Source organism: Sminthopsis crassicaudata, chromosome 1, assembly GCF_048593235.1.
Source record: "Sminthopsis crassicaudata isolate SCR6 chromosome 1, ASM4859323v1, whole genome shotgun sequence".
NCBI classification, from domain to species: domain Eukaryota; kingdom Metazoa; phylum Chordata; class Mammalia; order Dasyuromorphia; family Dasyuridae; genus Sminthopsis; species Sminthopsis crassicaudata.
In genome coordinates, this window is record NC_133617.1 from 431,201,228 (window position 1) to 431,345,406 (window position 144,179).

General features: G+C 38.8%; 1 protein-coding gene across 6 annotated transcripts; it reads right to left on the reverse strand.

The window, feature by feature from the left end:
• Nucleotides 1-24,958: 24,958 nt before the first annotated feature.
• EMP2 (epithelial membrane protein 2) lies at nt 24,959-73,311 on the reverse strand. 6 transcript variants are annotated; one of them, XM_074280532.1, is made up of 6 exons: nt 73,127-73,258; nt 36,783-36,894; nt 34,947-35,074; nt 32,339-32,429; nt 31,557-31,703; nt 24,959-28,851 (listed from the first exon to the last, which is right to left on the reverse strand). In XM_074280532.1, the coding sequence occupies exons 3-6, from the start codon at nt 35,022-35,024 to the stop codon at nt 28,667-28,669; spliced, it is 501 nt and encodes a 166-aa protein (XP_074136633.1). In that variant the 5' UTR covers nt 35,025-35,074; nt 36,783-36,894; nt 73,127-73,258; the 3' UTR covers nt 24,959-28,666. The 6 variants fall into 6 exon arrangements, with proteins under 6 accessions (XP_074136633.1, XP_074136634.1, XP_074136632.1 ...); XM_074280533.1 differs by lacking the exon at nt 73,127-73,258 and adding an exon at nt 39,216-39,308; XM_074280531.1 differs by lacking the exon at nt 36,783-36,894 and having other exon boundaries at nt 73,127-73,311.
• Between the last annotated feature and the right edge of the window lie 70,868 nt (nt 73,312-144,179).

Genomic DNA, 144,179 nt, shown 5'->3' on the forward strand with positions numbered 1-144,179 from the left:
TTGCCAAGCTTCCAATTGAGTTGTTTTGTTCTATAGAATTTTTTTCCATTTTGCCAATTTTATTTTTTAGAGAGCTATTTTCTTTTCCAATTCACTAATTCTTTTTTCCAAGGATTTGATTTCTTTATCCCCTCTATCTTTAAATGAGTGGGATGACTTATCCAGACTCTCTTGCCAACTTTCCCTTTCCTTTTCCCATTTTTCTTCTAGCTCTCTTGTAAGAGCCTTTTAATTTCTTCTATGAGAGTCTTGTGCGCTGAGGACCAGATCATATTCCCCTTTGTGGATTTATCTGGTGAGAGTCTGTTTTTAGTCTCCTCAGGGTTTAAAGTCTGCTCTCTATCTATATAGAAGGTATCAATGGTTAGAGCCCATTTAAATTTTTTGCTCATTTTGTCAAAGAATAATCAAAGAAAACAAACTAACAAAAAAACAAACAAATGCAGTCTGCTTTTTTTTGGGGGGGGGCCGAAGGGGGGGATGGATGGTATTACCAAGCTTCCTCTACAGATCATAGGGGGCAGCAGCAAGGCACTAGCAGGACAGCAATGGCTGTGATGCGTCTGTGCTTTGAAACTCTGAGAGTGTGCTGAGACACTCTGGGTGAGTGTGGCCAGGTCCCGAGAGTCCCTAGCTTTTTGGGGTTATAGTCTTCACCCCCTGTGTTTACAGCTTCTCTGCTGATCTACTGGCTTGCTGCCAGGGCAAAGTAGCCACACTGTGGTAAAGTTCTCCCTATAGAAATGGCTGAGATCACACTCCACCCCCCCTTCAGTCTGCTCAGTGTAAGCTGCCTGCCTCACTCTCATTGCTTGCCTGCAGTCTGCACCTGATCTAACTGTCTCTGCCCACAAACAAAAACAGACCTTTTCTGGTGAATTTTGAGGATATCTTCTGTTGCTAATTATTTGTATTTTTTTTTTCAGTCAAGCATTAATTCTGAAGCTTGTCATGAAAAAAATTTTCTGATAGCAAAACAGAGCTTAAATAGATGTCCACCATCTTCAGTCTAATATATGTTAAATCCAATATATGTATACATATTTATACAATTATCGTGCCACACAAGAAAAAAAGAAAAACAAAACAAAATGCAAGCAAACAACAACAGAAAGAGTGAAAATGCCATCTTGTGAAACACACTCAGTCCATGGTCCTCTCTCTGGGTGTAGATGGCTCTCTTCATCATTGAACATTTGGAACTGGTTTGAATCATCTCATTGTTGAAGAGAGCCATGAAGGATGCTATTCTTAAATAGACTAGGATGGATTCCCATAGATACTGGGGGAAGAAATGAATCGGAGGGAGGGGATAAGGTGGAGGCCCTAGTATAAAAGCTGTATTAGGATTGGTGTGAGAAATCTTCAGGTGAATATAAATAAGAGAAGAGAGTGAATGGAATAAATAAAGATTTCTCAGGAGACTGTAGCCTGAAGGAGAGCAACTCTTAGGCCTGAGTTTCAGATCATGTAACCATTAACAAAATCTACTCTGTCACATCAGCATTGTTTATGCCAAATAGATATTGTTGTGCAATGATCAGTGGTCCCTTCTGCGTTCCTGAAGAATTCAGTCCAACCGTGGCCCTCTTAAACAATGAGATGAACCAAATCAGTTCCAATAGAGCAATAATTGAACCAGCTACACCCAGCGAAAGAACTCTGGAGATGACTATGAACCACTACATAGAATTCCCAATTCCTCTATTTTTGTCTGTCTGCATTTTTTACTTCCTTCACAGGCTAATTGTATACTATATCAAAGTCCAATTCTTTTTGTGCAGCAAAACAACTGTTTGGACATGTATACATATATTGTATTTAATTTACTTTAACATATTTAACATGTATTGGTCAACCTGCCATCTGAGGGGGGGGAAGGAGGGGAAAAATTAGAACAAAAGGTTTGGCAATTGTCAATGTTGTAAAATTATCCATGCATATATCTGGTAAATAAAAACTATAATTAAAAAAAAAAAAAAGAATTCAGTCCAACCAATGAATTTAAAAGTCAACAGGATAAGGGGGGACCTGCAGTTTTTCGGTGATATAACCCAGTTTCTGCTTCTGTACTGGGCTGCCCCCTACTAGTGAGTATGCTGATTTGCTTCTTGTAAGAACCAAATAAGAGTTTTCTGTTTATACCTGGAGATGCCTCCAAGTAGTCACTCTGAGTAAAGGAGAGTCTAGTATTTTGAAGTTATTTGAATAACTTAGGGCATAACTTTCTGGAGCACTTCATGATGTAGATTTTTGACTTATTTATTCTCTTCCCACATCAGGAAGAAGCCCATCTGGCTATCATCAGGCATAGCCAAGTCCCAGACTATCCTGTTTGTATATCCTGCTTGTAAGACTGGAACTCTTTATCAGCCTCCATTGTCCATCCCTCCAGCATCTTTAAACAACCTTGAGATACTGATTAGCATATCTTTAGATGGACTTGGGACCTGAATTACCATGTGCATTCCATCTGGCTTCTCTTTGATCCCTTCCTCTGAACAAATCCTTTTCTGGCACTTCTCCTCCTCCGGGAGAAACCCCCAAGATTACATTTCCCCTATAAAAGAAGTGCTCGTGATGAAGATCTTTCTTTGCTAAGTCCTTTTCAGGACGAAGCCCTCCATGAGGTACTCTTTTTCCCCCTTCTCCTGGTGGTGTCCTCACTATATCTAACTCTGGTTAATCTGCTAAACTCCTTGATGAATCTAGCCTCCAATCAATGGCATATTGAAGTCCCACGGCCTATTCCTTTAATGTATTCTTCCAAACTCCTTTCCTTGGTAACCCTATTACTCCCTTGTATCCATTTCATTTTTGCCACTCCTTGTGCTTATTTTACCATTTTATTTTGTCTATAATCTCTTCTCCTAAGTAAATGTGCCTTTGATGAAGGGGAGAAAGTGACAAGGCCTGATAAACTCTAAGGCTATTCCTAAGAACTCAGCCTTGGGAGCACCACAAACAATGCTAGCCAATGGCAGTAATTCAATACTGATTCTGTTGGTCAATAAGCTGCAAGGCTCAATGATGGAAATTACCCCACCCCTACCATTCCTCAATTGTACCTCTAAGCCAAAATATTAGCATATCAACTTAATATTTGTTTTTCTTTCCCATAAAGTTATCTCCCGGATTCTGACTCGTTGCTAGATTCCCTTGGAACTTTAGCCAGCCTCAGTTGGAGTCCCAATTATCTCCTTGATTCTGACTGCTAGATTACCCTGGAATTAGCCTGCTGTCAAACAGCACTATTTCTTCTTGCTTCTGGTCCTTTGCTAAACTCCTTTGGAACTTTAGCTTCCTGTCAAGTAGTGTAATAAATCCTTGCCCCTTAACTGTGCCTCTTAACTTAGAAACTGAGTGTGCAAATTCTTTCACCAAAGCCAGACACCGGCTGAGGCACTGGGGGAGGAGACACCCTAATCTTGTTGAAGTGTCTTTCTCCTCAACACCTTTTGACAAAGAGAAGATTGTGAATTTGTCACCTAGTTGTTTCAACTCATCATTTATGTTGCATATGTATGTGTGAGTAAATCTATATATGAATATATGTACACATATTCATATTTATTTATTTCATTTTATTCATTCATATGTTCATATATAAATGCATATGCTTATTCATGTATCCCAGGGCTTCCCCCACATTCCCATGCACACATCCCAAAAAGCTGCCTCAGGTTCAAAGTATATTTTGTATCAGCCTCCACTCAAAATTATAGTCAATTAACTCAAACTGTTTGATATTTTTTTCTTTTACCAACCTAACCAGAAGACATATTAATTCAAATCAAAAGATAATGAATTAACCAATATAGAAAAATAAATGAACAGTGTTACCCTCTCCCCCAAATTCTTGTATTGCTGGTGAGAATGGTAACATGCAAGGAACACGTGGCTAGGGAACCCAGCGGGAGAGGGCAAAATATGGTCTATACATAGTTAGACCAAGTTAATGTTTGTAGGCTGAGTCCCATGCCTTAGCCCTAAGACCAAGTCATGGCACTGACCTCCTATAGGACACTCTGTCTCCCATCTGGGTGGTTTTTCACTGACTGTCCCCATGCCAGGAATAAGAACCTTCTCCCACCTCTGAAATTTCTTAGTTTCTCTGGCTTCCATCAACACTCAACTCAAATCCCACCTTTTTGAGGAAGCGTTTCTTTATATTCTTACTTGCAAATGCCTTGCCCTTTCCCACTGCACTCCATCTGCTCTGTATTTATCTTGTTTGTGTCTCATTACTTAGATGTTGTCTCCCCCATTCGACAGGATGCTTCTGTGGAGGACACAGTTTTTATTTTTTCTTTGTATCTTCAGTGCTTGAGACATAGGAAGCATAATAAAAGTGCAATGACTTATTGACTCACAAGATAGGACACCTCTCAGAGAGACTCAGTCATTTTCTTTTTCTCAAAGGGTGGTGATGACAACTGCTTATCCAATGATGTCATCCAGCCGCACTGCCAGGCTCTCTGCTGCCATTTACTGGTCTTCTTCAGAACTACTATGTGGCCTTTTCTATTCCCAGAAGACTGTCTAATCCTCATAGCCTTGATGCCATAAATCCAAATCCTGCTGTTATGCTGGTGATGAGATTTTCCCTATAAAACAACTTATGGCCCAAGTCTTTTCTAGTGCCCTCCTTTGGAGTCAATTCACCACCGGCACTCTGCTTCATGATATTTTATTCTTATCCTTCTCCCAGGCCACATGCTATCTCTCCTAAATCCACTTATGCTTCTCAATTCCACTTCTCCTTATAACTAGCTCTTTTAGGGTGCTGAGTCCCTTTCAGGATTTGGCCTGCAGCTAAGGGCATGCCCTAACCTCATGGGGTTCCTTTTTCCTGGTGAATGGCAAATTCCACTGGGGAACTTGCCCTTTCCATCGCTGATTATTAAACCTCCTTTCTATACTCTCCCAACACTATTTCATGTTTACTATTCCTGATGTCTGTCCTATCCCATCATTTTACCTGTAATTTCTTCCCCTAAATAAACCCATCTTCTGCCATGTCACAAAAAATGGCCATGTGAATTCTTCATGGGACCAAATCCTAATGATGCAAAGTCCCCTTGACTTTTGGGGGTGAACCCTGAAACTCTCCTCTGACAGAGACCCACCCTTCAGGGCAGTTAAGTAGTTTCATTCAATTGGAAATCTTGGTGGGGACCAGCTGCACCCTCTATTGAGTTGAAGATTAGCCCAGGACCACTCCCAGTAGCTGGAACTTAAGCGGTCTCATTCAGTGGAGATCTGGGCCTAATATTCCTATTGAGTGGCTTGAAACTCCAAGATAAGTACTTTTTTTTCAACTGGAAATCTAGGCCTGGGAGCGTTGAATCTCATTCCATAGAAGCCCCAGTCTCAGACTTCTTATAAAAAGACAATTTTGAACTCCAAATCTCTGCAGAAGTCTGAAGTAGGATTATGCTTTTGCCAAGGAACCTCTCTTCATGGCACAGCTGCCTGCCAGGACTCTTGCCTTCTTGTGAAGACATTCTCTTCTCAGTGTTAACCTTTATTTCCCTGACAGGACCTTCTGCCACTGAGGAGTCTGTCTGCCTAGCAAAGCTGGTTTCTAAGTGCCAATAAAAATCCCTTTTGCCATTCAAACTTTTTGGGTTCTCATATTCTTTCATGTTGGACCTGTGCACTGACCAGAGGGGATTCCCATCTCAATTCTCTACCACTAGAACTGCATCACTAACAATTGGTGCCTTTCATCATCTGGTGTCTACATCACCACATCACTGGCATGGAGTTGACCTAAATTCTCTAAACCAAAGTCAACAGAGTACAAAGTCTGGCCCGTCTGTCCTACAAGAAGGGCATTAAGGACTGACCCAGATATAACTCGTATTGGCTTTCTGAGGGTAGCATAGAGGTCATAGATTTGGTGCTAGATGCGATCACATAAGCTTCCTAGACCAATCCCCCTCATTTAAATGATGAGGAAATAAAGATCCAGAGAAATAAAGTGACTTGCCTATGGTCACACACAACATAAAAACCAAAAGTAGGATTTGAACCCAGATCTTCTGACTCCAGAGTCAATACTCTTTACACCATGCCATCATAGAGGAGAGAGAGAGAGAGAGAGAGAGAGAGAGAGAGAGAGAGAGAGAGAGAGACAGAGAGACAGAGACAGAGAGACAGAGACAGAGAGACAGAGAGAGACAGAGAGACAGAGAGAGGGAGAGGGAGGGAGGGAGGGAGAGAGAGAGAGAGAGAGAGAGAGAGAGAGAGAGAGAGAGAGAGAGAGAGACAGAGACAGAGACAGAGACAGAGACACAGAGACACAGAGAGAGAAACAGAGAGACATAGAGAGAGACAGAAAGACAGAGACAGAGAGACATAGAGAGAGAGAGACAGAGAGAGAGAAAGAGAGACAGAGACAGAGAGAAAGACAGAGACAGAGAGACATAGAGAGAGAAAGAGAGAGAGAGAGATACAGAGAGAGAGAGAGAAACAGACAGAGACAGAGAGACAGACAGACAGAGACAGAGAGAGAGATAGAGAGAGAGGGAGAGAGAGAGAGAGAGACAGAGAGAGAGAGAGAGACAGAGAGACAGAGAGAGATTTTGATTTGATTTTTCTTGTGTAGCAACATAATTGTACAAATATGTATGCATATATAACTAGTAGAATGGCCACTTGGTGTTGAATTCTTTGGCCATATCAACCTACAAAACAGTCATGTACATATTTACGTACACATATATTTGTGTGACCAATACATGTACACCTAAAGTAAGATAGAATTCTGCTATATCATTTAGTAATTGATTTTACTAAGTAATTGACTTTATTCCCTGATGAGGTAATTCCTAGTTCGAAATAAACATGACAAATTCACCATGGCCATTCTCTTTGCCAAAAAAGGACATTTATTTAGGAGAAGAGGTTACAGACAAAATGAAGAGATAAAACAGGCACCAGGAGTGGCAAAATATTTTTTTGTTTCCATTGGAAGGGCAAAAGAGTTACCAACGAAAGGAGTTTGGAAGAATCCTTTAAAGGAATATGCCATGAGATATAAATACATCATTGACTGGCAGGCTAAATCCATATAGGAGTTTAGCAGACTAACCAGGATTAGCTTCCATAAAGAGAAGGAAGAGACCTGATGATGGGCTTAATCCTGAAAAGGACTTAGCTAAGATCACCATGAGTACATCTTTTATAAGAATAACGTAACCTTAGAGGTTTCTCAGGGGAGGAGGGGGGAAATACCGGGAAACTCAAAGAGAGGGATCAGGAGTCGGCTGGAATGTTCCTGGCAGACCAGATCTCTGTCCTCTCCAAAGATATGCTAATCAATAACTTAAAGGTAATTTTAAAGAGATTGGAGGAATTGGAGTGGAGGCCGGTAAAAAATTCCATTCTTAACTGTGCCCAAAGTGCTAGCAAACTGTGCGTACCCTTTGACCCAGCAGTGGTTCTGGTGGCTTGTATCCCAAAGAAATCTTAAATGAGGGAAAGGGACTCACATGTGCAAAAGTGTTTGTGGCACCCCCCCTTTTTTATTAAAGTTTTTTTTATTTACAGAGCATATGCATGGGTAATTTTTCCAACATTGACTCTTGCATAACCTTTTGTTGCAAATTTTCCGTCCTTCCCCCACCCCTTCCCCTAGCTGGCAGGTAGTCCAATACATGTTAAATATGTTGAATATATGTTAGATCCAATATATGTATACATATTTATACAGTTATCTTGTTGCACAAGAAAAATCAGATTAAGAAGGAAGAAAAAGAAAAACTGAGAAAGAAAACACAATGCAAGCAAATAACAACAGAGAGTGAGAATGCTGTTATGATCCACACTCTTCCCATAGTCTTCTCTCTGGGTGCAGATGGCTCTCTTCATCATTGAACAAGTGGAACTGGTTTGAATCATCTCAATGTTGAAGAGAGCCATGTCCATCAGAATTAATCATCATATAGTCATTCTTGTTCCAGTGTATAATGATCTCCTGGTTCTTCTCGTTTCACTCAGCATCAGTTCATGTAAGTCTCTCCAGACCTTTCTAAAATCATCCTGCTGGTCATTTCTTACAGAACAATAATATTCCATTACATTCATATACCACAACTTATTCAGCCAATCTCCAATTGATGGGCATTGTGGCAGCCCTTTTTGTAGTGGCAAGAAACTAGAATCTGAATGGATGCCCATCATTTGGAGAAAGAACTGAGTGTGGATCACAACATAGTATTTTCACTCTTTTTGTTGTTATTTGCTTGCATTTTATTTTCTTTCTCATTTTTTCCCTTTTTGATTTGATTTTTCTTGTGCAGCAAGATAACTGTATAAATATGTATGCATATATTGGACTTAATATAAATTTTTACCATTAGATTACTTGCTATCTAATAGCACGGGGGAGAAGAAGGGGGGATTGGAACACATAGTTTTGCAAGGATTAATGTGGAAAAATTATCCATGCATATCTTTTGGAAAAAAAAAAAGGTTTAATTTTTTTAAAAAAGAATTTCATTCTTACAATCACACTATATAAATAGGATTGTCTGGGATGGGATTATATCTGATAATAACCTGTCAGGATTCTTCCTGACAAGCGAAGAGAGTAAACTCAAATCCAAATCATTCTTCATTTTTTCAAAACCCCATTTCTTAGTTAGGTTGAAAAATGGGTCTCTCTCAGTCCAAATTAACTTAAAGGCATGGTTGAAAGGCAATGATGTAATTACCTCTAACCCTGCCCCCACACACAGAACATTTGCTTGCTAACCAATTTAACATGGGCCTCTGTTTTGTTTCCATTTTAAACTGAGTACCCCTCCTCAATAAATGTTCTTTTGCCCTTGTCTCTCCTTGAAAAAGTTAGGAGTGGTTTGATCTCCACCAAGAGGAAGACTTAACTTGGTAGTTCTGATAGGAGATGTTCTGATTTTCTAGCCAAGAGTACTAGAAGCAGTTGAAGCTCATAAAGCAAAGAATATCCCTTAATTGTCAAAGGATGTGGTCATTCATAACTGAAGAATAGCCCACTTTCCCAGGCCTAGCCTGATCACAGAGAACTCCTTTCTAGCATCTCAATAAAGAAGGTTTTTTTTTTTCCCTTCCCATCAAGAGTTGTTGACATGATTGAGGGGGGGCCAGTCTCACCCACTTTATTAACAGTTATACAAGTTAATAGCAAATAAAATATTGCCTTGCTCAAAGAAATGTGCCTCAATTCCATGTTATTGGCCTTTTTGTGCTGCAACATATATTAATGTGTATGTAAACATATATATTTATACATACATATGCACATATATAGTATATATACATGCATGTGTATGCCTGTGTATGATGAGATTCTGGTGGGATTGGCAGAGAAAGCCTGAAATACTGATAAAATTACTCCTTGTGGTAAGCAGGGAAGGGCACTAATGGGGATCAGCTCAACCTTGCAGGCCCATCTGCTGTGAAGATCTTGGGTGACCCCACATTACTATAGGCAATCAGAAAGCCAAGTTTGAGTTTAAATTTCCCCTATAAATCTGCCTGTGGCCTATTCCATTTTTGCTGAATCCTTTGGGGTTAGCCTGCCATGACATTCTGCCTCATGGTGTCTATTTGCTCTCCCACATTTATTTCATATTTACCTCTCCTGGTGCCTATTTTGCCTCTTTATTTTGTCTATAATCTCTTCTCCTAAATAAATACATCTTTTGTCAAAGAGAATGGCCATTATTGTGAATTCATCTCATGACCAAACCTAACATTTGATACCAATTGCTCTCCTAAATCTCATCATTTGGTGCTGAACCTCAAACACATCATATGGATGTGTGTGTGTGTATATATATATATATATATATATATATATATATATATATATATATATATATATATATATATATATATATATATATATATATATATATGTATGTATGTATGTATATATATATATGTATATATATAGTTATCCCTTTCACATTGCCACTTTCCACATATCACAGCCAAAGAAATTAAATGGGAATTTGGGGGGAATTTTACAGAAGCTTCAGATAATCCTTGAAGGACAGACAGCAGATGATACAAAAATGTTTAGAAACTCAAAAATGTATAAAATATATGTGTAGTATATAGCACTTTTTTATCTTTTTAAATTTTTTATCTTTTAATACCATAATAATCCAGGCTTCTCTGGTATGAAGAAAGGGCCAAAAATGTTATATGGATTTGCCAGATTATAGAGGTACCAGTCTCCTAATTCCTGAGATGTGGAAAGGTCATCTCTATTTGTGCAATTGCTACTAGAGAAATTTTGTGCCAACTTTGCTCAGAATGTATATTTTCATTTATGTTTATATTTATTATTATTATTATATTTTATCATTTTTTGTACAAATAAAAATACCCACTTAGAGCCAGGAACTTTGGTATTTGAACCCCACCTCCCATACTTACTACTTGGATACATTATTTAACTTGTATTGAGGTTTAATTTCTGAGCCCACCAATCTCTTCACACGATAAAGGCTGCTCTTTGGAACTGAAGAGCAGATTTCTCCAGTGTATAAAGCTACCAGCAAGCTAGAAAATTAAACCCATGGCATTTGCAGTGGAGAAAATATGATTTATACCCAAAGAAAAGGCTGGCTTTGCAGAGTACTATATCTTCAGTCATCCATTCTTTCCGGTGGAAAAAAAAAAAAAACAAAACAAGACAAAGGCAATAGCCTGCACCGACAAGAATACTCCCAGAGATTCTGATGCACATTTAATCCATCTGGCCTAGGCAAGACAGTCAGGGACACAGACATTGGAAGAAACTGCTTTCTTTTGTTTCAGTAATGGCAATAGCATGATTATTGCGGAACCTCTATTTCTCTACTTGCTTATTTCTTTTCTTTTTTTGTAAGGCATTTTGGGTTACATCACTTCCCTAGGGTCACACGACTAGTATTAAATGTTTAAGGTGTGATTTGAATTCAGCTCCTCCTGACTTCAGGACCTGTGCTCTATCCGTTGCACCATCTAGCTGCCCCTATTTACTTATTTCTAAAGAAGTAGCTGAACATAATTCTTACCTTAATGCTGGGCGCAAAAAATACATGATGATAACCTTGTAACTTCACTAAGTTTGTTTTGTTTCTTAAACTCCCGTTTTTTGGTGGAAATTGTGTTGTCACTTAATACTACGGTTCTTCCTTTTCAAAGAAGAGGACACTTCTAATGGACTGTGGCTGCTGCTTTCTAAGTAAATTGCTTGAGAGAAGGAAGAATGGATTTTTCCCCTTGTTTCTTTTATCTCCAACAGAGCTTGTCACATAGAAATTGCTTTTAAATGTTTGTTATGTATAACCTATTAGAAATTTGCTGCAAAAATAAAAAAGACTCAGGAGTGTATGAAGTAAATTGGTTTATTTATAATTCTTACAAGAAACGAGTGATCCATCCAGGAGCAGTTCCTAGGCAGATCTGCGGGAAATGCAGAAAAATTGGGTTTCCACAGTGTTGCAGGCTTTGGGATAGTGTGGGATAGTGTGGGATAATGGGTACCACTGACCAAGAGGTTTCCAAAATGTGAGAGGTTAAGGAAGGTTAGGATTCACAGAACAATTAAATGATCAATAGAAACCTTGAGCAAACAAGAAATGGGGGGCTAGGAAGGCACAGGTGGATTCAGCCAATCAGAAAGACTCTTGTGGTTTTGAGAAAACCACAAATTTAAGATAATAGCCCATCCAGCCCAAACTAGTTGGGGTCAATGACCTGACTTAACCAAATCACCATGCCTGCTTAATAGGCTAATTGAATATTAAAGAACACATCCCTTAGAAGTTTTTTTTTTTTTTTTTTTTTTTTTTTTTTTGCCATTTTTGAACATGAGATGTATGATGGGGGGTGGGGGTGTTTATACATATTAGGGGAAATATGTGGTGGGAGTATTAGAAAGACCGTAATCCAAGAGAAACAGACCAATCTGTTCTCTGAAGGAAGGAACTGCATCAAACTAGCAAGTATAAAGGTTCTCTTACTTCTGTGCTCATTGCTCCCTCTTCCCAAAAAGTGGAGTCCTCTTCTGGCCAGAAACATTGAGACAGTTCTTTAAGATTCTTTAATAAATTTTCCTCCATATCTGATTTTCAGTGTCAAGAGTGTATTTCTAGCAGATTCATGCTTATAGACACAGGACTGAGCCTTTTACTTCCTATCTTTAAGTACAAGGTCCCCTCCTCATCCTCTCCACCCTCCAATTGGATGGGGATAACAAAATTAGCAGATTTCTTCATCCTCCCATTGTATGTTCCTCCTTGACATGTACTCCCTCCCTTATCCCATGTTTAAAAATGGTAGAAAACTCCTCCTTTAGGGAAAAGTTAATATTAATTAATTAATTCATTAAACATAACTGCAAATCTTTAACCCATTTCTTGTTTGGGGGTGATTTTTATTAGTTTAAAAGTTGGTGGCTCAATATTTTGTTTTTTACCACTAACTAGATCAGCTGATGTGACCTTTCTCTAAGTGCTTGTCACTATATGGAAATACAATTCTATAGGCCGCTGGCATAACCTATATTGAATTGCTTTCTGAATGATAGAAGGGGAAAGAGATGAAAGAAGGGAGAGAATTTGGAACTCAAAAAAAATTAAAAACAACTGTTAAATTGTTTTTACAAATAACGGAAAAAATAAAATACTAAATGATGGGGGCGGTAGCCCTTGGTATTACTTGTTTGATCTCCAACTTCTTTTGGGACTTGGACCTTTGATACAAGATCTGGTCAAACTAGTTTGGTCTATCTGAGCTGGCTGGGGTTTTACAGCCCCCATTCTAATCTGCTCAGATAGACCAAATGGCATCAGGAAATTCCTTTTTGGGAAGAGACTTCTGTCTGTCCCCAAAAGATAACAAGAGAATCCTTATCTTATTTACATCACTCTCCTGAACCTCCTTACACCACTGCATCTGAATGATTGTGCTCTTGTATAAAACAGAGTCCTCAAAAATGTATTCTTTGCAAATTGGCCTTGTACCATGCAGCCATTTTGCCCACCGACTCTCCGGTGTTTCCATTCTAATCAATAAAGTCTTTATTTCTACACAGCCTTGAGTAGCGAAATTCATTCGCTAAAGGACCCGCCCGTTGGGACTTTGGGAAGGAGAGAGATAATTAGACATCTTGAAAGGAACTGACCCATCTCGGTTTAGACTCTCAGTTTACTCCTCATCACTAAATATATATATATATTTTTTTTAATAGAAGAATGCAATGGGTCAAAGAGTCCAGTGGAGGAACTACAGTCCTTTCTATCCCAGTACAAGTTTTGATATTACTACCTTCCCACTGGCAGTAAGGGTGATTTAATAACCCATGCCCATATCAATCTGGTTTAAGATTACTGATTCCAAGAGTGGGGCAGAGAGATTGAGAGAGAGTAGTTGCTAATGGAAGGTGAACCAGATAAAGCTCTTGTTTTCCCACAAGACCTGGACATAATATACACTCCTTCATGGCTTTAGTGTATATATAAAAATTAAAACATTTACAGAAGAAAAGGAGCTAAAAGATCATTTAGTTCACCTTCCCTCTCATTTTACTGATGAAGAAACTAAGGCCCGAAGACGAGATAGAGTGGTATAGTAATAAGAGTGCTCTATTTAGATTCAGAAGACCTGGGTTTAATCTTGACTCTGTTCTTTATTAATATTATTAGTGAATCTAATATTAGGTTCTTCATCTGAACAGAGAGAGAAGGGGGGAAGAAAGGGGGGAAGAGAGAAAGGAAGAAAGGGAGGAGAGAGAAAGAGGAGGGACAGACAGACAGAAAGAGGGGGGAAGGGGAAGGGGGAGGAGAGAGACAGAGACAGAAAGAGACAGAGAAACAGAGATGGGAGAGACAGAGACACACACATACATAGCAAGAGAGAGAGAGTTTTACATCTCAAAATCTGTTACAATATTATCATGTGATTTGATCAAGAATATCTCATGTAATAAATAGAGCTAGGATTCTTCAGTTCATCCAGTTAAACGAAGTCAATAAACATTTATTAAATGCTTACATGCCAAGCATGATGCCGAAGGGTGAGGATGCAAATAAAGACTGCCCTAAGCTTACCATCTATTGGGAGAAGATGATAGGATACCCCAGCAGGGGTGTTAGGAAATCCAGAGGAGTTCAGCCAGGTGGGAAATATGAGCTGACTTTGCTGGGTACTTTACTTAAATGGAGGGTTTGGAAGAAACTCTCCTACTGTTCATATTCTACCCTCTCCATTCTGAGTACGAGAAGGCCTTCAGAGGCAAGGGGTACTTACTGAGTTATAAAAGTGAAATGATCTTGTACAATGATAAACTTCCAGAGGCAATTATGACATCTAAGAATACAGCTGGTGACATTCACATATATGATTAAATTCTGGAAAGAATTTTGTCTTGGAAAGATCTCTAGATCTAAATATGTTTAATATCATATCCAGTGCCTGGAAAACAGTATGAAGTTTATTTGTTTCCCAAACCAAGTACCTGGCCCTTTTATCCACAACATCTCTCTCCTTAACAATTGGGTCCTTATTATTTGGTAGTTAAGTGGGGCTCCTACAGAGATATAAAAGAGATAATTTGAGTCAGCATAGAGGGGCTGGAAAAATGAGAATATATAATTTCTCTTTAGAGGATGATGTAGATTTCAGTGGGCTGGAGTGGGATTGGGGGCAGTAAAGTGGGAGAGAAATGTGATAAAGGCAGGCTAAGGTCAGATTGTGTTTTTACATGCACATGCCTCATCAACCAGCCTAAACTGGCTATTTCCATTCATCATACAATCCAAGCTGAATCTGATTAATGTCAGGCTTAGTTTGACAGAAGATTATTACCAAAATCAGTGAGTGAATGAGAGCCTTAACCTGATAACTTATTATATTCACTTTTTTTTAATTAAAGCTTTTTATTTTCAAAATATATACATGAATAATGTTTGACATTCACCCTTACAAAACCCTGTGTTCTGATTTTTTTTCCTCCCTTCTCCCTACATTCTCCCCCAGTCAGTAAGTAATCCAATATACGTTAAACATGTGCATTTCCTTTATACATATTTCCACAAATATCATGCTGCACAAGAAAAATCAGATCAAAAAAAAAAAAAAGAGAAAGAAAACAAAATACAAGCAAACAAAAGGAGTAAAATTCTATATGTAGTCCCCATTCAGTGCCCCCTATCCTCTGTCTGGGTGTGGATGGCTCTCTTCATTGGCACTGGCCTGAATCATCTCATTGTTGAAGAGAGCCACATCCATCTTGTTGTTGCCATGTATAATGATCTCCTGGTCCTGCTCATTTCACTCAGCATCAGTTCATATAAGTCTCTCCAGGCCTCTCTGAAATCATCCTGCTGCTCATTTCTTACAAAACAATAATATTCCATAACATTCATAGACCATAACTTTTTCAGCCATTCTCCAGTTGATGAGCATCCACTCAGTTTCCAGTTCCTTGCCACTACAAAGAGGGCTGCCACAAAGATGTTTACACTTTTGAATCCCTTTCTCTCCTTTATGATCTCTTTAGGATACAAGACCATTAGAAACATTGCTGGGTCAAAAGGGTATGCACAGGTTGATAACTTGTTGAGCATAGTTCCAAATTGCTCTCCAGAACGGTTGGATTCATTTACAATTCTATCAACAATGTATCAGTGTTCCAGTTTTCCCACATCCCCTCCAAAATTCATCATTATCTTTTTCTGTCATTTTAGATAATCTGAGAGGTGTGTGGTGGTACCTCAGAGTCGTCTTAATTTGTATTTCTCTGATCAGTGATGATTTAGAGCACCTTTTCATATGACTAAAAATGGTTTAAATTTCTTCATCTGAAAATTGTTCATATTCTTTGTCCATTTATCAATTGGACAATGACTTGAATTCTTATAAATTTGAGTCAATGCTCTACATATTTTAGAAATGTGACTTTTATCAGAACCCTTGGGTGTAATCATTTTTTCCTAGTTTTCTGCTTCCCTTCTAATCTTGGCTATATCGGTTTTGTTTGTAGAAACCTTTTTAATTTAATATAATAAAATTATCCATTTTGCATTTTGTAATATTCTCTAGTTCTTCTTTGGCCATAAATTTCTTCCTTTTCCACAGATCTGAGAGTTAGACTATTCCTTATTCTTCTAATTTGCTTATAGTATCATCTTTTATGTCTAAGTCATGAACCCATTTCGAACTTACCTTGGTATAGGGTGTTAGATATTGGTCAATGCCTGGTTTCTGCCATACTATTTTCCAATTTTCCCAGCATTTTTTCTCAGATAGTGAGTTCTGATCCCAGAAGCTAGAGTCTTTGGGTTTATTAAACACCAGATTACAATAGTCATTGATTATTGTGTCTTCTGTGCCTAATCTCTTCCATTGATTGACTATTCTATTTCTTAGCCAGTACCAAATGGTTTTGATAGCCATTGCTTTATAATATAGTTTTAAGTCTGGTACAGCTAGGCCACCTTCATTTGCAATTTGTTTCCTTTATTCCCTTGAAATTCTTGACCTTTTGGTCTTCCAGATGAATTTTGTTATTTTTTCTAGCTCCATGAAGTAATTTCTTTGGAGTTTGATTGGCACGGTACTGAATAAGTAGATTAATTTAGGTAGTATTGTCATTTTTATTATATTAGCTTGGCCTACCTATGAGCATTTGATATTTTCCCAAGAGATTAGATCTGACTTTATCTGTATGGAAAGTATTTTGAAATTGGTTCATATAGTTTTTGACTTTGCCTTGGCAGGTAGACTCCCAAATAAATATTTTATATTATTAGCAGTTATTTTAAATGGAATTTCTCTTTGTATCTCTTGCTGCTGGACTTTGTTGGTAATATATAAAAATACTGATGATTTATGTGCATTTTTTGTATCCTAAAACTCCTTAAGTTGTGAATTGTTTCTAGGAATTTTTTAGTTGATTCTCTAGGATTCTTTAAGTATGCTATCATATCATCTGCAAAGAGTGACAATTTGGTTTCTTCCTTACCTATTCTAATTCCTTTAATCTCTTTTTCTTCTCTTATTGCCAAAACTAATATTTCTAACACAATATGATAGTAATGATGATAGTGGGCAACCTTGTTTCACCCCAATCTTATTGGTAATGGTTCTAGTTTATCCCCATTACATCTGATGCTTGCTGATGGCTTTAAATAGATGCCAATGATCATTTTAAAGAAAACTCTATTTATTTCTATACTCTTTAGTGTTTTTAATAGGAATAGGTGCTGGATTTTGTCAAATTTTTTTCTTCATTAATTGAGATAATCATCTGACTTTTGTTAGTTTGGTTATTGATATAGTCAATTATACTAATGGTTTTCTTAATATTGAACCAGCTCTGCATTCCTGGTAGAAATCCTACTTGGTCATGGTGTATTATCCTGGGTATAATTTGCTGTAATCTCTTTGCTAATATTTTATTTAAGATTTTTGCATCAATATTCATTAGGGAAGTTGGTCTATAATTTTCATTCTCTGTTTTGACCCTACCTGGTTTAGGTATCAGCACTATGTCTTTGTCATAAAAAGAATTGGGTAGGATTTCTTCTTTCCAAAGAGTTTGCAAAATATTGGAATTAATTATTCTTTAAAGTTTGGTAGAATTCACATGTAAATCCATCTGGCTCTGGAGATTTTTTCTAAGGGAGTTGACTAATAGCTTATTCAATTTCTTTTTCTAAAATAGGATTATTTAAGTAATTTGTTTCCTTCTCTGTTAATCTAGTCAATCTATATTTTTGTAAATATCCATCCATGTCACTTAGATTATCATATTTATTGGCATACAGTTAGACAAAATAGTTCCTAATTATTGCTCCAATTTCCTCTTCATCCTTTCCATTTTTGATATTAACCATTTGATTTTCTTTTTCCCTTTTTTCTCATCAAATTAACTAAAGGTTTATCTCTTGTGTTGGTTTTTTCATAAAACCAGTTCTTAATTTCATTTATTAATTCAATAGTTTTTTTTTACTTTCAAATTTATTATTCTATTTCAATTTTCAGAATTTCAAATTTGGTATTTATCTGAGTTTTTTTATTTATTCTTTTTCTAGCTTTTTTTTTAGTTGCATTCCCAATTCATTGATCTTTCTCTATTTTATGCAGATAAGCATTTAGAGATATAAAACTTCCTCTAAGAACTGCTTTGGCTACATCCCATAAATTTTAGCATGTTTTCTCATTATTGTCATTCTCTTGGATGAAATTGTCAATTTTATCTATTATTTAATGTTTCACCCACTTATTCCTTAGGATTAGATTATTTAATTTCCAATTAATTTTTGGACTATTTTTTCTCTGGTTCTTTATGACATGTGATTCTTATTGCATCATGATCTGAAAATGATGCTTTTCCTATTTCTGCCTTTCTACATTTAATTTTGAGGTCTTTATGCCCTAATATATGGTCAATTTTTGTATTAGTTCCATGAATCACAGGGAAAAAAGTATACTCCTTTTTGTCTCCATGCAATTTTCTCCAAAGAACTGTCATACCTATGTTTTCTAAAATTCTATTTACCTTCTTAACTTTTGTTATTTATTTTGTGGTTTCATTTATCTAGCTCTGAGAGAGCAAGGTTGAGATTCCCCACTAGTATAGTTTTGCTGTCTAGTTCTTCTTGCAGTTCTCTATGAATTTGAATGCTATACTTCTTGATGCATATATGTTTAATATTGATATTACTTCATTATCTATGGTACCCTTTAGCAAGGTATAATTTCCTTCCTTATTTCTTTTAATTAGAACTATATTTGCTTTTGCTTGATCTGAGTTCAGAATTGCTATTCCTATTTTTTTTTTACTTCATCTGAAGCATAATAGATTCTACTCCAGCCTTTTAGTTTTATTCTGTTTGAATCATTCTGCTTTAAATATGTTTCTTGTAAACAACATATTGTAATATTCTGGCTTTTAATCCAGTCTGCTAAGCACTTCCTTTTTATGGGAGAGTTCACCCCGTTCATATCCACAGTTAAAATGACTAAGTCTATATTTTCTGCCATAACCCAGGTTATGCTTTTCTCTTTCCTTTCCCCCTTTCTCTCCTCCCCAGTATTTTGCTTCTGAGCACCACCTCCTTCAAACAGCCCTAGCCCTTTACAATCCCTCCCCCTATCTTATACCTTTTCCCTTCCCACTTCCCTATAGGGTGAGACAAGTTTCTCTATGAAACCAAATATGTTTTGATACTCTCTCTTTGAGCCAACTCTGAGGAGAGTAAGATTCACACAATGCTCATCCCCCCTCCCTTCTTTCCTTCAGTTATAATAGGTCTTCTTTGCCTATGTAATTTCCCTCATTTTATCTCCATTTCCCTCTTTTTCCAGTACAACCCCCTTTCCATCTCTAGTTTCTTTTTTATATTATCACAATAAAATAAAATTATACCTGCACTCATATACCCGTAACAGAGATATAGTTCTCAAGAGCTCTTTCTTTTTTACCTTTTTATGCTTCTCTTGAGTTCTGTATTAGGAGGTCAGATTTTTTTTCAGAAAACAATGTTCCCTTTTGTTTTGTATTCCCATTCTGTTTTTCTGTTTTTCTTATTCTGTTTTTTTTTTAAATTAAATAATACAAAAAGAAATAAAATGATCCAAGATAATCTCAAAGATTGATGAAGCATTCTATCCATCTCCAGAGAAAGAACTGATATTGATTGAATATAATGCTATTTTCACTTTCTTATCCTTTTGTTCCCATTTTTCTTTTAAATTAAAATATTATAAAACTTTAAATTAAAATATTATAAAATTGAAAAAAAAAAAAGAATAGGAAGAGCCAGTAGATAAGGAGTTGAAAATTGGAGCTAGGGACTGATTATGCAGAGTGCTAGGGCAGAAAGGAAGGGATGGGATCAAGCATATGTGTAGAGAAGGACTGCCTTTGAAAGGAGGACTATCAGTTAGAGACCCAGGAAAGGAGGAAAGAATAGGAAAAGCTGAGACAAGAATGGAAGAAGAAGGGGAAAAGGAAGAAGAAGAAGAAGAAGAAGAAGAAGAAGAAGAAGAAGAAGAAGAAGAAGAAGAAGAAGAAGAAGAAGAAGAAGAAGAAGAAGAAGAAGAAGAAGAAGAAGAAGAAGAAGAAGAAGAAGAAGAAGAAGAAGAAGAAGAAGAAGGAGGAGGAGGAGGAGGAGGAGGAGGAGGAGGAGGAGGAGGAGGAGGAGGAGGAGGAGGAGGAGGAGGAGGAGGAGGAGGAGGAGGAGGAGGAGGAGGAGGAGGAGGAGGAGGAGAAGAAAGAAAGAAAGAAAGAAAGAAAGAAAGAAAGAAAGAAAGAAAGAAAGAAAGAAAGAAAGAAAGAAAGAAAGAAAGAAAGAAAGAAAGAAAGAAAGAAAGAAAGAAAGAAAGAAAGAAAGAAAGAAAGAAAGAAAGAAAGAAAGAAAGAAAGAAAGAAAGAAAGAAAGAAAGAAAGAAAGAAAGAAAGAAAGGAAGAAAGGAAGAAAGGAAGAAAGGAAGAAAGGAAGAAAGGAAGAAAGGAAGAAAGAAAGGAAGAAAGAAAGGAAAGAAGAAAGAAAGAAAGAAAGAAAGAAAGAAAGAAAGAAAGAAAGAAAGAAAGAAAGAAAGAAAGAAAGAAAGAAAGAAAGAAAGAAAGAAAGAAAGAAAGAAAGAAAGATGTTTTGTGCTCAGATGTTCTTTAAGGTACATGAATAAAGACAAAATTAATCTCAAAAAGTAAATAAAAGATGTTTAGCCACATTACTCTCCTGGTACTGATCAGTACCAGTTGTTGTTTATCATCAGGAGGGTAATGTCTTAATTTACAAGGGAGTTGGATCTAAGTGATTCAGAGTTGTGCAAAGTCTATCCAGCCTCACTTACTCCTCCAGTCATCAGAGTTTAGGGGCAAGACAGAGGTCAAAACAATGGGCAATGGCCTTCACAGAATGGAGTGGGGAAGACCTGCAGGAGGGAGACCATTAATGTTTTAGGCATGTGGTGATGAGAGCCCACACAAGAATATCTAAGGAGAGAAGTGAGGATACACAAGATATGTTATGAAAGTAGAGATTAACAGTAATTGGATATGATGGGATTGGTACCAGTATGGTATAATAGAAAGAACAGGAGTTTTGGAGTCAAATAGTCTTTGTTCTAATCTTGTCTCTGACACCTTACTTGGTGATCTTGGACAATTATTTAATTTCTCTGAGCCTCAGTTTCCTTTTCTGTAAAATGAAGAGTTTGGACTAAATGGTTCCTAATTTTTCCAATACTGTGATCCCATGAATTGACGCCAGTCAAGGTCAGATGTTTTGTATTCTACCACTAGGTGGCAGGAAATCATGAGCTAATGAACCATTTACTGCAGGACTAACAGGTCATCTATCAGCATTAGTAGACTGTGTATCCAGGATCTGCTGTAGAAGAATAATTCAGACTCCTATATCGATAAAAAGTTCAGAAAATATTTTCACAAGGTAATGAAAGTGTCATAATTTCCATTTTATGAGATGATAAAAATGAGGTCTAGAAAGTTTAGATCGGGAAAGGCAGATAGATTTTTCAGAAACCAAAGATTCCCAAATATTGAACACCAATGCTAAAGTGGTACCCTGGGATGGATCATTGGGAAGAATCAGGTTGACATTTTTAGTGGAGCAACCAAAAATGCAGCTGTTATGGGTCAGCTAAGGGTGGGAGTGACAGTATATCCAACTTGAGCAAACTAGACTTAAAATCAAGAAGCCTCCAAGTTTCAAATCCTTCCTCAGATGTTTACCAGCTATATACTCTGGGCAAGTCACTTAGCCTCTCTCTTTTTTATGTTATTTTTAAATTTTTTATCTTAATATTTTATTTTTCCCCAATTATATGTAAAAGCAATTTTGAATATTAGGTTTTTGTTTTGTTTTGTTTTTGATTTTGATTTTTTGAGTTCCAAATTCTCTCCACCCTTCCCCCATTGAGAAAGCAAGCAAATTGATATAGGTTATACATGTGCAGTGATGGAAAACATATTTCCATAACAGCCTCTTTTTGTCTCAGTTTCTTAATCTGAGGAAGTAAAATGTGAGGTAGGATTCAATGATTTCCAAGTCTTTTACTGCCCCCAAACTATTTTCCTAGTAGAAGAAGTAGAAATCAAATGTGGAAATCTATCAGTTATGCACAAAGCCTCAGTGGACTCAAGGAAGGAATATAAGTATATGCTGCCATATCTCTTTCTGTTAGAAAAGCAACATGGCCCAACAGGTAGAGAACTGAATTTAGATTTAAGAACTCTGGAACTTGAATCCCACCTTATATACCTAATAGTTGTGTGTGACCTTGGACAAATCATTTAACCTGAAGAAATCAAAGTGTTTTCATTTATAAAATGGAAAAAAAAATCCAAACACCTCCCTATATGAATGGGTGGTAGTAAGAAGTAAGTCTTAGCTGATTATGTGTGTGTGTGTGTGTGTGTGTGTGTGTGTGTGTGTGTATTCCCACACAGCAGCTACCATTTTTTGGTGGACTAGTAGATGGAGAAAGTATCATGGCATAACAGTGAAATCAATGGTAGTCAAGGTTAGAGAGGAAAACATGTGGAGATGTGTGATAGTGGTCAGCTCCTGGCTCAAGCTGGATGCCAATTCTATGAATTCTTCCTTTCTTTGTGATGACTTAGGTAACTTCAAGCATTGCTATCAAAACCATGATGGGGAAGCACCAATTCTCCCAAATTCCATGTACAATGGATCCTGAGTTTCAGGCTCCCAAACAATGCCGCCATAGCAGATGATCAGCCCTATGGGAAGTGTGAGTAAATCATCCCATAATAGCTGTGTTGTTACACTTCTTTGTCCAAGAGAGTACTCATTTTGTATGTCATAAAACTCCCATGCTCAGACCAGAGTTCTTAACCATTTTTATGTCATAGACACCTTTGTTAATTTGGTGTCCTCAAAATAATCTTTTTAAATGCATAAAATAATTATATAAAATACAGATGTCATCCTCCCCCCTTCCAATTCATAGACCTCCCTGAAATCTATCCATAGATTCGTCAGGTATCTATGGCCCCAGATTAAAGACTCCTTGTCTAAATTTGTTAATAGTGTATCTGGGAGACCTCCAGAATCTAAGAATAAGAGGTTAGATTTTTTTTTATTATGCATTGTCTCATTGTTATTAAGTTATTCTTTTAGAAGAATATACTATTTTATAGAAAAGCAAAACCACTTAATTTATATATCATATGCTAATAGTCACATGACTAGTGTTAATTAAAAGGCAACATGTTAAGAGAACTGCTCCAAAGTAGTAATAATAAAAGTGCAAATCAAAACAATTCTTTGATTCTAGCTTAGATCCACTAGTCTGGCAAAGATGATAAAAAACAAAAATGATAAATGTTGGAGGGATATTGGGACCTTAATATGCTGTTGGTGGAGCTGTGAATTGGTCCAACTATTATTGAAAGTTAACTTGGAATTATTTTAAGAAAATGACTAAAAAGACCATATGTTTTGATCCAGACCTATACCCTCAAATTTTGAAATCAGGCTCTGTGTCATCCCATTTATGATTCCCCAAGAATCTGCCAGAGCCTTGCACAGTCATGTTTAATAAATGTTTGTTGAACTAAATTGAATCATCCCTCACAAAAGTTCAAAGCTTAATGGCCTATTTCTGGAGAATCCCAGGACAGCAGTCATAATTGCTAATCCCCTCTAGAGGACTGGGAGAAATGAGCAACCAGTCTGGTAATGTTCTGTAACGGCTTGCTCGCAAGATGATTCTCTTCTCATTCTAATCAAGAATGGTCCAGGCCTCCCTCAAGTCTCATTTAGACAAACCATGTGGAGGTACATATCATAAATATTTTATATGGAAACACATACTCCTTACATATACAACAGGATGACAATGCCAAACCATAGTGGAGTTTTGATAGAGATGTATATCTTATGTGGGGTTGGGTTTGAAAGACAGTATAAAAAAAAAAACAAGCAAACAAACAAACAAATGTAGCCCAAATTATCCTTGAAAATTCCTTAAATTACCCCCATAAGGCAGTGCGGTATCTTAAAATGGTCTCTTTAAAAGAAGGAAGTCCATAACAGAAAGCAATTGGCTCTAAAATGGTTGCCATAACCATTTTAGATAAATGTAAATTTTGTGTTTTCTTTAGACTTTGCCAAGCCCTTTTGTTTTGTTTTGTTTTTCAAGGAGGAGGCAGGAATCTTTGTTACAGAAGAAAACAAAACACAAAAGTGTGATAATAGATTTTTATCTCTAATCTCTAGCTCTTCAAGTGGAGTAGAGAGCAATTTAATTATTAGTTTTAATTTTTGCTGAACATGTATAGTTGAATTTAGATGAAAGTATATTATTCTGTTGTACCAGTTATTAGAAATTTCTGCGGGGCATTGAGGTGGTGCAGTGGATAGAGCACCAGCCCTGAAATCAGGAAGACTTGAGCTGAAATCTAGTCTGATACTTAATACTTCTTAGCTGTGTGACCCTGGGCAAGTCATTTAACCCAATTGCCTCAGGGAAAAAAAAAGAGGAAATTTCTGGTTAACCCAATGCCATATAAATTCACTTTGACATTATTTAGCTTCATTAGCTTCAGGTTTTCCCTATCCCCCTGAAACCCTCCATTTTTTAAAACTACTGGATTATATATGGCAATTTTATTCTAATGGTCCCAGAAATAACTATGGCTTATATATTAATAAGGGCAGCTGGTTGGCACAGTGGGTAGAGTGCTGGACCTGGATAAAATGGAAAATTAATTTTTTTCCTGAGCTCAAATATTGTTTCAGACACTAGATGTGTGATCCTGCACAAGTTAGTCAACCCTGTTTGCCTCAGTTTCCTTGTCTATGAGACGAGCTGGAGAGAAAAAAAAAACTGGCAAACCACTCCAGTATTTTTGTCAAGAAAACCCCAAGTGGGATCACAGAGAGTTGGACAGAACCAAACAAGAACAACTATATTAATGGTTCACGGCATTTTTAATCACCCCTCCTCCCCCTAAGACATTCTTACCATTGGTAGATATTAGTCTTTTGCTCTTGACCACATTGTTTAAACTTTATTTTCATGATAGCTTCAGATTATATAAAACATAGAAAATGGAATATTTTAAAAGGCACATTAAGTAGAAAGAACCTAGCTAATCCTAAAATCACATTTTTTTCTGACACTAATCATCTAATTCAGCCCCTATGCTTTTCCCCCCAGCACTTCCCACATCACCATCACCCCCAATATACAAAATTTTACAACTTGTTCTTTTTAAGTAACCATTATTGTGAATTAGTTTAGTGATCCCCATCCAGGCAGTTTTAATTATTATCCATCTTAAATCTAGACTATTGTGTGTTTAAAACAGCAAACAGGAACTTAGGTGTCAAAAAATCTCTTCATTCAGCTAATTCTGCAGTTATTATCCCATATCATGGGAGTTCTCTCTCTGCACCAGGGTATGTGTACCTGCGTGAAACAGCAATCTTATAGCATGAAGATATGTTGATGTTTACAAGGCATCTCAGATCTTTCCATTGTTGAATACCTGTGTACATTGACCTACTCCGGCCAATAATTTAGAAATTTATTAAGCTATTTCAAAAGGAGGGGGGAAACTCACAGTGGCTTAATGCAGATTTAAAAAAATTAATTGCTGGTCTCCATCTGGTCACTTCTAGAAAATAGAATTGCAGTACTTCCTAAAAAGGATTATACAATGCACAAATCATATTTTCTCAAACTTGATTTTTATCATAATAGAAGTTTTTTTTTGGTTGGTCCTAATATTCACTTATAGAGACAATCTGGCGCCGTGGTTAGAATGCTGGGCCTAAAGTCAGATCCTTTCTGTGACAATATATGTCTCTAGAAAAGCCACTTAACCACTGTGTTTTTCAACCAAATCCTTATTAATTTTCTATTAAGTCACAGGCAAATTGTGGAGTTTCATACTGGAGTTTCAACAGCTAACAAAATTCATAGTTCCTTCAGGGTTGGCGCTCGTTTTCATTTGAGTTGATAAGAATAATTTGGTAATTAATATCAAGGAATAACCACCAATCCTACCCAGTGGAACATTTTATTTTCTATTTTCTCATTTTTTCCCCACTTCCCTTTATCTTTACATCACAGGTGAGTCACTTTTAATACTATTGTCTTTCTCTAACCCTCACAAATGTCAATCATTGCATTTTTGGGGAAAAGTTTGCTTCCTATCTCAAGGAATTTGCCATGCTATATCTATGTGAACATCCATAGAGTACTGCAGCACTGCCAAACACACCCAATAATTTTCAGATTGTATTTAAGATGTTTAATATCCCACTAAAAAACTACTTCAATTCCCTATTATAGAGATGCCATTTGTAACCCTAAGAAAGCTTAGTGAGTCCTTTAGCCTTATTTTCCCACATGAATCCTTTCATAAATCAATAAATGCATCTACAAACAACATTCTTCCAACTACAAAAGCTGTGATTCTCCTGCCATCGGACAGCTGGGCAGTGGTAAGTCCACTATGATTTTACCCTTTCACTTGAGTAATTTAGTGAGAGAGGGTCCCATTCCTGCCCAAATGTGAGGTGTATGGACAGCTAAGCTATTCTTTCCCACCTCCTTCTGTGTCGGTCTGACTGTGTAGAGATCACCCTTACATTGAGCAAAATGGAAACTACAAAAAGCTACATTTAAATAACATACGTGGTGTAACAAGACAGACCAATGTCAGAATGTGGTGAGGTTAGAAAAACACCTCCTCTCAAGTCCTGAGTAAGAGAGAAATGCACATACACAGGCACACACACATCCATACACACACATATGTGTACAAGTGGATACATATACACACCTTCTTTAAAAAAAAAAAAAAAAAAAAAAAGGAAATTGCCACACAGGTAAAGGCCTAGGCTCATTTGGGGATTTCCTGGTGTCTTAAGTCACACCACAAAACTAACATTATTTATGTATAAATATTAAAAACCCCAAAACAAAACAACTCCTACCCTACCCCTGCCACTAACCTACTCATCTGTTATCAAGAACACGAAATCTTCAATGGAAGATTATGTAAAGTATTATATGTGTGCATCAAATACAGTACGAGGCTTACTAAATGCCATTGGAGTGAGTCAAAGGCAACTATATTTAGGCTCATCTAAATATGTGCAGTAGCATTTAAAATACGCATAGTCTCTGGATTTATCCACTGAGGAGACTGAAGGACAGCTGGTCCTGTGTTATTTAGGGAATGATGTCCAGCTCCTGGATTTGGGCAACCTGCTGCTTTTTTTCCTCTTATCTTCCACTGATAATTTTTTAGCTGTTCAAGATGCTTGCCAGAGGGCAGATCAGGCAGGGATTCGAAGGGATGTACCAAACTTGTCATTTTAGTTATTTTCTTAATTAGCCACCCAGGGATGGGAGTGGGAGAGAGAGGTGAGATGAGAAGGGAAGGGAAGCTTCCAACCCTTGGCTCTAGGAGGGTTTGGACTTGTACAAGATATGGCTCCAGAAGGAGTCAGTCGGGGAGGCGCCTGCTGTTCTCATAGATGACCAGTAGAGGGAGCAATGCCTCAGGTGCTCCATCTCCAGTCTTGGATGCTATTTCCTTTGGGGGACCAAGGATGGGGAAGATAAATGAACTCAGAAAGCTTCCAAAGGAAAGCCTTCAGTCCCAAAACTGAGGAAGTTAAGAAAAAGCAAGCTCCTGCTGAGCTATCGAGTTGACATTTGGATTTAGGACAGGCCAAGGGTTGGGGGAGGGGAGTGACCAAGCTTTGGCCAGCCCGACTAGCCAGCTGCCCACCGGTTCTCACCTGAGGGCTATTCGCTCCCCCACCCCCACTTGCTAAGGTGATGACATTGTTGGTAAGTTCTTGAGGCTGCTTTGCACAACTAGCATGAAAATGAGAGAATCCTCACTCAAGGGTCTGCAGAATCAAGGCTGATTTTCAAATTTTTCAAAGCAAGTGGTTTTCCCAGCAAGAGCCACTGCATTTTACTGTACAAATTCACAAGCCACCATAGGACCAACTTGAATCTTATGGTTAGCGCGTGCACACACACACAAACACACACACACACACACACACACACACACACACACACACACGAAAACCCAACCAACACTGGCCTTCGAAAATTTCTACTATGACTATGAGGGCTAAAGGTGTCATCCTGCCTTCACTCTTTGGTTTTTGTTGTTGCTGCTGTTGCTGCTTTCTCCCTAACCTCTCTGATTCTACTTCTACCTCTATGGCCCGAAGCAAGTCATATGAGGACAGAAACCTTGTCTGAGAAAAGGACAGCATTGACTTGTCATATACTGTACATGAGCCCTGTCGGATGAGGAAAGGCAAGGGGTTTGTTAGTATCTGATTGCATCTAGTCACAGGCACAGTCAGGTTAAGAAACATCATGCTGAGGAAATCAAATTGTTAGCTTTGTCTCATTCAATCTCTTGGGTGGCCAAGTGTTCCAGAATACTGCCTGTTCCTTTTCATAGTCTTTCTATCAGATACCCAGGATGCAGAACTTTTTTTTTTCCTTTTTTTTTTCTTTCACTTTTCAAAGAAACAATATTTTTACTACAAAACCAAAAAAAAAGATTATATACAAATTGGTTATTGAAATTTGGGTTTTCTACTATAGTGATGGAAAGTTAGCTCCCGGGGTTTTATTTACGCTTTCTCAGTATTAGGTACATTATGCCACTGATCAAAGTAAAGGCAAATGCAACCCAGGCCAAGATGAAGGAATAGCCGTATTTCCCTTCAGAAATGTCTTCATAAAACTTTTTGTCCTTATGGATTTCTTCATATTGGTTTGTGTAAATGGATGCAGCAATCATGACACAAAGGCCTGTTGGGGGAAAAACAAAGAAGGAAATAAGTTGCTGAAAAAGAAATTTATGCTCTACAACCAAATGAAAAACCCATCTCATTCCCTAGTCCTATTTATGAATAGTTTTATTGTGGTGATTTATGACCACTGGAAAAATTTAGTGAGTGCTTGCTTTCCTGGTTTATCAAGAGAAATAGAAGTAAGCATATCTTTAATAGCTCCCTATTGCTTCTAGGACAAAATATAAAGCTTTTCACAATATGAGTCCTCTTTCCCTTCCTTCCCTTCCTCCCTCCCCCCTTCTCTTCCCTTCCCTTTCCTCCTTCCCTCTCTCTTTTCCTTCCTTCCTTCCTTCCTTCCTTCCTTCTTTCCTCCCTCCCTCCCTTCCTTCCTCCCTTCCTTCCTTCCTTCCTTCCTTCCTTCCTTCCTTGTTCCTTCCTTCATTTCTTCTTTCCTTCTGCATTTTTAAACAGAATTTTTTAAAATAAACATTGCAGTCATTTACCAGTGACTGCCTCCCTCCAATGGTTCCTTCTCTTATGCAAAGAAATAGTTAAGCAAAGCCATACCTGACAATATATTGTGCAGTCTACAACTTCTCTACCAAGAGGTGGGATACATGCTTCATTCTCCATCCTCTGAATATAGGCCAATTGTGATTGGTGCCAACATTGATCAGACTTCTGATGACTTTCAAACCAACCTATCTTTTCCACCTTATTTTATTCACTCTTCTAACCCATTGTACGTTCTGGACAATTCTGATACTATTTCTGCCATTGTGAACTTTCCAGATTCTCCCAGCTAAAACTGTCTTCTCCCTCCTCATATTTCTTAGACTATTATTAGCATCCTGATTAAAATCTATAATCAGATGATGATCTAATCTCTCATTTGTCCCCTCATACTCTTGCTTTGTATCATTCATCTTTCTACACATTATATTCCCATTTAGAATTTAGGTCCTTGAGGGCAATGGTTCTGTCTTTCATGATTTCTGTTTCCTTAGCACCTAGAATCACACACATCTTGTACAATCTCCCCCCCCCCTTAGGCAATTGGAGTTAAGTGGTCACACAGCTCAGAAGTATTAAGTGTCTGAGATCAGATTTGAACTCAGATCCTCCTGACTTCAGGGCTGGTGTTCTATTCACTGAAGCACTTAGCTGCCCCTGTCTTAAAGAAAATCTAAACCTATACTATCACTTTTATGAGGAGCTCCCAGTTACACATATTGTCAGAGCTTGAACCATACTGTAGTAGTTAACTGTAGTAGGCACTTAGTAAATAGATATTTGTTGAATCTCAAGAACTAATCAAGAATCTATTTTTGTAGCATAGAGGATCTCAAGGCTCCCCACTTCTCTATGATGCTATTTTTTGCCATTAGTGGCAAAAAAGTTCAGTAACCTCATTCTTAGAAGAGTATGATAGATTCATCTGGGCTATCCAGGGAGTATGATAGATGTGAACTTGACTACAGATTAGGCTCCTGGGAAGTATGGCTTAGGCTACAAGGTTTAGGCTATTTTTAAGTGATGGCTAGAGCATGTAGAACCAATGAAACTAATCTTACCCAAAGTGTTAGAATGGGTAGGCACAGTCAGGAGTTCAGTGAATTAAAAATTTAAAAGTACATTTGAGGGAGTGTGACCACAGAATGCTGATCTCTGGACAAGGAGAAAGGATTCAAAGAGGAAATAAAAATAGATGTAAGTTTTTCACATGGGGAAGGTTTAATAAACATCCATAAAGAATGATAGGGAAACATCACCTGAAGGGGACATAAAAGTTCTTCATTATATTTCATTTTGAGAAGACTCCTGAATCAGAAAATTGACTTGTACTAAAGACAACCTATTGCTTTCAGATAGAAATGTAATCATTTTCTGCCTTGGAGCTAAAAATTGTAGCATGGTATAGGAAGAGGATTCACTGTATCACTGTTAGTCTTAAAAGCTTATTCCTTCTTAGAATAATGTTGATTTAGAAATTAATAAATGAAGGAAATGCTAAATTTCAGCTAGAGGTTAATAAAAAAATCTATTTTTTTCCTAATAAAGTTCTTCTATTGCCTGAAATCTATCCATTGACCCCTTGGAGATCTATGAACCCCTAGTATAGAATTTAGCTAGCTGTGCTAATTAAATCATGCTCCAGAAATGGGGTACACCAAGTCAGAAATACATGCTATTCATGTGCCTCCATTAAAATCTTTCTCTTCCTTCAAGATCTAAGCCTTCTCCATGAAGCCTTCCTTGGTTTCTCAGCTAAACATTATCTCTCAGTTGTAGACCCCTCCTTTACTCTATTCACATTCTTCCTTATATTAGATTTATCTAATTCCCTTTTTTTGTAATTACAAATCCACTTGAGGTCAGAGAATATGTTATTTTTCATCTGTGTATCCCTAATACCTAGCAAAATGTCTTTTACATAATAGTTATTAAAATTGTTACATTGAAAAAAAAAGTTAAAAAAAAAAACCCAAGGCAGAATAAATTGCATTTTTGGAATGGGTCAAGGTCTAGAAAATTTAGGCTGTTCTGTGAGACTCCCAATAACCATTATTCATTGGGACCCATGGTAGCCTGCTGAAGATCGATTTCACAGTCATGTATAAATTTCAACCTCTCATCCTTTCTGCCATTTTTATGATTTATAGAAAGTGTTTGGTTGGAAATATTGATTATCTTTCTCTCGTGACCCATTGTTTTACTTACATGACAGTAACTGGATAATTGAAGTTAGAACAAATCTCTCTCCTTGCTTCAGGCGGAAGAGTTGGAGCACAAAGATAAAGAGAGCTATGCAGCAAAGGATGGTGGAAAGGATCATGCTGGCTTGAACGGCTTGGATAGTAGCATAATCTGGGAAGGAGACAAAGATTACCTCACAACTTGCTCTCCTCCAGCTGGTTGCTGCAGTGCTGCTCTTACTAGGCTTACGTGCAAAATAAGGTACTTGCATTTTCTCAGTGTAAATGTTCTTAGAAAGGGTAACACAAGCCTTCATCAGTGACCCAGGGACAAATTCACTCTGAATTTCCCACCAACCCTCTCATTCATTTTTGCTATACATTCTCCATTTTCCCTCTTTGTTCACGAAGAATCACAGAATATGCTGCAAAGAAAAGCCAAGGAGGCCAATATTCCAGGAGCATGAGGTCCTTCCTTCTATCACCAGCCAGCTCCCTGCTCCCCCAGATCTTTGTTTACTGTCCACAAAAAGAAATCAGATTTAAAATCTTAGGAGAGGAAATATTTATACTAAAGGATAAATGGCTGGTATGTACCTCCTTTCTCACAGTAGTTTTTAAGGAGCTGAAACTGAAATGAACCTTAAATGAGCCTGTTTCTTTATCTTCAAAATGGGTGTACTTAGACCTGCAGAATCTCCCTCAGAGAAAAGCTCACATAGGATTATATATGTGAAAGGCTTTACAAACTTTCAGACCCTCTTCAATGTCAGTTATTATAATTACAAGAAATAGCATAATACTCACCATCAAGGGAGTCATTAATTTCTGAACAATTAGAATTGTTGCGACATACTCTCCAGATATCTGTGAAAAATTCCTCTCCTACCCACCAGGCCTGTAACAGACAACAGAAAAATGGAAAAGGTTCATGTGCAATAAAAGGCATCCTGTGTGATGACGTCATAGGGCTGCCCACACGTTGCCATCCTAAGTCAAATCAAAGGCCTTTGTCCTTTGCTGGTACTGTTCCCCACCTCCTCTGTGAATGTTAATTGGTGATGTTTTTCATGCTACCCTACATCCTAGAAATGGGTATTGGGAGCTCACTGGATTGTTTGAAGATCAGAAAGGAAGAGTCCAGGTAAGAACTCGGAAAGATTAAGCCTTTTACAGATCCCAGGGCCTTGGGGCATCATTACCCCGGCAGTCTGAATACTTGACTGTCAGAACAAAATCCTGTCTATAGAGGCACACTTAGGAGAAGAGCTCTCCCCAGTCCTTCTGGGAGTCAAGAGAAAGAGAGATTTGAGAAATTCCTGGTATTTATCATACAGAGGCTCACACTGTCAGTGAGTGACAGAAGCAAGACCTGAATTTGTCATAATTTTTACCCGTTACAGTCTTTCTACCCCTAGAACACTGCCTATATCTAACTGGAGGAGACAGATGCTTATCTAGTACAGTTTCTACCTCTCAGAGCCTCATCTGCCCAATGATACTAGTTATCCCACTCCAGCCTATCTATTGGGGAGTCAGGAAAACTCATCTTCCTAAGTTCAAATGTGTCCTCAGACACTTACTAGTTGTGTGACTCTGAGCAAGTCACTTACTCTATTTACCTCAGTTTCCTCAAATGTAAAATGAGCTAGAAAGGAAAGGGCAAATGACTCAGTTGCCAAGAAAACCCCAAATGGGGAAAGACATAACTGAACAACAAAACCCTAATCCCACCTAACAAGTTTGTTTTGAGGAAAGTGCTAGGTGTACTCATTTATAAATACTAACTGTTCTTGCCTCCAGACTTGAAATTTCTGGGGACCTAAAATTTTTTTTTTTTTACCATTATAGCATGAATGTAAATGTAAATTCACCTTACAGGGTACTTAAAATTCTGCCCTAAGAGTTGGGAAACAGGATAGGGTTGTACAGGGATAGAAATTTTGCCCAAGGAAAAGGAAAAATGAAGAGCTAGACAGAATGATTTATAGTTGTTGTGTCCTTCATTTTCAAAGGATGACAAATGACATCGCAGCACGATGCTTTAACTCCCGTGTGAATTGGATTTAAAAGAGGCAAAGTTGTACAAATCCGTCATCTTCACTCTTCCAGAGTTATTAAAAGTCCACTGGCAAGACAAAAATCAGGCTGATGACCTGGGATGCAGTGAATAACCTGGGCAACTCTAATCCTCTGACCATTCCACAGCATCGGCTCAGCCCTCTCCGTGGCTGTGGGAACAAATTGTCCTCACCCACCCATTCTATGGGGTGAAGTCTTTACATACTTGGGGTAGAAATCCCCCAACTCAGTGCTGGAGTTGTGCCCTATCAATTACCCCCAACCCAGTTTAGCCGCCCTGCCAAGACCAGGGTGTGACGGGTACACATGTTACAGCTTCTTGGAGTCACAGATGAGACTGGTGAACACCAAGGGTGGATGAGCAGCCCTCGCAGTGGAGGTGCTGGTTCTCCTCAAACACCCAGACCCCCCTTCTGGGGGAGAAAGTTCCTTTCTCCAAAGAAATTCTACCAAATCTTCTCTGCTTAGCCAAAGACTGGTACACACGCGTAAAAACCTCTAGCTTCCTTTATCTAGCTCAACTTAGGCCATTCTACAGCCTGTTAAGCTCTGTGGGCCATCCAGAACCAGTCAGCTGATTTCCTGGGATTTATCCATGATTTTTATGCCTTTGGCTTTCTTTGCACAGGCCAGAGTGAGAATGCCAGGGCAATAAAAAGCACAAACTTTCCACACAGTTTGCTCGGGTGTTTATTGGTGCACTGCATGGTATTACTGGACATCTAAGTGGCCCAGTGGGCCTGGAATCAGGAAGACTATCTTCCAGAGTTTGAATCTGACCTCAGACACTTACTAGCTGTGTGGCCCTGAGTAAGTCACTTAACCCAGCTTGCCTCAGTTTCCTCATCTGTAAGATGAACTGGAGAAAAATGGCAAACCACTCCAGTATCTTGGTCAAGAAAACCCAAGTGGAGTCATGAAGAATCGAAAAAAATAACACTATTATCCAATATATATCATTGACAACTTCAGGCCACTAGGCTGCATTTCTATCTCTTTTGGATCAAGACAACAGGAAAAGTTTATGAAGGAGACAGGCTGAGGCAGAGTGCTCCAGGGAAAAGCCTCGGCCAAGAGAGGTAACAGGAGGACACCGGGGTGTCCGGAGAGCAAGGACGTAGATTCCTGAAACAAATTATCACTTCTTTCTGCCCATAGATTTGCCATCCTTATCCTGTAACTAGGGAGCAAGTACATGGACCCATTCATAGAAGAGATTTCTTACTCAGTGGGAGGTTTCCAAGTTCTTTTCTGAGTCTAAATTCTATGAGTCTGGGATTCTAGGTTCTATAAGTATAGTTGTGAAGTTGGAGCATAGGGAAAAGACACTTACATTGTCGATGGTGGCGATAAACAGCAGCGCTGCTGAGGTGATGTGGAACACGATGATGAAAGCCAGAAGCACCAACATTCTCACAGTGAGAGTGGGGAAGGAGATTCCCCTTCTAAATCAGGGCAAAACTGTCCAAAGAAAGCATACAAAGACAAGTCCATAAACATACTTTTTTTAAAAAAATAGGAGTTTCACATACCTCCTGCCTCTCCACAAAGAAGCAGGGGCTAGAATCCTTTAAAAGCTGTCAGATGTTATCATTTTTGGATCAGTTTTGTGTAACTCTTATTGCTTATTACAAAGGAGGACTGGGTATGATATAGGATGTATTTATTCATCAGGAGATAATTCTAGTATAAAAACAAAGGCATTAAAGAAAACCTTAAAAAACTTGGAATACTAAAACTCAATGAAATTATGGTTAACAAGTCTTTTTGTATTTTATATTTAAATATTTAGTTTTTTGAGGTGATTCAAGGCAATTCCAATAGACCTGTCATAGAAAGTACTACCCACATTCAGAGAAAGAACTAAGGAGACTGAATGCAGATCAAAACATATTATTTACACCTATTTTTGTTATTTGCTTTTTTTTCCTCCATTTTTTCTCCTGGCTTTTTTCCTCCTTTTGATCTGATTTTTTTTGCTCAGCATGACAAATATGGAATTATATTTAGAAGAATTGCACACGTATAACCTTTATCAGATTGCTTGCTGTCTTGGAGAGGGAGGAAGGGGAAGGAGAGGGAGAAAAATTTGGAACATAAGGTTTTGCAAAAGTGAATGTTGAAAACTATTTTTGCATGTATTTGGAAAAATAAAATACCATTAAATAAAAAAATAAATATTTGGAATTTCCTAACCTTGAAATTCCACAAATCAGGTCCCCCTCAAGAAAGACGCTTATAATTAATCCCAAGTCCCAACAGTTCCTCATTGATGACAAGTGTTGTGATCACCAACTGGCGGTAATGTAGGATAGGGTGGGAGACTCTGGCCTTTTTAAGCTAAGGTCTTTTCCAGGTCTCAGTTTGTCTAAGGTAACAACTACAAGAATTCTTAGACTTAGAAATGTGTCACCATCCAAAAGAAATGAGGCTGCTGCTGGTGTACCTTATTAATGTCCATCTGGTGGGCATTTGCCTTGGTTTACTTTTCTAGGCCTAGGAATATAGTCTGTATCCATCCACCCATGCTTTCTCACTCAATTCCCCTTATGGCCTGTGACATATGTCTCCATATGATAAAAGTCCAGAGTTAAGAATACTGTCCTTGGTCAAAAAATAGAACAAGTCTACCCTCCCCCCACAGATTCCTTATATTAACCAGCAGTTGGCTAACTACCAATAGTCAGTGTAGGAAAATCCTCCATCGGACATGACCTGACCTCTGTGCATTCTTCCTTTGGAGGATACAACGGTTTGGCTAATACACACTCTCATCTTTCAAGATCATAAAGAGTCCTTTCTTGAGAAAAACTTTTAGAACGAGCTACCATGCAACACATCCAATGAGATGCAGGGCTAACCCTGATGCAAGAGGCTCTTGGGTCAGCTGCCACTATGCCAAATGCCAAATTCCTAAATGTGGAATTTGGTAAGGCAAAGTGCCAGCTTAAGGAGGCCAGGGTAACTCGAGCACCCCACACAGAGGAAAACCAAAGTCTATGTGATGCTGAAAATGACTTTTTAAGCAAAGAGCTCTCTCTTCTCCTTCTCCCAAGCTGTTAAATAGGAAAATGAAAAAGTCAGCATCCCTCCTTGAGACTGAATCCATGTGGGTATCAAACCTAAACAGTTAGAGATAACAGAGGATAAAATTCCATCAATAATGTACCTGACAGAGTGCCAAGTGTCAGAAGATATGATTGAATTTTCATTTGTCTGTCATTGTGTTACATTTCTGGCAGTCTGCCTGGCAAAGCGTGAATACCAACGGAGAGGGGAATCTGAAGGCAAGGAAATCAGAGAAGTGACTAACTCCACCCCATATGTTGATGCTTGGTTAAGGACTATGATCCCCATCTTCATCCTGTTATTCCTGCTTCTGATCGTAGCATTCAAAGCCCCTCATAATCTGTCTTTGGCAGGCCTTTTACCTCCCACTGCACCTTAAGAGTGGTGGGACTGCAGGCAGGAAGATTTGAGATGCTTACTAACCATGTGATCCTAAGTAAGTCATTTAACTTCTGTCTGCCTCAGTTTCCTCATCTGTAAAAGGAGGATAATAGTAATATCTACCTCACAGGGTTGTAAGAATCAAATGCACAGTGACTGACACATAGGAGGTGCTTAATAAGCAACTATTTCCTTCCCTTCCCTATTCCTATGCAAACTTTCCACTCTAGCTTCTGACCTTTACCATCACTTTAAGATGAAGGTCCTCAACCTTTTCTCATCGATTTTTTCCTTCCATGACTTCTATTCACCATGAAAAGAAATAAATTCTAGGGTTTGCCATGCATACACACATAAGAAATCAAATTTAAAAATTAATTTCCATAAAGAAAACTTTATTTGGCAATATTTTTAGTATCATGAATGATTGAAAAAGTTGTTAAATGTTTAATATGTGCTAAACATCATGCTAAGTTCTGGGGATATTCGTAGAGAAAAATAGATAGTCCCTATTCTATCATAAAGTTATTTCCCCAATCCTCAATTTTTTTCCCTCAACATTACTTTTACACTAATGTAATAGGATAAGAGAGCTATTCGCCAAAAACACCCTACATAACCTGTACAGACTTCTCATAGCCCTTAAGAGCGTATGTTCCCCAGAGGTTGGAAACCCAGGCTATAAACTCTGGATTTGAGATGGTAAGCCCTTTGGAGTTTTTCCCCTCCTAGGAACTAGCCTGCATTTGAGGTGATTGTCACCAGGTGGTGTCTTGAGACATGTTACCATAGAATAGCCACTTAAACTTGCTCCAGGTGTCTGGATAATGAAGAACAGGAACAGTGAGTTATCTAATAAATGATAGCGTTTCTAAAATGTAAAAATACAACCCTGTCAAAACACACCATAATATTACGATAGATTGTGAAACCATTTTCAGATAAATTCAAAAATCTTAATGAAAACAAGAACATTTGCAAGGTTCCTTGACTGAACTTCAATCTGAAACAAAAGTCCAACTTTTTAATACCTTTATTTTATCAGTGTTGTTGAGTGACTCCAAATAATTAAAAATGACTATCACTCAGCGGAAGCAAAGAGTTTTTGCATAGCTGGGTATGGATAGGCTGCAAATGCCACAGACAAGGAATTACAAAAAAGAAACAATAAAATGTCATTCAGGAAGTGAATGATCAAAAAAGAAGATGAACTTGTAGCAACAGCAAGTGATTACCAATGGACATTTCACTGAGTTCCATTAACATCCACTCAAAGGTGGCAGAAATACAATGTAAGCCTTTTAAAGCACAGGAACTATTCTTTTCCTTCTCTCCTTCATTTTTCCCTTCCTCTTTTCCTCCTTCCTTCCTTCCTTTTTTTTTTTTTTTTTTTTTTTTGCTATTTGTAACTTTAGTGTCTAATACAAAGTATTTCATAAATGCTTGTCAATTGACTATTATTTGAAAGCCCCCAATATATTGAGTTGACCCTCTGCAGCAAACTTATGGGATTGTAGAGACAAGCATCACATAGTATGGGAAGCTATGAAGGGTTGTGATCTGCATTCAAATGAATGAGTTCACTGAGTCATTTGTGTATTCTGAGTGCAAGTTAAACACATTCTTCTGCTACACTCCAAATGTTTTCAGTTACCATTTAATGCTGGTTTCTTTAAAACCAAATAGAACGTTTCCTGAATCTTTCCTTAAAACCTAGAGCCTTCCAAGATATCTATCCATTTTGGTTATAATACTTTGGTCTGGCTTGACATCAAATCTTTTGATTATTTTCTTTAATTAACCTTAATTAGAACTTTATCTGTGCCTCTATCTCTCTCCAGAAGGATCTGAACTTCCTACACCTTTTTTTATGGAGGAAAATTAGAAGAAGAAGGTCTTCCTTCTGGCTTGATAGAGATTCATAGAATTTGTTGTTGTTCTTGTTGTTCCTTCATTTTCAGAGGACCAGTGTCACTGCAGGGATTCATGCTTAGCTTGTGCGTGAATTAGGTTTAAGTGACACAGAGATGAGCAAAGCCATCAGCCTCATCTTCAGAATGTGAGGATAGGAAAGGCTTTCAAGCTTATCTAAAACCAATCCCTTCATTTTACAAATTAAGAACTCAGGGCCCAGGGACATGAATTAACTCACTCAAGAGTATCCAGCTCACAGGCTGCAAAGACAGGACTAGAACCTAGGTATTTTGACTCCTGGCCCAGTCATCTTTCCACTATGTCATGCCGTGGTTTCTCTCAGTGCCAAATCCCTGGATGCTTGTGGCCAACAGAGAAGAGGAGAAAAAAAAATAATGGGATTACACATTGCATTTTTATATACCACATTACTGTCTTTTTTCCAGTTGGGGGAAATTTTTTTGATGGCCAAATTTTCTAGTTATTCACTCCCCTTCCTGTGAAACTCACCCTTTGTAGGCCAGTTATTTTGCACATACTGGGTAAAAACTAGTCTTTAATCAGCTTGGTATTAGCTTCCAAGTCTCTTCAGAGGGCATACTAATTTCCTTGCAAAAAAACCACAAGGGAGGAAAGGGGGAAAGCTTCCCAATTGAGTTATACAGTGGTTTCCTCAACACCCTCAAAATATACCACATACAATTTCTAACATCCCTGTCATTCTTCCCACTGTTCCCCTGCCTGGAGCACCCATCTATTTCTCTTAGTCTAAATCCTACCCATCCTTCAAAGCCAAGATCACGCCACACTTTCTCCACGGAGGATTCCACGTTCTCTACAACTCATAGTAATTTCTCCCTAGACTACTGATCAGGGGAACCACTCATGGAACTTGACCCCATATAGAAATACCTCAGTTCATTCTACTATGAAAATGACCCTGAGTTCTTAAAGCTGGCAAATCCCAAACTCTCACAAGATCCTAGCAAGCTGAAGAAACTTTGAGTGACAGCCCAGTGACTGAACCAGCTATATAAGATCCATGGGACCAAAATCTGGATTGCTCCCTGTTATCTCTAGAATCCAGTATTAACTCTCTTGGCATTTAAAGCCCTTCAGGCTACAACCTACAACCTAGTCATATGCTAATCTCCTTTAGATGCATTAATCTAACAAACTGATCTTGCTCTTCATGCAAAATACACTCTCATCCCTATGCTTTTACCCTCGTCATTCCCCAGACCTAGAATGTTATTCCTCATGTCCACCTTTTAGAACCTCTAACTTTCCTTCAAAATTCTTGCTCAAAGATTGATTTCAGAAAATCCTGGAAACACTTACATTAAACTGATGCTGAGTGAAGTAAGCAGAACCAGGACAACATTGTACACAGCAACAATCAGATTATGTGATGATCAAGTATGATGACTTGGCTCTCTTCAACAATGTGGTGATTTAAGACAATTCCAATAGACTTGTGATAGAAAAATGCCATTTTACCCAGAGGAAAAACTATGGAGCCTGTATGTGGATCAAAGCATAGTATTTTTTTCTTTCTCTTTTAAATTAATTTATTTATTTTTAATATAAATTGCTTTATAAATCATATTGTGAGAGAAAAATCAGAACAAAAGGGGAAAAAAAACATGGAAGAAAAAAAAAAGTTCATGTTCATTCAATCTCCATAGTTCTTTTTCTGTATGCAGATGGCATTTTCTGTCCAAAGTCTATTGGGATTGCTTTAGATCACTGAACCACTCAGAAGAATCAAATCTTTCGTATCTGATCACCACACATTTTTGCTGTTATTGTGTACAATGTATCCCTAGTTCTGCTTATTTTACTCAGCACCAGTTCATGTAAATCTTTAAGGCCTTTTTAAAATCAGCTTGTTCATTTTTTATAAAATAATAATATTCCATTACCTTCATATACCACAACTTGTTCAGCTACTCCCCAATTGATGGGCATCCACTCATTTTCCAATTCCTTGCCACCACAAAAAAAGCTACTACAAACATTTTTGCACATGTGGGCCTTTTCCTTTCCTTATGATTTACTTGGGATACAGACTCAATAGTGGCACTTCTGGGTCAAATAACATGCACAGTTTTATAGCCCTTTGGGCATAGTTCCAAATAAAGCACAGTATTTTCACCTTTGTTTGCTTTTTCTAGTTTTTTTTTTTCCTTTTGCGCTGATTTTTTCTTATAAAACACGACAAATATGGAAATACGTTTAAAAGGATTGCACATAGTTAACTATATCAGATTCTTGGAGAGGGAGGAAGTAAGGGAGTAAGGGAAAAAAATTTGGAACACAAAATCTTACAAAAATGAATACTGAAAACTATCTTTACATACATGTATTGGAAAAATAAAATATATACTGTTGAGGAAAACAAAGTTCTTCTCAAGAATTATTTTTGTCTTTTTCCCAGTAATTGAAGTTCTCCTTCCAAATAATTATATATATATATATATATATATGTATATATAATACATATATGTATTTGTTTTGTATCTATTTATTCATATATATATACATTATTTTCCCCATGTGACACTATAACAATAAACCATATTATAACAGGTATGTTATTTTGTTGATATCAGTTATTTCAGTCATGTCTAACTCATCATGACCCCATTTGGGGTTTTCTTGGCAAAGATACTAGAATGGTTTGCCGTTTTCTTCTCTAGCTCATTTAACAGGTGAGAAAACAGATGAGAAAACTTTCAAAGAAGAGGAAAGTTTTGCCCAAGATCACAAAGCTAGTCCAGAACTCTTTCTACCATACCGCTCAGTCTCTCCAAAGACCATAGGCTCATAAGACCTTAGACCTTAGACTGAGTGAAGTAAGCAGAACCAGGAGAACATTGTACACAGCAACACTAAGATTATGTGATGATCAAGTATGATGGATTCAGAGCTGGAAGGGACCTTAGAGATGCCCTAGTCCAGATGCCTCATTTTGCGGGTAAAGAAACTAAAACTTAGGCAGATCATCTAAAGGCCAAAAAAGTTAATGAGCATCAGTGGTGGGATTTGAATTCAGGTTCTCTGATTCCAGAGAACAAGCAGCTAGGAGGTGAAGTAGACAGTTCCTTGGGTCTGTACTTGGGAAGATCTGAGTTTAAATTAAGCCTCAGATACTTATTGGCTGTGTGACCTTCTCTTTTCCTTAGCTCTAAAATGAGGATAACAACAGCTCCTATTTCTCAAGGCTCTTGTGAGAATCAAATGAGATAATATTATAAAGTGGTTAACACTGTGCCTGGCACACAGTAGGTGCTATATAAATGCTTTTCTTTCTCCCCTCCCAGAGTTAGTGCACTTCCTACTTGGTCTCAATATCAGGTATAACTAACATAGTATTAGGAATAAAGATAACATATCTTTAATCCCAATATACATTCAATTCATAATGACTTTTCTTCTCCAAACTTGTTTCAAGGTTCCCCCAAGGAGTTCTTAAAGAATTGTATGCTGTCCCTTATGCATGGATTGGTCCCATTTTCTCAGATATTTGCTATTCTGAATGTAGAGGACTCTTCTAGATTTATCCCAGCTCTAGAAGTCCCAATCGATCCTGTGAGTTGCCATTCTGTGACTTACAAAACTGCTTTTGGCGCAGTTCAAATGGTTTTCTCAGCAAAACTACATCACTGCAGGATATTGCTTTCCATCATATCCAATCGCACTTAATTACTGCCACCTTCCATGTGCAGGCTCAGCAAAAGAACAAGTCAGTCACAGGGGGGAATATAGAACAACATTCAGGATGGCATCAGCAAAGACTATTAAGACTTAATTAGTTTTGATTAATGAATGAAAGTCAATTCCTCCAGGGGCTCTCCAGTAGCATTCTGTAAGATTGTCTTCAGTTCTGTTCTATTTAACATGTTTTTATCGGCGACTTGCATGATGACAGGGAGGGTGTGCTTGCCAGATTTTTGGAAAGCATGAAGCTAGCAGGAAGAGTTAATAGAATAGATGACAGGATGAGGATCAAAAAAAAAAAAAAAAAGATTTCAGTGGGATAGAACAGTGGATCCAATCTGGAGGAGAGAGACTGGACCTATAATTTTATTAGTATAGCGAACAGGTGAGAAAACTCCTTCAACAAAGGCAGGTTGTCACCTTCTTTTCATCTTAGAGTCTTAGAGAGGTGCCTGGAGCATTGAGAAATTAAGGGACTTGCCCAGGGTCACCCATGTGTATATATCAGAGGGAAGACTTGAACCCGAGGTCTTCTTACTTTGAAGCCAGATGTTTATCCACTATGAAAATTTATTGGGAATAAATGTAAACTCTATCTTCAGTACAGACGGGCAACTTATATATATATATATATATATATATATATATATATATATATATATATATATGTACAAATCTTGTGCACCATGATAAATGTGGAAATATGTACAGCAGAATTACACATGTTTAATATATATTGGATTTCTTGCTGTCTAGGGAGGTGGGGAGAAGGGAAGAAGAAAAATTTGGAACACAAGGTTTTGCAAGGGTAAATATTGAAAACTATCTTTGCATATATTTTGAAAATAAAAACCTATTTTATATACACACACATATTTTAGCTTTTCTTTCATTTTTATCTCATGGTCATTTCCAAATCTAGACTATCACCCTCAGAAAGTCATCTCTTTTAACAGAGATAAAGAACAAAAAAAATACTTCAGTATAACTAATCAGGACTGCTAAGAGGTACAATGGGCAGATCACTGGGCCTGGAGTTAGGAAGTTTAGTTGTTATTATTCAATCATGTCTGATTCTTAAACACCCAAGCAATGGACCGTGGTATCTCTCAAAGTAGCTTTCATCCTCTGTTAAGCCCTTCTCTTTTTGCCTTCAATCTTTCCCAGTATTAGGGTCTTTTCCTACATCCTATCTTCTCAGTATGTGGCCAAAGTACTTAAGCTTTCAACTTTAGTATTTGACTTTCCAGTGAATAGTCTGCATTAATTTGATCTCCTTGCAGTCCAAGAGATCTCAAAAGTCTCCTCCAGCACTATAATTCAAAAGTGTTGCTTCTGTGGCACTCAGCTTTCTCTATAGTTAGGAAGTTATAGTTTGGAAGACCAGACACTTATTAACTGTGTGACCCTAAGCAAGCCACTTAACTTTGCCTCAGCTGCAAAAAGAGCCGGAAAAGGAAATAGTAAACCATCCAGTGTCTTTGCTAAGAAATCTCCAAATGGGATCAGGAAGAGTTGGGCATGACTGGAAGAACTGAACAACAACATAATCAATCATAACTAACAATACAAGAATTATTCTTTACCCTTAGTTCTCCACCTTGCAACAGTGGGTCATTTTTTCAACCCTTCTCCAGGACCAGACTTGGTCATTTTAATTACATAGCATTCAGTTTTGTTGGGTTTTGTTTTTATTGTCTTTCTGTTGACATTGTAATAATCATTTCACAACACTCTGGAGAAATAGGAGCTAATATTATCCTCATTGTAGTAGTCATTATGTATATTATTTTCCTGATTCTGCACACATCATTTGCATTTTTCCAGTCTTCCCATATTAGTCCCATTCATACATTCTACTTACATATATATATATATATATACGTTTCAGCCTTTTCAGTCTTTCAATTTCAACCTTTCAGTCCTCCACTGTGAAGTGAGGAAAATGGCACCTATTTCACAGGATTGTTAAGAGGATGAAATGAGATAATATTCATAAAGGTCTTAGTATACTGCCTTATTCCCTTCCCTTACTTGCTATTCCTTATGCATCCTCAATATCTCGCCATACCTTGTTACTAGCTTTCTCCTATATCTGAAATGTTCTCAACATCTTCTTCTTAGAATCACTGACTTTCTTTAAGACCTAGTTAAAGTACTTTCTTCGGTAAAAGACTTGCTAGAATTTTCTCCTATATAACTGTTATATTGTTGTTCTTCAGTTATTCAGTCTTGTCTGACTCTGACCCTGTGGACCACATTATGCCAGTCTATTCCATGGGGGTTTCTTGGCGAAAATACTGAAATGGTTCGCCATTTCCTTCTTGAGGTGGGTTTTGAAGGCCAGTTTCTAGTCCTGACTCCATGAATAGTGATCTTTTGATTACATCACACTGTCTCCAGCAAAGAACTGGCAAGAGTAAGTGGGAAGCTCCTGTAGATGATCTTAGAAATAGGGAAAATAGGAGCACTGCTAAGTGGACTAGAGAGGTCGTAAATGACTTGCCCAGGGTGACATAGCTAGTAAGTATTTGAGGCCAGATTTTAATTCAGTCTTCCTGACTCCAGAACATCCACTGAGAAACCTAGCTGCCTCCCAGGCAAACAAAGTTAAATAATGTGCCCAAGCTCATACAGCTAGTAAGTGTCTGAAGTTGCATTTGAACTCAGGTCTTCCTGACTATAGGACTACATCCTATTGCATCTGCTGATTTATGTCCATATTATCTTTCTCACAACATAAGCAGGAAACGTTTGGAGGTTTTTCTTTGTGCTAAGCATTGTGGTAGGTGCTTAATAAATACTTGTTGATTGATTGCTTCTGTTCATATATATCTTCCTGTGCTTTTCTAACTTCATCTTTCATGATGAAGTTAGTACAACTGTAATGTACCACAATTTATTTGACCATTCCTCCACTAATGGGCATCTACTTTGGTTGTTTGCTCCCAAAAAAAAGGACTGCTATAAATATTTTGGTGTGTTTAGATCCTTTTTCTGAGGGTAGAAAGAATTTCATTTGAAAATGTCCTCACGAAATTAGAAGGAAAAAAATCTTGAAAAAAATACACAACTTGAAGTTAGAAGATCTGAGTATGAATTCTGCTCACATAGTAGGTGCTTAATAAATGTTTGTTGATTGATTGCTTCTGTTCACATATGTCTTCCTGTGCTTTTCTAACTTCATCAAGACCACTGTAATGTACCACGATTTGTTTGACCATTCCCCCACTAATGTGACCTTGGGCAAATTATTTCATCTCAGCTTCCTCATTTGACTTTATTCAGTTTAATTTTTAGAAAATTGAGGATAACTCCTCTCCCCCGCCCCCCAGATTTGTAGTCAGAAATTCTTATTTCAAAATCTGGTCCTGGCATTTCCTGACTATAGGACTCTCTGTACCTATTTCTTCATCTGAAAATGGGGTAATTGTCTTATATTACCTCAAATGTCCTTTCCAGCTCTAAATTCACATTTTTGGGGGCCTCAATAACAAGAATATAAAGGATCTCCCCGCCAACCAATACCAGTACAATCTTGGCCTACTTTACTGGAAATTTAGAAGCTAGACTATCATCTGGCCATATATGAAATATTATGTCAAGTATTAGATGCCACATTTTTAAAAGGATCCTGACAAAGTGGAGCATTACTCAGTTTAAGACTTTCATATGAGGGACAGTTGCAAGAAATGGAGAAGCCTGGAGAAGAAAAATATGAGAGCCAATATTATCAATCTTTAAGCCAGTTAAGAAGTACTGGGAAAGTTAGATATTGGTTTACTAAGTGACAGTAAAAAAATCAGACTAGAACAGATTTCCCAACTATATATTTGGGCAAGTTTGTATTGATTGGAAAAACTTTTACCATTAATGGTCTTTTCTTCTCAAACCCTGTACTTAGAAAAGTTATTCTTTGTATTATTATTACATATTTTATTTTATATAAATATAAAAACTATTATTTTATTACTATATTATATATAGTGAATTACATATAATAATATAATATATAATATAATGAATATAATAATAGGTATAATAATACTATATATAGTATTATTATCTCTTTCAGTCTTCCTCTATTTTACTCTTCCAATACTATATATCTGTATTTTTGGCTTCTGAGTCTCCTCTGTTCTGTGACCAAGACTATGGAATACTGATGATGGTAGTGGTGATGACGCTAAAAAGAGTGGCTAATATTCATGTCATGCTTTAAAGCTTGCAAAGCACTTTACATATTGCCTCATTTTGGTCACAGGTGAAAGTCAGTATGGCATAGAGATCTGGCTCTGGAGTCAGAAAGACATGGTGTTCAAGTTCTTCTTTGGATATACATTGATTGTGTGATTTTGGGCAAATTGCTTAATTTTTCAGTGTTCTAAAAAACTCTCCAAGATCGTAAGTTACAGAGAAAATGCCAACCTGCAATGATACAAGAACTTTCCAAGACTCTCTTACATCAATAAAATCCTCTATTCTTAATTGTTTGAAGAGAATTTGGATATTTCATTGGCCCAAAGTATAGTTAAGGTTGGGAAGCACTGAATTTGTCCTCCAAAGTCCCTTCCAACTCTAATAATAATGAATCTCTTACATATACATGGGATATGGATCAAACATGACTTCACAAAACTAATAGTGAAGTATCCCTTCTGGAAAACAGATGATAGCTTACAGATGCAGACTAATATATAGGTTGTTAGACATGGTTAAATCTTTGCTTAATTGTACTTCTTTGTTATAAGAGATACATTGGAAAGTGATGGCAGGCTGAATGAGTCTATAATTAAAATAATCAAGAAATATCTAACAAAATAAATAAAAATATAACTTAGATGACATTAGTGAGGTTTTCTAAGTCAATATGCTGCCTATGAAATTTCTTTCAAATTGAAATAAATCCCATAGGCAGCAAATTGACTTAGAAACTTTCAAATTGAAAGTGCTTTTAGACAGCTATTGTAGATTTCCTAAGTTTTCTCTTCTTTAGGCTAAACATTCCCCAGTTCCTTTAACCAATCCAGTATTCCATTGTACTTGCACTCTCACTTTTCTAGACGTCATCTTTTGATGGGTTACATTCTTGCTTAGTGATGCCTTTCCTAAAAAATGACAGCATTATCTGAAGCCAATATTAAGAAGTAGTTTGACCAGGTACAGCAGATTTTTTACCTCGCTCCTTCTCAACACTATATTTATGTTCTTGCACTCTAAAATGCTAACTTTTTTTGGCTTCCATGTCATTCCGTTGACTCATGGTGAATTTGCAATCCACTGCAACACTCAAGTTGTTGTTGTTTTTTCTTCACTTGAAGTGTTGTCTAGCCACACCTCCTCAATTCTATTCTTGGACAGTTTATTTTTTTTTTAACCTAAGTTTAGGTCTTTATATATATATATATCCCTATTAAATTTCACCTTATTAAACTCAGTCCATCCTTCTAACATGTCAAGGTCATCATGGATATTGATTCTGTCATCTACCATGTTAGCTCTTCCTCTTGGTTTCATTCCATGTACAAATTCAGCATTCAAGCCATTTATAGAGTCGTGGATCACAGGATCATAAAATTAGACCTGAAAAGAAGCTTAGAGGTCAGGTCACCAAGTTCAACTTCTTTATCTAGCTCAGGAAGACTGAATGACTTACTCAGAGTCACATAGCTCACAAATATCTGAGGTGAGATTCAAACCTCAATTTTCCTAATTAAAAAGCCAATCCTCAACCCATTACACTGTGCCGCTCCCACGTGTACTCATCCAGTGATAGAAATGTGGAATAGAAGGATGCTAAGGAGGAACTATGGGCCTAGTTTTTCAACCAGTTCTAACTCTAACTCTATTATCATGTAGTCTCTATTCATTCATCAAAGAAACATTTAAATGCCTACTATGTGGAGAGCCCTGGGCTATGAATTGAAAATGATACAAAAATTAAATTTAATGAAATTTTACGAAGCTTCCAGTTTAGTCAGTGACATAGCCATAAATAGTGAATACTATAACAAGAGCATTGTTGTTTGTCTTTTGTTCCCAGAAAGGACCATGATATCAGGGAGGGGATGCCATGACATGCAAGTGAATTGGATTTAAATGAGGGAGGGCTGAGCAAGGTCACCTGCCTCACCTTGTCAGGGTCCAATGGCAAACTACAGATCAAGATAAATGAGTGCCTTAGAGACCTGTGAAACAAAGTGCTATGAGAGATCTAAGGAAGTCAGTCATTCTAAATGGAAGGATCAGAGAAGACAAAAAGAAGGAGGTGCATTTGAATTGGCTTTAATAAATGAACTTGAATTCAACAGATTTAAGGGTGGAAGACATTTATTAACTGCTAGCTATATGTCAGACACTGTATTAACTCCTGGGGATACAAAGAAAGGCAAAAGACAGCTGCTGCTCTCCAATAACTCAGTCTAATGGAGTGTCACAAATGGGAAAATATGAAAACAACTATATTATAACTAGACATAATCCCAGGAAAGGCACTAGGATTAAAGAGGCCCAGAAAAGCATAAGATTTGAACCCAGCTCCAAGATCTGCTGTCTTATAGATATCCCATAGTACCTCTGGGAACCACAAATATGAAATATTTCCAATTCATTACACTTCAAAATGATGTCCAGAAACTAGAAGACTCTTTGTTTTAAGCACACTATAAAAGATGGAATAAGGCTTCATCGGATTGCAATTCCCTAGCTTCCAGCCCTAAATTTCACATAACATGTACAGACCAACAGAGAAAGTTGGAGCTAAGACTTCATCCACTATGACCCATTCATTTTACAGCTGAGGAAACTCAAGTCCCCAGGGAGAAGTGACTGGGCTAGGAAGAGGAAGTGAATGGATTTGCTGCAGGCAGTTGCTGGCACTCTCCTACTAGCATCAGAATCCAAGGAGGTGACAATGACAAGAGAGGACTGGGGGTGGGGGGAGTGGCTGTTGGGAAGTGTAGGCAGGCCTGCCCAAAGCCTGAGAACTGAACGGAATGTCTAGGGCTGAGTGACGTTTGGGACTCTAGCAACTCATCAGCCTGAGGAACGGGCTTGGGGGAAGATGCAGCCAGGCGGATCTTCTGGTAATGTGAGTAAACAGGGAGACCCGATATAGTCCAGATGCTCCCTGACATGCCCTGATAGGGCTTTGTCCAATTGTGTGCTCCGAGCAACGTTTTTTGTTTTTCTATTTTGTTTTTGGTATTCTACATCTATATCTATGTCAATCTATATATCTATACATTGAGATCGATTTTTTCCCTTTCTGTGTTCCATTTCTAGTTGTAGGAGTGGGGAAACGCACAAACAGCTCTGGTTCTGGCTCACTGACCCACCCTCGGGAACCAGTTGAAGGTGTAGGGGGGAATCTGTGGAAAGGGGAGCCCACCTATTTCTAGCTTGCTCTTGCTTCTTAGTGCCCAGCTCAGGGTGCTGCTCCCTTGTGAATGAATAAGGCTTGTAGCCTAAAGAATTGTTTTCATGATTCTTCTCCACAGGCCTTACTACCAATTTCACTCTCACCTTCCAGGTCCTCAGATCTCTCTGGAGGAAGGCAGACAACTATGCTCTCCCGCCTTCCTCCTGGGTTGTTTGCCATTGAACAAGACCTCCAGAGCCACAACGGCTTTCTAGCCTGAGAAGCACATGCTGTTAGTTTGGCCATTCCGTCCAGCCAACTTCCAATCCCCACCCTCTGCCTCTCTTCCTACAATTTAAGCTGAGAGTTAACATCGGGGCTGATTACAGTGGAGAACAATGGGCCAGAACCTTTCCATACAGACCTTGGGTGTTTAGTTGTCTAGAAGCCAGGCACAGTCAATCCACAGCACCAGGTCTGTTCCAGCAAGGGAGAAGGCCCTGGATCCCAGACCAAGGGAGAAGCGAAGCCAAGAGAACTTCATCCAGAGGAGGAGATGCAGAGAGAGAGAGATGGCAAAGCTGGTGCCGGCTGCTGGTTCTGTGCAAGCTCTGAGTCCCATGGAATCTGCTCCTCCCCACCACCCCTGCTCCAGGCCACTCCCACAGTCTCAAGCACTCCAAGGCCCACAGTGGCTTCTATATTTTTATTCAGGAAGGGGGAAGGTCAGCGCAGTCTTCTGGTCTGGAATCTGGACTTCTGCCCAGATCTCCAGGCGTCAGCAGTGCCCCCGGAGTTTCCTGTTGAAGAGGGGAAGCTCCCCTACTCCAGGAAGCCTTAGTTTCTGCCAGTTTGGGTATGGGGTCCCTTAAAAGTCAGGAACACAAAAGCAAACAATTTCTGCTCCTCAATCACCCCCTGCTAACTGGAGCCAACAAAAGGACATTGTGACTAGGGGGCACCAGGATCAGGAAGAATGGGTGGTGATTCTGATTACTCGATTTGATTCAGCTGCCTAAGAAGTGGCGGGCACTGGGCTACGTGCTGAAGGGGCAAAGAAACAAATAACAAATAAAATAACGATCGATAGAACAAATAAAAACAACCCCTGACTTCAAGAAGCTTCCATTCTACTGCTCAGTGAATGACCAGAAGCTTTGTGCTTCACCTTCTGCTAGTTGCTATCCAGCACAAATCAAGTAACCTCCCCTCCGGGCTGAATGAGGGGGAGCAGAAGGAGAAGCTGGGAGGTTTCCCTCCAATCTCCAAGTCCGTGATCCCACAGTTCCACTACAAGGAGAGAATCCTCCTCCTGGGAATGGCTTTCTTCAGATGCTGAGGACTTTCTGGCTTACTACTCCCTTATCTATTTACTACAAGACTATTTCCATCACCAAAGAGTACTCCTGCCAGATTGAGAGCTGGCGGGGATTTTAGCAATCGTTTAGTCCAACCTTTTCATTTTAAAGAAGACAAAACGAGGCTAAGGGAGTACATATGGTTTGCCCAAGGTGTAGGGGATAGCAAAGTGGAATAGAACATTGGCCATGGAGTCAAGAGGACCTGAGTTCAAATCCAGACCCAGGCACTTGCACAAGTGACTTAGCCCCAGTTGCCTCTTCAAACAAAACAACAAAAAAAGAAATACAATGGTGCATGAAGACCGGCTAGTTAATCTTAAGGGGCTTATAATTTAAAAGAGATTGAATTGTTGCTTATTCCTGTGGTGCAGTAAATTGAATACTAGACCTGAAACTGGGAAAACCTCTGTCTCTTACTAACTCTGTGTCTCTTGGCAAGTCACTTTGCCACATTGAACCTCAGTTTCCCCATTGGTAAAATAAAGGTGTTGAATTAGATGGTCCCTTCCAGCTGTAATTTGATAATCATAATACAGATCCAGCATTCTTTGGACCTATTTAATGTCTGAGGCTTTCCTTGTCCTTTCCTCTGTAACAGGGGTCCTTAATCTTTGGCAGTCTCGTGAAAGCCATGTATGCTTTGTCAAAATAATATTTGTCATTCTAATGCATAGGGTTAAAAAGGAAAAATTGTAATCCAGATAACAAAAGAAACCACTTATAATGAAATATAGTTATCAAAATATTTTAAAATAATTTCATGAACCCCAAATTAAGGGCATCTATTCCATAAGATGGTCAGTTTCAGTTTTCCTGGTATTTCCTTTTACTTGACAACCTCTTCCTTAGATTTTGTGGGCAGTATCCCTTCTTGACCTCTATCCTTCACTCCAATGGGACTTGAGATGGAAATTCTGTTCTTGCCCTCCTACCTCCACACTTGAAAGGCATATGAAACAAGGGGAGAAAAGGCAAGCTAGAATGGAGAGTATGTGAGTCTGTAAAAGGAAATCCAAAGTCATTTTCATTTCAGAAGTTGAACGAAATGATTCCCTTCCTCCCCCAAAATAAACCCAAATCCTCTTTCTTTTGGTTGTGGCAGTGGGGAAATACACCAACAATTCTGGGTCTGACTCACTGACCCGCCCTCAGAAACCAGTGGAAAATGTGGAAGAGGGGGAGCTCTGAAAGGGGAATTACCTGTTCCTAATATATTCTTGGTTTCTTATGAATGAATAAGGCATGTGGCAAGAAAATCAAGCCTTATCCCAGAGCAGGAGAAACTGATGAAATAACCCACAGGGACAGTGAGGAAACAACTTCCTTATTGGGTCCACATCCTCTGCCTTCCTCCTACGCTGTTCTTTAAGGACAGGTTATAAAGGCAAAACAAAGGAAAATAAATTTCAAAAAGACTATTCTGGTCTGTATTCATAGTCCAATATGCCTCTGTCTGCCTCCTGGTTTTCAGTTGGAAGCCAATGAGTTCAAAAAACTCTTCCTGATCCTCTCGGTTCTCAGTCACCATCCCCAGCCATTCTTCAAACCTGGCTCCTCGAAACAGCTTCACAGCTTTCCCCAGCACCGACCTCCCTCCTTTCCCCTTCACAATCCCAGACAACACAAACGGGAGCTTTGTTAGGACATCTGGCAGGAGCCCTGGCTCAGGCTGCCTCACTGCAGCCTGGCCACAGCAAAGGAAGGAGACAACGGCTTCAGGGACAGACAAGAGGATAACAACCCTATGTTTGGCTAAACCTCTCCACTTTCTAATTACCTCCTGTCTGGGCCCACCCAGAACCTCCAAAACCAACATCCCAGTAATGTTCACAAGATTTCAGTTTATCTAAGACAGGACACAGAGAAAAACAAAAAAGCCAGTAGAATGATTTCTTTTCAATATAAGCACTGAATGTGATTTAGCTTTTTAAGGGGACTATATTCTAAAAATGAATTTTCATCACCTCAGTGATAAATTTAGTCAGGAATTTACAGAAAGCCATAGAAAACCCGTACTCTATTCTTCAAAGAACAACTGGTCCACTTTTCTGGTCATCCCTGTTTCCAGGAAGAGCATCCACACTCCCCTCACTTGGCCATCCTTGTGACCGGTTATAGAATAAGGGATGCAGCCAGTGCAGCCAATTTCTTTTTCGCTTAAATCATCTGTAGGAGTTAAATTAGTGATTATAGTCTCACTAGCACCATGCTTCTAATTAACAGGACTAAGCTGTCCCAAGTGTACTCAGCAAAGTTCTAAACTCAACTGAAACCCATTATCTCTCCCAAATCACCACCCACCAACTTTTGCCAAACCATTTTAGACATATTGCCTGAATAATATCTGCTTCCAGACTTGGAACTAGAAAGTCACCACCGCCAATACTTCCTCCCTAACCCACAAGTTTTCTGGCTTGATTCCATGCTCTAATTGATTCAACTAAGCAAATGTGTAGTATCTGCTATATGCCTGCCAAAAACGGGGTGACTAAGTGGCACAGTAGAAAGAGTACCTGGTCTGGAGTCAGGAGGATGCGAGTTCAAATTCGACCTCGCTTACTAGCTCTGGGACCCTGGGCAAGTCATTTTACTGTTTGCCTCAGAAGCCATCTGTAAGATGGTCTGGAAAGGAAATGGCAAATCACTCCAGTGTCTTTGCCAAGAAAGCCCCAAATGAAGTCACTAATTCGCCAACAACAATATGCCTACAATGGGAGCTACAAAGACAAAGGTGCTAAACAGACTGTCCCCTTAAGAAGCTTACGCTCCACTGAAGGGTAAGCAGGAAGGGCGCATAATGTAGACAGAGAAGTAAGTAAAAATAACAAGAGGCAGCATGGCATAGTCTTAAATTCAAGGCCCACCTTGGACATTCATTGGTTATAAGACCCTGAATAAGTAAGTACCTCAAGTTTTGAGTACCTTGGTCACATAGCTAAGGTTAAAAGCAATTACTGATCTGCCTAAAAAGGGATAATCTTGGGGATTGTACTGATAAAAGTTCATCAACTGATTCTCAGCATTACTAATACTTTCTAAAGTCTCAAATATCATTTGGAGTTTTAAATACAACATTTATCCAGTTGGAGGTAGCTCTAGAATACCTAGGTCTTTTCCTGGGGAATTCTCTCTTCCCATGGAGACCTTTCCCCACTCTTCACTCCTGTCCAATACAAAGCATTATCATCCAGAAAGTGTTAATAAATTGGGGTGAAACTGAAACAGAGAATTAACCCACTCTCCCAAGATCACACAGCTACTATGGGTCTGGGGCAAGTTTCGAATTCATGACTCTGCCCCCCAGACCCCTCAAGCCCATCTTCTACTCAATCCTGTGTTCTGAGAGTTAAATTCAGTTGGGGACAAAGTACCATCCCATTCTCCCCTTCAGGTTGGGTGTCCGATCTCCACACTGGGAACCTTTTTCTCCATCTATTGAAGACTACAATGAAAGTTGGCGTGGGTGGCCTGTAGGTAGTCAGAGCCAGGTAACAAGGACTTTCCTGTGTTTTGACCCCTAGACACTGAGGCAGGAAAGACTACATCCGGATTCCCCTTATGCCTCTCAGCTCTGGGGCAGGAAAGAAACTGCCAAAGGGATGGCTTCCAAATCCAGTCTTGTCCTTCCGGGCTGACATCTGGCAGCCCCATGAAGCCACTGTCGACTGACTAATGATTGCCAGCTGATTTCAAGGCTGAAAGTGGTAATTAAGGGTATTCTCTACCATTGTAGCAGCTGTCATCTGATGATCTCCCCCAGTAATTAAATCTCCTGGCCTGTTCACACCCTAATCCTTCACTCGAGTCCCAAAAGGAACCAGGTTGTTCTCCCTTTGTGTCAGGGGCAGGTAAGGAAGTTAGAGGGATTCTCACTGCCAAGGGTTAGGCAAGAGTCAAACGTGGGGTGTTCCCCATTCACAGACCTTCCAATAACTATCACTCTGGGAACACCACTTAGTGGCTTTCAAATAATCCCTTAGACACTAAGCACACCCAGGTTAACATCTTCTCGTTGCTCAAAAGTGACAAGGACACAATATCTAGAAAATCTGCTAATGGACTTGGCCCCGACTTAGCCCAGAAGAACCCGAGACCCTCCCTTCTTTCCTCGCCCTCCCTTATAGTCCCTGGCATCCAGAAGAGCTTGAGAACAGATGGTGACTGGCCAACAAGGGCCTAACCACTCACAGAAACTGATTAAGGGGATCATGGGCCAAGACTGGCAGCAGCCCGGAGCTGTGAGGAAGCACCAGCTTTGGGGAGTTAAGTAGTGGGCATCAAATATAATCATTACACAGGAGGAGAGAAGAGCAAGATGAGGTCAGTGAGAAAACCCTCTGTCAGGGTGAGTTTCGGATCCAGCGCCTCAGGGACCATTTATTAGACACCTGCTCTGGGGCAACAACTGTGCTGTTGGGGATACAAAAATGAAATTATTCTAGCCCTCAGAGGCTTTCTGTTCTAAAAGAGGAGACAACACACACACACACACACACACACACACACACACACACACAAATACGTACAATGTACTTTTGGAGGATAGAGAAGAAAGTCCTGCCAGTGGAGAGGATCAGCCCAAAATCATCAAGGAAATGAAAACTTCTAAGACCTGTTCACCCGTTGAGTATGTGACAAAAAACAGCTAGTTTCGTGAAAAGCAGAACCAGAATTCAAACACAAGTCCAGCGTTCTTGCCCTAGAACTACTTCCTGTCTCTGGACCTCAGTGTCTCCCTCAGTAAAATTAACTAGATGAGCCTAATGCCCCCATTTCACTGATTCTATACTTCCAGTCCCTCCGGTTCCGAGGCTAGCCCCAGGAACGTCAGTACTCAGGGGAAGAGACCTTATTCTGTGTCAATCAATCAAACAGCTACGTGCTGGTTATTTGTGGGCAGAGCAGTGTCCTAACAAATAGAGATGCCACAAAGAGATGACACAGACCCTGTCTTCAAGAAGCTTATGACTGATGTCCTTGCTTTGTTCTCAAGACCAGGGGCTGAACCGGACGACTTCTTAGGAACTGGCCCCTTCCACTTCTGGGATGTTATATTTCCTTTCTGGAACTTCACCAAAAAGTCCTTATGCCTGCCACATCTGGAGCAATGAAGAGTATTTGCAGCTATGAGAAGCCTGGGAAAATCCCGTAGCCTGGGGAACAGCCAGTCTTTGAAACATCCCATAGAAGTATGTGTTGGGAATGAAGAGAAAACTGCTCCCTCTCTCTCTCCCTCCTTCCTTCCCTTCCTCCCTCCCTGTCTCTCTGTCTCTGTCTCTCTATCTCACACACACATACACTCACTCACATACACACACTCACTCACATTTCCTTCTCTTATCTCTCTCTACCCTTCTCCCACCCCTCTTGGGAGTATTTAAAATTCCAAGAATCTGAGTTGCTTCCAAACAATGAAAGGCTAGTATCACAGAGTCCAGGGACAGCTGGAGAGCTTGAATAATGATTACAATCAGTATCATCTGCTTGGGAAATTGTAGTGGGAATCTTAGTGGCTTACCATGGAACAGTCACTCACAAGGTATGTGAATTCACTTTTTTTTTCATGTTTTGATATTTGGCCTTGATTTCCATGGCTCCCCTTGAATACCAGAGCAGGAATAGAGTATACTGGAAAGATGCATGGCTCTGGAATCAGAGGAGCTGGGTTCAATTCCCAACTGTATTGTCTAATTACTATGTGAACTTGGGCAAGTGCTCAAAATCCTGGGTCCCCAGTTTGCTCATCTGTAAAATGGCAGAGTTGTATTAGAAGGTCTCTGAGGTTCCTTTTACTTCTAGATCCTTGGGTTTTTAGCTTTGACATTTAGCTCTTTGTCTGATGGTTTTTAACATCCTATCTTATAACCTAGTAGGGACAAGTTTTGCACACAGGAAACCTGATATTCACAGTCAAATGAAATACTTAGCACTTTGGCTGATACATAGCTGATGTTTATTAAATATTTCATTGGTTGATTGATCTTTCCCTCCAGAAATTTTCTTAGAACACTTTGGATCCTTCCCTACCTTGCGTTATACATGCTTATTTCCATGACTATTTACCCTTTCCCAACTCCCATTTCTAGTTTAAGAACAGAGCAGTCTGTGTATATATGTATGTAAACATATATACATGCCTGTGCATGTATTCTCAGACCTTAGTATTGTACCTTGCACAAAAGAGGCCCTTAACAAATGTCTTTGAAAATACTAAAAATTAAACCATATGCTGAGGAATTATGATGAACAATCCTGACTGAGAGAAGAGATCCTTGTAGTAAAAAGGTATGCAGATAAAGAGTGTAAAAAATTGCATACACAGTCAAATACAACCACAAATCAGTTCTGCTTATCTATTTTCCCGTTTTGCAAAGGAAGGGCACAAAAATTAAGATTTGCTTGATTGCTTAAATTGCTTCTACAGCAAGAAGGGTGTTTAGAGTTAATCTAGTCCAAGCCCTGAACTGACTTGTCTAAGTTTCTTAAGTGATGTGCCTTAAAGCAAGTAGTGTAGAGTTGGGATTTTAACCCAGGTCTTCTGCTTCCAAATACAGTTCTCTCTCAGTGATAACAATCTTACATTGGATATTGGTGGTGGAAGGGGGTAGCAGTATTGTGTGTGTTTGCAGAGACAGGAAGAAGGATGAAGTTGGTATAACTGAAAAATAATGACGAAAAGACAAAGGACATCCAAAATATATATAATTTTTTAAATCAAAATCTGTTGAATGAAACTGAACCAAAGAGAGAAATAAAGTAGCATATTGTTGTGCAGCAGACTAAGAGCCATATAAGTACAAAAAAGAAGATGAATGAGGGCTAGAATAGTTGAAGAAGAGTCTTCTGGGTTGAGAATCAGATCCACTAGGGTCACTCAAATCAAATCAACACCCATCTGACAAAAACCCCTGAGTATCAGAGACCTTAAGACATGCAGCTCCTGCTATCTCAACCTCAAGATCTCGTTCCTGGGATGTAGGAAGACAGATATTCAGGGTGGTAAAGGGGCAGGAGTGGCCCTGGGGAAGCCAGGTTTTTGTTCTGTTGTTTTCAGTGATGTTCCGCTCTTCATGACTCTTGGGGTTAAAAATTAAAGTTAAAAAGATACCAAATGGCAAAGCCTGATTCAAACCCCGGTCCTCTCCTTCGGCCACATGTAACACCAGTCTGACTCAGAAAATTCCTCAGTGCCTCTCTGCCTCCCTAATTGCTGGAGCAATGATTAAAATTCGGGGGCCAGGTGTGATAACTCCCCCTTCTCCTCCCCGACCCCCATAGTCCTTTCTGCTGGGAGCTGACGCTGGTGGATTGCTTGAGTTTGGGAGTTCTTAGCCACACTTGTCATTGTTGTTTGTCCTTTGTTTGGAAGATGACATTAAGGGAGAGGTCTTGACTCCTGGGTTAATTGGAGTTAAATGAGGCAGAGTTACACAAAGTTCAAAGCCTGGTAGCAGGACAAAGGTCAAGATGACTGGCAGTGGTCCAGGAGGCAGTGGATGCCCAAGCTCCACGCTCTCCTCGGCACCTGCTTCGTCTGCCTCCGTGGCCCATGGAACAAATTGTTCTCGTTTGCTCATTCCACCGAGGGAAGTCTTCACATACTTGGGGGAGACATTCCCCTGACTCACTGATGACTTTGAGGCCTTTCTGTTACCCTCAGCCCAGTTTAGCCTGTCTACAAAGACAGTTTAGCTGCAGTAAATTAAAGTCCAGGACCAATATGGTGAGCCATTAGGTGTGGAGTCCACCCGTGTAATAAAAGTGGAGCCGGTTAAAGTTCCTATGCTGGTTAGTGTTAGGATTGGTCTATGAAAGGTCACTGCACTTTCCCTGTGGCTGAGAAAACCTGGTAACAAAACAAAACAAATGCACAAAGAAACTTAGCCCTGGGAAGGACCACAGAAGATTATACCTGGCAGAGACCTTGGAGGTCACGCAATCCAGTCTTGTTATTTTGCAAATGAGAAACCTATCCAAGGTCTAGTAAATAATGTAGGAGGACAAGAACCTGGGCCACTTGACTCAGTCATTCTCTAACCCAAGAGTGAATTCAGTGCTAGAAAACTGAGGTCATGGCAGGCCAGCTGGGGAAAGTTTTTGGAGAAGGGATGCTTTCCAGTAGCTGTCAAATCATACTCTGCTAGTAATGTGGAGTTGGCTCCCAAAAGGCTTCTACCAGGCCTCTTGCCACTGATGGAATGGAACCACATTCTTCTCTCGCGCTGACTTTAAAGGAAACTGAAGGAAGGGGAAGCCATTCTGCTTTCTTACTCAGCGTCCCAAGTAACAATGTGATAGCATCACTCAGTAAAGCCGAGGACAAGTACAAGTGATGGACATACCATATTTCTCCTCCTTATTCCAGAAGGGAATATTCCTGGCCCTCCAGGGAACGAGGCCCCAGGCAAAACTGTCACTGCCCGTTCTTCTAGAGCTTTGACTTCTCTTTGGGATGGATCCAACTGTTGGAGTGATGGATGGCAGCTGCTCCAGCACAAGACTCTCTCTGATCTCTGCCAGTCCAATTCCCCACCCTTCTCCCGGCTGCCTCTGGTCCTCTCTCCTTTATAGCCACGGATTCTGCAGACATGTTCCCCAGGGATTCCACCGAAAAGGGGGTAAAAAAAAAAAAAGCCTTGGCCACTATATCAATCTCCTGCTCTCGTTCATCGCATTTATTAGGCACCCACTTTGTGCTGCGAACACAAATAAAAAATAGTTCCTGCCCTCACGGACCTTGAGTCAGCTGGAAACCAGAAAAGGGGAGGTTGGGGGGAGCAAAAGGTAGACACAGGATACCACTGTACCAAAATACTAAATGCTAAAGGAGGGAGGGCAGTAATAACTGCGGGTCTGGAAAGGCTTCAGTGAAGAGGTGGAGCTCAGATCCAAAGTGAGATATTTTAGTATACTTATGTGAGGAGGGGCCGTGCTTCAAGCGTGGAGGACAAGCTATGCAAAGACAGACAAAAGGGAGAGGATCCAATGCAGAAGGTGGCCAGTTTGGTCAGAATTTAGAGAATAAAAAATGTAACAGAGAATCAATCTGGGCAAGTGGTCTAGGACCAAATAACAAGTATTTTAAATGTCAAAGAGAAGAATTTGCATTTTATTTTTGAAGCATCAGGAAGTAACTGAAGTTTCTGGCTAAAACAAAATGTTCCGCTAGGAGTATTTTGATGCATATGAGGATTTTCTGTCTTCAATGGCTGGGGCTAGATGTCTAGAGAGGAATCTCTGGGTCAAATTTTCTCTCTCTCTTTTGGCATTTCATTGCTTTCCAGAATGGCTGGACCAATTCACACTTCACTAGCAGTGTCCATCTTTCCAGAATATGCCTCTCCTCCAACAGGTCCTAGAAACAGGGGAAAATCAGAGCCTCTCCCCCAAAACTGGGAGGAGAGAGGGCAGTAGCTCTCTTGGGTGGAGTCACTACTTCTAAAATCCAGCTGCAAGAATTTCTGAGACCTGTTAATGGGAACTTCTTTGGGATAGATGGAAGGGAGAGAAGGGAACTACCTTGCAGCATTATATTAATGCAATTTAAAAATATTGATCTACTACTTAAGATGATTATGAAAAATTCAATAAAAAGAAAAGTTTCATTGTGTTTCTTTTTTTGGTCATTATTTGTTCATTTCATAATTTTTACTGAAAATAATTTTGTCATTTAGAGGAGGGGAATGTTAAAAAATGATCCCAATCCGGGTGTCAAGCTGGTTACCCACTGCTTGTATTACTTTCATATGGTTGTTTGCAATTTCAAAACAGTTTTCAGTTCCTCTTTTGAGAGCTTTCTGCTCCTGTTCTCTGACCACATATGCATATGACCCTATCCTTCTAGCCTAGTATGTGGTGAAGGAAGATATGAGAGGCTAGTCTCTTTAGTCTAGGCAGCAACCCAAGATAGGAGAATCACCCCAAAGTTCCACCTCGAGGAAGGACTAATAAATGGGGTGACAATTTCCCTACCACCCTCACTTCCTAGGGAATAGAGCCACTAGACTTGGACTCAAGACCTGAGTTCAAATCCTATCTCAAATACTTAGTAGCTCTATGATCTTGGGCAATTTACCTCACCTCTCTTCTGCCTCAATTTCCTTATTTGTAAACAAAGGATAATAATATCTCATAATAACATCCCCCAGGATTGTTGTAAGGGCCAGCTGAAATCACTTATATAAAATGTTTACAAAACTTAAAACCGGATATTGTTATAATCATATTATTGTTATAATTATTGTCACTTTTGTCATTAACCACTATCATTCTACAATGCTTAGAAGTTGCCTAAAATGCTGATCATATGTCTGTGATACATCCACTATGTGCTTAGTTTCCGACCATTTGGAAATGATAAAAGAAGCAAACTGGGATAGAGATTGGGCCAAATCTCAGGGTCTGGGTTCTTGGGCTTCAGATTTGCCCAGAATCTTGGCCATCAGTCCAGCAGGTCACAGATGGTGTCAAGAGCTCCCCATCTCCCTGATTATTTGGCACATTGGCACAAGAAGCTAGACAGAAGCAGTGCTTCTGCAGCTCAGAGACAGCTGCACATTCTCTGACACTGAGCCATCAGCAAAGTTCAAGGGCTCACTGAGTATCATCCTTTCAGATGGCAGTGTTCTCATTGCACTCTAGGCTTTAATGCATTTATATTTTAATTTACAATGTATTTATTTGCTTATCTGTTCTATCCCTACTAGCTCTTTGACAAATAAGGCCCCTTGGAAACACACATGAATTCTGCATCAGAATCCAGCTGTGTGATCTTGCAGCTGCCTAATCATTTCTGTTTCAGTTTCTTCACTTGTAAAAGTGAGGGGGGGTGGACTCAATGTTTTCTAGGGTCCTTTCAAATTCTAGACCTTTCCTACATCTTATGTAGTTTTAGAACTCTCTCAGCATCTATAACTGTGCAATATATGACATCATGTGTTATAATGTAAAGTCAGAAGGAAGAAAACAAACATTTATTAAGTGCCTACTATCTGCCAGATACAGATAAAAACATCTCAGAGTCTCAAAAAAACACTATGAGGTAAGTACTATTATTATCCCCATTATGCAAGTGGGGAAATTGAGGCAAGCAGAGATTAAGTTGTATAGGATCACGCAGCTATTGTTTGAGGACAAATTTGAATGTCCTGACTCTTTACTCAGCATTCTATTCAGTATGCCAGCTGGCTGCCCACAGACTTGGGTTCAAGTCTTCGCTCCACCACTAAATAAGTATGTAGCCATGAGCAAGCCATCTAATGTCCCTGAGACTCCTTTCCCTAACTGGTAAAATGATAAAACAAGACCCCCATTATTTAATTTACAGGATTGTTTTTTAGGAAAGCACTTTGTAAACCACTAAATCATGTATCAATGGGAAGCAGCAGTGGCAAGATCATTGAATCAGGATTGAGAAGGCCTGTGTTCAAATCTCATCTCTGTTATTTTTTAACCTTCCTGATCTTGGACAAGTCGTGTTACCCGGATTGTTTCCTTATCTCTAAAATGACTAAATGGCTTTTAAATGTTTGCAAAGTACTTCATACAGATTATCTTATTTGATCTTTACATTCTTTGAGGTGAATATTATATAATATGCATAAATAGGGCTCCATAAATGGAGACAACACTGTTACAAAAATCAATACTGAACTCTAAAGAATTAAAATAGCCAAACTTCGTCCTGAAGAAGAGATGTGAAAATCTCTTTTCCTTCTTTGCAGAGGGGAGAGACAGTGTAGATGTAGATGCTATTAATAGGTTGATTGATTTTACTCTACTGCTTCCCCCCACTTCTCTTTTATTCTCTGCTATACAGGATAGCTCTCTGGCTGGGAAAGTAGGGATATATCATTAAAAGAAGGTGACAGAATGAAAGATATAATATTTTAAATATTTTATATGACATAACCACACAATATAATACAAAATTTTGAGTTCCCAATCACTAAAGGTATTCAATCAGAAACTGAATGAATACTGTTGACTCAGAATTTCTAAATAATGCTTGTAGGATTAGTTTAAATTGGGACACTGTGAAATGTATTCATGCAGTCCTTAGGAAGTTGGATTAAATGATTTCTAAAGTTTTTTTAATTCTAAGATTCCATAGTTCTAGATACAAACACAAGTACACACCCTAGGTAAAGCTCATCATATACTTTTTTCATAACGTTGTTATTGGATCACAGATTAAAAACTGCAAGGGACTTTGGGGATTATCTAATCTGCTTCACAGATGAAAAAACTGACACCAGAAAGGCTTAAATGGTTTTTCCCCCCAAAGTTAAAGTAATGGTAAGTAACAGAACTGTCAACTACAAACCCAATGTTCTTTCCGTTCCCTCACAATATCTCCTAACTCCATTTCCCACCCAGCCCAGTACAAGCTGCCCAGTACCATTGTGGTCCTTCTTCCTTTTTACCTAACTATTCTTCCAGCGCCACTGGGGGGTCCCAAGGTTTTTGAGAATGAAAGCTTTCTTCGACCTACCAGGTCAGGGTACCTAATACATGAAAGGAGACAAGGAATTGTAACCCTGTCATATATAATGAAGCCATTGAGTATCCGATGAAATCTATGGATACCTTAATATAATGTTTAAATGCATAGGATTACAAAGGAGACTACTGATATTGAAATATAATTTATCCCTTCCATATCATAGCGGGTAGTAAAAATTTTTGGCTCTCCCTTGGTGCCAGAGAAGTCTGATTTTTTTTTTAATGTGGTGTTTCTAGTATCTTATTATAAAATTTGGGTTGATATTACATACTACTATACATATATGCATTTCTGAGTTTCTAAAATTTTTCTGCATCATCTGCTTATTTTCATGTGTAATCTGCAGCTTCCACTAAACTACCCTCAAATTCCCATTTAATGTTGGCACACAATACATTAAAACGGTGATAGGAAAGTCTCAGTGGAGAAGGGATAACTCTACATTCATCAAACTGTATAAAAACAAATTCGTGGACTCCAGTTAAGAACCCCAGAATTAAGTGAATTCTTGGCCTAGGACCTTCCTCCCATAGGGCGATATGCAGACTAGGGAGAAGGCAGGAGGTACATTTAAAAAGAGTGTTGGTCCAAGAGGCTTGAGTAGTAGTCAGAACCTGCTAATCAAACCAAGCCCAGGCTTTATTAGCACAGTAGGGGAGCCTGGGAAAATCCCTTACTTTGTTCCTAGTTCTAATCATAGGAAAAGCTACTTCCTCCACACCTCAAACATTGGAAGTGAATGCCCCCAAGGAACAGGAGAATGAAGATTTGGTTTCCTAAAGTCCTACCATGCTGAGGGAGCCTTTTAAGAAGTCATCTCCTCTGTGTTGCTAAGTCATTTTTCAGTTGTGTTTGAGTCTTCATGTCCCATTTGAGATTTGAGAAGCTGGAGTAGTTTGCCATTTTCTTCTCCCACTCATTTTACAGATGATGCAACTGAGGCAGAGTTCAGTGACTTGCCCAGGATCACACAGCTAATAAGTGTCTGAAGCCAAATTTGAACTCAGGAAGATGAGTCTTCCCTACTCCAGGCCCAGCACTTTCATCACTATTCAATCCCACCACAAATCCATTTACTTGCCCCAATCTCTCATATTTCTAAGTCCCCATCCTACCTCCCAACAAGCATTCATTCCACAGCTTGCCTTAGTTATCTTATCAGTGCTAAGACATTTTCCTACCAGAAAGTTCTTGTCCGTCAAGTCACAGCTTCAAGGCTAAACTTCTTTCAAAGTCTAACTTCTTTCTTTCCAAGTAAAAAAAACTAATTCACAAACAAAATTTGCTTTCAATCAGATCCAAAGTTATTCTCAACCCTTCACCTAACATTTATTTCATGGCTTTCAAACCTCATATCTGTCTTCAAGAGGCAGCCTTCCCAGGTCAGGCCCTCCCCACTGTGGTTGGCGCTCAAACAGGGGCAACTGGCCCATTTCCACTTTCTGGGGGGTCTGCTTATCCATCTGCTCTTCCACATGCCATTCAGCTTTATTTGCCAGGTATTATTTAACAGGTTACCTGTTTCCCAACCATTGTGGTTTTAACCACTTGCAGGGTTACATTTATGAATCAAATGTCTTATGTATGTTCTATATCCACCCCTCTACTGGGCAGGTAGGTGGTGCAATGGCCAGGCCTGGAATTAGGAGTTCAAATCCTGCCTCAGACATTTATTAGCTGTGTGACTCTGGACAAGTCACTTAACCCTGTTTGCCTCAGATTCCTCATCTGTAAGAAGGAAATGGCAAACCACTCCAGTATTTTTGCTTAGAAAACCCCAAATGGGGTCACAAAAAGTAAAACACAACTGAAATGAATGAACAAGAACAAGTTCGTCCCCTCTCATCTCGTAAAACCACAGAAAATTGCTGCTCTTTTCAAATATATTTTTTAATTTGACTCACAAATATATTTACATACACACATTTGAGACTAAAATATGTCCCCTCTGGTACACACTATAGTTAAGATTTTGTTGTTATGTTTGTTGCAAATGTTCTGCCTTGTTTTCTAAAAAACTGCTCCTCTAATCTGGCCTCAGACAAGTAATACTTCCTAACTGTGTGACCCTGGGCAAGTCACTTAACCCCAATTGCCTCGGAGGGGAAAACTGTTCCTCAAGCAATTTGTGATCATTGGATTAATATAAGTCTTTAAAAGTTTCACTCTTGGGAAAGTTTCCAAACTTAAATTGCAAACTCTTTGAGAGCAGATCTCTGTCTCTCACAATATCGAATGCAATTTTTTAGTTCTTGGTCAAGTGTTTGTGGAATGAAAGAATATTAAATAAGATTTAATCATTTTAGCTAATCAATTGTTATCAAAGCTAGGTAGATAAATCACATTTACCTTTAACTAAAAAAGAAGTGAGGTTAAAGGTCTTGTGCTATGGGCACCTGCCCTTTTTCCTGGAACAAAGCAAATCTTTCTCTTAACACACACCTCCACGGTAAAGGATCAGACAATCAGATAATCATAGATTTAGGGGGGGGAAGGGATCTTAGAGATCACCTTATCTAACTCCCTCAATTCACTAGATAAGGAAACTTAGTCGTCTCAGGATGACTTGTCCAAGGTCACATATATGTGTCAATACTAGGATTCAAACACCCAGCATTCTTTCCATTGGACTATCTCACTCAAACAATCAAAAAAACTCCCATACTTGGGTGACAAATTGGACCTAGGACCCTTCCTCCTCTTTATTTTTTTTATTTTTATTTTTTCCCTGAGGCTGGGGTTAAGTGACTTGTCCAGGGTCACATAGCTAGGAAGTGTTAAGTGTCTGAGACCAGATTTGAACTCCGTCCTCCTGAATTCAAGGCTGGTGCTCTATGCACTGCGCCACCTAGCGCCCCCCCCTTCCTCCTCTTTAGAAGATAAGGAAGATAAAGACCCTTCCTCATCCTTCTAGTCTTTCCAACTTTGGAGCCATCCAAGCTTCTAAAGAGTTGACATCATCTCCACTTTTCTGCCATGACCTGCCTCCCCCACATTTCCCTGAAAGACCAACCAAACAGGGCTTCCTCAGATAGTTGCAGGAGTCCTGCCCAGGGAAGACTTGGCATAGGAAAGGGGGGAAAGGCTGTCCCAGCCAAGACTGCCTCCTCTTGAGAGTTAAGAAAGGAAGAAAGTAGGGTGGTACAGTAGAAAGAGCTCTTTCAGAGGACCTGGGTTCAATTCTTGTCTCCAATACTACCAGTACAATTTTAAACAAGTCATTCAACTGCCTTAAGAGTTCAGAAGAACTCATCTGCAAAATGCAGATGATAATACTTCTACTGGCAACCTCCCTGAAGTTGCTGTGGGGCAAGAGTTTTGAACATCTTAAGAGTGCAAAAGAAATATGAATTATTTATGATCACCACCCAGAAGTAGCCAAGCCCATTTGCAGAGTCTACAAGGATTAAATGCTCTGCTGCTGTTGCTCCCCCTCCTCCTTCTGGAAGGGCAAAAACAAGGGCAGCATTCCATTCCTCCCAGGTTACCTCTGGCACATGGCCCCATTGCCTAATTGGGGAGGTCCCCCCCACCTGCTGCCCCTAAATCTCTGACTTGCCCAGCTTTGAGCTGCTTCAGGGTTATGAAAATGGAGCTGACACTGCCTGGGATCCCACTTTCTTTCTCCTCTCCCCATTTCTCCAGACTTGAGAGGATGAAGGATAGAAGAAAAAAAACATCCCAAATCATCTGAGATAGAAAGGGTTCCCTGTGGTCCCCAAAGAGTCAATCAAATGACACCCATTCGACATCCAAAATGTTTCAAGCTTTATGCAAGGCAATAGGAATGCAAGAACAAAATTGAAGCAGTTTCTACCCTCAAGAGGGTAATATAAATAATCCTATTTAATAGGGAAATACAATCTGTACATATATAGGGATAAATAAATATACCAAAATTATGATCAGAGATTTAGAGCTAAAGAAACCTTAGACAGCATTCAATCCGACCTCTTCCTTCTATAGAGAAGAATACTGAAGCTCAAGGTCTTAAGTGATGAGCCAGATGACACAAATAGCTCCAAAAGAACAATTTGTATACCTGCTCTCCTGGTTGTGAGTCCAGAACTCTGCTACACCAGGGATTGTTAAACTATTATGTGTGGTGAAAACTCCAGACTCAGAATTGTTGTTTGTTGTTATTCAGTCATTTCTGTTACATCCAACTATTTGTGACTATGGTAGGGATCAAGGGGGAGTTCTTGGCAGAGATAGCAGAATAGTTGGCCATTTCATTCTCCAGCTCATTTAACACATGAAGAAACTGAGGCAGAGGTTAAGGGACTTGCCCAGGGTCATATAGCTAGTAAGTATCTGGGGCCAGATTTGAATTTGAATTCAGTCTTTCTGACTCTAGGTCCAATAGTCACTGTATCACTAACACATAAACATGAATGCAGGATTATAAAGAAATTCATTTATATTTATAAATATGTGTACACACACACACATACATATTTACACACACACACACACATACACACACACACACACATATTTACACACACACTCACATATCTGCCAGTACACAGATCTCAAGTCAAGAGCTCTTGATGACTATACCTAAAGGGGTGGGGGTGGGAGTAGAAGGACTGGGGTAATTAGGAAAAGCTTCTGAGAAAAGGTAGCACAGGACCTGAATCTTGAAAGAAACCAGGGTTCTAAGAACTCCTTGGAAGCCCACTGCCCAATTATTTATGTCCCTAGTTTTGAAAGGAGACTCGGAGGGCAAAACAGCTCTGAAGTGGTTATCCCAAAGTCAAAGAGATTCTCTCTACCCTTGTTGGAGCAGCAGAGAAAAGGAGAAAGGCAGCCAGCTGCAGGAGGAATCAGAAAGGCCCCCAAAATGGAATAACAACAATGCCTTGGTTACCCGTACTCATGCCCTCCACCCTACAGGTATCAGATTACCTACTATAATACTCCCTGGGTGGTAGCTCGCCTGGCGTATTTTTAGACTCCCCCCCCCCCCCACCTCACTTAGATCTAACTAGAGCCAGATGCCTCCTCCTCCTCCTCTCACTGCATTTCACATTTCCCTCCACAGTCCAGCCTAATTGCACAGCCTCGGCTCCAGAGTGGTGTTTAGATAAGTCATGAGGGGAGCCAGCTGCCCCCACACACACACCCAGCCCCCCTGCCCCTGGGCTCCTCTCCCCTGTTCCCCTCTTGCTTTGCAGGAGCTGGAACCACATCCTTAAATGGGCCTCCAGCTCCATCAACGCTGCCAGATGCAAGTTGCTCCATTCCAGGGGCTATTGCCAATGCTTACGTCCCCAGTTCTTAACTGGGGGGGGCAGAGTATGTATCCCCAAATATTCTGTGGTTGCATATCAAGGATCCATGAACAAGGTTGAGGAAAAATTATAGCTTTGTTTCAACACAATTGGTTTCCTTTGTAACCTTCTATATTATATTTTATTTTATACATTTAACTTTAAATTATGCATTAACATGGTGCATTAACAACGTTTCTGAGGAGTCCATACGTTTCCCCAGACTGCCAAAAGGATCCATGACACAAAAATGTTTAAAAATCACAGCTGTACACTCTGAACACCCATCCCCCCAACAGATGCCCACAACCCTACTTCTACCCCCTTAGATCCCTGCATTCTGACTCCTAGAGCCCTTATTTCTCATCACTGGGTTGGTATTTCTAGACCGATACTGTTGCCTTGTCATTCTCTATGGTCAACAATGTGTCGTGCTGAAATTCTACCCCCAAAACTAAAACTACAGCTAGACTTTTTACAGTCTGTTGGAAGAGAAGAAAACACTGGGCACACCCACAAGTTGTATGCCGGCAAAACACAGAAACAGACTATACATAAATTCAATTGATTATCCAGGTGCCGAGGTTGGGAAAGATGAAGTAAAGAACTGCTCCATTGACTCAAAACAAGATTCCCAAAGGACCCAGAAATCCAAGTCATTTCTGGCTGGCTTTAATGTAGTTTGTCCTGGCCAGCTTCCCTCCTTCGTCATGTCTAGCTTGACTTAATGTGAAAATGAGAGGTCTTCTTGATGCTTACACCAACAGGGTGTATGGAAGTGAAGCAATAACTCTGAGGATGTAGTGGGGAGCCTGGCGAGATGAAAAACCGTCCCAGAGGGACCTACAAATTAGATAATCCCCCAGGAAATAATGGAAAACTCATATTCAGAGGCCTATACATCTATGTGTATATATGGAGCTATGTGATCTAAATATATAAACACGTGGGGTTTGTTGATTTGCTTCTGTTTAAACCTGTGATTTCACTGCTCTAGAACAGGAATTTTCAAACTTTTTGGTCTCAGAAGCTCTTTACATTCTTAAATTTTATGGGCAGTATCCCAAAGATCTTTGTTCACATAAGTTATGTCTATAGATATTTACCATATTTGAAATTTAAATGCTTTAATATTATTATGAAAAAGAGTTTTTACCTTGCAGGGCTCTAAAAGTCTTGGGGACTCCCAGGGATTCCTGGATGGCACTGAGAATTCCTAGCGTAGGGAATCTCCATAAGACAACTCCTTCCACTGATCTGCCCATTTGAAAATCGCCTACATCAGTGAAAAGCTAAATAACTTGACTAAGGGTCATGTAGAAATTACTCATCAGAGGAATTCCAACCTAGGTATTTCTGATTAGAATACACCTCCTATGTACATCTATATCCTCTATATGCATGTGGATACATGTATGTGTGTATATACTAGAATACATCTCTATGACATCTCTCATGTCATGAATATCACTTATATGTATAGGTGCATACTTGTATGTATGCATGTGTACACATATATGTGTGCACACACCTAAATCAAGTCTACTAAAACCAGTTCAGACTTACTAGGAATTAATTAATCGTTATAATTTCAGTGTAACATCAATACTTCAGAATTCCAGAAAGTCTACAAACTACAGTTTAAATTATTATTTAGGCTTAAAGAAATGATAGAAAAATTAATAATGCAACTTTTAAAAGTGTAATTTGCAGACTTTTTATCCCCACAGACCCAATTGTTAAACATTTGCCAGCCTAATCCTATTTTTCCTCCCTGTGTGTGGTACATGAGGAAGAAATAAGTGAAACATTTCCTTGTAATCTAAACGTTAGTCGGTATTTACTGTTATTACATACTAGAGGGAGGCAACCTGAATTTGTGCAGCATGCTGCAGAAGCTTTCTCTAGTCAGCAATTATCCACTATGTTAATATGAGGCAGCTCTCCAGAAAGCGATCAGTCCAGGGAAGGTTTAAAGAATGGAACAAAGTACCTGAAGGAGAGGGACAGGTTAAAGGCTTCTTCCTGCCTGGACCAACCTTTGCTGGAAGCCTTGACCTTTTCACATTTCCATTTCCATTTCTTGATCTTGCCTTTTTCCTCTAGCCTCTCCCTAACTCCACACCAGAAAATGTCTCTGGTGACTACAGCACAAAAGCCATCACCCAATGTTTTCCAATAAACCCCAGATTTCCATCACCCAATGTTTTCAAGTAAACCCCAGATTTCTCTCTCTCTCTCTGGGTATCATCTTGAGCAAGGAAAGGTCTCCTTCCCTGGGGAGGGGGGGTGTTAAGAGACAAATAGAATAGGCTGAACTGCTGTACAATGTCTTCCTACTCACTTGCCTTCATGAGCCTTATGCTAGCCACACCTCAAAGTCCCCTGACCCCATAGCCCCGCAGGAGCATCGAATATTGCTCCACATCTTTCAGAAGAGCCTCTGCAGCTGCCAACCCCTGATCTTGCTCTAAGAGAAAAGGCCTGGGCTAATCCCAAATTGCCTCAACTACTCAGGATTGCACACTCTACACCTCCTCTCTCAATCTGCCCTGAGCTTCTTTGAAGCTCTCCAAAGCTCAGCATCCAAACCAAGTCAGTGGTCCGGGCAGGAGCCCTTGCTTTCTGCCAGTCCCTACATTACCTACCACACAAGGCAGCGACAAGGAGTTATTGTTCTCCTTGTGGAGCTAAAAGCCACAGCACAGAGTTTTCTGCTCAGTCCCAGGGAGATGGCCGCTAAGTAGTCTCCCTTCCTTACAATCCCCCATACAGCCACACAACAGAGAAGGCGGGCATGGTTGATGGATCGGCCAGCCTTAAGGGTCCCACTGCCATGCTCCTGGGAGAGCTGCCATCCAGCCTGTGCTCTCAGCTCCATCACTCTCCAAGCAGGCCTTCTCTGAATGAGTTGCTGCTCACAGGGCCCACCTCTCACCAGTGAGAGCTTCGCCACTTCTTGGCTCTGTTTCCCGCCCACCTTGGAGCTTTCTGTTCAAGGCCTTTGAGCAGAAATGTCCCCCTGCCCTAGAATGTCCGTCCGGCTCATGAACCGGAGTACTGGCCCTCTACAGAGTGAAATGTAATAAATGTCTGTTGACTAGCACCTACTTCCTGAGGGTGTCAGACCCTATCAGATGGATGAGGGAAGAAATCGATTTCAGGGGTGTCCCTCCCCCAAATCCAAACCCCAGTAAGTTCCATTTTTAAAAATTTTGTTTTCCTTCCTAGCCCCCTTCTCTCTAGCCTCTAAGCCGGGGAAGCCAGGCTGCACCCCGCCAACTCCCACCCAGACCCAAGCGCAGGGCTTCACCCCGCTGGAGGGCGCTGCCGGGTCGCGATTCTGGCCCGGGTGGGTTCGGCCCGCACTGTCCGAACCAAAGTCACTGAGGAGTCCGGCCGTCGGAGTGGTGCGGCCCACCTAGCTGTCCCCCATCTGCAGACGTCTGTCGAGGGGACCGGGGTCCAGCGGGAGGTGCCCGCCAAGTGTGGGCACCAAGGCAGGAACGGGGCTGGCAGAGCCACAGGAGCTGTCCCGGCTCTCTCCTTCCCAAACTTTTCCCGCCCACATCGGCACTGGAGACTAAGGCGTCCCAGGAAGGAGGGGGCTAGGGGGTGAATGGAAGGTTTCAGAAAGACACGGAAAAGATGCCAGTCGCATCTGGGGAAACCTGACAGAGACGGGCGGGGGGCACTGGCTTCAGGGGGGCGCGAAGAGAGAAGCGGATCCGCTTCAAGCCCCAGCCCCCGCTCAGTCGTAGAAGCCTCCCTCCCCAAGCTTAGGTGGCCCTCTCTCTGCTGCGGTGGGGGCTCCAGGCATCCCCCCCCTCCTTCACTTCTCTCCCTCTGGGCTCCCCTAACCTCCGGAATCCCCAACTTCAACGCACCGCCCCCTCTCCACCCTTGTCCTGGGGCACTACTCACCAGGGCCGGCAGGGCTAGCAGCGGGACGGGCCAGGACGGGCTGGAACTGGAGGCGAGGCCGCCGGACTGTTTTGAAGCTCTGGGGCTGGAACTCTCTTCTCTCCCTCCCTTCTCCTCCTCCTCCTCCACCTCCTCCTCCTCGGGTGGTGAGGAGCCTCCTCCCCCATCCCACCCAACCCCACCCCTATTTTCCCCTCCCCTCCCCTCCTCCTGTCCCCAATCCCGCCTCCCGGGGCTGTGATGTCAAAAGCGGAGAGACTGGGCGTGTGAGAGAGAGCGGGGATGGAAACACCCTAAAAACAGATGAAGGAGGGGCCTCAGCATCGTATCCCCCCAGGCCCGTGACCCCCTTCTTTTTTGTTCACCTGGAGCTCCCAGAAACTCTGTTAAAGTTGGAAACCCAGTCGGTAGTGGGGATGGCTAGGCCCGGGATGCTTTGGGGATGCAAGCTTCCCTGAGCTTATCCAAAGCCCTTCTTCATTAGCCCTCTAACAAATGTTCTCAGCCCATCTCCTAACTAGCTTCTTCGAAGCACTTGGGGTCTAGTTTCAGTAAGCAGTGGGGCGGAGAGGGGTGGGGCAGTGGCGAGACCCTAAAGCGGACAGGGGAAAGAAAGAACAACTTTGCACAAACGGAGAGCGTTGTTTTGTACTTCGAGTCACCCTAAGAGCAGATCCCTGGCCCTGTCTACATCCTTTCCCAACCTCCAAGGACCTCAGATTTTTCCTCTCCTTTAATCTTCTTTCTGGCTGTTGGGAAGGGTGGGGGGTCATGGATGTGGTTGGGAGTAATTCTCACACCTCCCCCAGGTTCTGCCACTGATTGATTTGCTGTGTTTTCTCTTGTCATTCTATTTCTTTGGGCCTCAGTTTCCTCCTTTGTAACATGGGAAGGTTGCGGGATGGGGATCCCCCAGATTTCCAACTTTGACAATCCATGTTTCTATTAATCATTTTTTGAGCCGGGCTAACGGGGAGTCTGCTAGTAGTGCCTTTGGGCATAGACTAAGCTCCGGAAACCAGGGAGGTGGGGAGTGTGGAAATATGTGAGAATAGAGAAGGGGAAAGCAACCCAGCTGCAAGCAAGGGCCAGATGTGCTGCACATCAGGCGCCAGCGCAGCTGTCTGCCGTGTGTTTGTATTCAGCCTCTGGTCTATATGCAGAAAAGAAGGAAACCTGAGGGAATAAAAAACCTACCGAGTGGAATTGCGATATGAAGCAGGTTGTACAGACCCAGAAAAGGAAGCTTATCAAACAACGTCCCCGTTATATCTATGAGGAAACTGAAAGCTAGAGATGGTTAAGTGACTTGTCCAAGCTGGTCAATGGCAGAGCTGGGGACTCAGAGTTAACTGTTTTGATCTCTAGTCTGATGCTAGAATGAGGGTCCCACTTCCTCCATGACGACTTCTCCCTTCTGAACTCCAGCAAATGTGTGCTCTTAGCTCATGATATCTTAGCGGCTTTAAAAGTTTGGGCATACGGGTTTTATCCTTAGTTATTTGGGAGTAGGGTGAGGTCTATGTCTCTTTCTCAACTGGATTGTAAATTGGGGCAGTGTCATACTTTTTCGTATCTCAAATATACAAAGATTTCCTCATGTAGATAATTATGATACAATTGAGACCTTAAGAAGGGAGGTGGAAAGGGATAGGAGAATGGAGGGAGAAAAAGGAGAAATGGAGGAAAGACCGTTTCAGATGTCAAAAGTTGTCAAGAAAAAGGCTCTAAGATCAAGGACAGAGGGAAAGAAAGAGACTGACTGAACAGCAAGAAATAAATATCAACTTCACTGACTCCAACCTCCTCCAATGTTACAAGGATGATATATATCAAATGGCTGTGCCTAGAGTCAGGGACATGGTTTCAAACCTTGCTTTTTATATTTATTAGCCATGTGGACAAGTCATTTATCTTTCCACAATCTCAGTTTCCTTATCTATAAAATGGGAATAATGATGACACGTACCTCATAGGGTTGTTGTGAGGATGAAGTGAGATAATATTTTTAAGTACCCTTGCAAGCTAGATCACCCTGAAAGCATCTGAAGCAGGATTTGAATTCATATCTAGCCATTTTAACATTTTAAACATTGTATTCCCTAGCTGCCTATAAAGGAAGAGGGAAATGTTCAAAAGACAAAATAATAGCATCAGCAAGGGATCTTGAAAATTATCTCATCATCTAAGCTCATCATTTACAGAGCCTAGGGTCTAGAAGTGTTAAGTGATTTATTCAAGATTAAATGGTAAACCTGATACTTCAAACTATGGCTTCTGACTCTAAATATATATACATGCATATATGTGTGTATTTCTATACAAAATATATGTAATATTAAATATTAAATTGCATATAATTATATATCATATAATATATAATTATAGATATTGAATATATGAAATAAATATTATATGTGTGTGTTGATATTATAGATTGAAACCATGTCTACCACTCAACCATTCTAACAAACTATCTTTATTTAGGTCATTAGGCCATTTGAGCCATTGAGCTGAACTAATCTAGAAATTCTTACATTCTCACTAAATACAGTAGAATTCTCTGTCTCATCCCCCCCCCCATATCATTATAGGCTCTGTTATCTCAGATTTCTTCTCAGTCCTGCTATTAAGGCTTCAAGGAGTTTTCATGTGGGTGTCTGCATTACTAACTCTACCAAGGAGTCTTAAAAGGCAAATATTTCTCCAAATCAATTACTAACTCTACCAAGGAGTCTTAAAAGGCAAATATTTCTCCAAATCAATAAGAAACTATCAAAGACAAAGCACCCAGATGTTGAAGAGAGCCAAAATGACATTGGAACAGGAGTTCAGAATTCTGGGTTCCATTCCCAACTCTATCATTAGTTCCCCCTTTCCTTTTTCCTATCCATAGGATCCCTTCAAGCTTTCCAAAGTGTATGATTCTAACAATGAAGGACATCTCTCCTCTTCCTTTTTTTCTCTTGAAGGAAAACTAGATAATTTTGAAAAGTTAATTTTTAGAAAGGTCCATTTTTTCCCTCACTGAAAAAGAAAGAAAAACAAAACATTTGCAACAGGTATGAATAGTCCAGCAAAACACATTCCCGTGCCGTTCAGGTCCAAAAAAATATATGTCTCGATTTCCACTCTGAATCCACTGCCTTTCTTCAGAGACTGTATAAAATGTTTCTTGATGGGTCCTCTGGAATCATGGAATCCTTGCATCAAACAGAGTTCTATTTAAGCCTTTCAAGTTCATAGTTACAGTGTGGTTGTACAAATTATTCTGGTTCTGCTCACTTTCCTCTCTGTCAGTTTTTATAAATCTTCCCAGGTTTCATCATCTCCTTTGGATGATCATTTTAAGAAGATGAGCAATGTAGGGAAACAAAAGGCATTAAATAGTGGTTCCCTATCATTCCAGACATTTTAAAAAGAGTAGATGCGGCATTATGGATAAAGAATTAATTTCAAATCTTGACTCAGACATTTACCAGTCCTATCTCTCTGGGAAGATCAATTGATCTCCTTGAGTCTCAGTTTCTTCATTTTTACAAAAATGCATTTGAACTGGATGAATTTTTAAGATACTTTCCAGCTCTAAATCTGTGATTCTATGAAACTTCCCCTGTGTGGGTCATCCTGATGCTGGCAGACTTTAGGGGCTTAATTAACTTCTTCTAAACAAACTGCTCCCAAGCACACACTTTAAGAAAACAGGCCCCTTTTAAAAGTTATCTGGGTATTTTAAGCAGATGGGGGAAATACAGAAAGATTTGTGTTTAAATAAAGATGCGGGATATGTTATTAGATTTAGTTATTGTGTTAGTTTTGCTGAATTGCTTTTTTTTCTTCTTTCATTTTTATTCTTTGTTTCAAAGAATAGATCATGGCTTTGAGGAGGGGGGATATAGAGAAATGATGGTGATGTAAAAAACAAGTCATCCATAATTTTTTTTTAAGATTCAAGGAATAGGTGTCAGTTTCAAATTCTCCCTTCCTCCCACTGCTTCTAGCTACTGCTCAGCATGCTACCACAGCTGTAAAAGTGTAAACTTGGAAAAACTCCAGCCATTCCTGTCTGGAGGGGCCAAGAAAAATCCGCAAACCCAGATCCCAATGGCCTCTTGGAGATATTTTCCATATTGTTCTCTCCCTGTTCCCCCACCTCCACAGATTTGAGGAATAAGAATTATTTCCAAAGGAAGAAACTGGAATTTGATGTTAGACTGCATGGTGCCTAAAATCTGGAGCTTTTCAACTTCCCTTTAAGAGATTTTTTTCAGTGGATTATAGGATCAGAGATTTAAGATGGGAAGAGACATTAGAAACCATGTGATACAACCTCTTCATTTTTATAGATTAAGAAACTGAGACTTGGAGAGATTGAGTAGTTAAACATATAGGCAGCAAGTGAAAAATCTGGGTTTGAAATGCAGGCCCTCTGTACCAAATCCACACTGTACCAAATATGGGCTCTTTCCACTGTACTGTACATAGATTCCAATTCATACAAGGAAGTTTAAATCATCATAACTATATTCTGCAAACCTTTATCAATGCTTAACATGCCCTGTTAAAGGGTATCCTTACAATATACAGTAATCCCTTCTCACATCATGATTTTCACCATCAATATATCTCAGGTTGACATATGGGAATATTTGGACAGTTTTACAGAAGTCTCAAAGGACAGCAGATGATACAGCACTTATAACCAAATACTCAATCCAAATTTTACAATAAGGTACTGTAAACACCTCATAAAAGAAAAAAAAATTCAGTCTTCTCTCATAGGAAGGGAGGGCCCAAAATTTTTATTGTATTTTCCAGATCTTCAGACTCGGTATCCTTAACTCCTTTGGGGTGGAAGGGTTTTAACTCTACACTATCTTAATGTACATAATAGAAGTTTAGTTTCATGTACAATCATTTTTTGTTCTTCATATATTAAAATGTATTCATTTTTGGCTAAGTTCATAATGAAAAAGAAAAAATTAAGTATTAAGCACTATATAACTATAAACTATTGTTATTAAGGGATCCCCAATATCGAGTAGTCTGTCCTAAAGTACTGAAGCACCCTAGGATGGTACAAAGAACACTGGACTTGAAGTGAGGGTGCAAGCCCCAACCACCACTTGTAAGAGGCCACAGATTCTTGGCTAAATCATTTAATTGCTCAAAGACTCATTTTGCCTATCTGTCAAATAGGGAAATAATAACCTCTATTCTGCATATTACAGACTAAGATAAGATAATGGATATGAAAGATTTTTATGAACCATAAATCACCATATGTCTATGAGACATTGTTATTATTTTTATCCAAAGCATCTGGATGTTTGAATTTTCTACTTTTCATCAGGAGATTTGACATTATATAAACAATCTCAAAGCTGTCCCAGATGTGAATTTTCCCTTTAAGATGAGTAGAAAGGAGTGGAGTGTGTCTTATTTCATCATCAACATAATTTCCCAGAAGTCTTAATATTAAGCCCAGATTTGTTCATGGTGAAGTGTGAGATACTATAAAGAAAGAAGTTTCCAGATGTAGTCCCACTCTGCCTTCAAAACTCTGTTTAAGAGAGAGGGAAAGAATATATATATATATATATATATATATATATATATATATATGTATATATATATTTTAAATTTTATTTATTTATAATTTTTTGACAGTATATATGTATGAGTAAATTTTTTTAAACATTATTCCTTGTATTCATTTTTCCAAATTATCCCCCCCCTCCCTCTACTCCCTCCCCCCGATGACAGGCAATCCCATACATTTTACAGGTGTTACAATATAACCTAGATACAATATATGTGTGTAAATCCCATTTTCTTGTTGCACATTAAGTATTGGATTCCGAAGGTGTAAGTAACCTGGGTAGATAGACAGTAGTACTAACAATTTACATTCACTTCCCAGTGTTCCTTCTCTGAGTGTAATTGTTTCTGTCCATCATTGATCAGCTGAAGTGGGTTGGATCTTCTTTATGTTGAAGATTTCCACTTCCATCAGAATACATCTTCATACAGCATTGAAGTGTACAGCGATCTTCTGGTTCAAGAATAGATATCTTTTCTTCCAGTAAGCTTTCCTTGATTAACAATCCTCACTCTCCTTCATGGTAGCAAGACTTAATCACTCATCTGAACATATTTTTGTATTTCTTATTAAGGAAGTGAGCTTCATGTCACTATTCTTTTCTATCTACACCATTTTACAAATCTCCCCAAGGGTAGGACCCGGGTCATCTGAGGGGTGCCCACACATACACCTTCTGCCCCAGGATACTCTCTCATTGAGTATGAGTCAGAGAGGAAATGGGAAAGGGAGGGGACTTCAGTGAATTCCATCCTGCCCAGAATATACCCTGCTGTCAAGTTTCAGGAAAAGACCCACAAATATCACGTGAGCTACAGTCAGACTTTTTCCCTTGGGTGAGAAATACTCCAATCACTGCCACACAGACAGGTAAGCCTCCACATAGAAAATAGCACTAGAAGTATCTTAGAAAGGTTAATCTTCTCCATCTCCCTCCTTCTGCAGAGACAACATCTGGAAGATGAAACTCCTGATCTCAGATCGACAATCCCCTGCTTAACCATGTTACTGTCAGTTCTCTCATATCTGAACTGAGTCCTTGATATTGAAACTGATGTCTATTTGTTCTCTTTGAGTAATTTGGAGGTAACTGGAGGACACAAAGTCATCTTCCCCATAAGAAATATGTTTGTGAGAGGGATAGCAGATTTTTTTTTGATACTCTAGATTCAAAGAACTCTGTTCACAACACACAGAGCCTTCACTATGTAGAACCTAGTATCCATGGACTTAAAAAACCTTTTTTTAGTTAACTGCATTTCAATAAAATCAGCTTCCTTTATAATTCTGTGTCTTTTGTTTTAGGCATTTACTATATTATTTAAATATAAATTATTTAATTAATATAACCATGTTATTTAAGTATAAGTTCAATAGAAGAGGTTTTAGCAGACTGCCAAAGAAAGGAGTTCGTGATACAAAAAGGGCTAAAAATTTTCAGTATGGAAAATGTCCAAAAAACATTGATGAAAAAGCTTCCATGGACCAAAATATGCTAGAAAAGATGCTCATCCTAGTTGCTTTTCTAAGGTGGGGAATATGCCTAAAGGAAGAATCACTAATCCCAAAGTCAGCAGCCCGGGATTCAAATCTGCCTCTGATTCTTACTATCTATGTAATTGGGGCAAATCACTGAAATTCTTATTTGTAAAATAAGGAGAGCTGTACTAAATGACCTCTGAAATTTTTCCTAGATCTGTGATTTATGATGCAGTTCAAACTTGTGAAAGGGGCCAAGTTCTCCAATCCAAATGCTTTAAACATGCATCTAGACTTCTCTTCTCTCTCAAACTGAGGTGAAATGAATTCCTGCAGATGAACAAGAGAGAAAAACATACCTGGGCATATAACAAGTCACTAACCAATCAAACATTTATTGAACAGCTATTATATGCCAGGTAGGTGACACAGTGGACACAGACAGAAATCTAACCTCTGAGAAAGTTTGTGTGAGCCTGCATGAGTCATTTCAACTGTTTGCCTCAGTTTCCTCATCTGTAAAATGAACTTAGAAGGAAATGGCAAACCACTCCAGTATCTTTGCCAAGAAAACCCCAGATGGGGTCACAAGAGACAGACATGACTTAAAATGACTGGACAAAATGTTCCAAGTCCTTCTCAAGGAACAGAGGATACAATGATAAAAGCAGCCGTTCTCTGTTCTCATAGAAGGGAAGGGACAAAGACATCCAGATGTACAGTGAGGCAGGGGTCCATAAAAATCAACGTGATTCACAGTACTAGTGCCCAAAGGGACAGCTGATCTAGGAAAATACAAGTCTATGGGGTAGGAGCTATCCATAAAATTCAGACATCCACCTCAGCGATATTCTGTGGCTTGGACTCTGTGCAAGAGAGGCCTCAGTCACTGGAAGGCCAAGGCAAACTTGTCTGGGATAGGCTTCTGTATTCTGGAAGGAGTCTGGGTGGAAAAATCCTAAATGAGTCTTGCAGATGGGGAGCCAAGGTGCGGCAGGCTTGGGAGTGAAGCTTGGAAGTTGCTCTCCTTCTCCAGAGATGCCTGTCTGTGTTAGCCCTGCTAAGGTTCAGTGGAGGGCCATTGGCAGGGCCTCTGACCTCGGATACCCGGTGGCCTGGAGGCCGGGAATGACTCCAGAACGCAAGAGAAAGGAGGAGTCATCTCCATGAGAGTTTGTCTGTGTTCTGCGGTGATCAGGCTGCCCTTCTGGTTTCTGTTTTATGTGGCCTTATCAGTAACTATAGCTGGGAAGGAGGGAGGTCTGATGAAAAGTTATATCATAGATAAACCCATCAATTGATCAACTGATAGAGAGAGGAAGCATTTATTAAGCTCTTACTAGGTATTAGGTCCTATACTAAAAGTTGGGGATAAAATACAAATAAGACAGTCCCTGCCTTCAAGGAGCTTATACAACTTCCATATCCAGGATGAGAAAACTAGAGAAGTCTGAATTATTATGACATTGAATAATAAAATATCTTGATATTATATAATACTATAGATATAATTTACATATTTCTCAGTTTTTAGACTTTTTGTGTCATCTTCTGACTTTGTGTATCATCTTTGGCTTCCAAAAAAACTTCACAAAAATTCCTGTTTAATTTCTTATGCTCAGAAAGAGATCTGTAGGGTCTGAATGTGAACCACAACATCATATTTTAATTTTTTTTGTTGTTTGCTTGCTTTTTGTTTTCTTTCAATTTTTTCCTTTTTTCCCCTGATTTTGTTTTTTTTTTTTTAATGCAGCATGATAATTGTGGAAATATGTATAGAAGAATTGCATTTGTTTAACATATATTGGATTACTTGCTGCCTTGGAGAGGGGGTAGGGGAAGAGAGGGAGAAAAAATTTGGAATACAAAGCTTGCAAGGGTGAATAATGAAAATTATCTTTGCATATGTTTTGAAAATAAAAATAAAAAGCTAATATTTTTTAAATTTTTTTATACCAACCCATGATATATCAAAATTTGATGTGGAAGGATTAATTACATTTTAACAGGGGAAGAGTTGTTACTAATGTTCCTTCCAAAAGTAAAGTTTTCTAATTCTAGTTTTTCTTTTCCTTTCTTATTTCTTTTTTCCTCTCATTTCCCTTTTCCTTGTTCTTTTCTCTTTCCTTTTTTATCCTTCCTTTGTTATCTTCTCATCTTCCTTTTCTTCTATGCCAATAGCCAGAAGAGAAGAGCCATGTTTTGAGTGCAAGAATTATATCCTTTCTCAATCTCTTTTTCAATTTTTTGGGGATTTTTTTTCACATCCACAGGAACACCAGAACCTTCTATAGGAAAATTAAGAATAGCATTCTGGCTCCATTAGCTACCCTTTGGGAGAAAAATGAAGTCTTCTTAATTCTTGAATGCTCTTTTCAGGGCTTTATTTCCTCAAACTCTCTGAATAACAATCCAAGATCCCTTTATTATTTTTTATTAAAGCTTTTTATTTTCAATACATATGCATAGATAATTTTTAACATTCACCTTTGCAAAACCTTGTGTTCCAAAAAAAATTTCTCTTTCCCGTTCTCCCCTACCCCTTCCCCTAGATGGCAATTAATCCAATATATGTTAAACATGTATGATTCTTCTATACATATTTCCATATTTATCTTGCTGCAAAAGAAAAATCAGATCAAAAGGAAAAAAAATGAGAAAGAAAACAAAAGAAAACAACAACAAAGAGTGAAAATGCTATGTTATGATCTACACTCAGTCCCCACAGTCCTCTCCCTGGGGATAGATGGTTCTCTCCATTACAAGAGCATTGGGACTGGCCTGAATCATTTCATTGTTGGAAAAAGTCATATCCATCAGAATTGATAGTTGCATAATCTTGTTGCTGTATACAATGATCTCCAGGTTCTACTAACTTCATTTAGCATCAGTTCATGTAAGTCTCTCCAGGTCTCTCTGAAATCATCCTGATGGTCATTTCTTATAGAACAGTAATATTCCGTTAACATTCATATACCATAACATATTCAGCCATTCCCTAGTTGATGGGCATACACTCAGTTTCTAGTTTCTTTCCACAACAAAAAGGGCTGCTACAAATGTTTTTGCGCATGAGGATCCTTTTCCTTTTTTTTTTTTTTTTTTTTTTTTAATGACCATATCCCTTTATGATATCCTTGACTCAGGTCTCCTTTCAACTAGGCATCTTTATACCTCCTCAAACATAGTCCATAGGAACATCACCATTACCACTAGCCTCCACCAAAATCCTATCCTTTTCTGTTTCCTCTACCATCTCTCAGGAACACTTTGCTGTTCTGCATTTCAAATTCCCCTCAGTTTACATACTGCATAGCTTATTAGCTCAGGGACAGATTTCTTTGAACTTCCAAGATGAAAATTAGCTCTTCACTTATGGTATAGTGAATAGAGAACTTTAGATTTGGAGTAGAAAGAACTGAGTTCAAATATGCATTTCAAGCAGTTCTTAAAGCTCTCTGACCCTGAAAAGATCATTTAACACCCAACTGCAAAACATAGATAATCATTACACTTACTGCAAAGGGCTATTGTGAGAATCAAATGAGATAAATTTGCAAGAAGAAACTAGCACAGTGAATACTACATAAATATTTATTATTTTCCCTTCCCTTCTTTGTGTAAAATAATTGGGTCAATATTCTGTTCATGGAAAAAGCCTCATGAGTCTTTATTAATCAATCAACAAACATTTATTAAACACTTATTACAATAGGGCACTCAATTGTCATGCTAGTATATATGAAGACTTGGAAAAACCAAAAAAAGTTTGATTCATAAGCCATTATTCATAATTATGTATGCATTAAATGAAATGTAGAAAGAGAGAGAAATAAAAAAGAAAGAAAAGAAAAGAAAAGGAAAGGAAAGGAAAGAAAAGAAAAAAGAAAAGAAAAGAAAAGAAAAGAAAAGAAAAGGAAGAAAAGAAAGGAAGCAAGGAGGGAAGGAAGGAAGGAAAGGAAGAAGAGATGGAAGGAGGGAGGGAGGGAAGGAAGGAGAGAGAAAGGAAGAAAGAAAGAAAGGGAGAAAGAAAAAAGAAAGGGAGGGAAGAGGAAAAGAAGGGAGGGGAAAAAGAAGGGAAGAAGGAAGGAAAGGAAGAAAGAAAGAAAGAAAGAAAGAAAGAAAGAAAGAAAGAAAGAAAGAAAGAAAGAAAGAAAGAAAGAAAGAAAGAAAGAAAGAAAGAAAGAAAGAAAGAAAGAAAGAAAGAAAGAGAAAGAGAAAGAGAGAAAGAAAAAAGAAAGGGAGGGAGGAATAAAAAAAGGGAGGGGAAGAAGAAGGGAAGAAGGAAGGAAGGGAAGAAGGAAGGAAGGAAGGAAAGAATTATGGTCTGAAAGTCAGAAGATCTTCATTTCAATTCTGACTTTATTGCTAATCAGTATGGTGTGACCTTGAGAAGATAATTTCATTTTTGTGGAATTCACTTTCCTTATCTATAAAATAAGGTGGTTAGCTTAGATCTAAAATCCTTATTTCCTTGCTCCTTTTCCTTCTGTCATATATTAATTCATCAAACTGATAACCATCATTAAGTTCACTTTGTGTTCCAGTTACTGTGATAAGCTCCGATGAACTGATACTCTGTTCTCAAGAAGCTTACATTCTAATTGGGGTGGGAGTGGGGGAGAAAACATGTGTACATATAGACATTCACGAGACATAGATGAAAGAGGAACAATCAATTAGTCAGACAAAAGAGGGGAAAGGAAAGAAGAATTTGAGGAAGGATTCATTTTAAAGTGGCGAAGGGAGAAGAGAATTTTAATGGGGACAGGACAAAATATTAGAAGCAACTTGGGGCTCAGAATACAAATAATCTGTCAGGGCCATAGATTATATAATTTATAAATCATATAATTTAATCCCTCAAAAATATTAACATCTTTTGGTTTTGCATGAATTTATATTCAGTTTATATTTTACTTTCAACTGTGTTTCTCCCACCTTCCCTCCCCAGAGAAATACCTCCTGTAATGAAGAATTAATAAGAAAGAAAATTAAAAATAAAGCAATTTACCAAAACTACATCACACATCAACAAAACTTGACAATATATACAATAACCTAAACCCATTGTCCTTCATCTTTGCACATAAGAGGAGATACATTTTTCTCATCCATTCTTTAGAGCTAAATGTGATCGTTATTAATACATAATGTTCAGATAGATGAGGTTTTTGTTCTTTACATTGTTATAAACATTATCTATATCACATTCCTAGTTCTGTTTATTTCATTTTGCATCAGTTCATATAAGTTTTTCACAAGCTTCTCCATATTCTTCATGCTCATCATTTTTATTGTGCATTAATATTTCATTAATTAATATTCCACAGTCTGTTTATCTATTCACCAATAGATGGGTATACTCTTTGTTTCTAGTTTTTGCTATGGAAAAAATGCTATTAATAAAAGTTAATTTATATGGAATCTTTCTTTCTTCCTTTGACCTGGGGGATATAGAGAGAGTAATGGGGTCTCCCCTTCATTTTACAGATGAAGAAACCTAGAAAGTTTCAATATCTTGCACAATGATAATTTCTACCCAGCTTCCATGACCCTCAAAAGCTGGATTTGTACCTATAGATTTTGGCTCTAAATCAGTCTCTTCTCTGATCTTACTGGAAGGTAGCTGAAGTGAGGAAGAAGACGTGATGATTTCTGGTGACTGTGAATTCTTAGAGCTGTGGTGAATTGCATCCAACAAGGCTTGAATTTGTGATCCTTGGGAATGCAGAGGTCACTTTATCTGTATTAAAAGACTACAGCTCAGTCGCTAAGAGATAATTACTAGTACCTAAATCAGAGACTTTCTGACTCTCTGGAATGTATCTTAGTCCCTGAGGACAGATCAAAAGAGAAAAAAGACTCTAAGAAAAAGACACTAAGAATTCCAAGGATGCTTGGAATTTGTATTTCATTTGTATATGATATGATGCAAAATGAAGAAAATATTGATTAAGAAAAGGCCAACACTTTTCCAGGACAAATCAATCTGAATGAATAGAAGCAGGTTAGTATCAGGGAGGCAGAGTGTTCATATCAAGCAGGTCTCATCAGGAAAGGCTCTGTTCGAACCCCATCTCTGACAGTTATGTGGCACTGGATTAGTCACTTAACTGCTCTGTGCACCAAAAAGCTCTCTGAGACTGTAATGTCCAGAACATCTTCCATTCTATATTGGTAAAGGGAGTCCCCTCAATGGAAATTCTCTAATACCAATGAAATCACAGGTAAAAAAGTGCCAAGGGGAAGATGATATAGTGGAAAATATACCGTATCTGGAGTCAGAAGACCCAGGTACAAACTCCAACTGCTGTTTGCATATGTGTGGCCTTGGATAAATCACTTTACAGACTCTCTAGGCTGAAGTTTCTCCATATATCACATGAATTTATAGTGCTTTCCCATACAAGTGCATTCATCTACTCTGCATATATCTTGTATATACCTATGTACACACACTGATTCTCCCAGTATAATCTAAACTTCTTGAGAGCAGGGAGAGATTTTGATTTTTTTAGCAGTATTTTATTTTTCCAAATACATGTAAAGATAGTTTTCAACATTCATTTTTATAAAACTTTGTAAAATTTTTTCTCCCTCCTTCCCTCATCTCCCCTGCCCCCAAGACAGCAAACAATCTGATATAACTTTAAAATGTGCAATTCTTTTAAACATATTTCCATATTTGTCATGTTTTGCAAGAAAAATCAGATCAAAAGGGTGAAAAACACAAGAAAGAAAAAGGAAACTAACAGCAACAACAGCAAAAAGGTGAAAATTCTATGTTGTGATCCATATTCAGATTTCATCTTGTCTCTGGTGTGGATGGCTCTTTCCATCACAAGTCTATTGGAATTGCCTTGTATCACCACATTGTTGAAAAGAGCCAAGTTCATCACAGGTGATCATCACAGAATCTTGTTGCTGTGTACAATGTTCTCTTAGTTCTGTTCACTTCATTCAGCATCAATTCTTTCTAAGTTTTTCTGAAAGGTTTGCTTTTTCTTTGTATCCATAGCACTTAGGACTGGTCCTGGCATATGGTAAGAATATAATCAGTGCTTGTTAATTGATTGATTGCTGATTGGTTAGATGAGATAATTTCTAAGGTTAGCTCCAACTCCAAAGCCTACGATCCCAGTTAATGTCTCGACAGAGTTGTCTAATAAGCACAGAACCTGTGGTGTTCTTAGCCCTCTACCAGGTTTTTTAGGGGTTGTAGAAAAAAAATGTAGCCACTGCATTCAATTTAGTTGGTAGGAGAAAGCATAAAAATATGGAACACTAGTGAACATCTGAGTTGAAACTATGAAGACAATAGAAACTTAGACATGGGGATTTTATGTGATCTGAAATTGTCAGGGAAGGTTTGATAGAGAAAGGTAGCAGTTGAGATGAATCTCAAGAGAAGGAAAGAAGGATTTAAATGGTAGACCTTCTAGAAAGTCCTTAGGACCTCGATACAAGGAATGATGTGGTGAAAATCATATAGAATAAAAATTAGCTTGTGAATTGATGTCTCCTTCCATATGTCTATATTGGTGAGGACACCAGCTATGAAACTACAGTGAGATTTAATATAATAATAATGATTATGATTACAAGCATTTAATCCTTTAGGGTTTGCAAAATATTTTACACATATCTTTAAACCTGCATTGGGATTCTAGCATTGGGATTAAAGATGATCAAAGGGAGACATTCCAAAGTCAGTGAGTCAGTCAACAAGCATTTCTTAAACACCTTCTGTGTGTCAGGTAGTTACTGTGCTAAGCACTGGGGAATTTGGAAAAAGGCAAAATAATCCCTGCTCTTAAGAAGCTTACAATCTAAGAGACAACATATAAAGAACTATGTATAAACAAGATATATTTAGGATAAGTTGGAGCATTATGAAGGAAAAATAGCAAGGTTTTATGATAGCCAAACAATTCTATTCTGGAAGGCACTACTCACTCTGGTTTATAAGATTATAGTTATTCCCTCCATTTTCCCCATCATGCTTTCAATAGGTTATGGTTTGTTATAAGAAATTAAATGGGAATTTGAGTTTGATGAACATCATAGATGACATTCAAAGGCTAGTAGACAGCACAGAAAAAGTTTAGAAACTCAAAAAAATGTACAAAATATAAGTACAGTGTTATATAATATCAATATATTTTATCTTTTAATATTGTTAATACCTTATAAAAGAAAAGGAAAAAATTCAAAATTCTCTGAGATGAAGGGAAGAACACAAAATTTTTTGCACATTTTCCAGATTGCAGGGGATGCCACACTGCTAATCCCCTCAATGGAAAAGATATAACCCTACAAGATTGGGAGCTCTGGGCTTAAATACAAGTACTGCTGCTTGCATACATCACTTAACTTTTCTGAGCCTCAGTTTCCTTATCTGTAAATGGAAATAATAATTCCAGTGCTTACCTTGAAGTATTATTTTGATGATCAAATGAGATAATGTATATAAAGCACTTTGTAAACCTCAAGGGACTGTATATATAAGCTATTATTAATAGTAGTAGTAGTAAACCACATGAGTAGTAAACCAAAGGATTCAGGCAGGAGGCCAAATGGGCAATTATACTCCAGTGGGAGGGAGGTTTTTTAGGGCTTTCCTAATGTGCATCTGGAACTTGTCTGGCCTCAGTGCTGCCTTTGAGTATCAGGGAATGAGATAAGGCAGTTTGAGGAATGGACTGGCATCCAGGGGCTAATCAGGAATGTAGATTTTAAACTGGAAGAGACCTTAAAGGTCACATAATATAATCTCCTCATTTTACAGATGTGAACACTGAGGCCTGAAGAGATTACATGACTTCCAGTATTCTACATAGATAGTAAATTCAAATCCAGGTCTATCATTCCATATTTATCAGGGAAGAATTGGCTCCCTGCAGTGAGGAGGAGGCTGGCACATCAAGGGTTCATTTTTCTAAGAAGGGAGTATCCCATCTGCTTTTTCTAAGAGACAGTGGAAGAGACAGCAGTCCAGAGCCTTGAGTAAACAGTAATTGTTATTTGGCATATTAGAAATCTGACTTCTCTGAAGTTTAACCATGGAGCCCTTGGTTTAGGAGTCTCTTAAGCCAACTCCTTGAAATGGTGTTTATCCTACTGGTAACACATCTTAGCGCACTAATAATCAGCCTCCCTTGGATTTTGACTCTTTCCTTCTTGATAAGGCCTTTTCTCATTCCTTTGAAGTAGTTTAGGGCTGGTCTAAAGAATAGTGGGATGTTTTATATATATTGGATTGCTTGCTGTCTTGGGGAGGAGGAAGCAGGGAAGAAAAGGAGAAAAATTTAGAACACAAAGTTTTGCAGAGATGACTGTTGAGAGCTAAGTTTGCTTTGGAAAAATAAAATACTATTTTATAAAAGAATAATGGGGGAAGCACTTACTCTAGAGATTTTAAAGGTTAGAGAAGTCACTGCCATTCATTCCTTAAAGACCCTTGAGCACCAAATGACTCCCTTACTGCTCCTGTCAGAAGAGGAAGCCATCTCTTTACAAATTAAATGCTATATGGCAATGTAGAAGCTGGCCTAGGCACTGTGGCAACTCAGAATTTTAGCTTATCACGTTAGCTTCAAAAGCCTTCAAGTCACTTTAGGAGTGGACCCAGGGCAGGTAACTTTTGAGTAGGGAAGAAGATGAGAAAAATTTGGGGAGTGTGAGCAGTTAGAAATGTTTAGGAAGCATAAGTTATGTCCTCTGAGAACAAAGGATAAACTATAGTCTGTGAATTGCTCCACTGGGGATCCAGTTGATCAGTTCCAGTTAAGGATTGCAGCTTCCTCCCTCCCTTCCTTCCTTCCTTCCTTCCTTCCTTCCTTCCTTCCTCCCTCCCTCCCTCCCTCCCTCCCTCCCTTCCTTCCTTCCTTCCTTCCTTCCTTCCTTCCTTCCTTCCTTCCTTCCTTCCTTCCTTCCTTCCTTCCTTCCTTCCTTCCTTCCTTCCTTCCTTCCTTCCTTCCTTCCTTTTTCCCTCTTTCCTACTGTCTCTCCCTTATCTTTCTCTTCCCACATAGTAAAATCATACTTTACCCGTGGCCACTCTGCCCAAAGAAATATAAATTTTGATCTCTTAAGCCCTCACAAATCATTTGGGGGTTTACAGTCTAGATTTCTTTCTTAGCTTCTCTTGCTCATTGTTTGGGCTCTGATAATTCAGAGTGAGTGCAAATAGCAATTGTTTCTATTTTAATCAGAAACCCTGAGAGGCTTCCCTTCCTAGACTGATTTTTTTTGGGGGGGACTAAATAAGAGGCCATATTCTGCCTCATTTCCTATCCATCCTTAATCACTGATTAGGTTTTGTCTCAGTCAGACTGAGAACTGTTAAAGATCTTAATCTAAAAAGGCTGAGGTCTCCCACTGCAACTGGGCCATCTCTAGATCCATATTTTACCACTGGATTCAGATGTTTCTGGACGAGAAAGTGAGACTGGTGACTTTCCCCCTCATTTAAATGCTATTCATTTGTGAATCATGAATCTTCCTGAGGTCTTGGTCCTCTTCAAGAACAAAGGACAAACAAAAGGAACAAGGACAGGAACAGGAGGGGAGGTTAAGGAGAGTCCCTGGAGGGAAGATAGAGACTGAGAATAAGGCAGATTGGGGTAATCTTGGCAAATTGGGGTAATGAAGCTACTTTAGGCTTCATGAATCTTAGGGTGCTTTGAAAGATCTGCTTGTTGCTGAACTCGAAAGTGAGCTTTATATCCTCAGAGGATAGTACAGTGTCTGGCACATGTATGACCACTTTTGGATATTAGAATGATTTGCCATTTATTTTTCCAGGTCATTTTACAAATGAGAAAACTGAGGCAAACAGGGTTAAGTGACTTACCCAGGGCCACAAAGCCAGTAAGTTTCTGAGGCCAGACTTGAACCTAGGTGTTCCTGACTTTAAACATATCACTCTATCTACTGTGCCACCTAGTGCATCCTTAATAAATGTTTCTTTAATCAATTAAATTTAATCAATTAGGAAGAAGGGAATTTTTTTTTTGGGGGGGGCAAAATAATGTGTTTTGGACCCGTTGAGTTTAAGATATCTATAGAATATTCAGTTTGTGATAGCCAATAGGCAGTTGGAAATTGCAGACTGAAGTTCAGTAGAAAGGTTAGGATTGATTAGTACAACTGACTGAAAACAAAAACAAAAACTGAAGTTTTACAAGTTAACCAGAAATGAAATTTCCAGAGGCTCTGACCATTTATTGATACTTTCTCATATCCTCATATTTAATTAAATAAATTATTAATTGAAAGAGTAGGACTAGGAGGGGATATGAGACCACCTAGCCCAGCCATTTCATTTTATAAATGAAGAGACTGAATGTCAGAGGTAAGTTAGGTGACTTGCCCAAGATCACATAAGCAGAAAATAACAAAACAAGGATTTGATCCTAGACCCTATAACTACAAATCTAACATTTTTTTCCAGGGTACCATTCTATTCTAGGTGGAATTTATTTTCAAAGACTTTTGTCTGGGTTCAAGAGCATTTGCAGAAGTTATTGAAATTTTTTTCTGCATCTATTGGTAAAATAATATTTTTGTTACTTTTATTATTGATAACATCAATTAGGTTAATAATTTTTCTTATGTTAAATATCTCTGTACTCCTGATATAAATTCTCATTGGTCACATGTGTATAATCTTTATAATATATTGTTGTAATTTTTAGGGTTAATATTTTATTTAGGATTTTTTCATCCATATTCATTAATGTAATTGGTTTATTATTTTCTTTCTGTGTTTACTCTTCTGGATTTAGGTATTGGTATCATATTTGTTTCATGAAAAGAGTTTGGTAGGACCCTTTCTTTAATTATTATTCCAAGGAGTTTATTTAATATTGGAATATTCACTTATAAATAATAGATATTTAGGTAGATTTCACTTGTAAATCTATCAGGTCCCGATGCTTTTTTCTTAGAAAACTCATTTATGGCCTGCATGATTTCTGTTTCTAATATAGGTCTATTTAGATATTTTATTTCTTCTTCCACTAATGTAGGCAGCTTAAATTTTTGTAAATATTCTTCCATTTCACTTAAATTATTAAACTTTTTGGTATATAACTGAGCAAAATAACTCCTTAAAACTGCTATGATTTCATCTTCATTAGGTTTTTATTTTTAATACTTCTCTTTCTTTTTAAAATCATATTAACCAATGGTCTATCCTTTTTACTGAAATTTTATGCAAGTGAAGTCTCAGCTATGGGGTCACCAACAGGTTTGTTGACATGGCTTTCTGTAGTTGGGAAACAGGCCTATAAAGGCCTAGATAGAGCAAAAAATGGCATCTGAGTCTGGTAGGAAATTTCCCTTCTAAGTCCATGGGGAAGGAGATATTGGGAATGATGTGGTTGGGGGGTGTTTTGTGGCTAAGTAATGAAGGTTGGGTAGGACAGAAGAAATTGACAACTTACTTTTGGAAAATTCATTTTAAAGTATTTCAATTCAAACTGATGCCTCCTAATGGAATATCAGGAATCCATTAGGACTTTTAGAGTAATTACATGATTATGGTTCAATTCATTTTTACCCAATATAATACTCCAATGATTTCCTCAGTCAAGGAAGGAGTAACCAGGAAGACAAAGCTTGGAACTGAATTTTGGGAAGCTGGTGAAATGGGAAACAATACAATTACTCCAGAAGCTTGAACTCTTCAGAGAAGCAGCTTCAGGAAATACATCTCTCAACTATCTTTCGACTTTCTCCTAAAGCCCTCTAGACAGAAATGCTATAGAGCACCCTGGCAAAGATGACAAAAGATGGAAATTCTTGATATTAGAGGGTCTATGGGAAGCACACTGTTATTGGAACTATGAATTGATTTTGATGATTGTGAAAAATAATTTGGAATTATGTGGGAAGAGTGATTAAACTCATCAAATTGTTCATACTTCTGTAGCCAAGGATCCTTCTATTTGGCATATATCCCAAGTAGTTCAAAACTGGAAAAGTCTAATGTAGACCAAAATATTCATAGTAGCACATTTTGTGGTAGAAAATAACTAGAAATAAAATAGAACTCCATTAACTGGAAAATGTTTGACCAAATTGTGGCATATTGATGTAATTAAATACTATCATGTGATAAGAAATGATGACTGTAAGAAATTCGGAAAAATATGGGAAGAGTTATGGTGAAATTTATCCATAGATAAAAAGAAAAAGTCTACAAATGATATTTCCATTTTCTTTCCTCTCTTTTCCTCCTAAATTTCTACAGAGGAGTTTCCAATCACATTTTTCTCTAAAGTTGTCAATGATCTGTTGTTATTGATAGTAGTGGTCCTTTCATTTGTGAAGACCAAAGACATCTCTGGTGATGTTTTGATGGCCTAACTGAATGTTTTTTTATAGTCCCCACTCTTCTTGACCTCTCTACAGCTTTTGACACTGTTAATTACCCTCTTCTCCTTGATATTTTCTACTCTCTAGGTATTTATGACAGTACTTTGTTCTAGTTCATCTCCTATCTGAGTATTACTTATTCTCCTTTGCTAGATCTAAGTCTTTCCCTACTCATTATGGGTGTCCCCCAGGGCTCTATCGTGAGTCTTCCTATCTTCTTCTATTCTATATCACATGGTCTATCATAGCACCCATGGATTCAATTGTCATCTCCATATTGATAATTTTCAGATCTCCTTATTCAACCCTAACTTCTCTCCAATCTCCAGTCTCAAATCTATAACTCCCTATTCGATATTTCAAACTAAATATTCTGTAGTCATCTAAGCTTATTATCTTTTCCAAAAAAAGACCTACTCTTTGTAACATTCCCATTATGGTCAAGACTACCACAATAATCTTTAGTCACTCAAGTCTACAACTTAAGTGAAGTACTTGATAAATGATTATTGACTGACACATGGAGGCAAAATTAGCATAAGCAGACAAGCAGACTCCAAGACTCCTAAATAAAAATGGAGCTGAAGTCTGAATAATAGAAAAGCCAATGATGGTCCCTGAGGAAGGATTTTTCTCTTTTCTGTAGAGAAATTGGGAACAAGACAACAAAATGCTGCATGTATTATCAGACAAGTTATTGGCTAATGGTTTTTGCTAGATTGCTTTTCTTTGTTGCACAGAGGGATTAAATTGGGGGAAGAGGAGTGAGGGAATATATCCAGAAATTATCATTATATTAAAACCAAAATGCATCAATAAAACTTATTTGAAAGAAAGTATAATGAGGGTGGACTGGCCAGTCCTTATAAGATGTGCAAATTTTGCCCATCTGGTTTCAGTTCAAATAACCATGTGGAAACCCAGGAGGTATGGAGCCATTTTTAAATCTATGTGACTTTGTGGGCTGATATGATATGACATGATATGATATGATGACGAAAAACCTTCTAATTGGCCTAGAAACCAGGGAATTAATGCCTCAGGCATCCAGAAGCTGGAACAGAGTATGCACACAAAAAGGGACAAACAGCTCACTTCTCTCTTTTTCCTTTGCTACTTTGAACAAAAAAGATTTCTTGAAGCTGCCTCCAATATAGCAGCTGTCCTATTGCTGTCCTGGCTAAGGGAGCTAGGAACATTTCTTGTTCTTTTATGATCTTCATCAAATGAATAAGGATTTTGTGATTTAAAGAGGTTCAATAGGAATGTTTGCAGAAACAAAGTCATCCTGGGACAGTGGCAGCTTCGGAAAGCATTGGCTATGGACTGTGGAAAGCAACCAATTCTAATTCTTCAGAGCCCAGCAGAAAACTACAACAAAGGAACACTTCATGAGGACTCTGGGATGAGAGAAAAGATTTCGAAAGCCATAAGTGAGATTTTTCAACACATTTTGAGTAATATTTTATACTTATTGTCCTTGTTAAATTTTCTTAATGAATGAAAAGCTAATTGGGTAACCTGGCTAATCCTTAATGGGGAATACACCAGTAGGGACTCAATATCATTACAATATTAAAAAACTAGTCTTTCAGAGTAACTCTTATAACCTTGAAGAAGAATAGTATTTACCCTTTTGGCCATACAACTGATTAGTGGGAATGAAAGTTGGGAAAGTGAGCCCAATAAAGGGACCTATGAGAGGAGGAAAGAAGGAAAGGAGGAAGGAAGGAAGGGAGGAAGGAAGGAAGGGAGGAAGGAAGGAAGGGAGGAAGGAAGGAAGGAAGGAAGGAAGGAAGGAAGGAAGGAAGGAAGGAAGGAAGGAAGGAAGGAAGGAAGGAAGGAAGGAAGGAAGGAAGGAAGGAAGGAAGGAAGGAAGGAAGGAAGGAAGGAAGGAAGGAAGGAAGGAAGGAAGGAAGGAAGGAAGGAAGGGAAGGAAGGAAGAGAGGGAGGGAGGGAGGAAGGAAGTTGAAGAGAGACCTAACTTCCTAAGTTCATATTAGAAATAAGCCCTAAATAGTTAAATTAATCATACACATAGCCAGATGGTGGGAAACTTAAGTGTCTTAATTTTCAGGACAGTGTTCTTTTTCACTATGTCAAGGGAACTCACTTCTAAGAATTTTAAACTTAAGGAAATTAATTAATTAACAAATAAAAATCCATTTATTAATATGTTAGACACTGCGCCAGGTGCAAGGGAGACTATCTTTGCCCTTGAGAAACTTACTTTCTAATAGGGGAGCTGCTACAATTATAAAGTAGCCAGGAAATAAAGCTTTGGTCTGCGGAGTCACAGGGATTGTGAGAGCCATAGAGTACTCAAGTTCCAGTAGGAAAAAAAAGTAGTATTGATTTGATTACTGTTCCTAGAATAAGAGATAAAGGGGGGGTATGTAGCCATATACTCACAACAGCAAAGTATCTGTCGAGGTTCCAAGCAAAGCCCTAGTGTGTGACTAAATGAGTTGTCAAGCATGGTATGGGACTAGCTAGGAATAGTGTGTTAGGTGAATTTGCACTCATTTACTCATCCACCAGGACAGCTACACCTAGCTAGGATAAAGGTCCTAAAGCTCCCAGGAGGAGAAAGAGCATGGTCTCGGGAAATCTCATCTGAGGGTATGTGTTTCAGGTGGGGAGGAGGAAAGTAGCAAGGCAAATGGCTAGGTTGGATTTCTTTGTGTATGACTGGTTGTGAAGTGAAGAATGGTCTGGGGTCATTTAGATGGAGTGGGAAAATCTAATTTGCATCTGGGACACCCAGGACTTTGTAGAAATGGTGCCTAAAAGGTATAATTTAAAGATTGTGGTAAAATTCCCTCTGGCAAAAATATTCCACCCCTATCTTCACCCCATCCCCACTGGTCTGAAGTAATGCCTGAAATTAAAACATTAGATATTTCCTATTTGGGTTTTTAAGGAAGTACTTTATTTTAAAAATGTGAGAAGTGTCTGGAAAGGACAGTCATTAGGGCATTATCAGTCATTAACATCTTAATTATATTTATTGTCAGGTCACTTTCCAAGGTGACAATTATTTAAGTTGGAACAGAAAGTAAGAGAAGTTTATATGCTAGAAGGCCAAGTAACAGGACAGTGTGGTATAGTAGAATTAGTTCAATTGTTTTTCAATTGTGTCTGACTCTTCAGGATCCCATTTAGTGTTTTCTTGGCAAAGGTCCTGGAGTGGTTTGCCATTTCCTTCTTCAGCTCATTTTATAGATGAGGAAACTGAGGCAAACAGTTAACTGACTTGCCTAGTATCATGCAGCTACAATAAGTATCTAAGACCAGATTTGAACTCAGGAAGATGAGTCCTCCTGATTCCAGGCCCAGTACTCTATTGCCTGTGCCACCTAGTTGCCCTAGTAGAATATTGGATGTGAAATAGGAGATTGAATTGTTATATTGAGAGGTAATGTAGAATAGTGGATAGATGTGAATTCAAATGTTGCTGAGGAAAATTACAAGTAGTATAATTGGAAGCCTCAGTTCCTCATTTGTTAAATTATGAGACAAGATTAAAAGACTTCTAAAGTCACTGATAATTCTACATAAATGAATAAAACTAAATTCATCTAGTTCAGTGGTGGGCAGACTTCAGGCAGGAGGGCCAAATTTACCTACCAGTATTTTTGTAAGCTTAGGGAGCAAAGAATAGTTTTTACATTTTTAAGTAGACTTTTATTGCATTTTAAATTATTCAAAAATTCTTAACTCATGGGCAAGCCATACAAAAATGATCCAGAGGCTAAATCTATCCCCAATCTAATCCATTCATTTCATTTTACAGATGAGAAAACTGAGGCACAGAGATATCAAGTGACTTGGCACTTAAGGTTAAGGATATCATGACATACAAGTGAATTGGATTTAAAGTTCAAAGTCACCAGCTTCACTTTCTCCTTTAGGGTCATCTGGATCCAGTGGCAAGATAAAGATCAGTACAACTGGAAATGGCTCTTCAAGACTTGAAGTCTTGAGTCAAGAAATAGAGAGGAAAGATCAAGAGTTTCAGGCACTAGGAAATTATCAGTAAAAAGCACATTGGATTGGAGCTATCCTGAAACTCAATTCTATGCAATTATGGGTCTAGTCCAAAATCTGTCCTGTGAGAAAACTTTTTATTCAGTTGTGAGAATTGTGAGTGGACTTTGTTCCATTGTTTGAACCTAGCCCTGTGTGGCTAGGAAGCTATATCGCTTCTACTTGTTGCTTAGAGACCTTTAACTAAGGACCTAGGTTATGCTGACCAGAAACCCTGCCAGATCTGAAGATTGATGCAAGGACTTTTCTCCCAATTGTACAACCCATCTGTCTTATCTGAAACTGGCCCCATATGGATCTATTTGTTATTGTTTCCACGTGGCTTTGATGACCACAGACATTTGTGGGGAGTGTGACACTTCATTTTCTGATTTCAGAGAATTGCATCTGTTTGTTCTTTTCATAACTCAGAAAGCTCCTAACTTTAACTCCAATTAGAAATCAAATTACCTAATGCTTTATTCTGGTTCATTGCTTCCTTTTAATTATTTGGTCTTATTTGATTGTTTTTAGTGATTAAAAGTCTCTCTCTCCTGTATTTAGAATCTGCTACTAAAGCTGAGGAAAGTGATTGGTCTGAGTTTGTGGAGCAATTGGCATATATTGCTTAGTAAATCTATAGGCTTGGAAGCTGGAATTTTTGTTTCCTAAGTCATTTCATTCTTTATTTGACATAGTATCATGTTGTAGGGACAGCAAGGAGGTCAATGTCAATGTATTCCAGAAGACTGGAAAGGTAGGATGAAGGCAGTTTATGGCTTTAAAACCCAAACAAGATAGTACTTTGATCCTAGAAGTAATAAGGAACTACTGGAGTTTACTGGATGAGAGTTAGGGTGTGTAATATGGTCAGATTTACATTTTAGGAAAATTGATTTGACAACTGAGTGAAAGATGGATGGGAAGAGAGACTGGAAGCCAGCAACCTGTTGCTCTTGTACATATACAAGAAGAGGACCTGCACTGGTATGATTGCTTTGTCAGAAGAGAGAGGACCAGTCCTTTACATTTGATTCTAGAGATAATAGTCATGGGAGAATTAAATAGGAGAGGGACACTATCAGACCTGCACTGCAGGCAAATCACTGCAAGTGGGATGGATTAGATCTCTTTCTCTCTCTCTCTCTCTGTCTTTTTCTCCTTTTATCTCTGCCTTTATCTCCCTCCCTCCCTCCCTCTCTCCCCTTCTCTTCCTTTCTCCATATATATATATATATATATATATATATATATATATATATATATATATATATATATATATATATATATATTTATATGTAGGTATACATATATGTATATATTCTATGCATATAAATACAGCTATATATACATGTATAATACACACATATATTATTTTGTAAATGTGAAAATGCTATATAAATGCTAGCTCATATCATTATTAGTTTTATTTTCTTTCTTTTTACAATCTGTCATAGTTTATCTCTATCTCCATTTTTTACATATTTTCCCTTGCTGTTTCCAGTGTCTTCTTCAACTCATGTCCATGCACCTGTGATTGAAAGGTTTGGTTTCCCTCTTCCAGGAAGCCTTTCTTGATTGATTCCATTCCAGTATCTACTGGATACTATCCAGTATCCACTTTCCTCTAGTTACTAGAGGAAACAAGTCAGTCTTTGGTTTCACATACTAGACAAAGTTATCTTCTTGGAAAAAGGCCAGCCCCCTCCCTTGTCATTCTCTGGCTTCAGGGTGGGGGGTATAACAGGTGGCCAGCCTTCCATTCCCAACACCTTGTTCAACCTGTCTGGCCATAACTCCCACATGCTAAGCAGTGAGACTTTCAGATGGGCATTTGACATGACCCAGCCTGCCCATCATGTCCTCAGATGCCTAGATCCCTCCCCACCTCTCAAGGTATTCTAGTGCCAGGATTTGAATACTTTTGTACTTTAAATACAAATGAGGATTACTTGCTTTTATTAGAGAGGGAGCAGGTAACAGGGAGACTGAGGGGAGAGTATCTTTAACCCTGACACCCGAGCCTGGATTTCCTGTATACTGGGGAAAGCAAGTTCTGTCTTTTTCAGGAAAGCAAAAGGAGTTAACAGATAACCAGTCTTTCCATCTATCAAATGAGAAGAAACCTTCCCTGACATATTACTATTCAAGATGCCTTGTGACTGAGGTGCAGGAACTGGATGTACTTAGCTCAAGGCTGTCTTAAGAGATGGCTCCCTAGTCTGACCCAGCCCTAGAACTAGAGCTTTGAGATCTGGAGAAGAAGATGCCAGATCAAATGTGAAATGTTGCCTTGCCCTACTTCCTTGACACAGTTCCTTTTTACTTTATAGCTTGGGGCCAACTCTCCTGCTGAGGATCTGTGCCTTAGATGCAGCCTAGAGTAAGGGCTACATAAGTATGAGCAGAAGACTGGGGTAACAAACAAGGGCAAGTGACAATAGTCTGCCTAGCCATAAAAAAGTGGCTGCAGAATTCTGTGCATCAGCATTGCCTCCTTTTCTTGCTATACCCATCCAAAATGTTTAGCCCCCTGCCTGGGTCCCAGGAAGGTGGGCTGGGCCACCAGTAGCATCCTCAGCTCTACCTCAGTTCCAAGATGTGGTTTAGACTGTGGGGAACACCAGTAATTACTGCTTATTAAGTCCTTATCCTCAATTCATCTGTGAGGCCCAGGTAATAGCTATTTCAGGCTTTACAACTCTCCTTCCTGATGATAGAAGAAGTTGGGGGGAAGGAGATAAGTTCTAACTATTAACGTGTCAGTTGCTGATTTTTATCTTGTGTACAATGAAGTAGCTCTTCCCAGGACCCCAGATTCTTTCCAAGCTCCAGTTCTTCTGCAGTTTTATTAAAGATCCCACCTATAACTAGAGGTACTCAACATCTTCCTGACCCCTTTGGGAGACCAGCAAGGATAGGCTTGGCAGGCAGAATCCAAATTATAGCATTCAGGAGGAACCAGGGCAAGAACCTCCTTCCTTTGGCCTTTTAATCAGGATAAAATATACAAGCAAAGAGCCTTTCACCTATCTGATCTTGTTCCAACTGGGATCTGGGTCACAGAAGAGTTCATCCTTCCAGGCATGCAACCTGTGGTTTCCCTACCAGCTCCACAGAACTGAAATACCACCCTTCATTCCTCCTCTTTCAGTATATCTCCCCTCTACCATTCATCCCTCAAGATCTATCTTCTCCCCTGACCACTCTATTGTCTTCTTGGAACAGCTAGTTGATATGGTGATTAGGAACCAGGGAGTCTTCCTAGGAAGAGAATTAGGAAAAGGTGGGACTTAGGAAGTCCTGAGTTCAAATCTATCTTCAGATACATTAGCTGTGTGATTGTCTACCTCAGTTTCCTCATTTATAAAATAGGGGTCTTAATAGCACGTATCTCCCTTGCTATGAAAATTAAATGAGGTAATGTTTATAAAATACTTTACAAATATTAAAACATTATATAAATACTAGCTTTTGTTATTTGAAGTCAAAGAGTAGTATTGTGTGTACTACTCAGAAGCAGTGTGGTCTAATGGAAAGAGTTCTGAGTTTGAATTCAGGCTCTATCATTATTTCCTGTGTAATCTTGGAGCATTCCCTAGCCTCAATTTACTAATCAATAAAATAAGGAATTCAGACTAGAAAAATTAGTCCCTTCTCTCTCCAAATTATTTGGCACTTGTCATCAGAACTTGAAGAGGATTTAAGGAAAATCTAGTCAGTCCTCTTACTTTTATAGATGAACAAACTAATAATGCCAACAGTGGGGAAGTGCCAAGCCCAAGACACAGCTGGACCAAAGCTAAATTCCATGTTTCTTGACTTCCAGTCCCATGTCCTTTCCACTACACTTACTAATTATCCAATCATAGTTTCTCTAAACCTTCGCTTCCTCATTTGTGTAATGAGTATGTTCTGACCCTACAAGGACAGGCTATCTCTTAGGGTTCTATGATACCCTGAGGGGTATCTTTTCTGTTGGCTCAAGTTTCTACTAGCTGTGCTGTTCACATTTGTCAGGGGCCAGGGACATACCCCCGGTCCATTTAAGCACTTAATATTTTCTAGTATTTACTCTTACCCCTCCTTGAACACCCCATGAACCCCTCAAGTCCAGAGGTATCATCACTGACTGGTGACTCTTTTTGCTCGGTTGGGGGTCCTGCAAATCCCCTACCCTTGAGTTCAACTCCCATATTCCTAGGACTAAAGTCAGTAACTCCACTCCCTGAGCCTAAAACAGAAACAAACAAATGGAAGGCTGAGGATGAAGGCTTGTTTCTTGGAAACATAAGGCCTTAGAAAGAAGGTCCCAAAGCCTTTCCCCATAGTCTTTCACTGGACACCATGAACAAAAGAATCATTAAAGTCCCTGACAAGAATGAAGCAAGGAGGAAGTAAATAAAAGTGAGAGGATTTTTTAAATGTCTTCAAAGCAAATCACTGCATATTTAGCTATGGAATGTCAATGTGTGCTTTATAGTTGCTGAAAGGCACTTTGTTTTACTGCACATCACTGTAATTTTCCTAGAAATTATGGCACAAGCATCCTCTACATGGAGTTAACAGGTCAGTTGAGCAAGCTAATGGAATTAGTGTTTTTTGCCAGATTCCTATTACATCCATAAAATGGTACAAATAAGGTTTATTCCTCCTACCTCTAAGGATTCATAAAATCATTGACTCTCGGATTTGGAAGGATCTCAGTGTCCCTCTGATCCAACATGAACTTGAACAAAAATCCTTCTGCAGAAACTGACTAGCTGTGTGATCCTGAAAAAGCCACTTAAACCTTCTCTTCGTTTCCTCATCTATAAAATGGGGATAATAATAGCACTCACCTCACAAGATTGTTATAAGGAGCAAATAAGATAATATATGTAAAATGCTTTGCAGACTTTAAGTTCTCAATAAATGCTCACTATTATCATTATTACCACATCTGGGCATTATCAGTGAGTACTTTCCTAAAGCACTGCTGGGGTGGGAGTAGGGAGACAATGACATTTTTAAAAATATAAAATTATAAGTTTAGAGTAGAAAGAGATCTTGGAGATTATCAACGCTTTTATTTTTATAGAAGGTGAAGCTGAGGTCTAGACAGGTCATTGACTTGTCTAGATCATACAGAGAACAACCAGGTCTCCTAACTCTAAATCCATTCATTTGCCCTAGCTTGTCCCCCAAGCCCAGAATGCTCTTTCTATTCACCTCTCATTTAGAATCCCTGGCTCCCTTCAAGATTTAGGCCAAATATCACCTTCTATAAGAGGCTCTTTCTGGATCTCCTAGTTGCCTTTCAGGTGCTAGAGTATGCTTCGATCTCCATTCAGAGTCCATAAATTCTTTACCTGGATGGGGATAAAATTTTCCTTTGTGAGTGTTTTATACTTGTCTTGGATCATTGTGTTACTGAGAAGAGTGGAATCCTTCATAGTTGATCATCTTGCCTTATAGCCTCAGCTTTATTATCTTATCTGGCATGTAGCAAGAGACTTGATAAATACTTGATTGACTATATTGACTTGTGGTATTCATTTAACTGCATGACAAACTCAGAACATTTAACCTCCTATTTCTGTCTGCCGGCTTCTCTTAAATTCAGATTTACTGAAATAGGACATAGAGGCAGGGATAGAGTACAACATATGTTTATTTTCATCACAAATTATGCAGAACTCAGGGAAAGATGCATATCATCCATTAAAAAGTACCCTCTTGATGCAACTCATTTTGTCTAATAGCAATAATAAAAGTAGGGCTTTTTTTTTTTTTCCCCTGCTAGAAGCTGATTCCCTCTGGTGCCATGGAAGATTGCTACAATCAATTAATCAACAAATATCAAGCATTTCCTATATGCCAGGAACAGTAACAGATTCTGGAGAGAGAGAAAAGCAGAAAAAAAAAAAGAAAGCCAGAGAGAGAAAGGAAGGAAGGAAGGAAGGAAGGAAGGAAGGAAGGAAGGAAGGAAGGAAGGAAGGAAGGAAGGAAGGAAGGAAGGAAGGAAGGAAGGAAGAAAGAAAGAAAGAAAGAAAGAAAGAAAGAAAGAAAGAAAGAAAGAAAGAAAGAAAGAAAGAAAGAAAGAAAGAAAGAAAGAAAGAAAGAAAGAAAGAAAGAAAGAAAGAAAGAAAGAAAGAAAGAAGGAAGGAAGGAAGGAAGGAAGGAAGGAAGGAAGGAAGGAAGGAAGGAAGGAAGGAAGGAAGGAAGGAGGGAGGGAAGATTTGAGTAAGGAGGAAAGGAGGAGAAGGAAAGGAAAGGGGAAAAAAAAAAGAAGAGAGTCCCTACCCTCCAGGATCTCAAATTCTATTGGAGGAAATAAATTATACTTATGCAAGGTGTTGCTATAGTTTTAGTGTAAATTTAATCTATTTAAAAACTATACTAAGATTTTTGGAACATCCTACATAAATATATTATTGATATATACAAAATGAATACAAGACAGTGGAAGAGGGGAGGCACTGGAAACTTGGGATAGCAAAAAATCAGGAAATCAGGGGGAAAAAAGTAGAGGTCAGAAGGAAGTAGATTCCATGTATGGGACTCAGAGTACTTCAAGGCCCAGAGATGGGAGACTCATTTTGTCAATTACAATGCTGATCTAAATAGTTCCATAGCTGTTCAAACAAGAGTCAGAAAGCTATCTCAATGGCTATCTAGTCCAATCCATACTCATACAGGATCTTTATTCCAACACACCCAACAAGTGATCCTTTAGACTAATCTACAATGAAAAGAAATCTATCTCCCCTAGAGTCAGCCCATGTCATTGCTGCATAATCATCATTTTTAGGAATCCTTTCCATATATCAGATTTTAATTTTCCTCTTTCCTCTGTTGCCAGCACTTAGCACAATGCTTGCTTGCTTTTGCTCCTAGTTCTATCTTTTGAGGCCAAACAGAAAAAAAAAAAACAAACAACCTTATTTCTCTTTCATGACAGCTTTTCAAATACTTGAAGGGAAATATCATTATCTTTTTGTTTATTTGGTGTTTTTTTGTATTTTTTTCCAATTACATATCAATTTTTATCATTCATTTTTATAATAATTTGAGTTCCAACTTTTTCTCCTTTCCTCCTCTTCCCTCTTCCTAAAATGATAGAAAATTTGATATGGGTTATACATGTGGTATCATGTAAAACATATTTCCATATTAGTCACAGTGGTGAAAGAAGAAACAGATCAGAGGGAGGGAAACATAAAAAAGAATAAAGTAAGTGAAAAAAGTTATACTTCAATCTCCATTCAGAATCCATAAATTCTTTATCTGGATGTGGATAACATTTTCCTTTGTGAGTGCTTTAAACGTGTCTTGGATCATTGTGTTACCGAGAAGAGCTGAGTCATTCATAGTTGATCATCACACAATGGACAACTAACATTTTCCATATCTTATCTCTCCTGAATAAGTCCCTTCAACTACTTTCTTACTTCACCTAGTCCCCGATTCCTTCAGCTGATTCTCATTCGGCATGGAATTGAAGCCTTTTATAGTTCTGTTTGTTTCCTTCCTGATGTCCTTATGTTATTCATGTCCTTTCCAAATTGTGATGTCCACAGTTGATCAAAGCAGAGAATAATGGGGATCAAACCTCATTATCAGCATAAGAATAATTTTTATTAATAATTATTAAAGAGGGTTTTTTTGAGAATCTTTATTCCTTTTTTACTTTCTTTTCTTTTTCTGAGACTGGGTCTTTACTAGGCTGATAGTGCAGTGACCACACATGGACCACTGACCTCGGCATTCTCTCTGCCTAGCTTTGGCTCTAGATAGCCTTCTTTTTTTTTTTTAAATTTATTTTTTATTATTATAGCTTTTTATTTACAAGATATATGCACGGGTAATTTTTCAGCATTGACAGTTGTAAAACCTTTTGTTCCAACTTTTCCCCTCCTTTCCCCCACTCCCTCCCCTAGATGGCAGGTAGATCAATACATGTTAAATATGTTAAAGTATATGTTAAATACAATATATGTATACATTAGATAGTCTCCTTTCACTAAATTAACAGACATAAGCAAAAAAATAGTATTGAAGCATGGTTGGAACTGAAACAAATCATAAAGTAATAGGAAAACAATATTCATACTCATTCTTGTATGAGTACAATCTTATCCCCTTTTCCCACCACAGTAGTTTGGGGAACAAGCTCTTCTAAGACTCACAGCTCCAAAATAGGGTCAAGGAAGGGCCAAGTCTCAGTTCTATTACTGGGTGGGTTCTAGCTGGGCCTGACTTCAGTGAAATCTGTGTTTAGTTGATCATATGTTTTCCAGCTGCCACCATCTGCTGTATGCTCCTGACCACGTGGTCACAATTCACCAGCTTTCCCATGGCCAAAATGTTTCATTTTCTTGTTTCTAATTGACTCCAATAACAATGAATGCTTGTTTCTAAAAGCTTCTCTTGCTCACCATGGTCATAAACTTGGTTACAACCTCTATTTTGTCCATTATTGATCTCCATCCCATGCTTTCCTAACCCCTAACCATCAACCTGAACTGCTGGCAGATGATGTTTCACAGGAATTACAGTTAGTCTTTGTGTTCTGGGCCCAGTCATCCTAGGAAATATAGTCTTCCCCAACTGCCAGACACACCTTTTACCATAAGTACTCAGAAAGTATCTGTTGATGAACTTGGATCCTTCAGGAAGCTATTATCCTCTTGTGTGATTTAATGAGGTGGGAAAGACTTCTGGTCCTTGTTTGTATTGGCTCATTATTGGGAAAATATAAAAATTCACAGGAAATATCAGCTATTCTGAATATAAAGTTTGAAAATAGTCTACTCTGGTAATAAGATAGATATCTTACACCTAACTTCCTGTTCTTTCTTTTTAATTTATTTTTAAAAAGCTTTTTTATTTTCAAAACATATACATCATAGTTTTCAACATTCCAATTTTTTTCTCTCTCCCTTTCCCCCACTTTCTCCCCTAGATGGCAAGTAATCTAATACATGTTAAACATATGTAATTCTTCTATACATATTTCATGCTGCACAAGAAAAATCAGGTTCAGAAGAAAAAAAACGAGAAAGAAACAAAATGCAAGCAAACAACAACAAAAAGAGTGAAAATACTATGCTGTGAACCATGCTCAGTCCCCACAGTCCTTTCTCTCCATCAAACCATTGGAACTAGCCTGAATCACCTCTCTGTTGAAAAGATCCATGTCCATCAAAATTGATCATCATATAAACTTCTTGTTGTTTGTCTAATGTTCTCTTGGTTCTGCTCATTTCACTTAGCATCAGTTCGTGTAAGTCTTTCCAGATCTCTCTGAAATCATCCTCCTGATCATTTCTTAGATTACAATAATATTCCATAATATTCATATACAATAAATTATTCAGCCAGTCTCCAACTGATGGGCATCCACTCAGTTTCCAGTTCTTTGCCACTACAAAAAGAACTGCTACAAACAATTTCATCTCTTTTTTATGCTCTGCTTCCTCATACTTCTTGCTAGTCTTTTTACATGACATATCATTTCAGGATTCCATATGTTTTTCACTGGCAGTCCCGGAAGGCCTCCCTCTTCACCTTTATCTTCTGGCTTCCTTCAAGACTCACCTTCTGCAAGAGGCCTTTTCTGGTCCCTTTAACTTATGGTGAGATCTTGTGCACATACAATATATAGGTAGGTAGATAGATATCATAGATATTATAGATATATATGGATATATATAATACATATTTTTGTTACTGTTCAGTTGTTTTAATTAAGTGTAATTCTTTATGACTCCATTTGGGGTTTTCTTGACAGAGATACTAAAATGATTTGCCATTTCTTTCTCTAGCTCATTTTATATATGAGGAAACTGAGGTAAACAGAGTTAAGTGGTTTACCCAGGATAACACAGCTAATAAGTGACTGAGGCCAGTTTTGAATTCAGGTCTTTTTAATTACAGGCCCAGCATTCTATCCAATTACACTCTCTAGCTGCCCCAATGTTGCACTGACATATAAGTATATATCTTGTTTGAAGAGTGTAAGTCTGACACATAGTAAGTATTGATTGTCCCTCTTCTTTGTACTTAGCATGGAATATAGTAAGTTCTTAATAAATATTTCTAAAATGTTTTTATTCAATTTTATTTTTCTTAAAATTCTTTCCTTTTTTCTTTTATTTTCTTAATAAATGCTTATTGACAGATTGATTTCCATACCCATTCTGGCCTCCATCCTCTCAACTCCTTACCTCTAGGGAATGTCCAGATCAGAAACTCAGTGCCATCTTTCAACCTGTCTTTGTCAGTGCCATCTTTCCAAAGGGAAAGGAGGTTTATATGGAAGAAAATAAAAAGAATGAGGGAACAGCCTAGTTTAAATGAGAGCTTTGATTGATTGATTTTTAAAGATAATCTCTCATCTTAGGGTGGTGAGAAACCACTACTTCAAAAATCAAAGTGAGGCTTTCTGAGATTATATCAATAAATCTGAGAAAGGAGCCTCCTGTCCTGCCCTCAGGGAACTCCACAGAACATGCTGACAACACATAAAAAGCAATAATTTTAGCTTGACTTGGTAAACACATTTAAACTTATTAAGTTTTCACCCTTTCTTTGAGGCCCTACTATTTGATACTTTTTAGCTCTTCTAAAAGACAGGAGAGGAGAAGAAAAGGAAGAGGAAGAGGAAGAAGAGGGGAGAGGAGAAGATCAGGTAGGCTATGGGTTGGGAGTATCCCAACAGCATCATCTTGCAGGGCATATCTTCGGGCCTCTGGTGGGCCAGCCTCTCATATATGTAGGAAGCCAATTAGCTCAGCAAGGCAGCATGACATAAAGTCCTGGGTTTGAAGTACAGAGAATCTTCCTCCAAATCTTTTCTCAAAGCCAGACACTTACTGACTATGTGACTCTAAGTAAACTGCTTAACCTTTCTGTGCTTCAGTTTCTTCCTCAATAAAATGAGATATCTAGACTCAATAACCCCTTCAGCTCAAAATCTATATTCTATATCGACCACAGTGGATATAGGAGATGTGCCCCTCAGACTGGAACTACTTAAATGAATGATTACATGAATGAAGGGTTAGTAAGCTGTATATAGGGACTTTGGGGTTCAATACAATAAGCTGCAAGTTTGGGAGCTAACCCCCTACCTCTCCTTTCTTGCAGGGCTTATGAAAGCAACTAATCTAGTCACTGGGCTAATGGTACTGAACCAGATCTCCCTTACTTAAATCCAATTCACTTTCATGTCATGGTATCAACTCCCTGATATCATGGTCTTTTTGGAGAGCAGAAAGACAAACAACGACTTGACTGGGAAATTATAAGAAGGCAAAATGAGGCAGGAGATGTAATTCCAAACTAAGCCTCAAAAACAAAATGCACTGGGCTTAGAGTGGAGGGTGGAGGAGTCAGGTGAAGGAGAGAAGGGAAGGAGAATTGATAACCTGCTTGACAGGAGCCAGCTGCCAAGAAGCACTTAACTTATATATTGTCTCTCTTTTCCTCCCATTGTGCTGAGGAGGTGCAGGGAAAGGGAGTACAAAGTCTGCCTCAGCACTCGGAGGATCTATGTTCCCTCCCCTCCTTTTAACCTGAACATCATAGAACATCTTGGAACTGGTATAGGGCACGTAGCTCAAAAAGAAGGAGAGAAACTAGTCTTGTGCCAGCAAATCTCCCATTTTATGAATTGGAGAAGATGGAGAAAGAGAGCTGGGCAAGCTGAATAAGGATATCTGAGTCCTCAATTGTGTTCCCTTGCAAAAGAGAGCCCTGGGAATCTTTAGGATTATAAACTTCCTAAAGGCAGAGAGTCTTTGTCAAATTTTGATTGATCTGTTTCCCTGGGAGATGGGAAGAATGGTGACCTTGCTCTCATCCCTGGCATTCTGCTGGTACTCACCTTGACTTGTGACCTCAGGGATTGTTATTCTACCTTAACATCTATGGCTATACCCAATGCCTGGAAACTCTTTCTCCCCTCTGCCTCATAGAAGCCCTGGCTTCCTTTAAAATTCCAACTAATTCTACCTTTTTCAGGAGGCAGAAATCGCTCCTTCTTTTCACCTCTTGCCTCAGTGCCTTCCTTCCAAGAGTTATCTCCCATTTATATGTATGCATGCATGTACATATATATGTGTGTGTGTATGTATATATATGCATATACACATGCATGTGCCTGCCTGAACCTGTGTGTGTATGTCATGTGTTTGCATAGTTGTTTGCATATTGTTGAGGGAAGGGACTGATGATAGTGAGGATCTAAAGAAGTAATATAATTCTGTGTGTTCTATAATTTTGATAATGTGATGGGATTAGTCTAGCCATGGATACCATCATGTTCATTCTACCATTGAGAGCCTAGAAGCTCTATACACCTATGTGCATTTTTTAAAAATGTTATGAGAACCTTGCAGAGGGATGAGATAGCCTGAGGTACTGAGATAAGAGACGTGGGAGGAGATAGGGAAGAAAGGACATGTTAATATTCCTATTAATTTGCCTGTTATGTTGAGAGGCAACATCAGTCTTTGTAACCCTCATAGTTGCCATGTTGATGCCTTGCTGTGAATGTTCCAACCTATGATGCTATGCCAAGAAGATTGTCTCATCCACTGCGGCTACTACTGGGGATTTTAACCTAACATCCTACTGTGAGTTACTTGAATATTTCTCCTTTTATGTTGGGGAGGCAACAAGATAAGCCTAGAGTTGTTAAACAAGAATTGAATGTAGTCAGCATTCCCTGGCAGACATTTGTGGGAAGGTGTCAACTTTGGAAAATGGGTGATGAGAGCATTCTCTTCTTAATTTAACTCCTTGATATTTATTTTACATTCTACTTTAAGTACTGGTCCTTTGCCTTACTATTATACATGTGATTAATTTTGGTTTGGTGAAATTAGAATCAATGGAAGTGGTGATTCAAGAGTTGTGAATTAAAATCAGAAATTATCCCCTCAAGTACCATGGACCTGAAAGTACTCAAAAGGGAGTATATTAGGAGTGCTTGGTGCTATAGTTGCTAAGAAATGGAATTATGTCAATCAATTTTGCTGCCTTTCCTTTGTTACCTAAAATTCCACTATTACAAATTGGTTTCTTATCTCCTCCTCCTCCTCCTCCTCCTCCTCCTCCTCCTCCTCCTCCTCCTCCTCCTCCTCCTCCTCCTCCTCCTCCTCCTCCTCCTCCTCCTCCTCCTCCTCCTCCTCCTCCTCCTCCTTCTCCTCCTCCTCCTCCTCCTTCTCCTCCTCCTCCTCCTCCTCCTCCTCCTCCTCCTCCTCCTCCTCCTCCTCCTCCTCCTCCTCCTCCTCCTCCTCCTCCTCCTCCTCCTCCTCCTCCTCCTCCTCCTCCTCCTCCTCCTCCTCCTCCTCCTCCTCTCCTTCTTCTTCTTCTTCTTCTTCTTCTTCTTCTTCTTCTTCTTCTTCTTCTTCTTCTTCTTCTTCTTCTTCTTCTTCTTCTCCTCTTCCTCCTCCTCCTCCTCCTCTTCCTCCTCCTCCCCCCCCAGGATGATGATAACATTAAACTTCTGACACTTTAGGGGTATAGGATCTTGAAGATGGAAGGGGTCCCAAAAATGATCCACTCTAACCCCATTCTTAATGTATTAATCAATCTCTTCTATAGTACTCCTAGTAAATAGTCATCTGTCTTTATTGAAATACTTCTGGTGATATAGACATCATGATCTGATATGGAAATTAATTCCATTTCTGGGCAATTCTACTAAGAAATTATTTCTTATTTTGAGCCAAAAGAAATTTGTCTCAATTTCCATCAAATGGTCTAAGTTTATTCCCATTGGGACCAGGCAGAACATCGAATCCCTCTATTATATCACAACTCTTTACATACCTGAAGTCAGCATTTACTACAAGGAAACATGGGTTTTCTTTATTTCAAAGGATGAGGAAATGGGAACAAGGTGGGGTGGAACAGGGGAAGTATAAGTGCATTATAAATAAAGGTATTAGAAGATAAGAACTGGGTCAGACAATAAAAATACCATTACTCAAAATATATAATCATTTAAATGGGTCAGAACTTGTGTCTCCTGGTTAAAGGATATAAATTAGGTTGGGTTTGCATAGGAAGGCTCCCTGGAGAAAGAAGCTCTAAGTAGTGATTCCAAGGAAGAGGAGAAGGGGAGACGCATGAAAGAGAGGGAATTGATGAATGTCCATTTCATATCTTATCTAAAGAGGGTCTTTGCAACCTGAGATTTGAAAACGATTTGCCCAGCTGACTGATTATCTATCTTATAACTTTGGGTTTGAAGATTAATCAGGATAGGGACAGCTAGGTGGCGCAGTGGATAGAGCACCAGCCTTGAATTCAGGAGGACCTGAGTTCAAATCTGATTTCAGACACATAACACTTCCTAGCTGTGTGACCCTGGGCAAGTCACCTAACCCCAGCCCCAGGGGGGAGAAAAAAAAAAAAAAAACATTAATCAGGATAACTCTTTTTTCTTCCAGCTATGATAAACTGGGGGTTCTCAGAAGCAAATAATAAAGCAAAAATGTATTGAGGAAGAGGAGAGGACATGTTGTATGGAGGTGAAAACAGAGATGGACTTGGCTGGGATACGGGAAAAACAAATGGGGAATAAGTATGGTGTTTTCACAGGGTATGGCACCAAAGGTCTCCCATCCCTGAGTTTATGGCTCTTAAAAAAGAAGAAATTACCTCCATGGCTAAAGAAGTCCAGGAAGGAATTGTGCACAATTCATTTCCTTCTCTGAGTTTCTAAACACAGTTTCCCATCATATGTAGCATTGCACACTTCTATTCCCACACATATGGATGAGGGCACACTATTGTTCTGTGAGTCTCAGAACAACCTTTGGCCAAAAGCAACACAATTCTGACCTGAGATACATACCCAACATTAGATACATAGATCTTAGTGCAACATAACTATAAAATAATTATTTTGTTGCTGCAGACCTATGATGTCATTAGTATGGAGAACTTCCAATATGGAAATTTCTTTCAATTATGTAATTCATTTCTAACTTATAGTTCATGAAAGTTGTCCAGGATGTAGAGTAGTTAAAAATCATGATTACAATTATGATATCTAACATTTATATAAGTTTCTAAAGTTTGCAAAGGGCTTTATATGCATCATCTTGTTTGATCCTTAGAATAACCCTTTGAGGTAGGTATAACATGATACACATTTTACAGATGGAGAAATAGATACAGTTTATGTGACTTGCCCAGAGTCACAGAGGGAAGAAGTGTTTGAATCAGGATTCAAACCTAGTTCTTCCTGATTCCAATATCCCACAGCTAGAACATATCAGAGGCAGGGCTAGAACCCAAATCTTGACTCCAAGGCCAATCTGCCACTCACAAAGTCATGCTCCCTCTCATAAATTAATCATGATCTCTATATAACCATCATTCTACAGAGTGCAGCGCTAAGTTTCTGCAGGACAAATAGGTTTAGATCATCATAAGACACCTTTTATAATCATTTAATTCAGTGCTCTCTTGACCATTTAGGCATGGTGATTAAGAGGAGAGAATCACCTGGAGTTATCATAAGGGACTTATATTTGATTCTGGTTTAATTTTTTTGTCATTAATTTAAGTCATCAACAAACACATTTCAATTTAATACAAAGATCAAAAAGAAAGATTATATATGAAACAGTAAACTTTTATTAGGTACAGTTATTTTTAAATGTATTTTAAATTTTAACAGGTAGTAACAAAATTGCCCTGTTTGTTCCTCCCTTATGAATTTCTTTTTGTTTCTATGTATTTCTCAACCTACAGTACCAAAGACACAATTACTCTAATGGTGGGCAGAGAGTTGTGAATTTTTGATGTCGATAAGGGCTCCTCATGCTCACAAATATAATTCTTTCCTTTTACAGATGCGGAAACTGAGGTTTAGAGAAGTGAATTGACTTTTCCAGTGTTAGAAGCAGAACTGGTATTTCAATCCAGGCCTAATGACTCTAAATCTTGTGTCGTCCCACTGAACCCTGCTGGCTGCCTGCCCCAAGTTAGCATGGTGGTCCTAGAAAACATTTTTGCTCTGCTTTTCCCTCTGGGATTTCACAGATGAGCCTGATTGCAGCAATGCATTTATCATTACCTCCTTTCTTCTTTCTTTCCACTGCTCTGTTTCCCTAAGAGACCTACCACTGGTGCTCCAGGTTCTATTGGTATTCACTATAGGACACAGAGTTCTGAAAGACTAGAGAGCCATGCCAAATCCAGAGCAGGACCATCAGGCAACTTCCAGAAGAGACTTTCTCTTTCATCCTTCTTCATTTCAAGGTGAAGAGAATAAAGAGAATCATCCTGGGTGGCAGCTTTCCCTTAATCCCCTAGGAATATTAGCAGCCCATGGAAACTTGCAGATGTTTCTTTCTCACAGGATCATAAATTCACGGAATGTGAGGGAGAGATTCTCCAGTCCATGGGTTCTTCACTCAAAATTATATAATTAAATGCATAAAATATAACACATGTAGTTACCTAAAATAGTAATCAAGTCCATGGATCACAAGTTAAGAATCCCTCCTAGTTATGAATCCCTCTAGTTCAGTCTCTTCTAGCCATCTAGGTGTAGCTGTGAATAGAATAATGGGCCTGTAGTCAGGAATACTTGACCTCAATCCAGCTTTAAATATTTCCTAGCAGTTGACCCTAAACAAGTCACCTAATTTCTGTCTGTCTCACTATACTGTACAGTACTGTACTATAAAATGGGGATATTAATAGCATTTACTGAGAGGGGTTGTTGTGAGGATCAAATAAGATGAATTTGTATGCATAGCATTTAGCATATTGTAAGTGTAGCATAGGTAGTACATGACCTGGTCTTCTAGCTCATAGTTGTATTCTTTCATTAGAATTGTTCAATCTAATCTCCATGTCTTGGAATTTGCACCAGTTGTTTGGGCAGTTTTGTGGTTATTGTTTCTGGAGACAATCTGTGGAGTTTTTCCACTGTCACTTCTTTGTTGTTTTTGTGATTAGAAGTTCTGGGCAGTTTTCTTGTGTTATTTCTTACATTATGGCACTTGGGTGTTTTGACTTCTGTTCTTCTGGAAAACTATAATTCTTACAAGCTGAGTTCTTTACCACACTATGCGGCCTCTCATCTGCAGGAGGTTTTAGTTGGGAACATTTGAAGAGACTCCAGGAGCCCTGAATGTGGCAGGAAGACATCAGAGTAGAATGTGCTTTATGCATGTCTCCAAGAAATGACCGAAGAGTAATAGGAGAAGTGATGATGGAAGAAAAAAGAAAAGTTAGAGGTTTCTAAGGGACACCAAAATGATTAGCAGTCAGAAAGCTAGGATTAGAAGAGGAATCTTACTGGTGATACTTAGACCCAAACAGATGGTTGCTAGAGACTTGGATAGGGAGGGGAGATGATCATTCAAACTATGGAGAATCCTAGATCTGGAAGGGACCCCAGAGGTTTTGTACAATGGGCACAACTTGACATATTGAAGAAACAAAAAACTTTTGTTAAGTGATTGATATACTCCATTGCATGTCTAACTGATAGCCAATGTTTGTTTGAGGCTCAAAGATCTCTGGAGATCTACTGCCTCCTAAGGCAGCTACTCAATTTTCAGAAAACTCTAATTGTAAGGAATTATTCCTTGCCTTCAAGCCTAAATCTAATTTCACTTATTACTCCTTATCTTGCCTTCTGGGTTCATCTAACTCATTTTCTATACAATAATCCTTCAAATATTAAAAGATAGTTACACATTCTTTCTTAGTCTCTTTGTTTCTGGGATCAACATCCTGGCTTCTATAAATGATTTTCATATGGCATGATTTCAAGGTCCTTCTAGATAGACATTCTAACTCATCCTTCCTAATATGTAACATCCCAAATTGAACACAATATTCCAGGCATGGCCAAACCAAGATAGAACATAACACTCAATCTATCTGTCAATGAGAATTAATTTTGTTGCTATTGCTTGTTTTGAGACTGGGTCCCCCTTTCTCAGCCAGGATGGAAGCATTCTAGCTTGATCCCAACACTGATGAGAAAAGAAAAAAAAAAAAACAAAAAAAACCCCTTTTATCTGATCTCTTTTTCAATCTGGGTAAATTTTCCAGGGATTCATCTTATTGGCACTGGACTTAATTCAGACACCAAATTGGCTTTAGCCCTAGTACATCTTGGAACTCCCAAACTCAAGTGATCTCACCACTCTCTGCCTTTCCAGCAGCAGAGACCATGGGTTCATTGAACATTTAAGTACTTACCATGTGCTAAGTTCTGAGGATATAAATACAAAAATTAAATAGTCCCTGACATCAAGGAACTTCCCACTTTATATAAACCCACATTTTACTGAAAATTCAAATTTGACTTTACAAGAATTCTGAAAGAAATTAGCATTCCAAAACTTCCACCTATGTTAACTTTGCTTTACAGTACTGTTCTCTCTTTCCACTTTAGCCCCTTGCTCAGCCCTCTATGTTTTCCCCTACAAGACACACACACACACACACACACACACACACACACACACCCCTTACCTCCACCATAAGATTTGGGGCTTGGCTTGAGATTTCCTGCTCTGAGAGAGTCCTGCTCTACCCACCAGCCTTCCAGTCTGGCCCTATGTTTTCTGTCTGTCCCCTGCAGTATCAACGGTCTGGACCTGCATTCATCCTTTTTTGTCTGTGTTGGTGTCTGATCCCCACATGTGTGCCTCCCTTCTTCCCCCACCCCTCACCAGCCCTGCTGTGTGTTCCATCTCTCCATTCAGGCCAAGTTCCCGTGTAGCTGGTCCTGGCCTCCTCATGTTCCTCCTTCCACTGGTTCTTCTGTCCCCAGGACCTACATGTCTTTGAACTGTATGATGATGCCCTTTTGCCATGGATGAGGCAAGGGAGAAGAAATGAGACATTCCTGCCTCCTTTTTCCTCTTTCCTTCATTGTATCCATAGGCAAATTAAAATTACTTTAAAATGGTCTTTGGAAGTCTTTGGAAAGTCCATTTAAGTAAATTAAGAACTGTCTATATATGTCCAAATAAATACCTTAGAGAAGAGGATACTAGCAGCTGGGAAATAGGGAAAAAAATCTAATACAAAATATGGTATTTGACCACAGACTTACAGGAAGGATTCCAGAAGGTGAAATGTGACAGAAGAGGATCCCAGACATGGAAAAATGCCAGTTCCTTCCTGGTTTTCAAAAAAGGGAAGAGACCTAACTTCCAGCTATAGGCCAATGAGCTTGACTTATTATTAAAGGGATGACTGGTGAACAGTTAAAAAAGGAAGAATGATCATAAATAACAAGTACATCTTCATCAAGGACAGGTCAAACCAGGTCATATTTATTTCCTCTTTCGATAATGCCATTAGACTAACTAAGTATAGAACCTGGGCTACTTCACTAGAGACCTCTCCACTGCTAGCAACCAAGGTGAGCAATAAAGCTCCTTATGTGTGAGGAGCAACAAACAAGCCAGTTTGGATAGACTGGAGAGAGTGTGGAAAGGAGAAGTGTATAAGACTAGAAAGGTAAGAGGGAGTCAAATTGAGAAAAACGAAAATCATGACTATGTGTATGTGAAGAGAAGAGAAATCAGAGATATTGTGGAGGTGGGAAATGACCAGCTCTAGCAAATATGAGATGATAGAGAACGAGGAATCTAGACACGCACCAAAGTTGTGAATGGGTAACTAGAAGGATTATGGTACTTTCAACAATAGTAGAATAATTTGGAAGCTAGGTGAATTTTGAGGAAAAGACAATGAATCCTATTTTGGACATACTGAGTTTGATGATGCCTATGGAACATTTGATTTGAGATGTCCAAATAGTAGTTCATTTTGGGGACTGAAACTCAGGAAAAATACTAGGGCTGGATATAAATCTTGGAGTAATCTGCATAGAAACGATTGATAACTAATCCCATAGAATCTGACTAACTCACCAAGCCAGAGTGTATAAAAAAAGAAGTCCTCAGTTAATGAGCATGACATGGATTTATCAAAAGAAACTTAAAAGGAATGGTTAGACAGATGAGAGTAGTCTCTCTCTCTCTCTCTCTCTCTCTCTCTCTCTCTCTTTCTCTCTCTCTCTCTCTCTCTCTCTCTCTCTCTCTCTCTCTCTCTCTCTCTCACACACACACACACACACACATACACACATGCCATAAAAAAAGAATATTAGGGAGTGTTATGTTTCTTCTTAATGCAGCCTAATGTATGATTGATACTTTTGGGTGCAAAATCATGCTATTGATGTATACTGAATATTAACCTGAAATGTATCTTGAATTATACTAATATCTCTAGATTGCATTCAGTCCATTCCTCCCTCATCTTGTAAATTATTTGTAAGGCCAATTTTTTTCAACCCAAATGTATGATTTTATTTTTCCCCAAATTTCATTTCATCTTGTTGGATTAGTTCAACTTTGTGATCCTGATTGCCTTCAAGGGTTTGCATCATCTGCAGATAATATGTCATCTATACTTTTATTAACATCAAAGATAAAAAAATGTTAAATAGTACAGAACTAAGCACAGAACCTGAAACCCTTCCCAGAGACCTTCTATCCACTGACATTAACCTATTAATGATTACTTTTTTATACCTAGTCATTCAACTGGTTCTAGATTCATCTAATTATAGTCTTGTCCAACCCACATCTCTCCATAAGAATACTATGAAATATTAACTCAAATGTGTTGCTAAAATCCTGGTAGATTACATCTACAACATTCCTTTATCAATTAGTCTAATATCAGTGTTAGAAGAGAAATAAAGCTAGTCTGACTCTTTTTGTTGATGAAGACATTTTGGATATTTATGGTTATGTCTCCTTTTCTGGTTCACTTTTGTGATTTTTCAATCATTCAATAATGGTGGACTCTCGTGACCCCATGGATCATAACAAATCAGGCCCTTCTTTCCTCCATTCTCCCTCAAAGTCTGCCCAATTCATGTTCATTGTTTCCATGACCCAATCTATCCATCTCTTCCTATACCATCCCCTTTTCCTTTGCAATCTTTCCCAGTCTTTTCTAATGAATCCTGTCTTCTCATTATGTGGCCAAAGTACCTTAAAATTGCAGCTTCAGTATTTGACTTAGATGTGAATGGCCAGAATTTATTTCTTTAAGTATTGACTAATTTGATCTGTATGGATTTGCTATAACTTTCCTTCCAAGTCTTTTAATTTCATGATTGCAGTCACTTTCTGCAGTGATCTTTGAGCCTAAGAATATAAAATCTGACACTACCTCCATTTCTTCCCCCTCTAATTGCCAAGAAGTGATGGGACAAGTTATCAATTTCTAGGTTTTTTTTTGTTTTGTTTTTTTGATGCTGACAGTTTTTCACTCTCTTTTTTCTCCGTCATCAATAGACTTCTTAATTTTTCACCACTGCCATCATATTAGTATCATCTGTACATCTGAGATTGTTGTATATTTCTTTTAGAAACCTTAATTCCAGTGTGGCATTTAGCATGATGAACTCTGCATATAAGTCAAATACATGAGGTGACAATATACAACCCCCTTTTCTGATCTTAAACCAATCAGTTGTATCATGTTCAGTTCTAACTATTGTTTATTGATTGGCATAAAAATTCCTTCATAGATCTAATATTCCCATTCTTTGAGGACTTTGCTGTTTACTACCCGTTCCTTTAATAATTAGTCAAACTCATTGATCCATAATTTGCAAATTTAGTTCTATTTTTTTGAAGATCAGGAAAATATTTATTCTCTTATAAGTTTTGTTGGTTTTTAATTTATGAATATTTTATTCTCTTTCAAAGGAAATAAAGGAACATGTATTAAGTGTTAACTCTCTCTTTTTAAAGCTTTTTATTTTCAAAACACATGCATGGATAATTTTTCAACATTGACCCTTGCCTACCCTTGTGTTTCAGATTTTCCCATTTTTCCCTCATCCCCTCCCCTAGATGGCAAGCAATCCAATATATATTATGCATGTTAAATCCAATATGTATAAACATATTTATACAATTCTCGTGCTGCACAAGAAAAATCAGATCAAAAAGAAAAGAAAATGAATAAGGAAATAAGATGCAAACAAATAAAAAACAAAAGAGAACAACATCAAATAGAGTGAGAATGTCATGTTGTGATCCACATTCAGTTCCTACAGTCCTCTCTCTGGGTGTAGATGGCTCTCTTCATCACAAGATCATTGGAGCTGACATCAATCATCTCATTGTTGGAAGGAGTCACATTCATACGAATTGATCGTTGTATAATATTGATGTTGATGTGTATACAGTGATCTGGTTCTGCTTATTTCATTTAGCAATTCATGTAAGTCTCTTCAGATCTCAATAAATCACCATCCTGATTGTTTCTTATAGAACAATAATATTCCATAACATTCATATACTAGGACTATTTAGTCATTCTCCAGCTGATGGGCATCCACTCAGTTTCCAGTTTTTTGCTACTAGGAAAAGGGCTGCCACAAACATTTTTAGTGCTTACTTTCTGCTAAGTAGTTTACAAATATTATTTCATTTGATTCTCAAACAACCCCATGAGGGTAATATTATCTTAATTTTACAGTTGAGGAAACTGAGGCAGGCAGCGGTTGGGTGATTTAGATAGGATCATATAGCTAAGAAGTCTCTGAGACTAGATTTGAACTTACATTTTCCTGACTCTATCCACTGGACCATCTAGATGTCTTGGAAGGCATCAAGATCAGTGTGATTGGTTCAACTCTTATAAATATTTGTTCTTTCAGTACCCAGTTTGTCAGGACTTGATGATTTGAACTCATTAAAGGCAGCTAGATAGCAAACAAGCAGATTGTAAAGTCAAAATCTTCTATCTCAATATCTGCTTGTTGGGGCAAGAACTCTTCATCACATATACTCCCTTTTGAATGTCAGCCAAGTTTGGGGACTGCTCTATAGCTGTATTTACACCCTGGAAAAGCTCTGGCAACTCTAAAGCCTCTGATTGTGGTATCTCCTTCAGCTAATGCCATCTAAAGGTAGTGGGGTGTGGTAGTAAAATCTTCATGGAATGTCAGAGAAATTTTCTGTTCGCAGGCAAAGTTTCCACAAAGTCATCACCAATATCTATGCCTTCTTAATTCCCAACTGTTCTTGCCCAGCCGCTGAAGAGCCAGGGGTAAACTCCAACGATGAGGTCAAATATTTATCTGAAAAGGTGACTGGGTTGGAATGCAAAGGTAGGAATGGCAAAGCCGCTTGCGTGATCTGTCTCCTATAGTGCCTAGCACATATCAGACAATCAGTACAAATGAATGACCAGTGGCCCTGGACACAGTCTGTGTATTCTGTTCCTTATTCCTTTCTTTGACAGACACCTTAGCTTCCTTGCCCCAACCACACAGAACTGAGGGGCTACCAACATTCCCTACTCCAACATCACATAGCTTGCCATCCAGTCTGGCCCCAAACCTCAGCTCCATGACTGCATTGTTCCAATACCTGGGAGTCTTGGAATGTCTTCATTAGGAATGTGTTTACTCTCAGCGTGTTTACTTTCTGTGATGAGGTAGGGACCAGATCCAAAGAACTCCTGAGAGAGGCTTCTGGATTGGAGCTAAGTGAGAAGTCAATAGAAATGAGAAAATCAGGGGTTATCTGTGTTCTACAATCCTATACTCAACATTGTTCACAAGAAGAACTTGGAACAAAGGAAGTGGGGTTCTTGTTCTAACACTGTTAGAATGTTCCTGTTCACTGCATTGTGAATGCTAAGCCCCTGTGACCATCACCACAGTGTTCAAATGAAATAAGGCTTGATAAATCAAATTTGTCGAAGACTTGATACCTCGGGTTAGAGTTGCCCAATATTATTTTCCAAACCCGAGATGTGGCAGACACATTAACCATTAACAAACCTGAAGCTGGATTCTGTGGGTCTACAACCCACCTTTCTCTGGGAAGCATTGAGGAAATGCCAGGAAATGAGAGCTAAATTAAATACAACTAATCCTAAATTCAGGAAAGTCAGTCATTTAATCAATCAAAAAGCATTTATTAATCCACTTGTATGGACCAAATACTTGATAAATGCTAAGGCTAGGAAACATCCTGCTAAAATGATAAGGTCATGGATTTAGGACTACAAGAGATGTTCAAGGCCATCTAATTGAACCCCTTCATGCGATTGGTGAAGAAACTGAGATATAGAGAACTAAGGTGACCTTTTCAAAATCACATAGATTATCAAATGGCAGGGATTTGAACCAAAGTTCTATTATTCCAAAATCATGGACTCAATATCCTCAGTGAAATTCATATTTGAGGGGGAGGTGAGGAATGGGACATGCATAATAAATAGTACAAATTAGAGCTTAATAAGAGTAGAACAAAGTGCAGTGTGAAGTTCTAAAAAGAAAAGTTCATTTCTCTTTGGGGTGGGGACGCTCAAAGACGGCTTTGTGGAGGAAGTGATATTTGGGTTTGACTGCCAAGGATATGTAGGTGGAGGTGACAGAAATATGCATTGAATTTAAGTTATTGGCAGGATATTGGGCTGGGTAGGCCATCCAGAAATAGTCACATGAGGGAAGTAGCAGGTGAGGCTCCTTTAGAAAGTAGAAGGTTCAGTACCTGGAAGGATAGTCACACTGGACATATTCCAGCAGAGGATGGAGCAGCAATGTAGCTTAACCTATCTTTTTCTCCTGGGATGACTTCTTATAAACAGACCAACAGTCTCTAGAGAGGACTGGCTTTCTTTTCTATTGCCAACACCCACAGCAGTCCTACTTACTGCAACATCTGCCAGGGAACTCAGTTCCTCACCTGAGGCCATCTGCATACTGCATTGGCACATGCCCCAGTTTCACATGTTGGTCCCTTTGATGATCCATACTGGCAGGGAAGGAGGAATGGGGATGGGTTGGAAAGACCCCTTCAGATTCTGGAAACCAGAGCAGAGAGATTGGCCATGGGAACCTGGCCTGTCAGCATGGGTGGATAGTGTGAAGGGAACTCTGGCATCTGGAGAGAACGGTAAACTTGAAGTTGGAAAAACCTAATGCTGCTAATCCTGCCTCATACATTTACTGTCTGTCCCTGAGCAAAATACTCAGCTTCTCAGCTTTAGTTTCTTCATCCATAAAATGGGGATAATAGGAGTACCTACCTCCCAGAGTTCTGAGGATAAAATCTGATAATGTATAACCACTTTGCAAACCATAAAGTAATATATAAATGGCATCTATTATCTTCAAGGCCAGATGTTGTTTTTCAAAATCTCTAGAAAACATTGTGGGAGAACAAAGCAAGGTGGGGAGGACAAGGGAAAAGAGTATCCTCTAGACTTCAGAAGAACAGGCTGGGCCCTCTCACATGAGAACAATAGGACTCTGATTATGGTAGGGGAATTTGCCCAATCTGTCCTTCCCAGGAGAGGGAGAAAGAGTAGCAAGTAGTCTCTGAGCTCCTGGACACTTAATCCAGAAGATCAGGGCATTGTACAAAACATTTGTCTACCTTAGTCAAGGGCTCAAAACTGAGCCTCCTTTATCATTGTCCACAGGAGTCTTTGAGCAGTTGCTGTAACACACTTAGGATGTGCCACAATATAAATACCTGAAGGCCAAAAAAGGGCAATATTTTTCTAGTGCTGAAAAATGTGTGCATTTATAAAAAGTCGTATTTAGATGTGTCCTGTGTGGTATCTGGCCATGTTCAGTGCTCTGTTTATTTATTCCTAGTCCCTAATCTGTTCCTGGACCTGAGGCTGGCTTAGTTTAAGAAGGCTGCCCCACCCTATTTAGAAGCTGTTAAACAAAGAGATGGAGAGTTAGTGGGTGGGGGAGTAGAGGGACCGGATGAGTTCTGTGTAGGAAGAGGCAGTATGGTGTCCTGGAAAGAGCAATGTGTATCTCATCATTTTTTTTTTTTAAAGGAAAAAAATAAAAGAAAAAAAAATACTATATTTAGAGTCTGAATCCCTGGGTTCCAGTCCCAACTTTTCCAAATACAAGCAATGTGAACTGCCTAATTTATTGTACTTTTCTGAACCTCAGTTTTCTTGGTCTATTAAATGAGGGAATTTCAAAGTGCTCTCTGTCTCTCTCTGTGTCTCTGTTTTTCTCTGTATGTCTGTCTCTGACACTATTTTTGTCTGTCTCTCTCTGCTTGTCTCTCTGTCTCTGTCTCTCCTTGTGTCTCTATTTCCATCTCTGTCTCTCTGTGTCTCTCTCTGTTTCTGTTTCCTTTGTCTCCGTGTCTCTACTTTTATGACTCTCTCTGTTTCTGTGTCTTTCTTTGTCTCTACCTCTGTTTCTCTGCCTCTGCCTCTGTGTTTTTCTCTCTGTCTCTCTCTCTGTCTCTCTCTCTGTCTCTCTCTCTGTCTCTCTCTCTCTCTTTCTCTCTCTCTCTCTCTCTCTCTCTCTCTCTCTGTCTCTCTCTGTCTCTCTCTCTGTCTCTGTCTCTCTGTCTCTCTGTCTCTCTCTGTCTCTCTCTCTCTCTCTGTCTCTCTCTCTCTCTCTCTCTCTCTCTCTCTCTTTCTCTCTCTCTCTCTCTCTGTCTCTCTCTGTCTCTCTCTCTGTCTCTGTCTCTCTGTCTCTCTGTCTCTCTCTGTCTCTCTCTCTCTCTCTCTCTCTCTGTCTCTCTCTCTCTCTCTCTCTCTTTCTCTCTCTCTCTCTTTCTCTCTCTCTTTCTCTCTTTCTCTCTCTCTCTCTTTCTCTCTCTCTTTCTCTCTTTCTCTCTCTGTCTCTCTCTCTCTCTTCCCTAGTTCTAACATGACTTAATCCCTAGATAGATCTATGCTACCTTGACTTGACTCCTAGTGTATTAGAAATGATCATTGGGTATGACAGAAAGGGCCTTCGGGGATCATGTCTTGACAACCAATTAATTGATTAAAAATATTTATCAGCTACCCGTTATGTGCAACATTCATGGTGCTGGGGATATAAATACCAGCAAACAAAACAAATGATCCCTGGCCTCAAGGACTTTACATTCTGTAGGGGAACATATGTAGATACATAAATATATAATTTGCATGTAAATATAAAAATGAGTATACAGATTTTGAATTATATACATGTATAAATATACATGTGTACATATATACAAATATGAAAATTAAGATACAGTTATAACACAGGATTTTTTCATTGATAAGAGAAAGACAGCAACAGAGAAAAGGGAAACCAAGAAATGTTTCATATAGAATATGGTACTTGAATTGGTTTTGAAGGAAACTAGGAATTCTAGGAGGTAGAGGAAAGCATACATGCTAAACATGGGAGATAGCCATTGCCAAAATGTAGAGATGAGACAAGAATACTAACTTTGGATTCTGGATCAATAGTTCCAAAAAGAGTGTCTACTCCTTTTAATTGGGAAAAATGAATGACTCAAATTGTTCATCACAACTACTCTCCTCTGAATCTCTATTATAAGAATGCTTGAGTGAGATGCACACATAAACCTAGAAAAACAGAGAGAGGAGGAGCTGAGGGTAAAATGGGGATTAAGAAAGAGTCGATCTTATTGACATCTTCACATCTATTTCCCCTTCATTGCTGTGCCAAGGGAAGTGACTCTGTGGCCTGAGAGAGATCACATCCACCTCACATTGACACTGGATATTTCTCAGTAACTCAGTTAATGAACTTTTATCTGCCTAAGAACTGATATTGTTCATGTTTGGGGATTACTATCAGTTGTCTGTTGAATGCTGGGCTCAGCATACAGGAAGTTTGAGGGGTGTGTGTGTGTGTGTGTGTGTGTGTGTGTGTGTATAAGAGAGAGATGGGGGAAGAGAGACAGAGGGGGAAGGAGGGAGACAGACAGGGAAGAGGAGGGGGGGAGGGAGGGAGAGACATAGCAAGAGGGAGAGAGGGAAGGAGGGAGGGAAGGAAGGAGAGAGGAAGAGAAAGACAGAGAAAGAGACAGAGACAGACAGAGACAGAGACAGACAGAGACAGAGAGACTTCAAATAGAATCCCCAAAGTTAAAAGAAAGATCTGTCTGTGGAGAGCTGGTCCCCACCCACCAACACTGCCTCACCCAAACCTGTCTGACAGGTGTGGAAACAGGTTCCTCGCCAAAGATCGCCTGTAGCTGCAGGTAGAGGGTGGGGACCATGAGGAGAGAAAGGAAGGGCTGGGTAGAGAAGTTGGGTGGGCAGTGGCATCTTGAGGCTCATCCAAATAGGACTCCCTGCAGGGAATAATGGAAGAGCCTTCCATTACCTGCTATAGACATTTGGGGACTCTGAGGAAGTCCATAGGTCAGCATTAACTGCAAACACCAGGGCAAAACCCCAAAATATTCTATACTTAATGATTTCTCCAAGTTTTGAAGTAATTAGGGATAGGTTCTAGACCTGTGGTTTCATTGATAAAAGAAAATCCCTGGTGAAGAAGTTCTCTTTACCAATGCAAGTTAGCAGTTCTGTGCTTTGGGGCACAGAGGTCACATAACTTGCCTAGAGTAACAAAGCCACTTTATGTCAGAGGCAAGACATGTTAGAGGCAGCTTTTCTATGTCATAAATTGTTGACTTGAACTTGAGCAAGGAAAAAACAAACACAAAATGTGGTTTTATGTACACACACACACACACACACACACACACACACACACACACACATATATATATATATTTATGGATGAGTGTGAGCTACAAGTGAGCTAAATATTAGTCTTCCTTTGAGCATATGTGTTCACACATAACTAGCTGAGTTGTATTCACTATGGGATTATTTATAAGAAACTATTAAATGTCAGTATTTTTTTTATTTTTCCCAAATACATATAAAGAAAATCTTCAACATTCATTTTTGTAAAATTTTGTGTTCAACTTTTTTCTTCCTCCCTTCCTCCCTTATCTTCCCCCTCCCCAAGACAGCAAGCAATCTGTTATAGGTTATACATGTCCAACACTTTTAAACAGATTTCCATATTTGTTATTTTATAAAATAACAATCAGACCAAAATAGAAAAAAAAGCTTTGATCTACATTCAACCTTTATAGTTCTCTTTGGATGCTGATGGCATTAAATGTCAATTAAAATGAAACATCATAAAGTGGCAAAAACTTACAAAAAGTTCTGGCCCTAAGATCAACTCTCTATCCTTTATACCACAACACCTCTCATTATAATAGCTAAAAAGAACTAAATATGTTTTTTTTGAACTGAATTTCTGAACAATCTTCTTTACCTACCTGAGCCTCATTTTCCTCAATGAAATGAAAGGACTAGATGATCTGGGCATTGTGATAAGTTTCCACTTCTGAGTTCATATGACTTAATGTTTATAAAAGGCTATTGAACAAAATGTTCTTCAGCAGTTTCTAAACAATGTCCTATAGATAAATGCTATTTTAGAGAATCCACTAGCAGTCCTCAGCTGGGCTTGAGTGTCACTCTGACCTTCAGCTGCTCAGCCAGTCATGCTCAGGCTATAGAAAATTCAACTCAATTTAACCCATGTTCACTATGCCAACTATGTACAAGGTGTGGTGCTAGACACAGGAGATTCAAGCCCAAAAATGGTCAAGACCTTTCCAGCAAGGATTTTACATTTGATAGGGAGGAAGGAAGGGACTTAAGGACACAGCATACACATAAATAAATAGATACTAAGTAATTTAAGGATAGAAAGAAGACTAAATGGGGTCATTAGAAAAGGCTTTGTGGAAGAAGATATACTTGAGCTAAGCCTCAAAGGAAAAGTGGAATTCAGAGGGGTGGAGATGGAGAGGGATCAAATGCCAGGCAATGGGGTGGGGAAGGGGGTGGCTTGTACAAATCCCACAACAGAATCATAAAGCTAGAAATGGTCCTTTGAGTTCACTAAAATCAATCCTGTTTTATGGGTGAGAAAATATAGACCCATCAGATTCAGTTACTTGTCCAGGGTCCTGAAGCTGGGAAGAACCAAAGGTGACATTTGAACCCAGCTCCTGATTTTAAATCTTAGACTTTTTCTACTATATAATACTAATTCACTCAAGGTAAATTCAGAACTATAGTGATTTAGGGTAGATTGAAGAATTAAATGAGAGATATAGCATCTCAAAGTATTGCATTTGGATTTAAACTAGGCCCCCTCTGGGACTCCACTTTTAAAGAAAGGCATAGGAGAGAATCTTCTAATTTTCTCTCTTCCTCTCCCTCTCCCTTTTCCTCTCTCTCTCTCTCTCTCTCTCTCTCTCTCTCTCTCTCTCTCTCTCTCTCTCTCTCTCTCTCTCTCTCTCTCTCTCATATCCATGAGACACATGAAAAGAAAGCATTATAGGTTTGTCTTATGGGCAGGATGCTGTAGCCCTCTGAAATGCCTGAACTAAACAATTGTTTGCAAAGTAATTGTTAAGGAGTAATAGGTAAGTGCCTGCTAGAGAGACTGAATGGCTCCAAGTTCCAGGTGCACAATAGATTAAAAGGAGAACCCAGGCATCTGGGTGGGAAGGAGAAGGCTGTGAGATAAGAATGAAGGGGGAGAATAGTTCTATAGGATCTGGGGACTTGAAAAGAGCTAGGGGAGAGAGGAAAAGTCAGGAGAACGAAGTTAAAAGTACAATTTGGACAAAGTGGCAAACCAGATATAACGTACTCATTCTTGAGGAGCCTAAAGAACTTTAGGAAAGTTCTGTTTCAACTGGATAACAGTCAGGTGACACTTGGAGAAGAAGGCAGATTACTCAAAGACAAAGAGAGAAGGAAGTAAGCTAGAACATAGGAGAACTCGGGAAGATACAGTCTATCCAGAACTGAATGATGTCTAAAGCTTATTTCAAGTGGTATAGAGGGATACTTGGAATTGCTAGTTGAATGGTTGGAATTTGGATGGTTGGAATGTCCTTTCGAGGGGAGGCAAATAACATCTAGATTCCTGCCATGTCCAAAGGTAACAGTGGTTGAATGAACTTCTAACCAGATCATACATTGAGGGTTGTTGATATCGATACAGGTATCATGAAGACAGGGTTAAATTTCTGGGTTCCCCAATACATACTACTATGGAATAGATTGGAGGTCAGGTTATTTAGTACCCTGTTATTTCATCCCAAACTGCACCCTATTTTCTACATCACTCCTTTTCCTTGTCCATCTTTATCCCTGCTCAAACTGACATTCATTCTCTTATCAATTAGGAGGCAGAACTGTAGAATTTGAGTTGAAAGAAGTTTTAGAGGCCAGTTAGTCCAACATATATCCTTTTTTGAGATAAGAATTTCCTTTGGTGAGGGGAAACCTACTTCCTATGGACTTAACCCATTCCACTTTGGGATATTTTTACTTAGTTGGAAGCATTTCATAAAACAAGCATTTTTTGGGTCTCTTTGTAACCTATACTTACTCTTTCTAGCTCAAGGACCAAAAAACCCATCCCTCTTTGGGGGGACAGATCTTCAAACATTTCAAGATGACCAATTTTTGCCTGCACATTTTCTTTTTTTCAGGATAAACATCTCTTGTTCTTCTAATCAGTCTTGTTATGGATCTCTTGAGACTCTTCACCATACTGTTTGCTCACCTGTGAAGAGTCTACCATTTATAGATGATTTTTCATAAAAGTGGTACTCAGAACTGAGCACAATGCTTTTGATGTTGTCTGACTCAGGAAGAACAGAAAGGAACTCATTCCCCCAATCTTGGACACTATGCCTTTCTTAATTTTGCCTTCAAAAGTACAAATGGTCATCTAGCTTCAGTAAGTCACAAATCTATATTAAGTACAAAGATTATGGAGGAAGAGAGAAGCACAGAATGTGAGATCTGGAAAGGGCCTTAGATATCATTGAACCTTATATTTTAATGAGGAAACTGAGGCACAGACACGGGAAATGACATGCAAGCTTCTACAGTACAGGAGGGAAAGAAGTGGGACTCAAATTCAGGCCTCCTGGTTCCAAGAATGCTACTTTCTAGTCCTACATTTCATTCATTTCAAAGGATATTTATTGAACACCTGCCAAGGGCAAGTTCCTTTAATAGGTGCCCTGAAGAATACAAAAATGTCCTCAAGGAGCCAGTGGATACTCACAGACACCACTCTTGAAACAGGTAAGTTTGTGGGGTCAGTAAGAAATCTTTTTACTAAAAGAAGTCTTTTTACTAAATTAAGTTGGCTCTGCTGAGTCACTGAGTGGTGGGCAATCTGAAGGTTTTGGAGGAATTATTCTTATTTAGCTTGGAGAAAGACTTGAAATCTATCATTGGTAAAGCACCATGTTTAACAGAGGGAAATGTGTGCAGAATAGGGACAAGGTGACCCTAGAGTGACCACTTACCTTCACATTGTGACTTTAGAGGGACTGAGGAGTTTCCTATGCCCATTCTTTCCCCAAAACTCTTTCACTTGTCCTTAGATAGCTTGAGCAGTGAAAAGAGGAAGGTAGTAGCGGCTGCCTGAATCCTTAGGAGAGTACCAGTCTTTCTACAACTCAGAGTCTGCAAAATCAAAGCTACCCTAAAAATCTGAAGCAAGGCCTCAATAAGGAACAAAGCTGTAACAGAGATCATGTTTAAAATACAAATTCCCCACTGGGAGAAGAAACACACTGACTTGAATTTGTACTTGTAAATGATTGACAATAGAAGCTTTCCTAAGAGTAGATTTTGTCATAGAGAATGGTGGGTGATGACTAAAGGAGTTCTGGGGCCAGGTATTGGTGGTGATAGGAGCAAAAGAATGGCAGGGATAAAGAGAATAAAGTGAAATAAAGTGAAAAAAGAAGGGCAGGGGATGCCAAATTTAAGCCAGCCCCTGAAGAAAGAAAAGAGGTCAGTAAAGTCATCTGCTTTTCTTGGATATGAATAATATAAAAATGTTTTTATCCTTGGTTAAGAACACTTATGACCTTGCTCCCCCTCCCTGTCTGTGGATTGTTTTTTTTTCAATCCAAATTTCTCTGAGGCCAGGCTTCCCTCCTTAACTGGCTTTGTGCCTTTTAGAGATGTTGAAATTTTCCCTAGCCTTCAACCCCTCAAGAGAGCAAACAGAACAGAATCCAGACCAGGAAACATCAAATTCTGGTCTGCAGCTTTTCCAAGCTCAGCACAGTTCAAACCTGCCCCAACCTTAATGAAAAAAAAAATTAGGCTACTTACTTTTGCATCTTTTAAAGCTGTGTTTCTAGTGGCCAGTAAAGGGGAAAATAATACAGGCAAGCTCTTAAATTGCCCTTTTGATGATTTTACTCTTTGTGGTAAGGAGAGGGATCTGTCCTATGGGGTTATACCTGCTACCTCCAAAGTCCATTGTCCATCCTCATGCCTGGACCTTTGTTGTATCAGCTTCTTAATAATTCACACTTTCCTTTCCAACCTCCATTCACCTATTTACCCATACAACATACCACAATCTCCTTCCTTTTACTTCTTACTTTAAGATCCATCTCAAATCTTCCTCCTTCATAGAGCCTTCCCTGATTTCTCAAACAGAAATATTCTTTCTTTCCATCATGGTGTAATGGGAAAAAAGCAATCCCTAGATAGATGTACAATCACGTCCTTAGACCACTCAGTTTTCTCTGTGGCCCTCATTTTCTTCATCTTTAAAATGATGGAGCTGAATTAGATAATTTCTTGAACCTTTTAAGCTCAAAAATTCTTAACTCTCATAGCTGATAGGCAATTAGACCATATTCTTTATTTGGACTCAACAGTTGACTGACTTTCTGTGGAAATTTCTTTTTTTTAATGATTCAATTCTTTTGTTTTTATTTTGCCTAGATTTCCCTCTTAAACTCTCCTCATACCATTCCAGAGAGCCATACATTATAACAAAAACTTTGTTTTTTATTAATTTTATAATTATATATATATTGACAGTATATATGCATGAGTAATTTTTTTATAACATTATCCCTTGTATTCATTTTTTCATATTTTCCCCTCCCTCCCTCTACTCCCTCCCTTAGATGACAGGCAATCTCATATATTTTACATGTGTTACAGTATGACCTAGATATAGTAAATGTGTGTAAATCCAATTTTCTTGTTGCACATTAATTATTAGCTTCCGAAGGTATAAGTAACATGGGTAGATAGACAGTAGTGCTAACAATTTACATTCACTTCCCAGTGTTCCTTCTCTGGGTGTAGTTGTTTCTGTCCATCATTGATCAACTGGAAGTGAGTTGGATCTTCTTTATGTTGAAGATTTCCACTTCCATCAGAATACATCCTCATACAGTATTGTTGTTGAAGTGTACAGTGATCTTCTGGTTCTGCTCATTTCACTTAGCATCAGTTGATGTACGTCTCTCCAAGCCTCTCTGTATTCCTCCTGCTGGTCATTTCTTACAGAGCAATAATATTCCATAACCTTCATATACCATAATTTACCCAACCATTCTCCAATTGATGGACATCCATTCATGTTCCAGTTTCTAGCCACTATGAAAAGAGTATAACAAAAACTTTAAAAAAGACAAAAAGAAGAAAAAAAAAAGGAAAAGGAGATTAAAAAAAGGAATAAGAGAAGAAAATATTCACCAAAACCTACCAACACATTAAAAAAAACCTTACATTTATGCAATATTGGGCACTTAACCTCAATACCCCCCTATAAAGAAGGTGGATGAGATAACTAGTTTTTTTTTAAGTTTCCCAATTTTCATTTTTCAATATGTTATGGTTGTTTATATTTTCCCCCATTTACATTGTTGCAGACATTGTATACATTGTTTTTCTGGATCTGCTTATTCCACTTTTACAAGGGAATTTCTAATGTTTACTTCCTCATAGCCAGGCCTTAGTCCTCAGACATTCCATCCCTAAGCTCCAGGCTCATCTGATTCTGTATGATCCGTATGAGCCCAGTACAATAGAATCAGTTATTTATTAATTCCAAATTTAAGAGCTCTGAAACACACAATGTACCTTCCTACCTCCACACCTTTATTTATGGCATACTTTCTACCTGGAAAATCATTATCCCAAATTGTGTATATTTAAAACCTACCCATACTTCAAGTTCTACCTTTAACTCTAGTGATCTCCTTGGAACTCCTATAACACTATCTGTGATTTATTTGGCATTTATTAATAAATAGATTTGTAATAGATACATAAAAGCATCAGTGTCTAGTTCTTTAGAACAGGGCTTCTTAAACTCTTTTCCACTCACAACTCCTTTTTGCCTGAGAAATTTTCATATGACCCTGGGTATAGGTATATAAAATAGGAATACAAATCAAACATTTACTGATAATATATCATAATTTCATGACTCTCATATTCAGTTATGCAGCTCCACTGGAGTTTGTCATATACAGTTTAAGAAGATTTGCTTTCACCTTTTTTGTGTTGTTCTTTGTTTTTCTTTCTCATATTTTTTCCCTTTTGATCTGATTTTTCTTGCACAGCATGACAAATATGGAAATATGTTTAGAAGAATTGCACGTATTTAATCTATATCAGACTGCTTGCTGTCTTGTGGGGGGGAGAAAGGAGAAAAATTTGGAGCATAAGGTTCTACAAAAGTAAATGTTGAAAACTATCTTTGCATGTATTTGGGGAAATAAAATAATATTAAATTTTTTTTAAACTGCCAAAAAAGAATACTGTAGAGTACTTTGTGTCTAAATCTTCATACAGCTACAATAGAGCCCTGATCTTGAGAAAGCACAAGGAGGATGATTCCTCCACCACATTGATCTGCCATGAAATATTTTTGCCTTGACTTTCCTGCTCCCCTTCATCTCTTCATTCTTAGTTTTATGGTCAAAGCATAATAGATAGCTTAAAGACGGCCAGTCCAGAGACCAACGTTGTTTCTAATTTTATAGAATGAAAGAGAGGCTGATGCTCTCATTGGGACTCCTAGCAGCTACTTATATTGATCAACTTACCTATATTCCAGATGGTGATAGCAGAATTCCTCATATTTCAGTTCTCTCCTTCTCCTTTCTCTTCCCAGGGGAAAATGGAGAGAAAAGTAATGCAACTTCCATATATATGGATATGTGTATGGCATATGAATTACTTGCTATGAAGCAAAATAATTAAATGTACTGACATATAGCAAATCTTAAAATAGTTTCCATTGTTGAAAATTTTCAATATGCAAGATTTTCACACATATTCTTTTTGATTCTTTCTCATGAAACCATACTTTCATCACATTGGATGTGGACCTTTGAAGAATAGCCAGTTTTCCATAATGGGATTAAAATCAACCAAGTTTCCATTCCATTGAAAAATACTTATCCATCTCTTGGATAAATTTAGTCTTTTATAATCAGTGGCACAGTTTAAGGTCATGTTGAAGTATTCTATCTTGATTTTGGAATTTCTGTAATTCTGGAAAAATATTTTCCTGTTTAATATTTCACTATATTTATCAAAGTTTATCATTACCTCAATGGAAACAAGATGCCCAGGCCTACTAGAAGTAAAAACAACCTTCAAATTCTTTTCAGTGGATCTTTTGCAATCTAATGGAACTGCTTAGATATTAAAGGCTAACTTGAACTTCTGAAAAATGATTATAGTATAACTTTGAATGAAAAAGTTTTTCCAACTTTGAGTCTTTGTACTGTCTCACCCATGATGAGATTTTTTTTTCATAGAATTGATTAGCATTTGATTTGCTGTTTTTATTTTAGTCCTTACTATGCCTCCAACTTTTAGAAGTCTATTATGTTACTTTAGAGAAATCAATCTCTGACAGAGAGGTCCCTCTGATAGTCTTTATTTTCTGAAGATTAGACTGTTTTGCAGCACCGTATTTCAGTTCTTTATATTTTGTTGAGATTAATCTGCTTCATTATCATATTGAATGATCTTTCACCAATACCTGGTGCAATACTTCTAACAGTTATTGAAGTGTGTTCTTCAAGAATGATACATTTTGTACATTTCCTTGCAGTAATTAGTATTTTTAAACCACAGCGTTAAAAATGCAACTAAAATGAGTAATTAAATTTAAATGAGAGGCATGAAATCCAGCAATCAATGGATAGAACTAATCACCTGATCAAGCTCAGATGTTCAGTCAGCCTGGTGTCAGTAACAACTTGCATATAACCTTACTATTACGAAATGAAACCATACCAAAATTACTGCCTGTCCAAAATAATTTGCATACTTCTGACACATAGAAACATCCAAGTGGCACAGAGAATAAGCTTTAGGTCTAGGATCCTGAACTCAAATATGGACTCAGAACTTTACCAATTACATGATCTTGGAAAAATCCCTGAACCTCTACCTGCCTCAGTTTCCTCAACTGTAAAAATGTGGATAATAATAGCATCTACTTCTCAAGATTGCTATGAGGATCACATGAGATAATATTTATAAAGACTTGGTACAGTACCTGGCAAATTGTAGGCATTTAATAAGTGCTTCTTTCTTTTTTTCTTCCTTCTTTCCTCTTACCCTTCCTTCATTTTTTCCTTTCTTTCCTTCCTTTTTCCTTTCTTTCTCTCCTTCCTTTCTTTTTTCTTTTTCTCTCTTTCTTTCTCTTTTCCTTCCTTCCATCCTTCTTTTCTTTCTTCCTTCCTTCTTTTCTTTATTCATCCATTCTTTTTTCCTTCCTTTCCCACTTTTGGGAATTGGCTCATAGCTATTTGAACTTTTTCCCTCTGATTTGCAAAGTGAATACCAATATATTTGCAATTGGCTATCATTGGTCCAGCATCTGCCAGCTATTTGGATGTGCGACCTTAGATAAATCAATTTAATTTTTCTGGGCTTCAAGCTTTATCTGAAAAATGAGAGGAGTGAACTATTTAACCTCAGAAGTTCCTTCCAATTCTTAAAAATCTATGCTTTATAGAATCATAAGATTTCAAAGTTGGAAGGGAGCTCAGAATTCATCTGATTGAACACCTACCCAAGTCATGTCATCCTTGACCAGTAGTCATATAGTCTCCATTGCATCCTCAATGACAGAGAACTCACTTCTCTCCCAAGCAACCAATAGTATTTTTGAATAGCTCTACTTGTTCAAAAAAAGGGTAGTTTTGTGGCAAAGTGCTGGGATTAAGAAAAACTCCTTTTCCTGAGTTCAAATCTGGCCTCAGATACTTACTCTCTGTGTGATTCTGGGGCAAGCCACTTAACCCTGTTTGTCTTAGTTTCCTTGTAAAATGACCTGCAGAAGGAAATGGCAAACCACTCCAGTATCTTTGCCAAGAAAACCCCCAAATACAGTCATGAAGAGTCAGACAGGACTGAAACAACTAAACAAAATTGTTCTAAAGCCTTTTTTTCTTCTGTTCAGTCAAAACCTCCTTCCCATTCATCCCAGTTCTGCCTTCTAGGCTGAATGTAACAGTTTAGTATCTTTTCCATGTGACAACATTTCATATCTTTTTAAGACAATCATATGGTTTCTATATCTTTTGAAACTTAAAAGTCTTTATTTCCTTTGGTTAATCATGAGATGATTTGGTTTCAGTTCTTTCACAGCTTTCTCCTAATTCAATTCAACATTCATTACAGTATTAATTGCATTGAATTGTACTCATTGTGTACAAGGCACTAAGGATCCTTTTGGGGATAGGAAAGGGTTTCACATTTATGATTTTAACATTATTATGGGATATGAGAATTCCCCACAGAGCAGCAACTTACCTGTAACTCATAGTCGAAGATTATGAGAAAGGTTAAGTGACATTTTCATTGTCAGATATGTATCAAGGGCAGGATTTGAACACAGGCCTTCCTAACTCCAAGGCCATCCAGAATTAAATACAAGAACTCATATCATGATGTGACCAAGTCAGAGAACAGATGAACTATTCTCGCCCTCACTCTAGTTAATATTTTTATTAAGCTTAAAGCCTAACTCGTGGGCTTCCCTATATACCAGACAGCTGACTTATAGCAAGATTATAGCAGGATTTAAGGTCACTTCTCAGGAAGTGTTTTCTGCCCAATCTCCCCCATCTCCATCCCATTCCCAAACATCACCTATAGAGCTAGATGTAGTAGATAGTGTGTCAGATTTGGAATCAAGAAGTACTTGAATTTGGTTCTTACTTCAAACACTAGCAAGCTGGATGGTTTTGAGGAAGTTCCACATAATCACAGTCAGCCTCAGTTTCCTCATCTATAAAATGGAGAAAATCATAGCACCTATCTCACAGGGTCATTGTAAAGAGCAAATGATGCAAATTGCTTTTCAAATCTTTAAGCACTGGATAAATGCTAGCTATTATAATTTGTGCAAATCAATCAACAAGAATTTATTAAGTACCTACTATATACCAGACATTGAGAAATAAATACAAAAAGAACACGTCATTAAACTCTCTGGATCCCCGGTTCTTCAATTGTTAAAAAAAATAAAAAAGAAGAAATTGAACCCCACAAATTTTTTTAAATCCCTTCCAACTCTAGACACATGATCTCTGTATATAGCTGAAAGTTTGGTAAAGATTCTTGGAATTGAGGAGACTGATGAACTGAGAAGCATGGTTGAACAGATAATGAAAAGTACTTAAAATCCTCAGGTATGAGAGCATTACGTAAAAGTAAACAACACTACAGAATATGAGAAGCAGCATGGTTTAGTGACTAGTGAGTTTCTTTCAAAGCCAGGAGGACCTAGTTTCTAATCTTGCCTCAGGCAAGTCTCTTAACCTCTCAGTACTCTTGGCCAATCGTATTAATCTCTAATAGAAAAAGATTGCTGCAGACCTCATATTAGAAAACCACAGTATTTATGCTATATATATTTTTATTTATTTTGTTATATATTTCCTAATGATATTTTAATCTGGTTCTGGTTCCACTTGGCAGTTTTGCAGGCTGTGAATTTGCCAATTCTTTAAGGCTGTAATTTGCAAAGAAGGTGGCAACCCAGATTGGTAGAAGGAGTCCCTTGGAATAAAGTTCTTTTTGCCAGTGAAATCACAGATGCAGCTCCCATTCCTATCCCTAAGCATAAGAGCAAAGTTAGAAAGGAAGATTATGAGCCTGAGCTCCTTAAGAAAAAAAGAGATAAGAATCTGGGACCTAAGAAATAATAGCCAACAGGATCTGAGTAGGTGACATGACCAGAAGGAGCACACCTCAGAAATAAGTAGGGGAAGGACCTAGAAGAGACAATGTGGAGAAAGAAAACTCTCAGTTTGATTTATAGATATTTTTTGAACCCAAATTCTGGGCTACAGTTATTCCTTCCACATTGCTGGAGTTGGGTTGGAGAGGGAGAGGTAAGGAGAGAGGCACAGTGCCTTCCATGATCTGGAAAATCTGTGTAAAGAGAAGTCTGAATTTTTTTCTTTTTCTTATATGGGCTGTTTATAATACCTATTGTAAAATTTTGATTGCTATTATACAATTATACATATATTTTTATGTTTTTCTGAATTTCTAAATATTTTCTATGTCATCTATGGCTTCCACAAAACTTACCCAAAATTCCCATTTAATTTTTTATAGCAAAACCATGATGGGGAAAGATGAAAGTGGAAGAGATAACTGTATATTTACTTTCTCTTCCAGATTACAAACTTCTAAAGGGAAGGAACTATGTCTCACATCATCATGACTCCCATAGCCTTGCAAAGATGTGAGCATGTTAAAAACCCTCTATGTCTGTTGAATAAATGAACGAACTTGCCAAGTATCTTTTCTCTATCCAACACTGCACCATTGTACTAGGGAGTGATGAGAACAGTGCAAGTTGGTTTAGGGTGGTTAAGGAAGGGCTCATGGATAAGGTAGGACTTCAATGGATTCCTAAAAGATTGAGAAAAATTTAATACTTGTAAATGTCCTAATACTTGTAAAGTTGGTCCACTTGACAGCTTCTAAGATCCTTGTCAGCTCTAAAGTTATATTCCTTCTCTAAGATTCTATTATCAGCTGGAATCTTTGCCCATTGGTTTCCCAAATAAAGAAAAGCAACAGTTCTTTCTCCTTTCTCCTCCAAGCACTTTACTGATAAAGAAAGGTTGTGTGCCCCTAGCTTCAATGACTTTGGAAGAGTTACTCAGCGTGTTAGTGGTAGAGCTGGGAGCCCACTTTTCTAGATTCAGTTCTTTATTTCTCCCACTATAGAAGCTGGTGGAGTTTATTTTGTCTCCTTTTCCCCAGCATGTGTTCTATCCCCAGAAGCCCTTCTCTAGGAAGCTGGGGCAGACATGACAACTCTTCCCCTATCCTTGCTCTTCCTAGAAGAGCTGAGATTAGACCCAGCACTAAGGAAAAGAGGGAGCTGGAGTGCCTCGAACTTACACATATATGGGACATGGCCTGGCTCTTACTTCCTTTCCTCTCACTCTCTTTGTTAGGCTACTGTTGAACTGAGGACTTCTTGGGAGGGGGACAAGGCAGGATTAGAGGGGTGGGGCTGGAGAAAGAAGGATTATGGAGCCCTATATGTATTAGAGGTAGGAGAGAGAGAAAGGGGACAGACCTCTCCTTCCTCACTGCTAAGGATCCACCAAGCAATGTATCACCAGCTAGACCGCTGGTAGAAGAGACTGTTGTGTTTCATTTCTAGTGTCTGGCAGCCAGCTGTGTGGGATGGAAAAGACTGCCCTTCATCTTCATGTTGGCACTGAGTCAACCACTCAGGGAAATTTCAGAGCTGTAGCTGTGACTATTGCTTCAGCAGTAGCTAAAAGCCCTCATCCTGCAAGAAGGGTTAGGGAGATAGGGGAAGAGTAGGCTGGAGCTGAAGGGAGTCCTAAGGGAATGGACCTAAAGTTAGCTTAAGGATCTGGATTTAAGGGTGTTCTCATCCTACTCATGTGCCCATAGGCATGAAAAGAATACAGAGCGTACTTTTTAGAGGGAAATGACCTCAGTTTGAATCCTATCTTTTCTGTGACTACCCCTGGGGCTCAGTTCCTCATTTTTAAAATTATAGGGTTACACATGTGCAAAAATGTTTGTGGCAGCCTTTTTATAATGGCAAGGAACTGGAAAACTGAGTGGATGCCCATCAATTGGGGAATGGCTGAATGAGTTATGATAAATGAATGTTATGTAATATTATTGTTTTATAAGAATCGATCAGCAGGATGATTTCAGAGAGGCCTGGAGAGACTTACATGAACTGATGCTGAGTGAGATGAGCAGAACCAGGAGATCATTGTACATGGCAACAACAAATCTATACAATGATCGACTCTGATGGACATGGCTCTCTTCAAAAATGAGATGATTCAGACCACTTCCAAGGATCTTGTGATGAAGAGAATCATCTACACCCAGAGAGAGAGGACAGTGAGAACTGAATGTGGACCACAACATAGAATTTTACTCTTTTTGGTTATTATTTGCTTGCATTTTGTTTTCTTTCTTAATTTTTTTTTCCTTTTGGGTCTGATTTTTCTCATGCAGGATGATATTTGTGGAAATATGTAAAGAGGAATTACACATGTTTAACATATATTGGATCATTTACAGACTGAGGGAAGGGAGATTGGAGGGAAAAAAATTAGAACACAGTGTTTTATAGGAGTGAATGTAAAAAATTATCCATATATATTTCGAAAATAAAAAGCTATAATCTAAAAAATAAAATAAAAACAAAAAGCTTTATAAAAAATTAAATTATAGAATTAAACACAATGAGCTCTAATGTCCTTTATAGCTATACGAATATTAGTTATTATTGTTAATACTGCTTGGTTGTCTGCAGAATGAGTTTAAGTCTCTCTTTTTTTCTCCTTTCATAGCTGCCTCAGGAGCACATTCCTTCCATCCAGAGAATCTGGGAATCTGGTTTGTGATTGGCACAAGACAAAAGCAGCCCTTTTTGAAAAATATGCTAGAAGGAACCCCATTCAAAACCAACTCCTCAAGAGATCATCACACAATTATTTGGAATCCAATTTCCAACTCCATCTCCATGTAGGTGGAAATAAGACAGAGAAAACACAAGATACAGACAGGATAAATTGGGCATGATCTCAGTAAGAAGGGGTCCTAGGAAAGCCTTATTGCAGAAAGTTGGACTTTAGGTGAGATTTGTAGGAAGCTAGGTTTGAGGAAAGAGTTTTTCAGGTAGGGAGACAGCCTGTGCAAACCAAAGTTGTAAGAGGGGGATAAAATCTAAGAGGTCTGGAAGGTAGGAAAAAGTATGGTCTATGAGGGCCTTAAAAAAGCCAAACTGAAGTGTTTTATATTGGGTCTTGGAGGTAGCCATTGGAATTGATTAAAGAGTTGGGAGATGTGGTCAGACTTGCATGTTAGGAAGATCAATTCAATAGCTGAGTAGAGAGGACTGGACAGCAGTGGGAAGAAGTTTACAACAGAAAAACCCACAATTGGCTATTGCAATAGTCTGGTAATGAGGTGAAGCGGACCTGTGCCAGGCTTGTACCAGTGTCAGAGAAGAGAAGAAGGGGATGAATTACATACATGTGGTTAAATGCTCTTAGATTGAGAGCTAGAAAGGACCTGTGGCTTCCTCATTTTACAGATGAGGAAACTGAGGCCCAGGGAGATCAAGGGCAGAGGATGGAAGAATGATCAACGTGTAATCAGGCTGAAAACATAGCTTGGAGCCAAATTGTGAAGGGCTTTAAATGCCTGGCAGAAATTTGCATTTTATCCTAAAGAAAATAAGAAGCCATTGAGGTTTATTGAATGATGGAGTGGAGAGTGGGTGTAGGAGAGTTGATTAGGGTTGGTTAAGATTGATTGGTTCATCCATACAAAAATCACCTTGACAGCTTAAAACTAATTTTGAGTACAGATTTAAAAGGAAAGTGGTTTGACACAGGAAGTCCAATTAGAAGGCTGTTGCTAGTACAAATAGGAGATAAGGAGAGTTCTCAATTAAGGAGACAAGAGTTTATGTGTAGGGAGGAAGGAAAGTGAGAATGGACATGAGAGGTTATTTGGGCAGGATCAGTGGGATTTGGTAACTGATTGTAGACAAAGGATGAATGGAAGTGAAGGGCTGAGGACAGCTCAGATATGGTGATCCTGGGTGAGTGGAAAGTTAATAGTGCTCTCAACAGAAATAGAGAAATTAGGAAGAGAAAGATTTTGGAAGAGAGATTGAGCTCTGAAAGATGCCGAGTTGGAAATATCTTATAAATTAAGATTTTCACTCTTCTCTTGGACAAGTGAGTCTGATGATGAAATTTTAGGCCCTACGAAAACCTGATAGAGTTTCTGTTTCAGGGAATGGCATCTTTCATAACCTTTCAATTCAAGCCATACAAGATAGGTGATTTCTCACTATGTCCATGCACAAGTTTGGCTCTGAAAATTATGCATGCATCCAGAAGGAATCAAAGAGAGAAGATGGCTTTAAAAGTCACATGTTGAATTTATTAAATATTTTTGAAGCTAGCTATATTTCATGTATCATCATTTTTTCTTTATGTACAAATAAATGTTCATTTTAATTAAAATTTATCATTGTCAGAATTTTTAAAAATTTATTTATTTTTAATATATCTGCTTTATGAATAATGTTGGGAGAGAAAAATCAGAACAAAAGAGAAAAACCATGGAAGAGGTAAAAAACAGAAAAAAGAAGTGAACATAGTAAATGATGATTTACATTTAATCTCCTTAGTTTTTTTCCTGATGCAGTGGAATTTTCTGTCCAAAATCTATTGGGATTGCTTTACATCACTGAACCACTGAGAACCACTTTCATGGTTGATCATAGCACATTCTTACTGTTTACTGTGTACAATGTATTCCTGATTCTGCTTGCTTTGCTCAGCATCAGTTCATGTAAATCCTTCCAGGACTTTGTAAAATCAGCTTGTTCATCATTTTTATAGAACAACAACATTCCATCATCTTGGAATATTACAATTAAGTTTGGTAGCTGTCGAAGGTCTGTTGATTTTGGCAGGACAGCCACTAAGGTTTTAAGTAGACATGCAGAAGTCCACGTCACTGGGGCCTAGATTCTCCTTCAGGTTGGACTCTGTACTATTTTCTGATGAGCCTCACAAGGATCGGAGAAGCCTGTGAAATGGGGTTTTTCAAAGCCCTTAAAATCAGCTACACAAAGAGCTTTCAGAAACACAATTTATTCGGCCATTCCACAATTGGGAATCTACTCATTTTCCAACTCTTTGGGACCACAAAAAGGGCTGCTACAAATATTTTTGCACATGTGGGTCCTTTTCCCTTTTTTATGATTTCCTTGGGATACAAATCCAGTCGTGACACTGCTGAATCAAAGAGTATTCACAGTTTGATAGCCCTTCAAGCATAGTTCCAGATTGCTCTCCAGAATGGTTGGATCAGAATTTTTAAAAACACAAAATATCTAGGCACAACAATAAGCCATCCTTTCCCTAGACATTCAGTTATCTTTCTCTTAGCCCATACCTATCAGGTCTCTGGCCCCCAGGTGAGGTAGGGAGAGATTGTGAACTTTGTTAATCTCATTTCTTGGTCCTGGGATTGGTGAGGCCCACGGAGCTCTTGTTCTCTTGGTCCAAAGCTAGGATGCCGGGTCATTGGACAGGCTGCCTCAGACCAGGACTCTACCTTTCCCCTCCTCCCTGCCCCACCATCTACTGAAAAGAGCAGACGGAGAGGTCAGACTTCCTCTTATCCCTCCCCCTCTCCTATCAGTCTTGGACAGTTTGCCATCCTGCATCCTAGAAGCCTGAGTTGGCCTTCTATCAAAAAAGGAAGGGAGGGAGGGAGGGAGGAAGGAAGGAAGGATGCCAACTGGGAGTAGACATCACAGACACAAATGGCTGTTTACAAACAAAAGTATCTCCTTTCTTGGCATCTGAAGTCCTTTCCAAAAGAGTGAAATCATTCCTTAAAGTAGATTCCACAGGACCTAAGTTAAGAAAAGCTGCAGGGGCAGTCAAGGATGGTCCCAAGAGGATCTTTCCTGCTTTACTCTCTGTGCCCACAAATAACCCCAAGCCTGCCCCATCCCTCCCACAGAGCAGGCAGAAAGCACACTGTGGAAGGCTGCAGGGTCAGAAAGGTTTTTCTGTCAAAGTTTGGTAGCTGTCGAAGGTCTGTTGATTTTGGCAGGACAGCCACTAAGGTTTTAAGTAGATATGCAGAAGTCCACGTCACTGGGGCCTAGATTCTCCTTCAGGTTGGACTCTGTACTATTTTCTGATGAGCCTCACAAGGATCGGAGAAGCCTGTGAAATGGGGTTTTTCAAAGCCCTTAAATCAGCTACACAAAGAGCTTTCAGAAATCCTTTAGCCTCGGGTTATACAGATGTAGGCCCTACACCTCTACCACCTTTTTTATTCTGGGAACAAAAGACTCTGCCTCTCTCAAACACTCGATTATTTCTGTCAAAGCCAGGGTTCAGAGAAGCAAAGGGTAAAAAGGCAAATCAGACTCCATAAGCATTTATTAAGTACTGTCTCTGTAGGAGGCTCTGTGCTGGGGGTATAAAGAAAAAAAAAAGTGAATTAGTTCTTGGACTAAAGGACTTTCCCATCTGGAGACAACAAGTACTTTTTTTTTTAAAGTAAAAGGAAGAAAGGAAGAAAAGAAAGGAGGAAGGGAGGGAAGGAGGGAGGGAGGAAAAAAGAAAGGAAGGAAAGGAGGAGGGGAAAGGAAGGGAAGAAGGAAGGAAAGAAGGAAGGAAGGAAGGAAGGAAGGAAGGAAGGAAGGAAGGAAGGAAGGAAGGAAGGAAGGAAGGAAGGAAGGAAGGAAGGAAGGAAGGAAGGAAG

Bases quoted from the DNA above. Each gene is read 5' to 3' on its own strand.
- EMP2 (XM_074280531.1), bottom strand. From the start codon at position 35,024: ATGTTGGTGCTTCTGGCTTTCATCATCGTGTTCCACATCACCTCAGCA. The intron at 31,704-32,338 runs GTGAGTATTATG...TCTCCTTCCCAG, and splicing joins AATTAATGACTCCCTTGATG to ATTATGCTACTATCCAAGCC. The intron at 28,852-31,556 runs GTAAGTAAAACA...TTCCCCCAACAG, and splicing joins AATTATCCAGTTACTGTCAT to GCCTTTGTGTCATGATTGCT.